The 144179-nt window shown below is 41.6% G+C and overlaps 3 protein-coding genes across 6 annotated transcripts; 2 read left to right on the top strand and 1 right to left on the bottom strand.

The window, feature by feature from the left end:
* Nucleotides 1-15103: 15103 nt before the first annotated feature.
* On the bottom strand, nucleotides 15104-64500 carry SHQ1 (SHQ1, H/ACA ribonucleoprotein assembly factor). Of its 2 annotated transcripts, XM_086619014.1 has the most exons (12): nucleotides 64492-64500; nucleotides 63496-63678; nucleotides 62428-62492; nucleotides 61448-61570; nucleotides 60507-60658; nucleotides 58772-58884; nucleotides 57185-57312; nucleotides 49168-49322; nucleotides 47309-47362; nucleotides 44594-44717; nucleotides 36840-36960; nucleotides 15104-16154 (listed from the first exon to the last, which is right to left on the bottom strand). In XM_086619014.1, exons 2-12 carry the CDS (start codon nucleotides 63636-63638, stop codon nucleotides 15509-15511), a joined length of 1824 nt encoding a protein of 607 aa, XP_086475140.1. In that variant the 5' UTR covers nucleotides 63639-63678; nucleotides 64492-64500; the 3' UTR covers nucleotides 15104-15508. The 2 variants fall into 2 exon arrangements, with proteins under 2 accessions (XP_086475140.1, XP_086475139.1); XM_086619013.1 differs by lacking the exon at nucleotides 64492-64500 and having other exon boundaries at nucleotides 60507-60664; nucleotides 63496-63669.
* Nucleotides 64501-70347: 5847 nt separating this feature from the next.
* On the top strand, nucleotides 70348-93352 carry GXYLT2 (glucoside xylosyltransferase 2). Its single transcript, XM_086619085.1, has 7 exons — nucleotides 70348-70553; nucleotides 79782-79971; nucleotides 80176-80307; nucleotides 87660-87911; nucleotides 88899-89022; nucleotides 92252-92424; nucleotides 93170-93352. The coding sequence occupies exons 1-7, from the start codon at nucleotides 70348-70350 to the stop codon at nucleotides 93350-93352; spliced, it is 1260 nt and encodes a 419-aa protein (XP_086475211.1).
* A 12067-nt stretch (nucleotides 93353-105419) lies between these two features.
* On the top strand, nucleotides 105420-137863 carry PPP4R2 (protein phosphatase 4 regulatory subunit 2). Of its 3 annotated transcripts, XM_086618926.1 has the most exons (9): nucleotides 105420-105465; nucleotides 106266-106347; nucleotides 126087-126257; nucleotides 131130-131223; nucleotides 132657-132694; nucleotides 133164-133238; nucleotides 133649-133792; nucleotides 134369-134637; nucleotides 135616-137863. In XM_086618926.1, exons 1-9 carry the CDS (start codon nucleotides 105432-105434, stop codon nucleotides 135927-135929), a joined length of 1221 nt encoding a protein of 406 aa, XP_086475052.1. In that variant the 5' UTR covers nucleotides 105420-105431; the 3' UTR covers nucleotides 135930-137863. The 3 variants fall into 3 exon arrangements, with proteins under 3 accessions (XP_086475052.1, XP_086475053.1, XP_086475054.1); XM_086618927.1 differs by lacking the exon at nucleotides 126087-126257; XM_086618928.1 differs by lacking the exons at nucleotides 105420-105465; nucleotides 106266-106347; nucleotides 126087-126257; nucleotides 131130-131223; nucleotides 132657-132694 and having other exon boundaries at nucleotides 133170-133238; nucleotides 133711-133792.
* The last annotated feature ends 6316 nt before the right edge of the window (nucleotides 137864-144179 follow it).

The following is a 144179-nucleotide window of genomic DNA, read 5'->3' as shown; positions in this document are numbered from 1 at the left end:
GAGGAAGAGACAGTTAAATTCCTTGCAAGAATCAGGGTGGGGAGCGGGACACACTTGGATAAGGACCCAGGACTACATCCCTCCCATTGATCCAGCTCGAAGTGGGAAACAGAGGCAGGTGCCTCTGCTGCATCCCGAGGTCCCACCTGGAAACCTGCACCAGTCCTCCGGAGATGCCCTTGGTGCTTCAATTTGCACCAAGCGTTAATGAAACAAAGACAGTTTGAAGCACAGGACATAAAAGCTTCACAAACATACACGCTTTAAAATGCCTTCTCTTCTTTGTCTTTTGCTAGTCCCTTAAAAAAAAAAAAAAAAAATCAAAATACATTACCCATTAGATTACTAAACGAACAGAAAGCCCCAGGGCCTGGGAGCCCATATTCCAAAGGAGGAAATCGCAGCCACCGAGGCCGGCCAGGACCAGTCTGTTAGCCCCCGGCTTTCCTAATGAGCGCTAACGACATGGCCAGGGTGCACAACAGCAGCTGGGTTTTGGGGGCTGCACCTCAGCCCCCCCCCATCTTGGGTGGTTTGGGGAAGAGGCACCTTTGAGCGGTGGGGGAGGAGAGTTTGCCATGTGCTTCGCTGAGCAGTGCGGCTGGGAGGTGAGCGATGCTGGGTGAAAACAACAGGCTACAAAGGCACTTCCCTGCTTTAAAAAAATCAGCATGCTCCAGGAAAGCCATCGGTTCGGCTGGCTGCCTCCTTCTGCTCCAGGAGAGCCAGCCAGTGTATCGGATATTCATTCATTTTGGGCTAACTATCTTCTCCGTTTCCCAACAGCTTCAATTTTCTTGATGTCTCGGGGAATGGTTTATGAGGAAATAGAGCCTTGAGGGTGGACAGATGGAGAAAAATCTCCCTTCTCACCAAATTGATCACTATAATCTTTCATCTGCTCGGCGCAGAGCCGGGCTGCCCGCGTTCGGAGGTGCCGCAGCTCTACCTGCGGAGCAGCCGCTCCGGCTGCGCGGTGCCTGCCGGTGCTGCTCGCTTCTTCCCCAGACTGAGATGTGGGAGGAGGATGGATGGCACAAACCCAAACCGTTTCACGTGACAGAAAGAAGAGGAAAGGAGATGGAGGGGGGTTCAGATCCGGGGTTCTGCTCCGGCACTGAGCAGCCTCAGGGCTTGCCCACAGACAGGACTCACAGCGATCTAACTGCTGCCCTTGGTCCCTCCTTCCACTACTGCTATTCTGTGGCATAAAGGAGCTTCACGTCTCTACTTCTAATAACGAGAGGAAGAGAAACCCTCTGTCCTTGTTATGAAGCCCTTATATAACAATACATCCATCCCAGGGGCTGTAAACAAAACTGTTACAGCGCTGACAGTGAGACACTGGGATCTCCTGTGTTGGCAGAGCTCGAGAATGGGTTAAATAAACAGTTGCTGGGAATTATTTTGATACAGATCAAACTGCCTGAGGGCAGGAAGATGGACTTTGCAAGCTCTGTTCCCTTCCCACATTCCCTGATGCAATGACTTTATGGGTACAGTTTTCCCTCCCCAGTCCTGGAAAGTTCTGGGGATGATGAAAACGTGTCCAGCTGAAGTTGGACACAGATGTGCCAGTGGTGGAAACCATCTTCCCACAAAAGGCAACTTTGGTCAGCCGGCATTGAGCAAAATAAACACATAGAAAGGAACATGCAAGGAACAATCACGACACACAAAATTCATCCAGGTCTATAGAGAAGACAGCTAAGCTTTTAGAGATACCAGCCTATACGTGATGTCATTCAAGTGCCTGCACCAAGATACTCAGGGTGGAGCCACAGTGACTCATTTGACCTTCACCTTTTTGGTCCTGAGGCAGTTTCTTAATCCTCCTCCTCCTCCAGGGCTCACTTTTCCATTCCAGGCTGCTCCAGGCAGCAGCCCCAGCGCAGCCAGCTGACCCCCACCCGCTCACAGGGAGGGCAGCAGGACATCTGCCCAGCCATGGGGAGGTTTCTTGCCAGGGTTCCCACCAGAAGTAGTTAAATACGTATTCATAGGAGCCCTGTGGGTAAAGCCCACCACGCGGGTGACGGCCTCTGAGCAAACACCCATCAAATCCATCCCGACAGCTCACCTCCCCATGCCCTTCTCTCCTTTGGCTCCAACCACTCCCGTGACTCTCAATTAACATTTGAGATTTCACCGAATAGCCGGCTGATTTATTTTATTTCTCGGGCTGGTAATTTATGGAAATATATTCTTTAAAAATCAAACAAAATGCACTTTACTAATAGATGGGCCATTCTCTGACATTTCACAGAGTAAATGAGCGTTCGTGCCCAGTGGCGTGTTGTCCCATGACTGAACCCCTATAAAGGGCTTCAAAAGTATCTATTAGCCAAGCTCATTAGTTTAAATATCATTAAAATAAATTGTATTTCTCTACACATAGGCCCCAAAGTGAATACTACTCTCAGTGGTTACAGGTCAAACACTCATTTACTCCAAGGACTTTTTGCGCTGAAAATAGAAAGGGTGTTAAAATTAGTGTACAGAGAACTGCAGTGGTACAGAAGAGTCCTGGTACAGACATGGATCTGCCCGTGCCTTGTTGCTCAGTTTAAAAACATTAACACTGAGTATGCAGAATTTATGACAGATTTTCTTTTCCGTAACAATCAACTTTAAAGTTTCCTGCTGGTTCTGCAAACATTAAAAAGATCTTTACCTTAATTGTAATGATTTTTAGATTTATTCGTGTATCCATTTAACCTGTTTAGAGACTCATTTTAAGGGAATACTTTAAGGTGGGCTTATTTTGGTGTAGCTCAATTTCTTACGTTTCTGGTTTCGGTTTGTGGGAGGCGAGGTTGGTTGGTTTGTTTTTTTTCTATCGATTACACTAAAAAATTAAACAAAAGTAGCATCATCTTCATACAAATTGCTCAAACTCAAACCAGGCTGATTTTAAACTATTCCCCATTACCAGAACTGATTTACTACCCTCTGCCACAGTGACTCCTCGCACGTCCCTCCATCTTCAGCAGCAGCTTTCATGGTCTTACTGCTCATCCCAGCCTTTGCCTCGAGCCAGGATGTGGCGATGGGCTCGCTGGTGGCCCACTAATGAAGGGCACAAACACGGCACATGTGCACGGGGATACCTGGAGATGATACAGCAACAGGCAACGTACTTTTAAACCAGAGCCTGTGTAACTGCACCCACCATCTGAACGCTTACCCCATAAAACAATTATTTTCGAACGGCTGAGATGTAGCTGTTGATTTACATTGTCATTGTTGGCTTTGCTGAGCCTAGGCTGCCAGAAGGGAGAACTTCCTTCTATTTCTTGTCGTACCTCACCAACAAAATTGTTTCCAAGACTCAATAGTTGCATTTTTGTTGGAATGTGGAAGTTAATAGGATGCAGTAGCATCACTAATGATATAAGCGAGGTGCGTGTGGTTGCACAGAGGTCACACAACCCTTGCTCTGCTCTACTCGACCCCTCTACTACGGGTGAGACAAGAGAGAAGAAATCTAGGGTGGCTCCAACGTCCCTGGACTGAATTTGCAGAACTAATAGTTACTGATGAATAATATCGTCAAGGCAGAGCGCACACGGCAACCCACAAAGCTGTTTTCACAGCCCTGTCCCAGCAGGCTCCTAACAGTCTGAAGCAACGAGGACCTTCAGCCAGGTGCTTTCTATGTCTCAAAAGAAAACCCTCCCAGACCACCACACCAACCGAAGCAGGCAGTTGCACCTCCACGCAGGTATTTGCACACCAGACCTGCAGCTGCTGTAACTGCAAACACGAATCAGACAGGCGGTTCTGAAGGCTGGATCTCAGTCATCTCCGGAGTGAAAAGTACGTGTTATTACAAAAGCAATTTGTATGTTGCTATTCTCAAAGCATCGCATGAGCTGTGCTTTCCTTGTTAGCAGCACCTCGAGAACATTACCGCCAATGTAACAGAGATCCAGTATTAAGGTCCCTCTGTTCGGGCTATGACAGATTGTCGGAGAAACAATGCGGTGATTGAGGACCTGGACTAATCACGCCAATTGATATAAATTACCATGTCAGCTATACCGTTGCCGCAGTCTGCAGGTTCACACCTCATTAAGCTTCCAAGTGCCAAATGAATCAACAGGGTTCAGCAGAACCATTCTTAATTAATTGTTGTAGCAAGAGGGAAAAAGTAACAGAAAAAGAGAATCGGAACTCGGGCAGGTTTGCACGAACTGAAACTGCTTCTCTGATTTAGCATTTGAGATTAAAGACGCCCACGTACTAATCTCAGCCAGCAAATAACTGCCAGGGGCTGGTTTTGGACTAGGGTGGAGGGAAAAATACAAGCTGGCGACTTGGAAAAGTTTTTCATGGAGTTCTTCGGTTTGTTTTGCATAGCTCTTCAGGCCTCAACATTTTGTTGCCTGTGAAATCGCCAGGTTTCGGTTTCCCACCCCACCCGCAGCGGGCAGAGGCCACTGCCGGGCACCTCAGCATCTTCTCATGGAGCTGATGGATTTTGCAATTCAGCAGCTTATCTTTAAGTTTAGGGTGAACGCATCCGTTTTGTCCCGTCTGCATTTCCAAAAGCAAGATGCAAACTTAATAGTGAAGGAAGATGCCAAGAAAACTGTAGTCTCACCTCTGGCAGAGCTCCAGCCTCTTGCTCTATTGAATCCGCCACGCCAGGCTGCTGCAAAGACACAAGGTTGAGCTCGGGGTGACAAAACTTCAGCAGCCACAACAGAGTTTGAAAAGCAAAAGACTCTCCCATCCCTCCCTGAGCACGATGCCCTTGTCGTCACGGGTGGCTTTCCTCCAGCACACAGCAGCACCAGAAAGTCCCATCAAAGCCTGGAAGACCTGGAGCCCAGGGCATGCTGCGGAAACCACGGGCACAGCCCACGGGACCGTGGCTGAACGTACAGCCAGACCCCACAAACAGACACTTTGCTTCAACACCTTTTTGTGGCATCTTTAGGGTGGATCAAACAGAGCCCCTGTGCTCCATCCCAGGCAGCAAACCTGCGCTGTGCCTTCTGCCGTGCACAGCCCCGCAGCCGGGGTGCTCTTCCAAGCAGGAGCAACCTCCCAGACCGTCTGCCCAGGATGGCAGCAGACAGGCAGGCAGCAGGGCTGGGTGCAGGCAGCAGGAAGGCAGCTGGGCAGCATCCATCTCACCAGAGCAGAGTCACACCTTCCCACCAGTGTGTTCCTGGACCAAATCCAGCCAAGACTCCAGTGTGTACGGCTCATGCTCTCCAGGGGAGTTTTGTGTATCTCCTTCTGCCTTACCTCACGTGTGCACTACAGCAGCTTAAAGTCTCCCTGGAGTTCACATCTGCTTACCACACCGCTCGTAATGGCTCGTGTAATGCAACGGTCAGTTTAGCGCTCAAACCACATTTCCAGCGTTCAATGCCTACAGGTACTTACATTTTCCCCATCGCGGTCAGTCATCCAGCCCATTTTCCCTAATCCATAAAACATCTGTCTAATATTTATATTGCAGCGGGGCTCTGACAGCTATAGCTTGTAGCTGTCACTGTTTTCTCCAATATTCAGGCCTGATTACGCTAGATCGTCCAGTTACTCTATACCATTGATTAACCTGTAATTTAAATCATTTGTTAAGTAAAACGTAGATTTAAGACAAAAATAGAACATGAACACAGATTTCACCTCCTTAGCGCTTTTAAGGAGGGAGCACCACTGCAAGGCATGGGAGCATTACTGTTTCCATTTTAAGGACTGGGAAACGAGGTGCCAGGAGCGTAAGGGAGGTGCATGTGGTTGCTCAAGAAAATAGCAGTAGAACAACAAGCCAAAACTACCTGTCCCAGATCCCACATCCTCCTCCTCCTCCTCAACCCCTTTCCTCTTCTTTTGTGCCTGCGGTTGAATGCAGTGGAAACATCCAGCCGATTTCGAGGAACTCGGGGCTGTATTAAAATAACATTAGGAGCCAGGAAAACGCGGCACTGCAACTCCAGACGTTTTTGCAGGGCCTGGTTAGGTCAGAGGGCCCCGGGGCAGACAGACATCCATCCCCAAAACAAGGCAACAGGCAACACACCCGTGCCTCAGTGCTCCCAGTGCGACGTCTCCTGCATTCCCATGCACGTGAACACGTGCGTCAGCATCTGTACCTCATTATCAATGAAAACATCTTCCCATGACTTGCCAAAATCCAACTGATTTTCCTAAGCCTAGAACTTCACCCGCTTCCTCGGATTAATTTTAACTATACCAACCCAATATATCGTTATTTTCTTTATTTCTCTTTTCCTCATATAAATCGCTACAAAATTAATAAAGCTGACGATTTGTTAAGCTAAAGTGATCTTAAACCCTATTTCTATGCCTCAGAATTCCTGTATTAGTATTAAAAAAATTATTAATTTCAGTTTGGCTTTGATAAAGTTGGGGAAAAAAATATTTATTTACACTATAAATATTTTGTTCTCTACAGTTTTTACTGCAATCGATCTGATAAAATAAAACAAACGTGGAAATGTTAAGGGATTTAAGGTGTAAATTGGAGGATTAGCAATCCAAACAGAATAGCAGGAATAGAAACAGGCTTCCAAGCCCATTTATAAACAGATAATTGGCGAAGAGTCGCCGTTAAGACCGTTCTGCGGTGAGACAAGTGAGAAGCCCGACACGGGCAGGCAGGTTCTTGTGTGGAAAGTCACTTCACTCCTCAACTCCAGCTCCTGCCAACCACTTCAGACGTGAAGCACAACGTTTTCTCTGCTGAGAGGACACCATTAGCGCCAGGAGCAGTCAGCGCCGAGGCTGCGAACTGAGCAGCACCAGGGAAATCACCTCGCAGGGGGAACTCCTCAGACTGCTGGTTTTAGCCACTCGGAAAAGCAAATTGATTAACACACACACACACACGCGTGTGCACACACACACTTCCTCTGCTGCCTGGACTGTCAGGTACTCAACGACACCCAAACAGCTTTACAGTTAGCACGCAAAGGGTGATTTAGGACTTTTCATTACGGTCATTAAGAGGATGGTATTAAGGCTCCACAGGCTTATGTTTCAGCAATATACCACGGGTTCAGGAAAGACATATTACTGTAATTATTCAGCCTGGAATTCGATGATCAACATTAAAATCTGAGTGTAGAAGCGTAAAAGCAGACAAGGTCGAAGCATCTGAGCGCATGAATCTGGGTTTCTGCGATGATACTGTAAAAAGCAAGTGCAATACTTTGTACCATGGATTTAGGAAGAAGTCGCTCAGGACTATCAGAGCCATAGCGAGGAGTACCAGGCAGAGCACGGGATGTCCTAAGGATCTGAGAGCATAATCACCTTAGCATCAGTATCTTTTTGGAACAAAAATTTTTCCCAATTGTAGACAGTGCTGTTCCACTTACTCCCAGACATCCTATATATCCTCCACTTCGGCGACGGATGAAGTTTGCTGTCAGGCATCTGAAGACAAAAGGGAACTTTCCACTGGCGCCCCACACCAAATCCTTGCCCTAATACTTCAGACCACAGATGAGCCACTGGAGCGCTGCCGGGCACCTTGGTTCAGTTTCTGACTCTCGCAGACGACCCTCACAGCTCCGACTTCGGTACTGCCTGGTGTGCCACCCTTCCCACGCGGTGCCACGGTGAGCTCCCGGGCACACCAACGCTTCTGCTCCTGCATCTTCACCTCTGCCGATTCCCGAAGCAGCAGGGCACACGTACCACAGAGTTAGGAAGAAAAGCACACTAAGTGGTGTAACTTACACCAGATCTCAGAGAGGCCATTTCAGCTCACTCCACCCTGGCTACAGGCACAGACACGTCACTCAGGACAGGCATAAAGCAGCATGGGAAGGTGACTGGAAGGATGGACCAAAAATCTCAACTTTCTATTGCGCTCTCGGTTATGCAATCATTTCAGACCATTTAATTCCTAAATTAATGTCAGGACTAGCAACTCCTGAGTAATCTGCCAGGTACAGCAAAGTTAAGATACATCCCATGGACACAAACAACCCTGCACAGATGCACCCCATGTGTAACTCCTCGCAGCGCTGTTCCAAGGTGCAGAAACACACAAAAAAGTGCTACAGCAATTTAAAACACAAAAGGATACACACTATGACTTTAACTTTGATGGCATTCCCCCTTTGGAGTGCGTTATGCCCAGGACGTTACAGTCCCTGTGCATTACTCGTTATGATGGCACACAACACGTTCTGGCCGGTTTTTGTTCCTCAGATATTTTCCAGTTGGACTAACAAACTGATGTGACGAGTAACCCGCTTCCAGTCATTACCAGCCGAGCAGAAATCAGCAGGGGAGCGAGCAACGCGTTACCCTATTGCCACTATTGATCCATCAGCAATCCTGGGAGTGTGAAAGGGAGAAGGAGCAGCTGTGGAGGCATTAAGCTACTTGTCCAGGACAGCAAACACTGAAAAGCCATGACAGCTCATCCCCGTGCTCTGCCTGGTGCTCCCTGCTCTGGCTCTGACACTCCGGAGCAACTTCTTCCCAAATCCACAGTACAAAGTATTGCACTTGCTTTTTACAGTCTCATCCCTGAAACCCAGATTCGCAGGCTCAGATGCTTTGACCTTGTCTGCTTTTACACTTCTACATTCAGATTTTAAAATTAATCATCTAATTCCAGGTAACTGCTTTTAAATTCGGCTGAATGGGACATGAATCTTGCTGAATGAGAAATGCAGGTCCCTGTAGTGAAATAGATTAACCGCTGCTACACTCCCCATTTTGTTTCAAGACTTCAGTTGCAATTGCCTGCTCTAATTTGAGATGGGAAATCTCGCTATAGGGTAATTAAGCGCACGAGGAGCTCAGGAGAGCTGCCTGCCAGCACCTGGCAGTGGGATTCCCCTTCCAGAGGCACCTGCACTAAATGGTAATTCCTCCCCTCCATTTCCCACTTCACTCCCCGACGCTTCTCCCAGCAGCTCGGAGGAACAGATGGAGCAATCACCCTCCTCCTCTCCACAGAACAGACCCCTGCTGCTACCCAGCGCCTTACGCAGTTGTAATACACATAATTAGGCAAATCAATGGACAATGCAGCATATTAGAGGAGGAGGAGTTACATCAAGGCAAAACACGAATCCCAATTTACTTACTGCAGGAAACGGGATATTTCTGCATAATTGCCAAAAATTGCGGACACAAGACGAGAAGTAATTACAGCTCTGGCAGGTCGGGTGCCGCAGTCACGTCCCTACCTGGAGCACAGCTGAGGGGAGTTTGTTCTCACCTTGATACGCAGTTGATTTATGCCTTAAACGCCTCGTTACCATTTCTAAGTTACGCTCCCAAACCTCTCGCACATCAATAATCAGAGAGAATGACCTTCACTGCCATTCACCCTACCCCTGACTCCAGAAGGTTGCAAAACCCTTCTTGCAAGCAGGAGCCCTCCCTGCCCTTCACAGAAAGCCGCAGCGTGCATGGCAGAGGCCAAGCACACACAGCTGCTGTCTCCTGACAAAACCGGCTGCTGAACCTTCTCCTCCCACGGCACAGCTTTGTTTAAGGTCAACGCTGGCTCCGTGCTCCTGCCCAGCAGCTTCTCTCCTCTCTTCCTTCACCTCTGCCAGCTCCCACGGCATGAAAGGCAGGACATGGTGAGGTCTCACCATATCCCAAGTGGCAGAATAGAGGCACGAGAAGTAAAATATATTGACACAAAGAGCAGGCATGCTGCGGACAAGTGTCCCGTGAACAGGCGAGGAGGGATGTACAGATATGGGACCTCCAGGACCACAAGAAGGGGGGCTGCGCTGAAAGCAGGGCTGTGCACAGAGTGGTGCAAGCCAAAGCAGGGATGAGAATTAGAGGCTATTAAATTTCTGGGCTTTCCAAAGAAGGTGATCTGCCTGCCAATAGGAAACACCAGGGATCTGTTTCCAGTGCTAGAAACAGTCTCGTGCATGCACAGTGGGTTTTATCCTGGTTAATTGACTCTAAGCAAGGTTATTCCTGGAGATCACTCGAGAGAACAGGGCCTGTCGAGAAGACAACTAAAGTGTTGTTCAAGTGGTGATGAGGCCTCGCAGATCCCCCTGGGCAGAGGGTTAAGAGGTCTATTTTACAGAGGTATTTACACACAGTGGAACAGCCAGCCAACCCTTCAGACATATCCTTGTGTTATTTTTTAAAGAGGTTTCTGGCATCTAATTTTGGCCAGGTTTGTTTAATTTTCAGGGCTTTAGAGGAGCAGCTGCTCTAGCTGATGAGAACCACAGCTCCCAAGGCATCTACGGCCTCAAATCAGACACTCAGATACTGATACACAGAAAGATATTTAAGAATGCATCAGAATTTGTAGATTTTAGTTTCTTGCCCTTGCTCAGCACAAGACAGTAGCAGAGAAAGAAATCTCGGCAATCAAATTTGTGCTTTATTCCTTTTTACTGTATTTCTGTGTTCCTCTTCCAAAGTCTGGACTTTCCTGAGTTAGGGCTGGTACCTCTGTAAAACCAGAGAAAATGATTTGCAAAGTCACTCAAAACACCAAGAGCGAGGAGAGGGACTGACCACTGTGCTCCTGGGGTTACTGGTTAGTAAGGTTACCACCTGGCTGACCCTACTAGTTTATAAACCTTAAACATGCTGTTCTTTTCCATGCTGATCACTAACCAGCACTGCTCAACTAAAGGAAGCTTCGCCCACGGAAATGACCAGCTGTTGGGTCAGAGCCGTCCTTCTTCATGGAGCTCTGCCAAGATCCTAGTCTTCACCTACAGGACACAGCTTTTGTTCTTGTTCTCAAGCATCCTGCCAAATGCTGCCAAGCCTGCTCAATCGTATCGCGGCTTTTGAATATGAGAAAATGTTTCATGAAATGCAAACCAGCATTATCAAACGCGTTTCAGACACTAAGTCAGGTCTCCAAACGCAGCATTTGTGGAAATGGTACTGTCACTTCTCCAAAACCTAAGAATACAAAAATAGTATGATTTACGGGTACCACAACACTGCAAACCCAAGCTTATTGTGTCAGTGCAAAATCATGCCTCACACATGCCCACATAACCACAGGCTGCAGCCCACTTACCACTAAAAAGGAGAAAAACAGATCCATGAGAGGCTCAGAAAATACTTTAAAATTAGCAACTTGCTAAGACAACTGACACTAATGCCACTTGTTTGCGTGCTGTAACGGTGTAAAAATCATCCACTGCTGAAATATTTAAGAAAATAAGTTTGCAAGTTCACATTAGGCATTCCCCTGGGTGCTGCACCCTGCTCACTGTGGAGACCCCCGGGCTGGGGGTACCTATTTGCTCTGTGTCTAAACGCCCAAGTAGGACCACAGCAATTCCACATTCATTTTGTTCTCCCAGCTTATCGTCTCACAGCTTTGGAGTGCATTCTTCCTTATCTTGGAGACAAATGGCCTCCACGGAGAGCTCTAAACAGCAGAGCTATTTATCTGTTTGACATGTGTTTCCCTGTTTGTTTTCTCCAGCCTTGAGACAGTGGGCTCAGGCTTTGACAATGTTCAGCTGTGGCAGCGGCAGAGGGCTGCCTGGCCCCTTCACTCCCATGCTCTGAATCAATTTCTTTGCCATATTTATCATTTACTGTAGTAAATCAAGTCTAATCGATGCTTTCTTCTTTTGATACAGAGCAAAGCCTTTACAAACTTTTGAGAAAGTTATGTGGAATTAACAAAAGCTGGGGAAAAAAATTATTTAATCAATTCAGCACTAATTTTTTCTTTGGGGAAAGAAATGAAAAAGTGGCAACGTCCTGCAGGTCACCATCTCCATTGAAAAAAACAAACTAAACCAGTTTTGTTTAGCTACTTCTGATTGTTTCCAGTATTTCACTTGTTACTTTTAACACCTTATTCTTAAAACACTACAGGAACAAGCATCTCCCTACCACAAGTGCATCTCTGTTCTTTCAGAGCCAGCTCCTAGGTGCAAGGGCTTCCCTCCCTCCGCACGCACCCCCAGTTTGCCCCTCACTCCTGCCAAGGCTGGAGAGCATCGGATTCGCCTTCGTTCTCATTCACCAGGGCTCTGTTACACTCGGGCAGCTCAGGACAAGCCTGGCTGGCACACACGCACAAAGAGGGCCGGCAGATCCCTCTCCTGCCATCCTTGGCAGGAGCAGGACTCCAGGCAGCAGCGAGGACGGAGAACAGACTCCCCCAGGGCCTCAGGCATGAATCCAGGCTGCTGCCATTCCCTCGCCCAGGGAGATCAGCTTTCTGTAACAGCAGCTCACAAACACCTCTGCGAAGACGCGGGGCTGGGAATGAGATCTTTGCCTTTGCTTGGGTCTGGATAAGAACAGAGGTCGGTGTTGTCCCACTGACAGTTTGCTGTGGCAGAGAAGTGTCAGGACGTGAGCTGGAGCCATCCTCCCACGGCCACCTTAGCTGGCTCCAGCCGAGCTCTGCACCATTGCCACAACGTAAGGCTGGGGCAAAACGCTCTATTTAAACAGTCTAAATCTCTAATATCAAGTTAACTGATTAACAACAAAACATTAAACAAGTTACATTTCCATCAAGTCTGTTTAATCCTTCCCCAGAGCACTCTGTACACCTCAGACGACCCGTCCTCTTCTCCAGCAAAACCCCCCAGCCCTTCCCCTCTCAGGCTTAGCTCATATTCAAGCTTAGTATTTTCAGTAGGAATTTCATTCAGGCACTGCAATTCTGTTCTCTTCAGACTGATTACAATGATGAACAACAAATGCCTTTAAACAAAGTATTGGCTGTGCTACAAATGAGCTTGGATGAATGGGGTGGGGAAGGGCACTAGAAACAAGGAGAACTTTAAAACCAGAGCACACTACTCCCGTATTGAGTTCCTCACATATTGACTGATTTCCAGCCTGGAAAACCTGCATAAGAACAACTCCTATGGATTCATCCAAATAGCTCCTCTGCATAAATTTGACTACTTATTGGAGTTCACTCATGTCTTTCAGAACCTGAAGCAACCTACAGGATTGAGGAGCTGCAGATGGTGGGTGGGTTTGGGGCTTCCCCCCCCCCCCCCCCCCAAGTGTTTGCATTTCACAGATTCAGCAAGTCTCAGTTTTGGCTAAACAAGGTTACAGAGCTCCACTTTTCTTTTGAAAGTGTCTTTGTGTATTCTTTTTAGAGAGGGAAAGCTTCTCTTTCATACAGACATTGCTCACCCTGAGCACACTGGGTGTGCTGGATAATGCGGCCACACGTGAAATTTCAATATGGAAAAACCTCCCACCCCACCCCACCACTACAAAGGTGACATAAAATTGCTATCAGTCAGTATATAAATCAACATTCATTACCAGCTCCACGACCACTAAACACAGAGTTTTGCAAAAAGGCAACGATGAACATCAACATTGGACCAAAAGGGGAAGAAACCCAGGAATGGGACTGAGGGTCCACCGCACCACAGCACATTTTCCTGGCTGCAGACGTGCAGAGGAAGAGCAGGGCAGCAGAAGGCAGCATGCTGCAGACCTGCCCCAAGTGAGCAGGCACCAGTATGTTTTCAGAGGCAGAAACAGCTCAGCTATGCAGGGTCTCAAAGGTGAGGACATCAACGACAGCCATCTTATCTGGGAGTTAACATCCGTGTGTGTGCCATGTTCTCATCTGGTATTCACTGTGGCATCACACTGCATGGACATGAAAGATATTTACACCCAAACTCGATTCCCAAACATGATGGAAAAGGATCACAAGTGGCATAAATAAAGTATGTTTTTAGGCACACAGAGGAAAGAACAAAAAGATCAACCAAAGATGTTATCCTCGCTCCCAAAGACGCAGTCAGCCCCTGAATGTAAGCAGATCTGTTGGAAAAAGAGGAACGTTCTCTTCAGTCTGCCACAAAATGGGAGAAGAAAAAAAAAAAAAGCACTGAAGACATGGGACATTACAAATACCTATCAATTTTCACAATGCATATTTCCTAAATCATACCAATATAGCTTTCTCCAGCCCACGTTCAGTTGAAGTTTCAGAGTTCATACCTGCAATTTGGTGAGAGAGGGAGGAGGGTTACATTTTTTTTTTTTTCCCTTAAGCACATTTTCTCCCTTTCTCAGACATATGCTGCATAATTGCAGCTACAATGTAGATTTTATTGCTAGCATTTACAAGAGTAAGTGCTCACTGACATGCAAGATGGGAAAGGTTCCTCCCCTGGGGAAGAGAACACAGAGACTGATTAAGCGACCAGTAGGTATTTAAGAACATAAAAAATATTGGCAGATCAGGGCTGCAGTTCTTACTGAACAGGAGTCAGGACAGCAACAGAGCCAGCCTGCTGATTTCCAGCAGGGTGTAGCACTGGTGAAGAATAAGTCTTTAAGCTCAGGATTTTATACACATTTTTTCACAGCAAAAAGGCTGAAAAGTAATCATGGCTTGCTCCTCCAGAGGCAGGAATCAGGTGCTCCCGTTTTGTCACACTGCTGAATCAAACCTGGTGGTCCACATCCCATTCCACCTCCCTCCTAAATCCTTTTGTAGGGACTGAATAGCAGCATTTAACTTGTGGTAGCCACCTGATTTGAGAGCCTTTCTACAGTTAACGGAAATTAGCACAAAATATAATGACTGATTGCACTATTTTAACATTATAAAGACAAAAAGGAGCAAATGAGTTGTCCAAAGCTACATGACGGACTAATAATAAAGCCAGGTCTAGGCAGCACAAGTTTGTTTTCAGTCTTATACTCAAGACCACTGTACCACGTTGTTTCTTCATTTTGGTTAACGTTACTGTGGCAATACTAAGAGCATATACAGAAAACAAGTAAGAAACAATTAGGATTTCTGTTCTTTAAAGAGCAACAGTAGTGTCCACATGTGGAAATATTTGCAAACAGCGTAAAATAATAAATACATGACAAAACTGTTGAAATAACTTACAGAAGAACTGCAGAAATAAGCTATAACCCTTCTATCTTGTAGAAATATGAGGTATAACCCTTCTATCTTGCATTGATAATAAAGACGTTTCCTTTATTTTGCACAAAAAACAGAAAATATTTATATATTTTAAAATAATTTGTCAGCACTATATAGACTTTTAAATTTCTAACCATTATTTTTGAAGTGGTTAGCTATAATGCATTTCAAAATTTGAAAAACACAGTAAAATGTCAAACAAGTTTGTATAAACATAATATTTTTCAAGTAAATTCCAACAGTTAAAGATAACTGATACTACAACTTATTTCAGTTGTATTTAATTAGGATATCATTCTACTACTGAATAAGCTTAATAAAAACTGCTTCTAGAAGTTTACCAAAATTATACATTCCCACAGGTAGAGATCAAATCTGAGAGACTGTTAAATCAGAGAAGGAAAAAAAAAAATCTAACTTTGAGGGTATCTGTCATACAGTCATATCAATTTTTTTTCAAAACAGTCTTGTCCTCCAAACTGTCAACACAACAGAGATGAAAAATATCAGGTTCTTCCCGCAGCTCAGGATAGCCTTGGGAACACCTCATTATAGCAATGAGCTGCGCTGCTGGCAGGTCACACCGTGTTCTAACACGGTCCTTTAGTCTTCATCTTCATCTGTGCCGCAAAGAAAAAGCAATGGGTTTGTCTTTGAAGACACCTCCAAGAAATTTCCCTTCCCAGTGGCATCTTTCGAAAATCTGTCAGGTTCAGATACACGGTTTTCTTCTTGATCCTGTAAAATGCAGCTTGCAGTAGCCAATCCTTCAGGCTCTTCCGAAAGCCTAATTGCAGTGTGCATTTGCTTTTCTAATTCTTCTATCAATTTTCTAGGAACAGATGTAGATTGCAAAGTAACCTTTGATTTTTCATCACTAACCTCAGACGAAGTGTTTGTGCCCTGCTTTAATCCATTACAGTCAATAAGTGGAGCTGTCCTCTCCTCTTGAAGCGTGCCTTGTAAAGAATTTATTTTCCCATCTTCACTGGTTGAGGACTCTCGCTCATCTGAATCAGAGCCTTCTGTCTCAGATGATGAAGTACTGCTTGATTCTTCAGAGTCACTTGTCTCCGACTCAGAGGAAGGCAGCTGTTGCTTGGAAACTGTGCCAGCAGCTTTTAACATGCTCTCTTCCTCTTGTACCAGCACTGCTGCTGCTTCCAGCTCTTCCAGTTCAAATCCTATGTGGGACTTGGTGAGTGTGGTTTTCTGCAAGGATTCAGAGAGTGCAGCCAACTTTTTTGACCTTTAACAAAGAACAAGATATGTTATTTAACTGTACAGACAGAACTTTCCCATTCGATAACGAGAACACAAATCTTAAACATTTCTACTATTTGGTTTGCAAAAAAGCTTTCTTCTTCAGTTATGATTGTAAGAGTAGATGCTGCAGGAAAAAAGAATAATCAAAAGTATTCATAATTACTATTATTTTGGGCAACTTTTCCCACAAAGCTAGACAACATTCCACTGAAAGTCTTCGGTGACACTTCCAGAAAAGATACTGCTGCTTTAATATTTCAGCAGTGCACAGTAAGGGAAAACGGATTTCAGAACAAACCTTTTCAGGATTGCTGTCTTTAGCAGCAAACTCTGCAGTATGCAACTTGCTGGATTAAGTTCATATGCAGCAAAATAATTTTGTTTTACCACCCTTCCAGATATGCCTGTTAAACGCAGATGAACCAACAGAGCACAGCTGATCAGGTCCATCTCAGTGACACATTCTCCTCATTTCACAGCTAGCTTTATGCACCCATGATAGCAGGAGATGTTCAATACTCTGTAGATGTGCTTTACCTTTCATTTGTAACTCAGCTGAAATATAATTCAACAAAAATATCAGGACCATTTAGATAAACACCTCTAATGAAGCAGGCATGCTAAGTCAGCCTCAAATCTTTGGTACAGCCGTATCCATTTCCTCAAGTGTTTTGAAGTCAGCACGTGCTTTACCAGAAAAGTTCATCATGGATTTATAAACAGAGAGAACAAAAAGTAAAAGAGTGCCTTGAAATGGAGGGGCGGGGGGCAGAGGGGAAAACGGGTATAAAATAACAAACATACATCCTGTTTCTTGTTGTAGAGTTTTGCCTCAGACTATCAATCAACTTTTCACCACTTCCTGCAACAGCAGGTCTGCTATAAATCCTGCAGTAACTGACTGGGTTTCATTTCCTCTGCCAAACCTGCTAACCTGCAAGGCACGACACACTGACACTGCAGCAAGTAGCTGATAATGTAATACATGACTCCTGCGAGGCAGAAGTTAAAGTGCTTGTTCTCTCAGTTGAATGATTTTAAAGATCTTTATATTCTATTTCCCAGGGGGCATAATTACTCAGTATAACATAGAACGCTTCAAATTTTTTTCCTCCTAAAGGAATTGTATTTAAAAGTGGGGGAAGGGAAATTCAGTGCAGCTTCTTGCACATGTTACAACAGGGTGACAGTGCAACATTTAAAAGCTGAACTTGGAATAAAACATACTGAACTTCCTTAGTTCAACCCATAGATGAGAAAGTGTTTCTCAGAAGTAACTGAAGCAACAGAGAGCACTTGATATTTCTAGGATTTTTAAATCTAAAGCTAAGAATTAAATCACAAAATTATTCTAGTAGCCTCCAATATAAACACGGCTACCAAATTTTAAAAAGCTGCTTACTTCATGCTATTATTTTTCTTTTTTTTGTGATATATTTCCATTTTATTTTTGTCAAGAACGTGAGTTTTTCTTGAAAAGTTATGGAGGATTTGAGAAATTGCCGACCTAACTGGGAATAAAGAAAGCATTTGCCCTGCTCCATCGGTAAAAAGAAAGAAAAAGAAGCGAAGTGATACACAGAAAGGTTCATGAAGCCTTGCAGGTAGGTGGTAATAAAATAACTGGTTTGCAAGGAAACCTGTTTCCTGAAGACACTGGTGAGAACCTGGTCTATAGCCCGAGTTGCAGGAGTCTGTAACCCTTTCAGAAAGCATTTTGCTTTGCCTTTGAAACCATCTTTTTCCTTCCTTCTAACTATACATACGTAGGTGTGTGCATGAGCCCCCTTCCCCTTTAAGAGTTGTTAATAAGATGAAGGCACAATCCTTCTTCCTGTCCTACTCCTTGACTGTCCCCAAAAATACAAGCTCCAAAAGCTAAATGTGCTTTGTGCTGGTTTGTACCCATTTTGTATGTAGTAGTTTCTTTTAACTTCTTTGACAGCCATGAGCAACTAACCGTAGGCACAACGATTTCCTCTGGTGATACATCTTCAGCTCCCGATACCTCAGTCTCACCTACCTGTTTTACTACAGCCATTATAGACAGAAAATCAATTTTGAAAGTCCTGTTTGTCCTCACATCTCTTCTGTCATGTCTGTCACAGTCTCCCAATCCTGTATGTATTTTTTGGCTTTTCCCTACTTTTGCTGTTCTGATTTATCATGAGTATTTTTCTTGCTTGATACTCTCAGTCCTCGAAATCACTCCCTTAAAATCCTCTCCTCTTTTACTATTATCTTAGAACACGGTTAACACACTAGATATAGAAACATGTCACAAAACTGAATCTAGAATTAGGGAGATGTACGGCATCATGTACTTTTCAGCATTAATAAATACTTCACTGTGCTCCAAATTACCTGATGCCAAGTGTTTCGGCAGAAAACACACAGTGACATACTCATTTGACTCAACATGCATTATGTTAGTAAATTAGAAGTGGTACTACTGACAGATTAAAAATGGCCTCTAAAGCAGCACGTGTTTGGTCTCTCTATACACAAACACATTTTTATCAATGAGCTCAAAGAGAATGAATGAAAAGGCTGGTGCCTGACAGCTACAGACAAACATCCGTCCTACTGGACAACTGTAAAACTGCAAAAGGCATTCTGAGTCTGAAAACCTTGGGTTAATTCCTTCAGAGTGATCAAAATACACTACAAAACATGGCAATAACTGAACTCATAAAACAGCTATGGCTTCAAGTTTCACATTTAGTCTTTTTTCCCCAAAAGTTTTGATAGAACTACTGAGAGAGAACATGCTTTTTATCTTTACGAAGGATTACAGGATAGAAAGTCATTGATTAAACAGCCCGCTCTTCCCTTCTAACAGTAACAGCGCAAATGGATACTCTGCTCGGATGAATAAATGCCTGCAAAAGGCCAATAATTCCATCCCTACAACGGCCTTACTTCAGCTCTCTCCCATAGTGGTCCCATAGAGCAGTGTGATTGCCAACACCACGCCTGAGGACACAGTCCTTGAACTACCAACCAGCATGTCTAGGGAAAGGGAAAGGGGTGCAGACTTCATCAGACATGCACAATCTTCTTCCTCTCTGCACCATCAATGCTGCAAAGATCATCTTAGGCAAACCACGATAGGAATCTTCTAATAAACCATTAAAAACCTAGAGGATTTTTTTTTTTCCTCTTAGCCACACCAGGTATTTGATTTTAATAGCACGAAAAAGCCTCTTTTCAGTTACTCAGATTTCTTAGTAGGCTCATAGTTTCTTCCCAACACTCTGGTCATCAAGCCTCTTCCAGAAAAAAAAATGGACAGTCTACAGAGCTCAACATTTAAATATAAGAAACAAACTCAAAACTGTCAAGCTCTTGACAAATTTATACATAAAAGCAGAAAACTCCACTCCCCAGCTTTCCAATCTCCTATTAAAGGAAAAAAAGAGCACTTGAAGAGCAGCTTTTTTTTGTTTTCCTCCCCCGTGCAAGGGACTAACAGAATTACAATTAGCTATGAGTCCATCTTGTTTAAGGCAATTATCTTATTTCAAGGAGAACTGAGTTTCAGGAGGGCATTTCAAATCAGCCTTAAGAAAAGGTGGCAGCACTCTCTGGACAAAAAACAAGGCAAACAGCATAAAAGTCAGAGCATGGAAATGCTTTCGACAAGAAGCTGTGGGTTTCTGAGCTAATGATCTCCCTAACTGAAGGATAAGTGACAATTCAGGAAACAAAAACGAGACCCCAGAAATGAGGTATCATGTATTAGAGACTTGCAGGAAACAGGTTCTGCTGTTTCCAAAATCTTTTGAGTAGTGTTTCAGAGATTAGACAGCAAATACTTTAATTTTTCAAGTATGATTAATGGAATCGCATCATTACTTTAAGACATGCTCATTCAGTACGCACATTTGCGGTAATGATATCTTATTATTATGGTAATAGTGTTCTTACATAAACATGCATAATAGGCTTTAAAGGTGCTACACATTATAATTATTAGTTATCAAGATGTCAGTTGCTTAAGGAAAATGTTTAATTACAGGTTAAACTGATCAGATGCATGTTTTGTTTTATGTATAGCTTTGAGGAATAGATAACAACAGAGGCATCTCAGGGCTTGTCCATGTAGTTTGAAATTAAAATTTCAAGACAGAACTACTGTAATCCTTGTCTAGGTACAGGAGAGTTTCTCCATGTGCTAGAAGAAGAAAAAAAATCTTGCTCCATATATCTCAGATCATAAAAGAGTAAAACTGGGGTGAAAAGAACAAAGAATCAAAGGAGATTTAGTAAATAAAGGGAGATGATAAAAGAAGAAAGAAAAAGAAAGATTATGGCAACAGGAAAGCGAAATTATTACAGGTTTACAGCAAAGCCCACCTGTGGCAACATGAAGAGAAGTGATGGTTATGGGGACTGACTGCAGTACTGAGACACAAGTAGCAGCCAGAGTGGGAGGAGAGCAGGACACAACTTCTCCAGTTGAAGACTAATGCTCTTACAAGCTCCGGTTCTACCTTCTGTTCCAAGAAGTAAAGAGGGCACTAGGATCTAATGAATCAAGATAGCTGTTATCTCCAGAACACAGAGCTATAAGAAAAAGGTCTCATAGAAGACATACATTACATACATTAGGGATCTGATTGTTTCCAAAGAAGATTTAACATAAACTGGAAGGAAAGACAAAAGTCAACCTAGCCATAGAAAGCAAAAAATAAATGCAGGACTTGGGGGATACATCCAGCCACAAAATCATCTAATTCTTCCCAAGTGTTAAAATAAAAATAAGTAATTATGCTTCTGTATACTACGTCCCTCAGGTCAGAAATAGCACTACAAAAGGAAAAGGTTTAAAGAAAAAGTATTAACAGGCCAGGCATTTCCATCTGCCTGATACTTGCCTTACATCCACTTCTCTTGCTTTAGCAGTTTAGTTATGTTAAAAAACCCTAATAACCCAAGAGAACTTGAAAATACGAAAATCAGCGTTCTGCTCCTCATTCTGTATGATGGGTGGCACTGCAAACTCGATCACAGCATGGGAGTTGCAGATCTAAAACACTGTGCAGAGTATGTGCAAACATGGGAGTAAATGGTCCAATCGGCGGCACAGCCTTTCAATGCAGGAGTCAGTAACGTTTCCCTATGGAATAAAAAGTGATTTTTCGTGTACAGGCACAAGCTCTAGCTTGCTTTTGTTTTTGTAAACAATAGAAGGATTATTTCTACTGCCTCTAAGTTTGGCTTTGCATTTCACAGACGTATACAAACATTTTTCTTAAGTACAGTGTAAACTAGGTGTAAGACATGGCAGAACACAACTACAATGCAACAGAATTTTACCTCCTCCGTCTCAATAAAAATGAAGTCAGTGCACAAGTGACGTCATGGCAGATTGAGCTATTCTTGCCCAAGCACAACACAAAAGCAACAAAGCATGGGAACCCATATATCAAAAACACTGAGAGCAGCTTTGGTGACCAGTCTGGTTTGAATGTGACCTAACTGGTCCTAGAACCAAGCTGGGACCCAACTTATCTCAGAACCAACTTAAATCTTATTATGTTGCTCAAATATGGTTACAGTCTATTCACTGTGTTACTATAGGAAATCAGTCCTCCATGCTAGCAGTGCTCTAACTTGGCTCTACAGGGCTGCCGAGCCCTGTTTTAAATGTAAAACACTCTACATTAATCATCTTTAAGCCTTACAGGCAAGATAAACAAGTCTCAAAGAAACAGTAGATACTTCAAGTGCAGACGTGCCTTTGCAGTGTCGTAGGTTCCACCAAATATGAAAATGGCCCTACCTCATTGCCAAGCAGCCATCCTCTGGTAGGCCTACGATTCCTTGAGATGCATTCAAATACAAACCAGCAGCATGCTCTGCCAGTCAGCAGGGCTGACAAATATAAAAAAGGGCAGTTATTTAACTTATCTCCACTCAGCAGTAGCCCTGGACACACAGGATTCATCTAACAGTAAAACTGTTGCGTTAAGCAAAAAGCTTTCTGTCTGCTGGATCACAAGGTATTCCCAACTGCCTTCATTTTAAACATTTACTGTATGAGAAGCTACCAAGTTTAAGGAGAAAGCATCAGTTTGTACTTAAAACTACCTTTCTCAACAGGGCCTGGCAAAACTCAGACTTACGAGAGAAAGTTTCAGAGACACCCTCTTTCTGAGATAAAACAGGTAAGATAATGAGCAATACAACTAGCCAAGAGTATAACCACTTTAAATGCGTCCCAAATTACAGACCTGGCAGCATCGCTTACTATTTCCCACAATTACACTTTTAGCCAGAGGCACTGTAAGTATTAAGACAATTCTAGAGTTAATATTATCTCAGACATCACCAGATACTATCCCAAAGTAGAGCCTCAGCAATTCACATACCGAGAATGTGTAATTTCAGTATTTGTGAGACACTGAAACGTCAGTTAAACTATAAGTGATAATGAAATTTTCTGCCTTGCCACAAGGCTGGTTGAAGACAGTCTGCCCTAGGACATCACTGGTGATTGAAAGAGCACCTGCAAAAGGGCCAGACTCCCCAGACCCTTTGGATCATCTTATTTTTGCCCTGCCCAGAGTGGTTCTTGCTGGATTACACCCATCACTGTCTTCCAGTCCATACAAGGGGTATGAAGAGACATTGTTTGACATTCAGTCCCTTCATAACGCTGACATTAACTTTCCATAGGAACTCTGTTATGATCCTGATGAAAATTAATATCCCTATGGCAGTAAGTCTAGTGCTTAAGCTCTCTTGAAGCAGAAGGCCAAACATCATACCATAAGATAAGAAAGTATAAGCTCATACAAGAATGACACAGCTGACAAAGCATCCAATTCTATTCTTACATATGCTTGAGAAAAAAATAAACTGTTCTTCAGTCTAAAATTCAGATGTCAGCTTCTATCTAGTCCTGCACAGCTGCTTGAGCAACCAAACCGGTCATCTTTGGGGAAAGTCTCTTGAAGCTGATAACTGAGCTCACCCTGTTAGGCAACACTGTAAGTCACTGGAACAGCATATTCTCACACCCAGTGGGGACGAGACACGCACTCTTGAATTACTGTAACGTAACTTAAACTTCAGGGCTTTATACCAACAGTAGCATGCTTCCTTCAGAAAGGCAACTAACAAAGTCAAACATCTCTCCACACTTGACATACAATTTCAAACAACTAGAAAAAAAATAATATAATTATTTAATTCTTATGATACAGAATTGAATATTTTATTAAAATCAAATTGTCTTTCAAGACATGAGCAAGACTAGGTTTGATCAACTCTGGTAAAACAGAAGTGAAAACAATGACAACATTGAATGCAAAAGTAATGTGGAAACATCTAAAGTCAATGTGCACAAAAGAGCATTAATGGTCGAACAATGAGAACAGATAAAAAAATCCTCCAGTTTAGGAGAAGAATCCTTATAAATGGATATTTAGCTGTAATAAGAAGAAACTCATCACACTAAACACACCATCCATTTGGGAAACTACTCTTTGAAAGTCATGGGTTACAAAAGAACATGAGCCTCAGAATCTGCCTGGAGATAAGAGACTCAGACTCAATTACACCTTTTAGCATGTGTTTTATATGAGATGCCATATTTCACTATTTTTTATTTCACTTTCAAGGTTATTCCTAATGAGTGCTTCAAGTTATGCACTAGTTGATGACTTCCAGCCATAGTGAGAGCTTTGAAACAGCAAGCACAGCATCAGTGAAGAAAAAATACTCCAAAATCAGTTCTGAAAGAAATTCATAGGAGAAAGCCCATAGTCTTGGTAAATGTTAAGAGACAGTGACAACCACTCTGCCTATCTGTACACAGTGTTGTGTGACAGACTAGACAACGAACCTGACTTTACACTGGTTTTATTGCCAAGCAACTTGTACATGCCTTTACCCCAATTCCCCACAAGCTTGGGGAAACCATGCATGGATTTTATTTCATCCAGCTCCGGGAACACAACTATTGTCTTCGGTGAAACATGGCTAAAACTAAACAAAGCATAACAATACTCCCATGAAGTTTAAGGCATGAAGTGGAAGAGAAAATACACACAGCACCTGAACCACAAGGCTCTCCTTCAGAAGAGCACAGATAATATTCTTTTATACTTGCACCATGCATAGAAAATACTACAGGCTTCTAATGAACAGAAAAGTCCAAACCCCATTTTACATCTCTTTTCAAATATGGCATCTCTATCCACAAATTCCTTGTTGTATCAGTTAAACAGAAAGATGAATATGCAACATTTACTAAATCATTTTCCAGCCTTTATTAGCTGGTAGGTCATCATAACCCTACCTGGCTTATAAGATCTGAAAGCACCACAGAATAGGTAGCACGATTAACAGCCAGCAAGATAAGCATAAACAGCACCATTCAACAGTTTCATGTGCTTAGTTTATTATACATTTTTATAGTAAGAGGCAGAACCAATAAATAACTTCATTAAAATCTCATTAGCTCTGATCAATTGAGTACAGAAGATAATATAAGTACAAAGCTGAATTTAATGTGTTAGTGAAGGAGAAACAGGACCATTTTCTTCAGGACTCAGGTAAAAATTGACCTAAACTTTAACTAATCTTCTACATTATCTGTAGCAAAAGAAAGACAGATGAGTGTAAACACAACAGAAATAACACAACATTTGTTCACATGATTTAGTATTAGATTAACCACTGTCTTCAGAGGAAAGAAACAAACCATCTCCACAACACAGCACTAAAGACTGCTTAATTTCTACACTTCCTTATGAAAAGCCAGCTGCTAAAATAAAAAGTGTTCAGTTTATCCAAGCTATTTTATGCAACTGAAAGTAAGAATCAATTCTTTCCATTTCTCAAGAGGATGGATTCTGATTTTTAGCCTAAATAACTTAGGTTTACACAGTTACACTGTCCATGTCTATACTTACTGTTAATTATTTCCTTTTTAACAACTCTTGGAAACACTAGGCAACTACAATCAAATTTAAGAGCAACTAGAGTTTAAAAAAGATCTATAAATTCCTACATATTTCATTAAAATAAGTAGAGGTGGATTCGAAACAATGACCCTCATGAGAAAAGGATGGCAGAACACCTATCATGTATAGGCTCAGCAGGAGACCACACAGCACCAACCAGCTGATCAGTGCTAAGACCAGCTACTGCATATGCTGCTTCTTGCCTGGTGGAGGCTTCAAAGGATGTGGTGAAGAGACTAAGGCTCAAGGCCTGGGTTTGTAGGAAGTTCATGGAATCTCTTTTTTCCTCCCTCCCTTGTAGACATCAGACAAAGTGGAGACTGGAAAAGTGTTCACTGCACAACAAATCTTTATCTTAAATATAAGAAAAACAGACTACAAAAACGGAGCACTGTGTTCCAAAAAGAAGTCTGGAAAATACATTTCTCTGTAAGCAAGATGCCGTCACTTTAAATTGATGGGATTTGAAGAGCAGAAATCCAGCATGAAGAGACTAGTTTTGACAAGAGAAACCCACCACTTATCTTCAGGTAACAGAAAGCAGTCCTGCACCATAAAACAATGGCTGATGTGGAAGAACCCAATGTGTTTAAGGGGAACATAAAATGCTTTCATCTTGAAATTCTGGCTTTCAAAGTTCATTACATGAATTCTGAAACAAGACAGTGATATTCATATACTGCAATCCAACTTGCAGTCTTGTAAACATGAACTGCTATCTACACAGCTTAAAGTATTACAGTTTGTTAACCACAAATCAAATATAAAACACAGCACCATTGTTTCAATTTAAGTGACTTCTTTTATGTTAATAAGTGAGTATTTCCCTCCATATTTATTCTGAAATTCCACAGTGCTTCTTTCATAATAAATCTAAATACTGCATGAGCTGAACTTCACATTTATAAATATTTTAAAAAAAGATGAGACTTTCCAGTGTAACATCTTACTTTCATTACTTGGTCTTTTTGATAAGTTGAAACCAAACACATTATAGATTATAAAAGAAACCAAGTACAGCTTACTTATGTAGATGATACTATGAAAATATGCATAAGAGAAAACAGACTCAGAATTAATATTGAGCTATAAAAAGAAACTGAACAGTATTTATGTTTTAACAATACTTTAACTGAGCTTAGAAGCAGCTCAGTGTTGCCAAAAGAGCTTCAGTAAGTTGCAGCCAATCCAAACATCTAACAATGGCACAGCTTGCAAAGTTATATATGATAAATACAAATAATGAAAGATGAATAGATAACTCACCACAAAACAGACACGGAGAAAGGAACAGACTTCATAATGCGACAGCAAGTATTGGCTGTGTTACAGAAAGGGAACGCTGACAACTGTTCTACATTAGCCCCATCTCCCTCGAATTTCTTAACCATCATTACCTAGAACTTGGTCTTCACCATCACCACTGGTGATGTGGGAGACAGGACTCCTAACCTTGTAAATTATACAGTTTGCATTACAATATGGGGATGAAAGGTACTCACACAAAGCAGTGCAGAAGATGTGGATTTTAGTGTCAGAATAATGCTAGTAATGTATTACAAAAATAACAACAATGACAACAGACAGGCTTAAAAGCACAATTACAAACACATTACTCCAACACGATCCTGCTCCTTTACAAAGGAATTTATCCACCAAGCAACAAAAGTCCTAGTGAGGTCAGAGTTTTAACTGACACTGCTCCACTGGTTCTGACTGACACCCGTAACACTTCAAGGGAAAACACCAGCTGTAGCCTTCACAGCCCATTCTCAACTCACACAACCGAAATGTAAAAAAGACACCAAATCCGAGCACCTTGCAAATTCCTGACCCCGACAGGGAAACTTGCAGGCCATGCACACAGCATCACATAGCTGGCCCACGCTGCCCAGTTCTTGCAAGGAGTCGTCCCCAGGGAATAGTGGGGAGTAGGTGTGATTAAATTAGCATCTCATTCAACACCTTTTCTCTCTCATTCCACCTCTGTTCTGTCTCCAGGTTTATGGGGCAATCACTGCAAGGGATGGGGGAAGAGAAGAGACCAAGCTAGCTACTGACAAGTCTGGAAACAAAACAGGAAAACATTATCAGTCTGCAGATCGGCTTCCCACTTTGATCACAGCGGCACGCTCCACCTGCTTAGAAAGGCAACAACTACACAAGCTCATCCTTGCCCCAGTCAAAATAGAAGGAGAGTCAGCTGAGATGCGCCGACTGAAAAGACATGACACAGATCGCTGACCCTCCAGTAGTCAGATTGGAACTGCCTCCCAAGAACTTTGGAAAATCAAAGCAGTAGCCTGAGGGGAGCAAAAAAATGGCTTTCTTCTTTGCCTTCTCTACCCACAGCAAGGTGCATTCAGACACAGCCTGAAGGAATATGAGCTACAGAAAAGTGATGGAATAAATAGAAAAAAACAACAGAGGAAAGGAGAGGAAAAACATCAAAGGAAACTGCAGCTAGCAGCTGGGAGGAGAGATTAAATCCCTTGTTAAAAATCCATGTTTTACAGGGCTTGCTAAAACATACATAAAGGGGAATTTCTGATATTATATCCACCTGTCTATCACCTTTTTCAGCCTTCAGGGCAAACAATGTTTTGCTTTAAGGCTCTTAAATCAGTATATTACATTGTTTGGGTATTGTTATTTACAAAGTGCTCTATGTGCACCTACTGCTTTACAGACAATTAAAGTGACAGCCCCAGCCTTAAATAAGATGCAACGTAATGAGAGACATGGCAGCTCAAGATGACAGTAAACAAAAAAACTGTATTAAAAACATGCATCAAAACAGTGAAAGAGGAGATAGATATAATGTGCTTGCAAATTATTAGTTACTATTTTTAAATCAAAGAACTGTGATCTAAGGATTAAGGGCAGATGACTTGGGATGAAAATAAATAAATCTGGGTTCTCTACCAAATTCCAGCACCAACAGTCAACGTACTCTTTGATGAATTGGTAAACCCTTATCTAAGTTCTAAGGAAAACGATAGCATTTCCTCTTGTAAGAGTAGAAGAGGCTGTTTTAGTAGCATAATAAATGGCACAGAATCTCAACACTTTCTGAACCAGACCCATAGCTAGTGTCTGAACCATGAGCTATTTTTGAGCTATACTATCTTGATGGAAACAAATAAGACAGCACAGAATTACCCAACAACCTAGGGAGAATAAGCCAACACATAATTACTCTTCACTAGGAAAATGTGAAAACTTATTGCTGTCTGAATTTTCCCTGTTTCCTGTTCAACTACCTGGATTTTATTTGTAATTCTGTTTTTTTATACCACACGATGGCTAAACCCCGAAACCTCTGTCCCATCATACTTGCAGACAAGTCCAAATCAGCCTTTAACTTTCTTACCAATGAACAACGGAGTTTATTCTGTCTCTCACCATAACCCAGGTCCTTCAGACACGTGCATTCATGGAACCTTTTCTCTCCTAATTCTCTCCATTCTTCAACATCTTTTTGAACACACACTAGAATTAGTCTGTGTTTTAGTACAGTCTCACAAATGATGCGTTCTAACGTCATACCACTCTCTCTTCTCCTGTATGATACTACTCTGCTTCTTCAGTTGAACACAGCACTTACTCTCTTACCTCCTCAGGTGCTCAGATTCAAACTGTTCTCAAGCATGACCCAACCTATTTTTCCTGGAGCTGCTGCCCTCAACTGTCTTATATTCTGCAATCCATAACTATGATCTACAATCTTTTATTATGAATGTGCCATCTTATGCTTGATTGTATGAAAATGCATGTTGTTCAAATGAGCACACGTTGCCAATCTGGGTCAGTCCGTGCAATTAATTTTCTACCTTTAAATAAGTAACATTTAATGTCACCATAAATTTTTATCTAAAAAGACATACAGTGTATTTTTCTTACAGATTGTTAAAGATACTGGACAGTACTCTGACAAAAACTCCGAAAACAAGGGATGATCTTAACTTTATAAAGCAACAAAAACACTATCTTTTCCCAATATTTTTTTTTTTCCATTTTCCAATATTTGCTGGAACACTGACATAATAGTAACTCCTATGGTTGCTGGTATGTAAACCAAAATATGCCTAAAATGAACCTCAAAGAGCCTGCAAAGAGACCACTTGAAGTGGCCACTCCCATTATTGGTAAAAGCTTGAAAACCAGCTGGAACATCTGAAAGTTAATACACCACTACAGACCACTGGAGAAGTGAATTAAAAGCAAACCTAACGCAGCATGATTACTCAAAGCAGTAAGCAAATGTAGTGCTGCACGCTGAACTAGCTGCCATCAGTAGTAATGCCAGCTTGTAAAGCCTGCTAAGAAGGAATTACAATAACTGGGGATTGTAGTCATGAGCTACTACAGCAAGTCATCACAGGACAGGAAGAGTGAAGCCTGTGTAACTAGATAAAACACAGCTTACTGTGCTCATGGAAAAGGTGTAATCACAAGCAGCACCAAGTTTGGGGGTTTTTTGTTTACACTTTGTACCTTTATGGCTTTTAAGTCAAACCAGCAAAGGAAAGAATAGCCTTTAAATTAAAAATCTCTAAAATCCAACAAGTCATTCTGCAGGAGAGCAGGGAATTAAGTGGCTTCAGTGTATCCACAATGACAATACCATTAAATAAGGATAGTGAAAAATATAATTTTCTAACTACAAGATAGATCAAAAGAAGCGATTTTGCAATGGTGGCAATGGGGTTGTTATGCTACCTGATAAATAACGTAACTGGCTACATCAGAACATACACTAAAAGCATATGCTAATGGCAAGGCTGCTTTCAAAGCAGCAACATGAAAGTAATTTGGCTTTCTCTGCACCACCTACTTAGAATATTGGAGTTTTTATCAAACCTGAAATTACCACAGCCTCCTCTAAGCTAAGGTTAACATGGGCAGCAAAGAAGGTAAAGTAAAACCCAAGCTACAGCCAAAGCAAAGTACAGCTGACCTTGAAACTGTAATGCACGTAAAATACAATACTATGAGGTGTAAGGTCTTAACTTCACAAAGCACTTGAAATATTCTGTACAAATCAATTTAATCCCACAGAGCCAAGAAGCAGGATTTTCATCCAGAGTATATTACTGCTTATATCTTGTTCTTCTGAATCATGGCTGCTGAATCCAAGAGGTTAACAGCTGAAAATCAGCATATTCCTCTAACATTTGAAAATGCTTTAAAGCACCGATTAATTTTTCGTATCCGTTAATACATTCCCCTCCAAAAAGAAACCAGCTTGAAAATTTAATAAAGTAACATGTTATTAGTAGTACACCATTTAAAGACCTTTTAGGATAGTCTTGTTCCTTTAAAGCAGAGATGCACAGTCAACCAGAGTTACTCTATTCATCCCTCATTTAGCAGTATAGTCCTGAGTTTAGTTGAGTCATTCCTAGGAACCTGGCAATGCCACAAAGAATGAACAGGACTTCATGAATATCAACCCTACAAGCAGCAAAAAAGCAAAGACCAAAAGATTTTTAAAAGCCTGTTTCTACTCTACGCAAGTATTTTGAGCTTTACAAAACCCTAAGCCACTAAAGAAAACAAAAATGCCAAGAAGAAACAGCTGCAAAAGTGGCACAATCAAAATAGTTTCTACATACTTTGAAACACTTTTCAAAGTTTTCCAGATCTTAGCAAATAATAAACGGGTTAAATTTCCTAAGTTTGAAGATAGATGATCAGTGTCACAAATAATTTTAACATACAACTGCAATATATGTTAAAATTCTACTTACATTCATCTGAAGATCATAATATTTGAATACACAAGCTTAAAGATATTGTATGTTACGAAATATTTCCCCAAATCTAGCAAAAGCTTAAGGAAATTCTTTCAGGAAGGCTATGATACATGATCTGAACTCAAATGCTTTTTGCCCTACAAGCAAGCACAGCATAGGATACGGGGAGCTCGTGTGCGTAACAAGATACAAGGAAAATAAATAAGATGCTCTGTAGAGGAAAGAATTGAATGTAAATTAATAACAGACCTATACAGCTATGCAAATACTTACACGAACTGAAGAGAGGCTTTTGAAGGTTCAGTGGGGTACAGTGTGTTTAAATGGGCACAACAGCAGTCAAACTACCAGCACTACTCTGATTGCCAAATGCAGGCTTTGAGAAAATGTTAGTAGGCTGTCTTACACATTCAAACCTCGTCTTTTTTTGCAAATATAAAGAGATGATAACTTGTAAAATAAATTTTTAAAGTCAGTTAAAGACAAGAAAGAGGTCAGAACAAACATAAAGAAATATTCCCTCTACCAAACTTTAACCAATGCAATGGACTGAAACTACTGATGCTGAAGGTCGAGTTCCTTACTCCCTCGTGCACTTTACAAACCCATATGACACAGGCAGTAAAAAATCCTAGATCTCATGGAGCTTATTTTTTTTCTGAAGACTTGGACTCCTTAATGCCTTTGCAACATCAGGCTTTAACACTTCAGGCCCACATTACACTATATTGATTAAAACTACTTCAGAAAACCTGAGGAAAAGAAAAGGGGAGCTGAACAGTCACAGTCAATCTCATCACCTCAACGACATGCTGTGAATGTAATTAATCCTACATTTATTTAGGGAACTTCACACCCTACACATAAAGCAGCAACTCCCTGCTGGCTTCAGACTAGGTAATTATGTTGTAACAAGGACTAGGTTTCCATTACAACAAAGAGATGAAAAGGAAAACAGACCTAAGAAGCTAGCCTGTCTTTAGGGTATGTCTCACCTGCAAATCAAGAGAAGCAAATATAACATGCTTGGGAATATCTGACTTAGCTTTAATTTAGTTAGCTTCAATGAACACACCAGCTTCTACAGAGACTGTGTAAATGCCACCAGGAATGCTGGCTTTTACTTTAAAGCAAATAGTCCATGCTGGAACTGGCAAGTTACACCTACAGTCACCAAAACTAGCAAGATAAATGTAATCTTAGGTTGCAGAGCACATACACTTATACATGAAGATGTGACGACAGAGCACACATACATTAAAGCAGCCCATATACTGGTATAACAACTCGAGTGGCAGATACAGTTCCACAGGACACACTGAGGGAATTTAACAGCTCGTCTCTCAACGTGCACATCTCCTTTACTGCACAGGTTGAAGCTACTACAATAAGTACAACACAAACAATGATTTCATATTTTTTTTTAATAGAAGAGATTATGAATAAAATGTGAGATGGTAAATTAAAAAGTAGAAAAAAAACAATGATAAATGAAAAATATAATACAAATTACAGAAGACCAAACACCTTATTCTCCTGTATTCCTCATACCCACAAAACTCGGAGAAGTACACAACTATACAGCTGTGCACAAGTGCACTAACGCCAGGAAAACTGCCAGGAACACTAACAGCTTCACCTCCAATTTAGGAACACAGGAAACATACACTTACTAATAATGAAGTGGTACGTGGTTAAAACTAAACATGTATTTACATGTTAGGTAAAAACATTTTAAATCAGCCTGGGCTCAATTGTTCTCTTATGTAGGGATGCAGAACAGCATGCCTGGACAAGGACTCATAGGAAGCCACTCAGCCTTCCACCCAGCCACTCACGTTATGGCCAGCAGGCACCACGCAGCTCAGCTACTAGAAGGCACATATGTACAACAGTGGACAACAAAAAGCAATGTGAATAGCGACGAGCACAAAGCAGAATATGAAGCACTGGAGAAAGACATCAGGCTACACAAAGGAATCTCAGCACAGCAAGAGCCAGTGGGTAAACTACTCGGACTTCTATAACAGACAACTCCTGTGCAGCCATAGACACACAACTCCTCTCCACAAGAAGGGAAAAAGTTCTCTTCCAACAAACCCACACCTAGATTCCTCTGGTCTTAGCAGCCCATATTGCAGCTATCAGACAACCAGTGGTTTCCCAAAGCTCTTTCTCCTTTCCCTCATCTCCTTCTACTCAGAGTAAGGTGTGAAAGATGGAGAAAAGCTCAGATTTATAACACAAATTCAATTATAACTTCACCTTGGAGAGGCTGCCATATGTATCATAGTGGTTTGTAAAAGCTGACCTGAAGAAAAAAAGCATGCAAACCAGACAAATTAAATTTAATTTTATTATGGAAATGAAAGTAATAACAGAAGTGACAGCAGGGTGGATGATAAGCTCACTTAGCAGGGGAATCAAATGAAGTGATGACATGTCATTATGACCTCAAGGGTTAAAGATGCAATTTTCCATCTGGCTGCATCTGGCTTTTCAACATAAATGTTGACACCACCTGCTGCGATTTACTACAAGCTGCCTCCATAGGGTCTTTGTCCAGCTTTTGTTATCCAGTTTAACATTTACTTTTCCCTCCTTTCTGATAAGCTGTGCTGAGCAACATGCTCTCTTTCTTCAAAACCCAACAAACAGTTAAAAGGATTTTACATGCCACTTTATACAATAGATCAAATTATTAATAGTAACTTCACAAGTAGCTCGAAGAGAGACACAGTAAACCTAGAAAGCAGGTAAAACTACCTTTAAGATTGCAAACAGGAAGACAAATTTTTAGCTATACTTGCTAATATCTTGCATTTTCTAATGCTTCTAGGAATCTATTTTTCTCTTAGTAACAGGTACTCAAATGAAATCATTTTTCTGAAAAAAAAATAAGAAAATCCTTAGAATTAAAGAACTAGCTTGTACTCACAATAGCCAATTGACTATTAGCCACCTGCACGTGTTTTATTCAGCAGCTTGTTTCCAATTCCAAATACATTGTGCTTAAAATAAATCATCTTTTGCAAGCCCAGTGACACATTCATTTGCTCATCTAATTTAGCCACAGCTAAATCAAACTATGATCTCAACCCAAGTTTGTAATCAGCTATTGACACACTGTTGGCTATAAAGTTTTGCTTGCAAAATTGAATATTTGAAAGCTACTAACTACCAGTGGCATTCCTCTCCTGGAGGCTTAAACTGGAATAGGACTGTACACTTACTACCACTTGATATGTCTATTACATTTTTGCCTGCACCAAACTTTTTTTCTAACGCTACAGCTCCCAGACTTTTCTCTGCCAGTACAGGTGGGCTACAAAGCCTGCTTCCAGCTCCTTTTAAAGTGCCCAGATTCTTCACTAAAAAGCTCCTACAGTCTGTTTTAACTGTTTAAACAAAGAGGCCCCAATGTCCACTAGGACTTGGTTACATGCCAGGGAAAAAGAGGAAGAAAAGAAAAACCCTTCACAGACTTTGAGAGCACCCTGGGACTACAGCTATAAAAAGAGGAGAAAACAGAGACAAAGACAGTTAATGAAGCTTGCATGAAAGCAAAGAATAGCGGAGAACAAAACAGAGAAAGTATCTGGACTGATCGGACAACCACATAACTTCATCGAAAGACCGCGACAAAAATACCTATAAATACCTTCCTCTCCCAAAACTCGCTCACCACAAAGGCAATTACCAGAGGGATGTCATAACCTTCTTCCTCTGTAACGGAAGATGTACCACCTCCCTCTCCAGATGCCTTACTCACCTCAGGCAGCTGGGAACCCTTGTTCTTAATAGACAAGGCACCACCCATTTCTTCCATATCTGTTATTTTCTGAATGACAAGTGAACTTCGTTGTTCCCTTCAACAAAAGGGAAAAAACAAAGTGTTCCTGTTTACTTCGCATATGCTTAACTTCAAGCTCATATTTCACTGCTAAACTGAACAGGAATGACTTAAGCATATGCTTAAACGCTTTCCTGATTCAGACCCTAAAAATAGGAATGGTTGCTGCAGTTCCTCTTTCTCTTGTTCTCATAATGACAGACAACTATTGTGCCATGTCATTATGACAGTAAGATAGCTTAATTGCCCTCCTTCCAGAAGCTGTCAGTTCTGCTTAACTGGAACATAATGTATGCGTCTAGGAGTAAATGTGTTAATATATCAGTCACTTATATCTACTATACCTTCTCCTTTGCTGTATTTAAAGAAAGCCTTGGGTTTTTTGACTGACTTGCCAGACATTATACTCATTGACAAGGGCAGCAGTGATATTACTGTTTTATGACTCATTTCATCGTGAAAGACGCATGAAATAATTCTGTCCCTCTTCATTTGCTGCACTTTTTCAACTCAACTTCAACCTGAACATGGATTTCCCCATATTTGTATTCAAGGTGTGGTCAAAAAAGGCTTCCTCAAAAATGAGTGTAAAATGAACTGACTGTTCCTGTAACTAATCAGGATTTTCCAAAAATGTTTGGAAACGCCCGTAGTTGCTTCAGAATATTTTGTGCATTGTTACCTATAGGAACATGGAAAGCATACAGAGAAGAATAAGAATCAACAATATCTACAACATGCAATAAGCAGCTATGAACTGAAAGCCTTTAATTTTCTATGAAGTACTGGTAAGGTCTCACCTAAACATACAGCCTATGTAAGCTGGCTCCATTCTTTTTCATATTCTCCTTTCTGATCATGATTTTTACAAAGTTCCCTCTATATCTCCTCACTGTTTCTTGTGTCTTGTGCACTTAAGAAGTTACTTTTTCCTCCCACAGTCCCTCGTTAAATTGTGAACTGGAATGCAACGACTATTTTTAACCACTGTTTTATGAGTCTATATGTTTCTGTATTAACAAACGTGACCATGTCCAATGGCATTTCTTGTGTTTACGTTAGTAAGGCCTTCCTGCTCAGAGAACTATTACTTGCGACTCATACACATACTTTTGTGGGCCTTCAGAGAAGGCTGTGAAGACATAAAAAGGGAGGGAGAAAAAAACCCAAAAGCTGTATAAAAAATAGCATAAATCTGACAAGAACCATATAAAGCTCAGCAAGATTTGAACACACAGCTTGGTTTGCTCGTTTAATCCATTTCTCATTGTTCTCCTACCAATTACTTTTGTTTTTAAAGCATGCTGACACTTCTAACCAGTCTGGTTACAGAGTTCCAAAGACTCTGGAAATAAGTAAAGCCATGCTGACTCCACTGAAAGATCACAGGTGAGACACAGAAGTGCTGAAGTGTCTTCCAAGGACTTTGCTTGGAAGTGGCAGAGTCACTGCTCCCTCTCAAGTGAAGTGGAAGCCAAAGCACACTGCCAGGGAGGGTGAGCTGGCAAGCAGCTACAGGGGCAAGAGTACACAGCGCAGAGATTTGCGACACTTATTCCGGTCTTAATCATCAACTGGAATAACTGCTACAATCCACACATCAACTGTTTCATCCAGAGGTAAATGGTTTGTGTGTCTGTCCGACCAGAACTGAAAGTTGTCAATTCTATTAGAGGTTATAAACTCAATCCTGAAATAGAAATTGTTTCTAACCTTCTTCCTAATGTTACATAAGTGCTATATAAACATTTTAGTTCCTAAGAAAGATGGCAATAGAACGAAAATTCCCCAGAAGCTATTTTTCCCCTCAAACCATGAATATATTAATGAAAATTCACATTTTTATTTAAGACGCAATTCCTTCCTTCTCCAATGATGTCACTACATCAGAAAAAAAAGCACTGAATGTCTTGGTTTATATAGTAAGAATAGCTGGATAGCCAAGGTTATTAAACAAAAAAGACTGATCACATTTCCATTTGTAGGAGATAGCATTTCTTTTGATTTTACTGATACTTGTTCATAGGACGAAGTATGCTAAAAACATTTTGCACATCATTAACTACTTAAGAACTTACTTGGTTTTTTGAATCCAGATGCAGTAGTCTGTAATGAAGAGATCATTGAGGACGTAGGCAGGGTCACTCTCCCTAAAAATCTTGTGAATGTCTAGCAGACACTTCAAAACCGCAGCTTTTCCTAGAAACAAGATTTTTATTTTTGTAATTCACTAGAAATCATAATAGATAATATTTACCAGCTTCTCACCTTTGAGGCTTTAATAACCGTGCTATCTACAACCATCTTGTAACCTTAAGTTGATTTCCTCTCTCAGAAGGGGAATAAGATGACTATGCCCTTCAGTATCCACTTCTATGTGGATGTGGAGCCTCTGAATTCAGTAAGGATCTCTCTGAAAGACTGAAGCCTCAAGGCAGAGTCATGCACGTAATTCTCTATAGCTGAAGCAGCTCCCTCCCCCAGCTTTTCCACTTCCCTCCGAGCACAGCCATACGCTGTACCATATTTAAAGGAAAAAAAAAAAAAAAAAGGCAAGCTGAAAAGTAACTCACAAATAACAAAAAGTTATGCCCCATCATTTATCTGAAGAAAGAGAAAATGTATTTCCCTGTAGGCCCACACCAATACCTCCTTTGGAAAATAATAAGGTTGGAAACACACAGCCCACAGCAGGGTCAGGCACGCAGGAGCCACAGCAGTCGTGTAAGGCAAAGCGAGCGATACCATCGCCATACATCGGACACTGCCTTACACTTAGCACAACTCTTCCTGCTTCTGTTAGCCACAGAGTAATTTGGCAAATTGAGCCCTTAGAAGGAAAAACTCACTTCAGGCTCAAGAAGGTGCCATCTGACATACAGTTAATAAATGCAGTAAAAGATTAAAAACTTGAATGTTTTCTCATTCCACAACTGGAAATCTTTCTGTAGTTAAATTTTCTTCATATGCAACCACTGTTTATGAAGAACAGAACTGATTAATGCAACCTCCAAATACCTGGAATCTCCTCCCTCAGTTTTCTGATGAAAATTGCTAAAGGGTTAAGTGCTGGAATACAAAAAAAAAATAAAAAAAAAATCACTGTTTAATGGGGGGAGGGAAACATTCAAATGAAAACAGCCACTACTGCAAATGGAATCTAATAACCCTCTCCCAAGAGGCTGGCTCCTCCTAGGCTATGAAACCTGAACAAGGATGAAATTACATTTTACAGATTACAAAAAAAAAAAAAAAAAGAGTTCAGAACTCCCCCTGCTGTTCAAACGCAACATTTGTTTGTTTGTTTTTAAGTAATTCCGTGCTGAAAAAAAATAGACAATGAAAGTTAAAGGATGTTGAAGATGGCAATAAGGAGAAAGAACCTGGAGTAAAAAGCTGTGGCGAACAGAACAGAAAAACCCACTGGTTTGGAAGAGAGCAATTGAAGAAAACATAAAATCCCAAATATAACTGATGAACTTTTAGATTGGATCACCATCAATGCTTGTCAAGCTAAGCTTGTCAAACATAACTATTTTGACTAAAAAGAAGTGTGCTCTTTTAAAAAGAAATGATATGTGGAATTAAAATTTTGCTATTTTTTTGAGGTTCTAGCTGTCAAACTGCCAGCCCGAACCATTTACAACATCCACTACTGTTACTCATCTGCCAAGTAACAATGTAAATTAGTGACTGCAGTACTAATTCTCAACAAAACGTAGTTTTTCTTCATAAATTACAGTTTTATATTAGCTTATTGGGCCTCTAACCAGAGAGGCTGTAAATCTAGCCAGACTTAATAATATAGGGAATCCTACACACAGGCAAACACACGGAGCGCAGCAAGCTTCCACACTTCTGCTTTCAGAACATCTTATACACGCACCTTATAAACAAGAAATCCTTATACAAAACTGCATTTAACTCCTTTCCACAGGAATAAAAAAATAAGAGCTGAAGACCAAATGCTATTTAAGCCTTAACGTAGGATATTCCATAACACACAGATGATTCTTCATCTATTTCTGTGGAATTCCACACCATAGGTTCTGTCTTTGGATATCCACTTCAGCCTTCAGTAGACAGCTGGTCGTAGCTTTCAGGCTGTGGTTATGTATTCAGCAGTGTTATTACTGACACCTCCGCCTCCCTCTTTTCCACAGCTCTCTGCTATTTGCCAGTGCAAGTATTTGTGAAACCAGAGAGTGAACTGGATCAGAGAACCAATGAAGCCAAAAGATGAACAGGCTGGGGGCTTTTTTGGCAGCTATGTCAGCCCAACTCACTGAAAGGCTGTCTATCAAAGCAAACCTAAAATGCGATGCTTTTAAAAGTCTTGCTTCTTTTGTAGCCCTAGAATTGTCTTTTTTTTTTAATTCACTGTATACTGGAGTTAAGAAAGCTAAGGAATAGAAGATGATGAAACACCAAGGATAACTGATTTCATTTTCTTCACACAGCTTAAAGAGGCAAGTACTTTTAAGTTCCAGGGTGAAGGAAAAAAAAATGCATATTTAGAAAACAAGCAATAAATGTTTAAGAGCAGGCGCAAGAAACTTTGATAATAATCTCAGGAAAATATGAATGATTTATTTTTAAGTCAGTATTTGCATATCTTCTGTGTAAAGTTACAGCTCAGCATTATACTGATCAATAAATACGCTGCTTTTTAATGTACAGATACTGTTTCCTGATTATTAAAAAAACTAGTTATGTTTAAAAGCAGAAATGAAGATTCCACCTTCTGTAATAGAATCAAAAATATTTGATCTTCTAAGCTATTAAAATTTAAGATGTAAAACTTAGAAGTATATGATTTAAGACAGACTCTAATAGCCTCTATTTTTTGCATGAAAGTCTGTAGAGATAAAGGAGGATAACAACCAACTTGAAATCGAGACATATTGCAAGATGAGATACTGAATCTAAGTCCTAGCCCATTGTTTTCCTGAGACAAAGGTGGTTTTCTTTTCCTGCCATTAAAAATCATTCCACTGCTGTTGGGGAGAGGACGAGTTGCAACTTCAGAGGAAAAGCAGCAGAGAGGCTGGGCCAACAAGGCAAAATCATTAAAGTCAGAGCATATGCCTGCAGATCACTGGATTCTGGAGTTCACTGCTGTGACAGCTGGTAGGCAACAGCCCTCGACTTTAATTCCACAGGTTCAGAAATCCAGTCCTCTTTCCACAGCTTAGTTCAAAAAAGGATACGATTTGACCCTAGCTCTGTATCTGCCATTTGATATAACAACCTACTGATTTTACACCATCACGAAATTCTATCAGCTTTCATAATGAATACTGGGAAGCAAAAGAAATCAATAGTCTCATCATTCTATTTTCTATTATTTTTCCTGCAGACTTCTGTACGGTGTTCCGCATTTTCAAGAAGAAGGAGCATTCACCTGAAAAGATAAACTGAACTTCACTGTCTCATTAAAAAGTGAGAACTGCAGCATTCTTAAAAACAAGAACAGAACTCTCACAGACTTTTAAACAAAAACTTACCCAGCTAGGCCACAGTAGTATCTGTCTTTGATGGATAATTATATTGTTCTGAATCTAGCAGTGCTAACTTCTGCATCCAAAGCAGCAAAGCATATTTTATGTCCCAGAAAAGCACACAAATAAGTTCTCTTTATTATTAGCTCACAGACAATAACTTCTAAATCAGTATTACACAATGGTAACACAGTGTCAATAAATCCTGACAGAACCAGCACACACCACTCACCTGTTACAGGCCTGCCGAAAAGAAAAAGGGCTCTAGATATTTACATTAAAAAAACCCACACCTGAAATTTTTGTTAGTCAACTGTCAAATGCAGTATATTCAATTTGCTGGAAGTAGGACTGTAGCTGGATGTACCACTGCATTTAATTCCCTTTTTTAATCCTACCCAAAGAAAAGATAAATACAGAACAGATACTAGATAACTATGTTGAATTTTGAACAGTTTTGCTCTAGTATTTTAAGTATTACAGATCACTAAACAGCATATGGAAAAGTCTGCTGAGGACCTCAACACTAACCAGCTTAATGCATTTGTCTTACAATCACTTTGGCAGGAAGTCTTAACTCAAAATAAAGAGTTTTCAATCACACGTGAGGATCCTCACAGCTTAACTATGCAGCACCCTGTACCTTGGACGTGATCCACCAACATAGCACTAACATTTTTAAGTTGTCACCTAACTTGAGGCGTAACAATTCCATCCCATCAAAATTCTTTACTGTTTTTAAATCAATTATTTCCCTGTGATTATTATTATCAAAACATTGTATTAGACTATGTCTCAGCTTCCGTTATCAGCATCCTAGAAGAAGCCACGAGCCAGGATGAAGCTAACTCAAACCAATTCTTCCTTTAAGTTAAACTCTAGTCCTCTTCCATCTACATGAGAAGGAATACTTTCACAGTACTGTTTAATTGAATTGTTTTTTACTCGACACTCATTTTTACCTATGTTCATCACACACATAAAGCAACATAGTGTCAAACTGGTGAGGCATCATTTCCAGTAAGCTAAGAAGGTAACAGAGCATTTAATGATATCTAAAACCACTAAGCTTTGCCCACTGCAGTCTGTAAGCATTTTGCATAATCAGAAATTCCTCAAAAGCAAGGCTCAATTTCCCCGGAAGTGTGAAGGAGGAAATATTTTGACTGAGCAGATGTGCCCTGGCAGTACGAGCATTATCTACAAATCCATCTTTTTAAAGAATGTATGGATGCACATTTCCCCTCCGCCCCGCCTTCGGATTATAGACAGGTAATATATCCATTTTGTATTTTTCCCAATTTTTTGGTAGCTGGCTGTTTTAAAAGCGCTTTTCACACTACAGACGCATCAGAATAGTAAATACTAATTTGATACACAAACCTCAGACCTTTCACAAGCCAACGTTAATCACCATTACTTTTATCACTACGCTGCTAATTTGCTAATGCCCCTCCCAGTAGACTTCTATCCACAAGAGGGAAGTAATATATTTGTGTCTGCTTCCCAGGCAGCACCTGGAGGTTATCATGGCTCATGCTCAAGACAGTGTCGTCTTCTCCACCGTTAACAACTCCAGTTGAAATGGGCACACGTTCTCTTTTCTTGAGGCTTGCACGTGCCTTTTCGGCATCCTGAAGATCCACGGCCAGCTCTGCGGAGGCAGCCGGTCGCCCCATCCTGCACTGTTTCCCAGGCAACCAGCACAGCACAGGCACACACAGAACGAAGCCAGATCTGCTGTATTTCTTAACTTCTTCCAGTGCTTCTAAACCATTCTAACCATCAACTAAAGAAAGCTGAATGTTAAAGCTTACGGCAGTAATTTTTATGCAGATCACTGGGGTCAGAAGAAACAAGGCTCCTGTTCCACTAGAGAATGAGTTAGCATAGCCAAACACTCCTCCAGAGAAGTCCAAGACTTTGCTGTTGGACAAAGACCATCATGGACAACACAGGGAGACCATGATGATAAGCACTACTGGGGCCACTGTGTTTTGGAAGCAGAGAGTAAGGAGGCAACAGCAGCCACATGTCCAACGTAGGAAGATGGAGCAGGAAACCTGATACGCAGTTATTGTAGATGCCACCTCCCTTATCAAACTACTGAAAATACTCTGTTGGATCATTGAATCTTCACTCCAATATGATTTTCCATCACAACACTAAAAGAAAAGCAAATAGTTTACCTCTCATGTATTATCCTCTTAAGAAAAGAAATCTAAAAGGCTGGCAACACTGTATGATTTTAGTTTTGTTATCGGAATTCTATTTTTTCCAAGCTTATGAAGCACTGCATAAGCCAGTGGAGATAAGCAAAAAGGACAGCATGTATCTTCCTCTTAAAACTTCACTACCTGACTGTTACAATGTAAATGATATTTTGAACCATCAACAGTTTTTGGCAGTAGTAGAGATTAATATTGCCATTTGTGTGGGGTTTTTTTATCCTGCAGCTCACAGACATTGAAAATAAACTACCCAAGTGCTGCTTCTCAGTGATTCTTTTGTCAAAAAAAAAAAATTAGGACCTATCACTGAATCCTTTTTTTGAAAGTAGTAGCTCACAATAAATAGAAAAGTTGCGAGTAACTAACAACACAAGATATAAACATGGTTGTATATAACTGCACAACTGAAGCTGGAATAACCACAGGTATGAAAATTTGTATTGTTAAATGAAAGCTGCCTGGGATAAACAGGGAATATATATGAAGAATGTCACTGCTGAAAGAATGATTGGAGTCATTAAGATGACAGCTCCACTCCTGTGGATGTGAAACAAAACAAAGCTACAAATATGTAGTGTGTAGTCAGTTTTTTATTTTCAGTTTTAAATGAAAATATTTTTTTACATTATTATTTATTTATTTTTTCAGCAGCTTAGTTTTCATAGTATTATTCACTGCTTGTTTTTTTTTTACAAACAGTCCTACTTGGTTGTTCCTTAGAACTGTCTTACTTTCCTAATAACAAGCAGAGAACTGCGATAACATACACAAGTCAGATTTCGACCTCTGCTCCTAAACCAGAAAAATTATATAGGAAGTACTAAAAGAACAATGAGGCAAAACAAGTTTTGATGCTGATACAAATTCAGGATTTATGTTCTTCCTGGACTACCACCGCACTTGGCAGAGAGTCATCTGAATCATTTTGCCTTAATCCTACAAAGAACTGTAACATTGAATATGAACCACAAAACTAACCCTTACCCTCAAATGTGTGATTCTGTATGGCAACACTAAACTGGCACACACAATGGAATTCTTCAGGAATTGAGATGGCTAGATGTCAAATACAGTTATTTTGAGCAGGAAAAAAAATAAATGGATTGGCTTAGTTTTTAAAAAACAAACAACCAAACAACAAACAACCAAAACAACAGAAAATCTAATTCTGGAAAAAGAAATTGGTACGGAGAGCAGGAATTCAACATTAGGGTAGGATTTTGACAGAAAGAAAGCTTAACATCTCTGACAAGGGTTAACTTCAAACAATAGTTCTTCCAAACAGTAAATCATGCAGGGAAGCTGCCCGGATCTGCAACTGCAAAACCGTGATGAGCAGAGCTTAGTCAAACAGAGCAGCTGGAACAATTGAAGAGGATGCTTTAAAAACTTCCCTTAGGCGGAGACAAATCACGGAAATTATCAGAAATCCGTCCAATCTTTTTTAAAAGGGCTTCAGTCAAGTAATTAAAGAACACAAAGAGCAACAAAAAACAACAGGACTCCTGTTACACTTGTAACAGTAAGTAGCACTGCTTTGAAATAAAAAAAACAACTTAGACACCTTTAGAATAGGGTCTAAACCAATTATAGTATCTCACCTACCGTAACAAAAGTTTCATTAATATGGTCCTTCCAAAGACAAACACAGAACAGAGAAAAATACTTTAAAAGTCAACACTGTGTGAACAATCACAATGAACTATAGTTTTCTCTGAGACCTTTTGTGTAAAGCTTTACAAATTACGGTTGCACTATCCTGATTTATCAACAAACAAGATCTGATAAAAAGATTTTTCTAAGGATAAGACACTCAAAACCCTTCTTCCTGGTGTGACTAATACAGCTGAATTTACACCACAACTGCATGTATTATCCACTGGCTAATAAATGAGTTGCTTCAGGAGCTTTTTCCTGGTAAAGACACTAATTTTGCTCTCTCCCCAGTCCCATTTTCACGAAGCCACAAGATGCCCAGGAATGTTGATATCTTTTAAGTTTGGGTGAAATTGGCCAAAGATTCAAAAGTTATTAAAAAAAACCCAGACATACAAGCAATGTAGCTACACAGGCATCACTTCCAATCCCTAAAAAACTTACCTAGCTGCAGTATCATGACCGTATCATTGTAGGCACGTGTCACTAATCCAAAATGTCTGTGTAAGGGATAGCATAGCACTCTTCTTCCAAAAGATACCAGGACGTCATGAACGCTAGTGAAACTCTGTGTTTATCAGTGAAAAATCTAAATTAGTCTGTGGTTTGCAATACGAAGAAGTAGGTTTTTGTTTGTTTTCATTTAAGAGAAAAAGTCATGGCAGCATAGAAAAAAAAAGCACATTTTTATATATTATGCATCTAAAAAGATGTTTTTTAATAGATATGGAAATAAAGATATTGAACAGTAACAAGACACTGCACATTTAGTTTGCATGGCAGGATAACAGAAGTCCTATATGTTTTAGTGGTTTTGAATTAGAAAAAGAACGTAGAGAACATTAGAATAAAGAATCTAACTCAAGACTTTGCCATTCTTTAGATTAAAGCAATAAATTACATCTGTCCCATTATTATATATATTAAGGGGAAGCTATAAAAACCCTTTTAAGAATAAAGAAAAATTAAAACCACATGATATTAACAAAATACATGTGTACACAGATGATCTTTAAAAATGATACATGACTCTGCCTTTCATGAAAATTACAGATATTCAAGACAGGGATAAATACATCTGCCTAGGGAAAGTAGTTCATTGTCGTCCTTTACAAGTGAGGAGGACCTCTAATTTACTCAGGCCAGAGGCATTAACGAGTTATTAAAGACTTTAAGAGAGTGATTTCTTTTCCAGCTTTCACTTTTCAAGACAAAATATTCCATTTAGGAATTCAAATAAAAATACCTATTTCATCTCGAACTCTCGGTTTATTAAAATTAATAAAAATGCTTTGCTGACAGCCAGCACTTCTTTGCATTATACGACTACCTCAACCCATTTTTCATTGTAAGGGATCACTGGCAAGCATTTAAATAATTTATGTTTTGTTATTTAATATTTAGAGTCTAAGGTGCGTACATGTCACGCACAGCAAAATGGCAGTCAGTTCAAACAAACCATAGCTGAGGCAATTTTGTTTACAGATTGATGAAAACACCCGCCTCTACACGGTTTGTGCAACAGATATAGTTATTAACAGCTTGGTGCCAGGAGACTGGATTTTCTGGGTGTGAAATATACTGTTGGCACAGGCTGCGCCAAGAACTGCTACATTATAGGATAAGCACATGCAGAAAACTCCTTCGCTATGTCAGGATATGGATCTGAAAAGAATCCAAGAGTTAAGGCAACCACTGCATTTTAGCTGCGCTCCTTTGTGACTTGCTACTGCGGAACATTCAACTGGAAACAAATTCAAACTAACAGATCCATAAAACCAGTTGTCACAGCACAAGTTAGTACTGAATATAACTTTCGCCACTACTAGAAGGGTTTGAAAGACTGAATCCAAAAATCCTGTCAAATATTTCATTTTTGATCCTGCAAATGGAAATCTTGGCTCAGTAATTTCAGGAATGAGGTTCTTTCTAGCTTGCTGCCATCCTAAGAAGTATGGATTACAAGTCAGGTTAAGTCCTGTAACAATTTGATGACACAGGCTGGTGTGCTTTCAGTAAACCATCTGAAAGTGCAAAGAAGAGAATTTAGTTTGCTTCCACTAGTCTATGCTGGACTTCCAAAGGGCTAGCAGCAACTAAACAGGGATGCAGCTGTGACACTGAAAAGAGGAGGGTGGGTAAAGCAACACACATCCACTGACTAACTCTGCAAGAAACCTGGAATAAAAGTATTCAGTGCCTGTCTGAAAAAAGAAGAAAAAATTTAAAAAAATCATGCAATCATTAAAGCCTTAACGAGACGACAGTTTTACAACTACAGAATTGAGGTCTTTTTGATACAAGAATATGGAATTCAGCTTCTCTGTAATAGGTGAAAAAGAGAAACCCAAACCTTTTGATTGAGTTCTAAGAGCTTTTCCTGTCATTGGGTTTGCATTTACTTCTGGGCTTCCCAGTTCCACTCTCCAACATAACTCTGAAGCCAAGCAGCAGAACGGAAGAGAAGCCAGAAGCCACCTGATTCACAGCCAAGAAAAAGAGCAAGCTAGAAGTGCAGAATGACAAACCAGGAAGGCTGAAGAAAAGCTCAGCAGTCAAAATCCCCAGAAGTGAACAATAAGCTGCTTTATTAAGGCCTGCCATCTTCAGAAGTTATTAAAACGTGTGTCTGAGGGAGGACTTAAAGGACTCAAGAACACTAAGAAAGTACCTTCCCTGCTTTTTATGCCTTTTCTATTTTACCATGCTTCAGCCAGTTCAACGGGAAGGTATCCATGACTTCTGATCAAGGAGCTAGAAGGCTGTATTTTCTTGCCCTAAGCATGGAGTTGCACACACATGCTGTGGACATACGTGACAAATAATTACAGTTAGTTCCTAAATAAAGGTCAAGACTTGTGAATGAAGGGACAGTGTGTAGATGAGCAGCTTTTTCGTAGTGCCTATCCTTAGCTTTTCCAGAATGGTCCAGAAGAAGGCCCAGCACCCAGACAAATGACAGGTCATCCTCCAGTCTCCTGAGGCTACTAGGAGGTGGGAGCCCAGGAGTCATGATCAATTTCTTGTAACATTGATTTAAAAGATGACATACACTTAATTCATCTTCAATAATGAAAGAGTAAGCTTTCCACAAAAGCAGCATAGAATACCAAAATCAAATAACACAGCAAACAATGCAAAACTTGAGTTTTAGCTTACCTCTAGCCAGCACAATGTTGCACTCAGTTTCCTGATGTTCCAAGATGATTCAACCTGATTTTTAGGAGCAGAGCATAAACCAAGTATTATCTAATTCAACATTCAAGACTGCTGGCAAACTATTTAAGGTAACATTTTGGCAGCAATTTAAGAGCCTTTGTGAGTATGATGCAGTAATTACATTATGTGTATTGAAATGGCCACAGGACAGCATGAAAAATTATATTGCAATGCAGACGTTAAATAACTGAATTGGTTTCTGTATTGGGAATATCTAAGACCATGCACAAAGCCTTTGAAAATGTAACAGCATCACAGAATTTAGTGGAATTCTGTCTCTTTTCACCAAGCAACAGAAACCTGAATCAACAAAGCTCAAGCTAAAACTCTTTGTTTCAAGAAAATAGCTCAAGACTTTTGGCTTTCAGAGAGGGTCCTAAAGCCAGCAGTACATGTAAAATGTCATTATTCTTAAAATGTGACAGCTTCATAGTATTTGTGTGGTAGTGTGGTCTAGTGGGACAATTAGGGCAAAAAGCCAGGAAGCCTTAATCTATAATCCCAGCTCCAGTAAGGTTTGTGTGGCCTGAATGTCTTGGTTTTCCTATTAAAAACAAAAAAGAGAAAAAGAGGAAAAAAATCCACAGTATTTTTTCTACATACGCCATACAGTTATTGCAAAGATCAATAAGTAATTGTACAACTGTGTTCCTTGCATATTTGCAATTTTGTGCAACACTAACATGCAATCCAACAATTAGATTATTCTGTTGAATAAGGTTTGGACATTTTGGCCTGCCATTCTAAAATCCATGCCTTGCAATTCGGTCTGATTAAGACAGATGGTTTTGATTACATATTTCAATATTTTGATTAAAAGCACTGAGAAAACATCTCAATGGTTAATATCAGCAGAGGAGACACTAGGCACAAGGTTCTATCTGGGAAGCAAGTCCACTTCGAAAAGGCAAGCTATCCACAGAACAGCATGGAATCCATTCTAAACTTCTGCTGTTTTCTTAGTTCTTTATATCCTGTAAAAAGTCTAGGATACAGAACACAAAATAAAGCTGGCTGCTGCTTGCGTAAGAGATGGGCAAACACCAAAATCCTGAAAATGGAAACATGCCTTCCTACTTCCCTCCAGGACCTGAATACTAGAAAAAGAAAACTGCATTAGGACTTTTTGTATTTTTTAAATGTGTGTCAACTTTAAATGCCTCACTCTCGTTTCCAGAATGCCTCAGGAAATGTCTTCCATACTCTGTGCACAAGCTTTGATAAAATAAAAATAAATAAATAAAAACCACTAAAAAAAAAAAAAATCTGTTTTCTTAAAGGCATATAATGGTAGCCTATGTAAAACACTAAACACACAGTTTCAGTCCTACGGACTTACTGATTTCCCATGCTTTTTCAGAATCCAAATCAGTAGTGGTGTTATTACAGACAAACATATCTATTATGGAACTGTCCAAAAAACCAGAAGGAAGAACCATCAATATAAAAAAACCTATTATTTTGTGAAATCTGCATTTACATAAATCAAGACACATCACAACTCAAAACAAATCAGAAACAAACAGATTCATCTGGAGTCTCCTGGAACTCCACTTCTCTCCTACAGCTAAAATGCTGCTCCAGAAGAGCAGAATTATTTAGAAATCATATTAATCTCCATACGCATCCCAACAGCTCAATCTAGAGATATGAAGTCTTTCATTTTAACTTAATCATGTATTTACAACGCTTGGGAGTAAGTTCACTTTAAAAGGTAAGTTTCCTAAATGATAGTACAGGGTCCAGCATTAGTTTCCTAGAACATACTAAATTTTGATTAATTTTTTTTTTAAACTTACATTCTTCTCTCCTTCATTGACACAGATTTCATAGCAATATGCCAGAAGAATGTCAATTAAACCAAGATATACATGATGACGGCTTCTTTTATCCAGAAGATAAGATTTATTTGTGAACTTTCTCAGCTGCTCTCTCTCTTCCTCAGAGAAGACAACTATAAAAAGTAAAAGGATAATTGATTATTAAATTAAAGCTGCACATTCATTTTAATAGGAGGTAATACTACTTCGACAGTCTCTTTAAAAAGAAGTGTGTTTCTAATCACAAGTCACTCATCACTCAAGAAAAAGCCTAAATCATTCTTACTTCCATTTTTAACTTTTATTAAACTCTGATATAGTCCTTTCAAAGAGAATTTCCAACCCTGCATCTGATATAGTCCTTTCAAAGAGAATTTCCAACCCTGCAAAGTACTGCATGTACACACAGGCACTTTTGAACCCCTCTGAAAGTGCCCAAGGATTTCTGTGGATGCCTGATATCTTATACAGAGATAAATGCACAATCAGGATCTGAGTAAATTAAAGTTTAAGTCCATGTTGTATGGGACAAAAATAAGAAAACTGCGTAACAAAACCAAATATATTTTATTATTGTAGAAAAGGGTAAGAACCAAAGAAATAGGAAAGGAAAAAAGAAAGGTACAATTCTATGTTTCTAAGCTTCATCAGTTACGACTTATGACCCAGGCATCATTTAGGAGCTCTGTTTATGATGATAACATCCTTCTAGCACGTGAGGAAGATCAAAGAAAGATCAAAATCCTATCCTCATCAATGAAAGCTGCGTTTCCTTCCCAAGAGTTACCGTATCCACCATCAGCGACCATCACAGTTTGCTTATCTTCAGTGTACCTCATTTCGTTAAGAACGCCTATACTGAGCCAATCAAAGCATTTTCTCCCTCAGCACTTTCTCTTTGGGATGCACAAGGAAAATGACGACAGCAACAACACAGCAGACATGCTGTGACAGTGCATCAAAGTATTTCTCTAGGAAACAGTGGTAGAGACACAGCTAGTTAAGATTGAATACGGAACGGTAACCCTTCCGAAGAGAACTTCGACCACTTCTGAAAGGATCGCAGAATTGTCCTGAAATAACAGGAGAGATTAAGTAGATAACTGACTAGAAGCCATCTCTGTTCAAACCCAAAGCAAATCAAGAAGCCATTTAGTACCATCAGAACAGTCAGAAGCCAGGGCTGAGAGATTTTCATCCTGGCTGCATGGAGCACAGGCATTCCATGCTGACAGGCTCTGATTTACTGAGTCAGATAGACGTAGCCAGCACATTTTGGTCACACTGCAGAAGAAAGTTACAGGCACAAGGTGACTTGACAGGAGGAAGCAGTGTTACCAGCTTGACAGCTGATGCTTTGTTGCATTGAAGAAATCCCACTCTGTGATTTGTTCAAGCACCAGTAACGCTGGAAGCAGCTTGAGTTTAAAACACCACTCTGAGGACAGGAACAAGCCTAAGGCAGCACTCCTGTTACACTTTCAAAACAAGCCCTAAGTGCCAGGAGTAGATACGTGATGTACCCCTTAACACATTGAATTTTAATTATTTTTTCAGGAGGAGGGGAGGGACGACACAAAAATAAAACCTTACAATTAATATCAAAATGTCTCTTCAATTATTGTTTTACCGCCCCTTTTTTGAGTCACTATGCTCTGGAATACTCAGCTAGGGGCAGAGAAAAGCTGTAGGTAAGAAGTACAAACATAAAAATGTAAAACAATTAATGACTGGCACACCTAGATGACGCAGGCACCTAGGAAGGGTCAGTCTTTGTGGCTCCCCAAGACAGATCCTTGAATATTGCTGAGCCATTATCTTCCATCAGCTTCATCAGCACTAAAGACTTGACCTGATAACCCAAAAATTCCTGCCCCAAGTTGATTCTCTGTTTTTCCAGTTTAGGATTTTATGTTTTCCATGCTGGTATTTACCTCTGGAAGCCCTGAACTACTAATGATCCTGTCTCAACAATCCTATCTGCAGTTTTACTGTTCTTACTTCTCTGCAGACCTTCTCACCGTTACTCCTCAGCAGCATGAGCCAAGGTTATGCAGCTGGGCATAACCCATCATCATCACAGCCCTGGACCCTTGAGACACATGCAGCTAAATTCCCAGGGGGAGCTTACAGCATGGGTTACAGAACAAGAAGGTTATACAAATCCTAGTAAACCAAGTTCCTTTTTATACCCCTTGCCCATTTCTCTATCTCAAGGATGATGATTACAAACGTGCTGATAGATGTTTCTCCTCAAACACTGCTCATCATTTTACACAATTCACATGTTCAGGGATACAATCCGTCTATAAGACATGATGTCGTCTTTATCCCAGGAGGTTTCTACAAGCTTTCCAATTTTATGACATTTTGAAGCAAATGTTTGCAATGCCAAAGGCACATACATATGCACACACCTCATCTTAAGACATAAAATTGCGAATTAGGAAAAAGCATTTTTGAATGTTTCTTCTTTATGAACTTTTTTAATGTTCCTATCAGCTTCATAACCATGAAATACTTGATCTAAATTTCTATGGAAACTTCTTAATGAGCTAAACATTTCTCTGGAGTCAAGCCAGTCTCCATTTATTTACAAGCTCTCACAAAAAGAAATTCCAGCTTTTATATCATCTTGAGAAAGCCAATCTCTTCCACTTGCTGTGATCTAGTACAAAGTGACAATTTAGCAAGACTACAGCAGCTCTGTTTTTCTGTTAATGCAATGCAATTCAGTATTACTCCTTAAATCACAAATATAGATCATGTATCTACATATCAGCAAATTTCTTTACAAGTTCTTAAATTGCATTGATTCTTCAGTGAGTCACCTCTATCATTCATATTAAAATTATCCATAAAACCCTATCTGCAATGTTGTAGCACATTTGAAAAAAATTAGTTTCTGAAAAACATAATATAAAACCACTTTGTAAGTTGCTACAGTAGGGTGGGTTTAACAAGGTATCACAACAGGGTCTTTACAGTTAGAAGAAGGTCCAATTGGGAAGAAAAAAAGGCATTCCAATTTCAGCTAACTTTAACTCACGTTAAAACAAACATATTTCAAATTGCTCTTCAGTACCCAGCTGTCAACGAAGCACAGTTTAATTTCTAAAGGGGAGGATGAGGTCTGACAACTGGAGGGTGTTTTGTTACAGTCTTACTGGCATTTTACGCTGCCAATCCTATTGCTTAAATCAAGCCAGTGCAAGATGTGTACCTAAATATTGTTCTAAATGTGTTAGAGGCACTTAGGTAAAACGTGCTCTCTAGACAGATAGCCAACTACGTGGTCAAAACCAGAGAATCACAGAGAAGTACGGGTCAGAAAGCACCTCTGACAACCAGCTGGTCTAGCCTGGTGAAAGCAGAGCCTTGGCTTCTGGTCCTGGCAAGACAAGTCTTGAATTCCACATCTGTCTCGAAGGAAAATAACTCAGCAGAACTGATTGGTTTTTTTATTTTATGTTAACTAAGCTACTATGCTACAATATTAAGTTTCGTAAATATATACTTCGATTCCTGTAAATTAAGGAATCAGCAACGGCAGATAAAGGAGATTAGTCAGAGAGCAAATTTGTCAGGAATAAAGTTAGTTCTTGTTTTTAATCAGTAGCAAACAAGTCTCTCTTCTTTTCAAGCTCCTCTTAAGACATGACAGAGAAAAGGTAGCACTGCTTTGATTAGGAAAGACACCCAAAGGCTTTGCTCAGGATCGGCATCTCTCCCAGTGCTGGATACTGCCTTAAAAACACTTGACAAAAAAAGTTTTGCAGAACTTGTAGGAAGTCACCATCTCTGAGACCCCCTAAAACTCTGTCAAGGAGACCGTGATGAGATGAGCCTCAGTTCTTCAGAAAGTGAACTTAAAAGTCCTAAACCCACAAAGCTGTATTCCTTTGCACACCTATATTCACTTTCAACTATAATCCATCAAGTTTGGTTTGTTCGTTCCTCCCTTTTCTCTACAATTTTTCCATTCAAATTTTAGTTCCTTCACAAATATCTTTTTTTCCGTGTCGAGCTTCTACCCTTCTCTAATTCTCAAATCAACATTTACAGCACATTTCCTCCGTATCACTTCAGGCATTCTCCATGAAGTCACTGGACTCGGACAGTCTTTCCTGGATCTCACAATTTCCTTTGCACCAATTTTTGCCATTATTCTTTAACAAATCTGCAGTTCCTATAAACCATATCAAAACCCTACATCATTCTTTCTTCCATGTCTTACTTTCGTTGCCTTTTGAAATCTGAGATACTTCACAATAGACACCTATCATTTACATTTTCGGAATTTTGCATGAATAAAAAGCAATCTTTCCTCACATGAAAAATACCTGCTCTGCAGCAGAACAGTGCCAGGAAGGTACACATGCTGCAAAGGCCCAGAAGACTGAGGAAAACAGATAGACAGAACAACAGCAGAAATCTGATAAAAAATAAAAGTGATTAATGCTAAACTTCTGAATCTACCTGTAACGGTATATATTTGAGCAGAGCCCTACTGAAAGGCAGATCTTTAAACAGAAATTGCTTCTCATTCTATAAAGAGATCAGAAAGAGAGAACGGTCACTGGTGAGCATGACAGGTTACTGTAAACAAAATAAATTATCCCTGGAGCATATAAATGCTGTATTAAATACATATGTCAGCCTGAGCCTTTGAAGATTACCATGTTGCCTAAAAAGGCGTCTTTACAGTTGTACAATTTGAAGTAGAATAAAAATGAATTTTTAACTAAGTTAAATAAGACTGTTACAAAATAGAAAACCTTTCATCTGGAATCTGCAGAAGCAAGATTTTAATGTAAACTTCAGCAGCAGAAGAGAGCAAGCTTTCCAAAAGTTTTATTTCCTCAGGAGAAAGGCTGTGTAATTAGTTAGGCTTTATGGAGTATTACTTGACTTGCATTAGACATTGTAAGCATGAACAAAATTTGGGCCTTCCAGCTTTAGAAAGCAACCACTTCAAAAAACTGAAATTTTGCTACAAACATGATGGTGAAACCTGCTTTCTAGTACTTGCTCTGGTTCCTCAGCCATCCTGCAAAGGCAATTTTAGCTGTCTGTAGCCTAACGAGCTTAGGGGGAAAATAAACAAACAAAAAACCCACAAAGGGCAAGACAAGAATCATTGCAATATACAGTAAAATGTAAAAAAGGACAAAAGAAAGAAAAGACACTTATGACAATAAAAGAATACATTAAAAAAGACAAAATACATACACCATACACACAGGTGGAGAAAAAATAAAAAGGTTAAATCAAAATAGATTCAAGGTAAGTACAGAAGAGAGCTAAAGACTTTAAATGCTAATGAGAAGAGCCGATCAAAAAAAAAATTGATTAATGAGATATTAAAAAAAGTGATGATATAAAAACAAGAGAGAGAATAACCAGGAATGAGCAGCAATCAACCAAACAAAATCTTCAGTTAATTGTGATGCCACGCAAAAAGAAGAGAAGCGATCTGTATTCCTAACTACTCCTTGTAGCCAAAGACATTATAAAGACAAAAGTACCAAGTTTTGTCTTACCAGTAAGACTGCAACAAAAAAAGTTTGACCTCGCACCTACCTGCAGGAGAATACACGCATACACAGGCTCAAAGAACCACCACACCTTAAAATACATACAACACCTTAAAACATGCTGCAATACAGGTAACATTTGTGCCCCTAGAGCTCCTGTGCTCGAGCACCCTTTGGCTTTTCACGGCTAAGCACTAGTGTTGAAAGGCTTCTTACTACAAGCACACTCTCATCACCAACAACAGCCTCCTTATCCTCCTAGCTGTACAGCACACTTTGGCTTAATGCACCCAACTTCGCTCAAGTTCCAGTGGAAATAACATTTCTCAAGCAGTAAATAAAGTCCTTCACTTAGCACAGTCCTCGTTTCGTTTATGTGCCTTTCTTAAGTCACTTCCACTTACACACTGGGATACGTGTTAATGCAGATCGGCAGTCAAATTGCATTCAGCTCGTCAGAATTCCCCAGTCTGTAACTCAGGTTATCTGGACCATCCCTTTGATCGGATCAAGCATAAAAGCAATAAAAAACCACAGGGAACTCATCCTATTGACGATCAAATTCGACAGCCTGGACTCACCTCCTGCCCTTTTGTATTTCCACGCACAAGAGACCTTCGCGTGGAACCTGTACTCCCTCTCATGGTGGTTCCTTTCACCACAACTCACTCCAGCTTAGGAACCTCCAACGGTTTCAGACCCTCATTCCGATGACAGCCATCCCCTGTGGCTGTTGCCAATCAAACAGCAGTAACAACGTTACCAAAACGCCAGTCTTTCCAAGGGATAAGGTGGGTTGTTGCCATTAAGACAACCCATACGCCAAATAGCCTCTTACACTACATTTCTTCAAGATCCACGAAACCATGTGAACCTACATACGAAGGTCAGACTAAATTTTTTAAATCATCCTTATTAATACATATCTGTTATAACAAACAAACAGTTCAGAGAGAAAATGATCCTTTATGTAGCCCCATTTTCTGCATAATTTTAGGAGGTTGGCCAGGCTTTTGAGTAGTTTGCCTGTTGTTCTTGCCCCTAAAACCCAGCAACACACATGTTCTTCTTCAGAATTTCAATTTGGAGTAAAAAATAGTCTTTATCAATAAAATCATCCAGCAGCTCTTCATTTTCATTATATTCCTTAACATGGGCAAACATTAGCAGTGTTTCATTTACTAAGGAGTGAACGGATAAAAACAAACAAAAGAACCCCTCATTATTCTATTTTCAAGCCTCTTGTACCTTTGGCCAATGCTTATGGTGGATATAATTAAAAATTCTGGCTTCAGAGGCTGAAAAAGAGACCAGTAATGAAGATCAGATTACATTCACAGCAAAATACACAATGTTTACCCAAATTCCATTGTTCGCCTGTAGAAAAGGTGAAAGTGCAGGTGTTATTAGTGCACTAATATTTGTTAAGAATGTCTGGTGAAGGGATTATCATTATCGACTCTAGTAATATTGGATTTCCACACTACATAGGAAATGAACGAAGGACAATAAAAGAACATGCATGACAGTAACTCGTAAGATGCCCTGCAATCAGTGCATACAGAAAGGTAATCCCAGTTACAGTACTGTTACAAGGACATCTACTAAACTTGAAACCATCCCAGTGCCTAAATGGACACAAAGATTTCCCTTGGAAAAAAGTCTGAGAACCATAAAAATAGCAGTAGTGTAATAAATGTCACGAACTTCTGTCGTACTGTGTAAATAAAATAAAACATCCTACAGAAGATGCGTTTATCAGAGGTAATGGCTGATATTAATACAATCTTCCATAGCTGATTCTTGGAAAACTTGCTGTGAAGTGTCTGCACCGTATCTGAAGTGGCACAAAAATCAGTTTTGACTATTTTTTCCATTGAAAACATCACTATGAAAGGGAGAACAATTACTTGTAAAAAACTGAGAAAACAGAGGAGATAAGCAGCAAAGGACCCATCTGCCAGCAATCACAAACACTACACAAAGACAGTGTAGATTTCAGATGCCATTACTTACTGACACTGGCAGCTCCTTTGAAACCTTAAAGATTACAACATATCTTTAAAAGGGAACTTGCTCTTCACAGTTAGTGGAAATTCCAGAATGGCCTTTATGAACAGTTAGCGGCAAAATTTGTTATGCAGGTGAAAAAGAACACATGCTACATTACACAATTAACAGGTAAATGCTTAAGATTAAATAACCACTTTATAATATACTGTCAACTTCTCTACACACAACTGTCTCAAAGATTTCAGTATACAACTGTCACTCAGAGAAAAAAATTTTTCTTTGAGGACAGGAGAATTAACAGAATACTCCTCTAGGAAGAACAGTTCAGACTTCAAATTGTATGGCAAACCCATACTTTTTCCCTTAAGAACAATAACCTAGAACAAAGCATGACATCACAGCAATTATTACTCAAGCAGTAGGTGTGTATATAAACACGTTCTCACCAAATGCAGGAGTGTCCAGTTCCTGATGGCTTTCTCTCTGCGAGGCTATCATTTTTTTATGAGCATCAACCCACCACGGTTTGTACTTCAAGACTTGCTGAATAGCGTCATCTTCAAAAAAATCAGCTCTAGGAAAAAAAGTCATATGCTATTTATTTCAGTTGATACTGCACGTGGGTGTATTTATTAAAATACATGGAATACACCTGACTTGGCTCCAGGCTATTTTCCATATATTAGAAATACAACAAGCCTGATCAGTGTCTGTTCTTTGACTTAAACCCAGAAAATCATTATTAAAAGCATGAACATCTCTTCTCTTACAGTTCTCCACACTTCCTGAGCCACCCAAAAACCTAGGAAATTCATGAGTTTGCACCATAGCATGAAGGTAAACAAGCCTGATTTGTTCTGGATGTATCTAAAGGAAAACATTCCAAAGAGAAGACTTCTCCCAGAACGTCACCAGCAGCAAACTTGATTTTACTGGGAATCTCTCCCACTTTAAAACTGCGTATACTTTGGGGAGGAAGGGTATGCAGGTGAAGGGCAAAGATAAAAACAGGTATAGGGATTGAGGTTTAGGTAAACAAAGGCATGTTGTAGCAAGGTAGAAAAAGAAGAGTTGTACATGAATTCTGGAAGAGAGATCGCCTCCGTCTCAGCACAAAACCACTGTGGTAAAAATCTCAATACACTAATTCTTGGAGGATTTATACTATAGGATTCAACTTCTAAGCCTCCTCTCATCATTTTAGCTTTTTGTTCAAGCCAAACAACAGTAAAAACACTGAGAATCACAAAAAATGCAGGTTGGTATCATCTGTTCTGAAGTGTTCAAAACACAGTCATTGAACTACACAGTTGTGGCTTATCTACCAGGTGAGAATGCAGAGTCTAAGATGGAAACTTACAGTTACTGTAATTTGCATCACATTAAAGGTTAGGAACTACTCCAGTTCTAGTGAAACGTACTTCCACGCGATATTTCAAGAAAGCTTTTCTAATTTCTATGTGCTACAGAAAGACATGCAGCTGCCTCTGAAGTATGTGACTCAGGAAAAATTCCAAGTTTGCACAGAGACCTTCTGAAACAATTCAAAATGGGTTAAGTCTACCTCTCCCTGACAAAACACACCACAAGTACTAATTCTCCCTACTGGGGACCACGCTCTTCTCCCACCAAATCGATCTTGCAGGAGTAGCTGTAATAATAGGTCTCACAGCTTCAATTTAGTTTACTTATTGGAAGTTTCTGAACCTAACTTGGCCTGAAATACTTCAACTTGAAAGGCACAAAGAATCATTTCCGCCTTCATTACATGAGATGAAGCACAAAGTCTTAAGACTTAAGCAGTAATTAAACAGTAAATTAACCCCAAAACAGATAAGCAAGGTCTTGTGCCAGTGTCACACTTAAGAATACCCTCTAAGGCCTGCTGTGACGAGACAAAGAAACAGACAAAAAAAAAGTAAAGCTATTAATTCCAAAGGTGATCTTAAAACCAGTCATTTATGAAAAGAATAAGTGAATATATTTCACCTGAGGTACTTTTACTTGACCAGGTGAAGTAAATCAATACTCACAGGTAATGATCAGGCTCAAACTTGGCAGCCTCAGCTGCCAAGCGTTTCCTCCTACGTTCATCTACAGGAGTTTGATCTGGATCCTTAACATCAATAACATCATTGAGTTCATCCTGCAAATGAGACAAAAAACACAAGTATGACATGCAAGATGTACTTAGTAAAAGTTTAGGAAAGACACTTATCAGCATTACACTGAAATCCTTAGATGCTCTTCCATCTCCCTTTCAAATCTTCCAACTGCAGGGTCCATTGTGCAAACAAAACATCAAAACACCAAGGAAATTCAATTATTTGAAGCTCCTTAGAATTCACAATATTATGAAGTCTATTCAGGTTATTTTATCATAAGGCAGGCAGGTTATTTTGCATTATGATAAAATTTGTCATGTTTAACAAAAGCACACAACCACAACAAAGATAAGACAAAAATCACAGATACTGTTCTTGCGACTTTTGAGATTACTCTCACACTCTGAAGTGGCCAAACATTAATTAATGGACAACTGCACTGCCTTTTTAAGCATCATTAAGTAGTATATTAATGCTGATAGGAAATGTACTACTTCGTGAATTTCATGGTAATAAACCAGTGTATATATATCCTAACAGAATGTAAATACTTTCTCCATAAATAGCAACCCTTCTGCTCCAAACCCTGAAAATACTACAATTCATACAATAATGAGTTAGTTACATAATTAAGTTGCTTTAAACAGCTGCAACTTAAACTGTTTAGTGTAAGAACACTACAAAAAATTATCTTCTACTGTTTTCATGAAAGCTCTGTATACTACGAGTATTATTATACTACCTAGCATGCTACAGGTTGGACATTAGCTTCAATCTATTAATGTATTAAAGAAACAGCTGAAAGCACAAGAGCAAAGTAACTGAATTTTAAAGCTCCTACCCTACCAATTAATTCATAAAAGCAAATTTCAGTGCATCAGCATAACTCCAGTAAACCCCATAGATACCAGGTGAGCAGCCACCTTGAAAAGTCTTCACTTCAAAAGTTATTGCCTTGTGAGAAAATCAAGTATGAAATAACAAGTACAAAGAGAAAATTACCATGAATTTCACAATGAAAAACATTAAATGCAACAACCACAACAGGACCTATAAATTAGCCAGCTTTATTTTGTATTTGTTTTTTAAAATAGAATGTTTTCAATTTAAAAATAAATTAAAATTCACAGCATCTGAAAGATACTGTGCATTGATGTTAAATATGTTTGAAATCAGAACAGAAGACAATACTAAATATAAAGTAGAAGTGTTAAAAGCAGACTGTTAACAGCCTGTAGACTGTTAACAACTATTCACCTGGCACATGGCCTACTTCATACAGGCCTTTTTCTCCCTGCTTTTACACCAGCTAGCTGAACCATGCTGGCAACAGCAGCCCGCTTCCAGAGGCCTTTTCACCAAGGACCCCATCCAGCCCTTCCTTCTAACACTGAAGTTACTGCAGAAACAGAGAGACCTGTTGACTCTGCTACACAATTAACTCAGTCTCAACCACCCCCTGCTTCTGCCAGAACAAGGACTTGTCTGTACTACTGCACGCAAAAGCAGAATAATCTCAGCCACAGAACAGGATAATGGAGAATGGTTACCTAATGATCCCTTCCTGATCACGGAACGAGTCAGGAAGCCTTAGTCAGGAAACCTACCCAACAAGACAGTTCCCCAGAACTTTTATAATAAGAAAAGACAAAAATGCATCTACCTGCAGCCGCTGGAACACCCCTGACCGCAAATTCCCAAATCCGTAACGGTACTGTAGTGGCAGAGTGCTTTCTGCACCTTCTTTGTAAGGGGTCTGCTCTATTTCCCAGTCAAATTCTCCCTCCTCTTCCTCAGACAACTCAGCAGAGGCAGCTGTATGTATTGCATGGTCAGAAAAAGAGAATTGTTACATAGAAAATATACACGATTTAATAGAAAAGCAAACACTGACAACACAATAAGCCTTTCTCATTTTACTACATCTTTTAAGAAATCTTATACATCAGTTGGTCATACAGGCAGATGCTTAACATCAGTAATCCATTCCTGCTCCAAATTCTCCAACTTCCAAAAATGAAGACCAGGATTGCTAAAGTTTTTCAGAATACTCCCTCAAAGACAAAAGTAATTGTTCCACTGATTTCAACAACATCAGAATTTGATGCTGAGAGAACCTTAACAGGAGCAAAGTGACGTTATCAATAATTTAAGACAGGTATTAAAAAATTAAACACAGATAGTAAAATCTTGTCCGTTAAATACTGATGTTAAGCAAGTCACCCACTAGAACCTGTGGCTCTCGTTAGCTTCTACTATTTGAGCTACAAGTCCAGCTGTGCTGGCTTGTAGGAAGAAGACTCAAATGTGTGTGTATGATACAGCCACTAGAGGGGTACAAAGATCTACAGAGGATTAGCACATGCTAAACCCGTTTTGGAAAAATGTAAACATAACTAAGCCTGTAAAGATGACATGTCTATCACCTCCAACGCATTTATTTTTATACTTATCCATATGTTCGGATTCCTCAACACCTTTCTCATATCTTGGACTAGACAATAATAGAAATACTTTATTTTTCTACATATATCACTGCATAGACCCATAAGTATTTCATTAAGTACTTGTATCACTGGCATAAGTAAGGTTTTTTTGTCATACCTATCTCTTCTACTAAAGGTTTTGCTGATCTTGATTTCTTTGGTGCTAAAAGAGATGTCAGCATGTCCAGTCCCTCAAAATATTGGCCAGGATTCTCCTTAGGTAAACGAATTGTGAAAGTCCCTTAAAGGAAAGTCAGAATATAGTTATTGAACTAAAATATTCAAGACAAACAAAACCATGCATTTTTCCTCTAATGAAATAGGCTCACAGAAACTGGGACACACGCAGATGGCACTTTATTATGCATCAGTCTCTGTGCATGCTTTTCACCTCACTTCACAAGTGTCACAAAAATCAAAGATTGTAACAACGAAGCATGATGTGAGTCTCTTGACTCACACTGTATAAACACAAACCAAAAGAATACAAGTTTTATTTTATTTTGAATCCTTCCACCAATCAAGCAATCAACAGAAAACCCTAGTAAACTACACTCAATTTGATTACTGTCTTAAGTACATAATAAAGGCTTCACGAGCAGCAAATTATAGGTTTTATTTCTGGTGGGGTTTTTTTTTAATGAATACTTTAATTCCAGAAGGTACATGTTTTATTCCAGAAATACCTTCCACCTTAAGGTGCAGAGAAAGGTTAATGTCTTCTCTCAAGACACAGCCAAGAGACTACCTCAGGATTATCTCATTTCTACTCAACACTACCTGACTTCTTTGCAGATTTACTAGACTGATGATCTTGGTACAGTGACATGTCTAGCTCCCACAGGTCTTGAAGAGGACTTGTACATGTTTTTTTCATTATTAGGACAGTTCTGAACATGTCCTTTGTGCTCAAGGATGGCCTAAATAAGGAAATAAATCCTGAGCAAGATATTTTATACCGTGCAACATACAAGAAACTTATTTACAGTATTGTACACTTTACTATAGTTCTATGCAATTCCAGTGCTGCAAAGTATAAGTTATTGAAGAGTTAGTAGCATTTTTAATGACACATATACTAAGAACATTAACTAATACCTTTGTCTGTATTATAAGACGCTTTTTCTCTGCCATCTTCTACAATTCTTCCAGGAAGTGTCAATCTGCAGGCAAAAAATGAGATGCCTCATGGAATGCCTGCCTAATTCTGCAACTTAATGTCTCAGCCTATAAAAACTTAAGGCACATTCTAGAAGTAGTACAAAGGACTTAACTACACAACTCCCACTGATGCTAATGGAAGTCATACAGTTAAATCCAGGTGTGCTTCAAAAATCTCTTTCCCTAACTATTGGTACAAGAGATCAGCATCTGAGATAGAGAAAATTTGTGATTCCTGGTTTCCCAGCTTGGATGAGGTCACAGCCACCACAGAGATGATGCCCTTGGCACTATGTGCAACAATTGGAAGATTCTGCAATTTAAAACACTAAGCTAACACACGGTGACAGGATATGAGAACTCATTCAGAATAACCAATTCACTGCTTTCTACCAGTCCACTAAAATCCCTTTTGGTCTACTCTCGTATATAGGGGAAGCATGTCCAAGAATGCATGAAACAGAAAACAAGGTTAAATGCTAAAGGCTCTCTTAAACACTTTCATACTGAGGCTGCCTCTTGTTCCTTTTCTATAGTATAGTGGGGAAGTTGCTACCTAGAGAACAGATACAGCCTGGAACCTCAGTTCCTACTGCCTCCACTCATACGACTTTTCTCCCTTTATGTTATTAGGAGTGCAACAAAATCCACTGTTCACCAAACACACTGTATCTGGCTCTCAACCGGGGAAAAAAAGAAAAAAAAAACACTTATTCTACACAACTTACATCCAGAGAACTGTCTTGCCATTTTATAATTAAAAATCTACTGTAAAATAAATTTAGAAAAGTATTTCTTTAAACTCCCTTTAACATGGTTTAATGCCTAGAAACAAAGAGGTCGTATCCATAAAAACAATTATTTGCACAAAATGGGCTGTCTGCAGCCTACAGATAAAAGCTGCAGATGAAGAATGTTCTGAAGGGACCAAAATGAAGTTAATTCTCTACTGACTTTTATTTATGTTATGAAGTACAATTTTTCTAAAATTCTTCCACTACTTGCCTGAGAAAGTATGGCTTAGAATAAAATTTAAAATCTTCCCCTTCAAAATACACGTCAAACTCTGAAGCTCTAGCATAAGGTACTTTGATTATTAATGTAAGAAAATCCGGATCCTGGGTCAGCTCAAAAGCTGGAGTTATCATGATGAATCCAGCAGGAAACGCAACCACTGGCTGTGTGGCCCTATCAAAACAGGAAAAAAAGAAAAGATTATTGTAGTTTCCAATTTATGAAAGCAAATAGTATCTCCTAAAATTCTGTAAGAAGAACATTCTCACAAAATTATCTTCCACGTGCTCAAGAAGAAAACAACCACAACAACAAAAGAAGTGTTATCAAGAATACGAAGGTACCACTTCTCCGCACCTTAATGAAACAACTGACAGCAAATGAGTGCAAACATGAGGAGCACAGGAAAGCACCTGTGGATTTTAGGAAAAGGTGGATATCCTGGAATCTGCGATATCCATCCCACGACAATGCGATACTCCATTCCCAGAAGTGCTTGTTCCAATATAACATCAGGCATCCTAAAACAACTAAGCTTCCCAGCCTTTCCTGCAAAAGGACTACTATGCACTAAAAACCAACCAAACACACACCAGCTAGCGGAACTAAAACGCTTCTGTTGCGGCAAGGGGCTGGCAGGAAAAGGGACAAACGCTTTGCGCCGCTTCCCCTCTAAGCACTAAAATAAGACGGAATTTCCCTCCGCGGCTCCTCAAACTGCGTCAAAGGCCGCCTTCCACGCCGCGCCGCGGGCGCACAAGAAGGAAGCCCGCCGGTCGTGCCGCTGGCGACCGCGGAAGCCCCTAAGACCGCGGGGACGCGGTGAGGGAAGGGACCCTTCCGCCACCGGGGCCGCGAACCGCGGCCCCCCCACAGCCTCCGAGACGAGCGAGCCCTCCAAGGACGCGCCGCCCCCCCGAGCCGCGGGCCCGCCGAGGCAGGGGCCCGCCGAGGCAGCGGCCCGCCCGCCATCGCGCCGCCACTCACCGCGCCCGCGCCGCCGCGTCCCGCTGCCCGCGGCCGCCCGCCCGCACCGGTGCGCATGCGCCGGCAGCGCCGGCGGGGCGGGAACCAGCGCCCGCGGAGGGGCGGCCCCGCCCTCGCCCCGCCCGGCGCGGCCTGGCCGGCTCCCGCCCGGGCTGCCGCGCCCGCCGCCCGCCTTGGGCGGAGAACAACAAAAGAAGAGACGTGAGCGCGTAGTACCGACGAGCGAGCGGTCTGCGGCCTCAGGGGAGGCCGAGGGAGCCTCCCGCGCCCCTCGGGCCCGGCCTTCCCTCACGCTCCCTCAGAGTCTGGCGAGGGGGTCCTGCCCTCAGGTGCCCCGTACTGGCCTTGTCTTTTAACAAAAGGGATGATTTCGTGGGCCGGACGTCCCGGTTTAAGGGAATTCTGACCATTTCAAGAAGTGAAAACGGTGTTTAATAACGTCCTGACCCTCAGCTATGTCATCCTGGTACACCTATGGAATGCTGGTCAGGGGATGGGGTGCTGCGGGGCGAAGGTTGCCTGTGTAACCGCAGCTCTTTCCTCCCTCGTGGCAGCCACAGTCGTACCTAAAACTGTTGGATCCTGTTCCTTTAACATCAACAAGCTACTTTAGTAAGTTGTGTGTTTTGCAGCTCAGAGTATAGGAAATGCTGGTGTGTTTAAGTAAAGTATCCAGTGAGAAGAAGTACCTCTGGAGAGGAGAGAACGAAGGTGAGAACTGAGTGAATAGCAATGGAAGGTTCGGACCTAGTGTAATTTAAATTGAGGTGGTAGGGATGAAATTATTTCGAGAACTGAAATACGTCAAAGTGGAGGGCTGCAGAAACAGTAAACACAAGAGTGACCCCATAAGCACTCTCAGAACAGGAATTCCCGATTATATAAGCCTCACACAAGACGGGATAAACCTGAACAAGATGGACAGTGTGAATAGAAGCAGATCCTGATGAATCGAAAGAAATAACAGCATTAAGGAGAAAATGCAACAAGAAGCTCAAAAATAGCTAAAGGCAGAAAAGTTGGTTTAAAAGCCATAATTTACTTATCTTTAAATATAGTACCTAATGGGGAATTAATCTGATTTTTCTGTCATTAGACCATGAAAGGTATTCTGGTTCCAGATAATTCTCTATATTTTTAAGTAACTCTCTTCCTCTCCCTGCCCCTTCTGAAATGCATTCAAACGTTTTTCCTGGAGGGAAAAAAACATAACTTATGCTAATGAAGTTTTCTTTTAAAAAAATAGACAAGCAATCTTCCTGGCTGATAAAGATTGATTTTTCTTGCTGGAAATTCACTGAATATGACGTCTCTTCATGAGAAAATATCTTCACCCTTGTACAGAATTGAACCAGCTGTTTAAATACTGCACAAAAAAATAAATACTTGCTTCAAAATAGATCATTCTTCCCATTGATCTAAAATAAATGGATGGTTTTAGTAGTCGGCCTAAACTTTCCTGTGTCCCAGTTTTTTATATGCAGAAATTGAAGATGCATGGCATATGAAATGCATTTTTTTATATTAAGTTAATGACCTCTAACTTCAGATGCTGATTTGACTTGGACAAAGGCCTTGATCAAGTCCTCAAAAACTTTTGATGTGTTTCCAGAGAAGTTCAGCACTAATTAACTTTTGGACCTTACCAATGTAATCTATAGTAAGAATGTTGGACACGAAGCTGAATTATGAGCCAGTAGGCACCATCTTCTCTGGATAAGTTCAAATTTGCATAAGACAAGTCTATGAAAGATAGGAAGACGTTTCATCAGAGTTTATTCTTGTCTAACTGACACTTTCCAAGACTGCCTCAGAATTATTTTTTTTAGAGTCTAAGAACTTCCAGACTTTTTTGTCTGGTAATACTTTCCATGTAAAATAAATACTTATATGCTGATTTCAGTGAAGAGACTGGTGCATCAGCCATTCTGCTTTTCCAGCCAAGTAAAGTATGAAGGAGCATCTCTAAGAAATTTGTATGCTTTCTTCTGTAAAAAGCATACTGAGGTTTTTAGAACTGTAATAAAGTTTTGTTTAGAGATGCAGAAAGATTACATCTTCAGTGCATCTTTCTGATGAAGAAGTGAATTTGGCTGCTATATGGAGCACTGAAGAATGAAAATGCATTATCTACAATGTTTTGGGCAAGTAATTGGTAAAACTTGCTGTCCTTTTGAGAAATAGACGCACGAAGCTTTGCAATTTACAAGCACAATTGACTCTGCACAGCTAATAGAAGAAGTAAACCTGGCATAATCTCACAGATAAAATACATAATGTATTCTAGATGTATAATTGGCTTGTACATAAAAATGGTAATCAGATACAAAATATGGGTTTAGTTTAACAAGAAAAAAGAGGAATAAAACTGTTTCTCTGCCTAGGAAACAAATGGAAGTAAAGTAGGTATATGTTTCAATCAGAAACATATTTATCTGTGAAATGCATTATGAAATACAATATAATACATGACTATTTCCACTATCTGAATTAGCAATGCTGTAATTTTTATAAACAGCCAGTAATCTGTAATTGTCAGACTTACACTTTGCAAAAATTCAGTGTAAATGAGCAATGTAAATGATAATTGAGGGCATTTCCTGAGGCGGAAATAGAAGGTATCATTGCACACTTGAGTAAAATTCATATTATTCTTCCCTTTAACTTTGAAAACAAGTGAAAACAAGTATTTTTACTTCTTTTGTCTAACTGGCCTGGAGGATTCCTCCAAATCTAATGCATTTTAATCTGAGTTTGCTTTCCCCATAGAGTTGATTCTCCAGGAGTTTATAATCCATAACAGTTTCATTTACAGAAGTACTGTGTTCATAATACCATGATATCTTCATAGCTTTGGTTTTGCTCTTTCCTCTTGCAGTTTCCATTATCCAAAGATAATGAAGCTTCTCATTTTATTTCTCCAGAGGAGGGAAGGATCCTGGATCACAAAGACCTTATGTGCTTTTTCAGATAAGGATAACAGTATGAGGTTCTAGAGGCAGGATGGTGGTCGTTATAAATTCAGGATCAAACTTGCAGTAGTCTTTACAAGAATAAAATGTTAACAGTCAGGGATGTAAATATATAATGTGCTCCCTGGTGTTACAGTTCGTGGTGTTACCAGCTAGACAGATGTCTGACTTGCTTTGAAGTAGGTGTATGTAAATTTTCCATGTGAGAGATCGAGTTATAGTTTAGCTTCTTACTGACGGAAGGACATAAGCTGTAACACCAGTAGCTGTAACACAGAGGCCCTGATGAACCTCTGCGGGAGCGTGACCTGCCACGGCTGAGGAAGAGGGTTCTCAGGTCAGCGGCCCCTGGAGTAGTGCAGAGGCAAGCACGTTGCGTATGGCACGTGTTTGTAGCAAATGTGGGGTTTTCGTGCTGAAGCAACTCTCAAGTTTTTAAACAGCTTCCTAGAGATCTGTTGTGGTCTCCAGTGTGTGAAGAGCCCTTGGAGTTGTTCAGCTTATGCTCCAGAAGCAGCATATAAACACCTTTGTTGTAGGACAGGGAATTTTTGAAATTTGTTAGTCACTCCATAGTGTGTGGCACGTTTTTCTTTCCATGCCTCATCTGCAGAGGGTGTATTTCTGTGACAGCCCTGTTCGCTGGAGCCTGGCTCTTTTAACACAGTCATTTACGCTCATATTGAGTTGCTTGAGTCTTTGGCTGCTGCAGAAAATTACACAACCTTAGAAACTGTAATTAAAAAAAATAAATTACTGAGAAGGCCTCATTTTTAAGTTTTTCTCAAAATATAACTATGCTTTAAATAAATTCCTTAGAGAACGATGTTAAAAAACCTACATTATAGTACAGGCCTTTGAATGATTTGCCTTTTAATATATACGACAACGCCATGATACTGTGTCTGCAACACAAAATATACTAAACACATTTGGCATTGATAAATTTTTCACCTAAGCTGGCTGTCACTGTTGTTTTAGATTGAAGCCACCCGTTTGACTGAATACCTTGGTAGCCACTGTCATGCCTCAAGACTGCCCGTCCTGGCCAGCCCGTTGCTGTGCTGCCGAAGTTGGACACTCGGGAGCGAGCGGTGGGTTCAGCAGCACGTTTGAAGCTGTGCAATGCAATTCTGTTTCGGTCCAGCAGCGGAACTGATTTTGTTTGAGCGTGGACGCCAGTGGCAAGGAAGACGTGGTATTTGCACAAATTAATTTGAAAGAAAATGGTGCAAGAAGGCAGGTGAGTGGTACACTACAGCATGTCCCAGAAACAAGGGGAGAAGTCTCTAAAAATCCCTTAGAATGTTTTTCAGCTTTCGTGATGTTTGCCTTGGTATTTTTAAGCAGACACGGCCGATACATCTCCTATATATGAAAGAGAATTTATTGATAGTGTAAAATGACAAATTTGTACAGGTTGAGGATTTCAGGGGGTTGCTACTGGTACTCATTTTTTTATTAACTATAAAGTTTGGTAGGGTTTTCTTGCAGCGCATATATTGTCAGAAAAGAGCATATGTTTATGCGTTGTGTTTTTTCTGTAGTTTCTCATTTAGTATTGCTCTTTTCTCTTAGCATGAAGGAATTTATATTTTTACATCTGCTCAGAATCCGAGTTGGATGAAGTTCTGAAACAGTAATTGTTCATTGCATTTGCATTGCTACTAAGGTAAAGTACATTTTAGGTACCGTTAGTGAAGGCTTCTCGTGGCAGCGGTATAAAACGGCCAGGCTGCATAGCTTCATTGCCAAGTGCATGCCATTTAAGTAGTGAAGGACCAGCTCTTGGAGGATTTCTCCTAAAAGTAAGCCTGACTTTACGGAGTAGGGCTGCGCAGCAGGAGGTTCACCCTTTTGCACGAGACGCGTTGTTTACGACATGCTGGTCCCTTCCCTTGGCAAGGTCCTGATCTGCAAGTTCAAGAGATGTCCTCCGCCTGTGTAGTTGCCTGTCTGAAGTGTCCTGCTTCCCCGCGGGCAGCACTGAGAGGTCAGTAGTGGTTTTGGCAGGATAGTTGTAGCACTGGGCATCTATTTTAGAACTAACAGATCAAATACCCCTACAGAGAGCACGGCTCCGCAGAGGTGAGGGACATGGTGGGAGCGATGCTGGGCATCAGCCCCATAGCCCTACTCCAGTGCAGCGCAACATCTTGTGGGCACTGCACTGCACAGCAGTCCCTGGAGCTGAAACCAGCCATGCTCACTTCGCCCAACTCCAGCTCAAGTTCACTTCCAGCACTACCTCCGTGAGGGACACGTGAGGCTCCGCTTTCCCTGCTGTCCCCGTGCCAAGTTTGGTGCCTCGATTCTTTGCACAGCTTATACCCCAGCTCTATGAGGCAACCAGAATACAGGGCAACCTGTTCCAGTGCCTCAGCACCCTCAGAGTGAAGAATTTCTTCCCTATATCCAATCTAAATCTGCCCTCATCTTCCCAGCACTGCACACCCGCACAGGCGGCGATCTTCGCGGGCCGTGGAAATCCAAGGCGGCTTTGAGTAACGCGATGTGCCGGCAGCTACGATCCCGGCGCCCCGCCGCGCCCTTCCTCCTACAGCGAGGAACCGCTGCTTGGCGGCTGCGTTATTAGGTAAGAAGGATTTTTCCGCGATCCCGTTCCTTTGCCGGCGAACCGTCTCCCAGAGGTTCCGCAGCGACCGGGCGAGTGCTGCAGAGCCCGGCGCGCCCCGTCCCGCTGCCGGGAGCCCTTTGCGCCGGGGCGGCTACTCCAGAGAGTACGGTAGGGCGCGCCCCGCCCCCGCTGCCGGGCGCCGGGCCGGGGCTGGGCGGCCACGTCCCCGCGCCGCGCCGCGGCGGGAGCGGGCGATGCCGGCGGCGGAGCGCTGAGGGGCGGGCGGGCCCCGACGCCCCCCGCGCCATGCGGCTGTCCTGCAAGGTGGCGGCGGCGCTGCTGTGCCTCGGCAGCCTGCTGCTGCTCTACCTGCTGGCGGGCAGCGCCGCCGCGCCCCCGCGCCCGCCGCCCGCGCCCTCCGCGCCCGCCCCGCCGCTCGCCCGCCGCCAGCCGCGCCTCAGCCGCAGCCCGCCGCGGAGGAGCCCCGCCGGGGGCAAACTCGCCAGCGCCAGGTAACGGCGGCGGCTCCGCCTCCGCGCTCCCGGAGCTGACCCGGCCCACGCGTGACCGTCCGGCGCCCCGCGCGCGATCGCCCCCGGTCCCCCGCCGGCGGCGGGGAGCCCGCCCGGCCGCTCCTGCCCAGCTCCGGCCCGGCCGCTGGAGACCGCCCGCTGCCAGGCGTGCCGTCCCCACGCGTGTCCGCCCTCCCGCCCCGCCGGTCCCCTTTGCCGTGGCCGCTCGCTGGTGTCTCTTTGCCGCCAGGTCCGTCGGGCACTTTTCTTTCCCGGATCTTTCGTCCCTCTGCCCTGTGGGTGCCCGGTGGTTAAAAACCCGTGTGGGAACAGCTCGGACTTTGGAAACATGAACTTTTTCCTGCGTGTTTTCACTCGGGAGCGCGGTTGCCAGGGATGACACGAAGGCGCGTGGAGGTGTTACCTGCGCCTCTGGTCCCCGCGTCTGAGCGGGCAGTACTTCCACTGCGTGCCCGGGCGAAGGCGGGCTCGGAAATAGCTGCTTTTCCGTTAGTTTTGGCCTTGTTTTGGAGGCTGACGTGGGGAATGTGGTGCTCGCTGGCAGGAGGCTGAGGAGCTGCTGTCAGCCTTGGGAGCGACGCTCCTGCGGAGTTTTCACCAACTGCAGGGAGAAGGGAAGGTGGCTGGCTGTTTCTAGGTGGTACCACCGGGTTCCAAACCGACAGGCAGCGTTGGATTTTAAGTACTTGAGCTTTTTGTTTTGAGTGCTTTTTAGATGTAAATTAATTTAGCAGAACTTTAAAATAAAGAGTTTGAAATCGTGGTGTGCTGTGTTTCCTCTTTCAGTACCTTACTGGCAGAATACTTTTTAAAAAACTGTAATTACTTCAGAAAAAGATGCAGGCCTGCGTGCTTTGGGTGGGTGGAGGACTGTTTTCTCCTTTGCATTCCAACTATATTATGGTCAGTGTGACCTCATATATCTAATTAACTTGGTATGCCTTTGTGTCTTTGATTCATGATTTCACAGAGATGTTCTGAATGAAAGACTGTTCCTGTTTTTTCAGCTCTTACTCCTTAACTTATTAAAGCAGTTGGTTTCTTACCAGCATTGTTACCCTTCTGAATGCAAGAGATGTTTACCGTGGCTGAGAATGGATCACGGACGGAATTCAAATGCATGTATTAGAGCAGGATTATTTCCACTAGCAACTGTACCTCCTGAAGTCATTTTTCTTTAAGGCATATCTCAGCGATTATCATGGAAATCGAGAAGAACACTGAAGGAAGGAGCCCAGAGAGTATGAAACTGCTAGAGAGTGTAAACAACTGTGCCATTTCAATGCGCTTTTCAGTGAGCATCTTCTTGTTCAAAAATTTGGCATTATCAAACTCTTCTATTATTTATTGACTTTGCAAATATTTTTTACAAGGTCTGCAACACAACAACAGAAAAAGAGAGGAATACTGTATTTAAACCATAGCTTTTCTTCTTTTTTTTTTTTTCTTGGTTTGTTTGGAGGTTTTTTGGTGGACTTTGGTGGTTGTTTTTTTTTCTCCTTCATGCTGGCGGGCATGATCCTGCACCATTGGCACCAGCGGGAGTTTGTGTAATTGAGAAGCATAATTCAGTAGGCCCAGTTCTGCCCCTTGCTGAAAGATTCTGTACTGTGTTAGTTACTGCTAAAATAGAAATTGTTTAAGTGAAGGTGTCCAGAAAAATAAATTTTTAGGGGAGTAACATAACATGGTCCAAGTTGAGGAGATGCCTTCTTGGAAAGGCAGCAGTGTCCACTAATGGGTGCTGTTCTGGAAAGAATCACATCCATGCTAGCACGGTGAAGGTATCAAGTGGGGGAATCTGCTTGGCTTAAAAAGCCTGATCCAATATACACTGAAAGCAGTGTGAGGCTGTTTCCAGGGGGCTCGAGTTTCAAGTGGAAGCAACAGAAAATAAGTTAACTAGTTACTAACCTCAGGAGTGAGCATTCCCGTGGATTTAAGAGGCTTTGCTCATACATGTGCTTATAGTGAAGCACACCCAATGTGACTTGCTGAATCAGGGTTGTCACTGCCTAGTCATTCCTATAATCACTGTTTTAGTTACTCTTTATGAGCAAAGGAAGATACTTTATTTGATATGAGATCATATATGAGCTAACTGGTGCTTTCAGCATAATAAAAAATCTGATTATGTGTAAGATCTTGTGATCCGATCATAGTGTATGTGTTTATATGTAGACTGCATGACTGGTTCAAATAACGTTGGTGAAGTTTTGTCTATGTGAATGTAAAAAGTTGGTTTGATTCAGTTTTGCCAAGTTGGTTTGTGTAATTTCATCAGAAGAATGCAGGTTTTGGTCTGAACTGAGACAGTCAAAGGCGTTATGTAGGATGTGCATTTGCTTTGTAACAGTCAGTCATGCTGCAGGCAGGGTGAATTGTAGTTTAACTGGCATTTTGTAGTCCCGCTTTCGGTAGTCACATGAGAATAATGTGACTACTGAGATTTTGGTTTTAATTTTTAAGAAGTGCAGGTTTCTTCTAGTGTAAGTAGCCGTACATGATAAAAGCTTAACTTAGTTACATGTCATTAGCTGGCTGGGAGAGTTGGGGCTGTTCAGCCTAGAGAAGAGAAGGCTCTGGGGTGATCTTACTGCAGCCTTCCAGTACCTAAAGGGGCTACAGGAAAGCCGGAGAGGGACTTTTTACAAGGGCATGTAGTGACAGGACAAGGGGCAAAGGCTTTAAACTGAAAGAGGGGAGATTCAGATTGGATATAAGGAAAAAATTCTCTCTCTGAGGATGGTGAGGCACTGGAACAGGTTGCCTGGAGAAGTTGTGGCTGCCCAATCCCTGGAAGTGTTCAAGGCCAGGTTGGATGAGGCTTTGGGCAACCTGGTGTAGTGGAGGATGTCCCTGCCCATGGCAGGGGGGTTGGAACTAGATGATCTTTGAGGTCCCTTCCAACCCAAACCATTCTGTGATTCTATAGAGAACATGTTCATGTGTCCTGCTTTGGTCATTAGATGATTTTGGCCAATCTAGATGAGCATTGCATTTAAGATTCTGGTTAGCTTTGAAAACTGATTTTTGGTGGTGATTTTACTGATCCTTCTTCTTGACAGTAGCAAGTCCTATGCTTCAGTAAGACTTTTTTCATATGAGGAATTATAAGTGTGTGCCAAACCGATGTGTGTGAAGTATCAGAAACCAAAAGGGTTATTTTACATTTGAAGGGCAGATGTGACCACACTTTCTGTTAGACCAGTGTGGCAAGGCTTGGGAAGTGAACCTTTGCCAGCACATTTAGTTCCCTGGAAGTAAGTGTTCCAAAGCAAAACATCTCTTATATGGCAACCGTCAAGATACTTTTTCATTCTTTGCAGCCCGTGTGCACACGCGTGCAAGCGTGGCTGGAGTTTTGATAGCCTGTAATAAGGTGCTGAAGGCCCACATACCTCATGCTTGTCTAACAAAGAGCCCACTGGATAAAAGAAGCTACAAACATCCCTTCTGTTTTTCAGTGGTTTTTCCCTTTTAGCTGTAGAAGGAGAGAAGGAGGTTGAAACGTCAACAATTTTTTGTTTGTCAGCAGCTACAGTCAGTTTTGTGCAACTGCATTGAAGTGAGAGAACTTTATTTAAAACATTAAGAGCCTTTCTAATTTATATTTTAAAGTGCGCGAGAGAAATGTGTTTTATATAATGGAGCTGCTGTTGGGACATTGACTCAGTGCTGACTGTCAGGAAAGGAGTCTATTTAGTGAATCACCAGTTTTGATATATTGCCTAAATCTAACCTTGTTTGTGCTGCAAGAGTAAATGAGATCATAATACAAAGAAGGTTTCAAAAACAAACAACTATATTGCATTTTGTAAGAATCTGCATGCATTATCTTTCTCCTAGGAATAAATTTGAGAGCTTGAATAGATTAGCAGGCTCTGTAATGAGATGGGAATGCATTATTTTGAATGGGTCTGGATTGATTTGGACAGGTTTTGGGTTAATTATGTTTGAGACCCTTTGGCTGTGACTAATAAGTAGATTGCATGTAATCTACACTTTAAGACCTAGAAATGTACACTATTGTGCTTGAGCACTGAGGCTGCTTCTTTTGCAATGCCAATACCCATGCCTGTCAGAAAAAAATGTATGCAGTAAATAAAATACCGTTGAGCAACTGGATAGGAGCTGGTCTATATTGTTGGAAGGCCTTTGCTACAAACGTTTTATCGTGCTATGACTGACCAGGTCTGTCTTCAGCTGTCTCATAGGGATGTTCTGCAAGTACTTTGTGATGCTTTCTGTAGTCCTTAATCTCAGGCAACAGTGCTTAATTTTAAAGCCATATAGTAATATAATAGGAGAGCAGGAGGAAAGGGAGAGCAGGAAGCAATATTCTCCAAACAGATGGGTAAAACAGGGAACAGAGCAAAGAGTTGGACATAATGTTGTATTAGTCAGATTTATAATATATCAACAAACTGCATTTATGCACTGAAATTAGAAGAAGGATTATCAAGGCAACAAAGACCTTTACTTGTTCTCGTCAAACACATTAAACGTTAAGGCTCAGGTCACTGTATTGTTTTAGATGCATTTAAACATTGAATTTGGGTCATAAAATCCAATTATAGACTCCATCCGTAACCAGTGAGTTGGATGATGAATGAATGGATGTATGTCTAAATGTTAGGAAGAATAGGCTAATAATAATAGTAATTGTCGTACTCTGTGGATCTGTGTGCTTTTTAATGTGCTTGTGAGTTGTGTGAGGTAGGTAACTATTACTACTGTAACAGCTGTTCCCATTTTACAAGTAGGACAACTGAAGAATTAATGACTCACCCAAAGCTTTGCAGGGGCTGACTTACTGAAATAGAGCCAAAAACAATGCTCACTTAGCGTTCAACTAGGATCAGAGTACTTCTCTGTGTCAAAAGCCTGTTAGTGACTTAGAATGTATCGCTAGGTTATCAACCTTTCTTGCTTGCCAGCTGTTTTGTATTCTATGTAACAAATTTTATCCTTTGTACAATTACCACAGTGCTAAGGTACTCCATCCTTTAAAACAAACAATGCATCTTTCATCTATTCCGTTCATTGTATTGTCTAGGAACAGACAATAAGTGTTCAAGGCCAGGTTGGATGAGGCTTTGGGCAACCTGGTGTAGTGGAAGGTGTCCCTGCCCATGGCAGGGGGGTTGGAACTAGGTGATCTTTGAGGTCCCTTCCAACCCAAACTGTTCTATGATTCTATAACATCTGAGCAGGTAGCGTTTCCAAAAACTCGTAGCTTCACAGTGTGTTTGCATCAATCACTGGTAACTACACCATAAACAAACATTTGTAATTAGAGGAGATAAACTGTATTGAATCAGGATTCAGTGTGTACCTTAGATGAAACCTCAGCTTCAAGAAGGCCTTTCATTAAGCAGTAAGTCTGTTTGAATGAGAGGGGTCCTGGTGCCCAGCCTGACCTGCCCCTGGTAGAAATGAAGTAGCTGCTCTGCTGCTACGAGCTGAGTTCTAACCTCCAGATCCTCTCTTGACAACAGATGGTGGAGGCCCTCTTATCTTCAAGAGGGGATCCAGAGAAGCCAGCATAGCCATTTTTTCTGTGTAAAGCAGAAGCATCCTAGATGCTGTTGGTCAAACTGGAACTGTTCTGGTTTGAAGACATTGGCTGTATCCTGCAGATCTTTAAGGAATATCGGAATATCCTTTCATCCTAATGATTTTTCTCCCCATCCCTTCCCTTCCTCGCTGTGCTGTATGTCTGTGCTGGGTTTACATGACGAGATTTTGGCAGCACGGGACAGGCTGCAGAAATGGCTCCTGTAAGTAGCTGTGAAAAGCTTCTCCAGCTCCAAAACCAGTTGGACCAAACTCTGTCCAGGTCAGACCCCCTATCCCCTCAGGCCAGGGCTGAACCAATCAGTGCCTCTATGAATGCCATATTTAAAGCAGGGGACAAGGGAGCCTGACCTGGGGCTGGACTCACACTGAAGAGAGGTGGAGACACGGGCAGAGACACGGGCAGCTGCCCGCGCTGGGCCACTGCTACCCAACCGGAGATGGTCGCAGTGGTGCAGCTTGGAGAGCTCCGAAGCGTCCTGCTCCTGGGGTGCCTGCTGGGTGAAGTTCATCCTGCTGGGACTGCCGAGGTTCATCGGCCCTGGCATGGCTGCAGGGAGGGAGGACCAAGACCTGAGAGAAATGACTACGCACACACCAAGGAGAGTGAAGGTGGAGCAGGAGGAGGTGTGCTGGAGCTGAGGTTCCCGTGCAGCCTGTGGTGAGATGGCAACAGCCCCCCTGTCACCTGCGGAGATGAATGGTGGAGCAGAGATCCACCTGCAGCTCTTGGAGAAGCCCATGCTGGAGCAGAGATGCCTGTGCCTGAAGGAGGTTGTAGAGAATGGTCTCCGTGAGCTGCTGGAGGCTGATGACGAGGCGCAGAGGCATCTGAAGCCCATGGAGAACCCCACACCAGAGCGGGTGGTAGCTCCCTAAGTAGCCGTGACTCTGTGGGGAAGAAGCCCATGCTGGAGCGATCTGATGGGTCAGGATTGCATCCTGAGGGAAGGACTCATGGTGGAGAAGTCTGTGGACGGTCCAGTGAGGAGGGGATTCACTGGGCAGGGGAAAAGACTGTAAGGAATCCTCCTTCTTTCAGAAAGGAGCAGTGTGACAGCTGACCTGCAGCCCCCCATTCCCACGTTTAAGATCTTTCTTGTTACCCTCTCTGAATGAGCCCTTAACGAATTAAATTGATTTGGCCTCTAGCCGAGTCTGTTTTGCCTAGGGCCATGGTCGGTGGGTGCTCCCTCCCTGTTTTTATCTCGACCCTCAGGCCTTTTGTTACCTTTTTCTCCTCTCCTGCCACCGAGGGGGAGGAAGGGGCGAGTGACCCAGAGTGGCTGAGCTGCCGGCTGGGCTGAACCGCGACAACGTGTAAGCAGAAGAGGGAAGGGGAGTAGGGATGTTCTTTGCTGTAATCTGCTCCTTCGCCTTCCTGGCAGTTTGACTTCACCTTTACACCTGCCTCTTTTCAGACTTCTGAATAATAATAGCAATTTTGTGAAGGCCAAGCTGAAATTGCTGTTAAATGCATCCTGCTATGGCTCTCTTTTATCTCCCTTTCCACCTCACCTTTGTTCTCACAGTCCTCTTGGTTTCCTTATTTACTTACAAAAAAGATGCAAAATATGGTGCCTCAATGTTCTTCTGTACCTCGTGGCTACTTTCCTCATTAACTGTTGCCCTCAGTGTCCCACACTGCTACTGAGGGAGTTCAAATACTGCCTTGCGCTGCTTTTCTCAGGAATTTTTGTTCCTGCTTAGGCCGTTGCAGGCTCCTGAACCCCTTCAAGCCCAGGCCTTCGGACTCGTAACTCCTTGTCTCCAAGGCTCAGCTTTTTCTTTTTCCTCCGCTCTCTGGGGCTGGGAGGGTGTCTGTTGGCAGGCGGGATGTCTCGTTCATCCGTAGCTGCCGTGGGCATACGGGGCATTCTGCTTTCATCGGGGGTTGCTTTTGCTGAGTCTGCTCGTTGGAAGTGCTTGTCTACATACACTGGATTTTTCACTAGGAAATAGCTGCGCAATGGAGAGTTCACTGTGGCTAAAATTCGCAAAGAAAAGCTTAGTGCTTTGGTGTTGGGTTTTAAAATGTTGCAATAAAAGCTTAGAGTTTAGTTCCTCTCCTAGTGAATTCCAGTGCCACAAGCTATATCAAAGCAGTTCTCATCCTGCATATGGCTTGATTTAGAGACTCAATTAAGAGGAAACATTAAAGAGATAGGGAGAAGGGGGAAAAGGGGATCTGTGTGAGCAGCTAATTATTCACTTCAATAATTCAGTGGTTTTTACACTAATAGGTTGGAAAGTAAATACCACTTCACATAGATGTAGTATTCCATTATTTATACACTGATGAAATTGGGGTTTAATTAAGACTAAAGCCTGAGACTTTAAACCCTTAATGAAACATGTTGCTTTGTATAGTGAGTAAAGTACCATTGGCTGGTGTTCCTTGACACAGAAGTGGATTGCTCTCGTGTAGAACGCTGCTGTTAAACAGAGCAGAATTTTAATGTCTGGGAAAAGATACCGACAGCTTTATTAACTGTCATTTTTCTCTTTGTTTAGAGCTTTTGTTTCTAGTATTAGCTTTACTGATTAATCGTATGTACGTAATTGTGCATGTGAGAAGAGGCAGGGATTGATCTGGTAGTGATCTATGATGAGCCTTTTGAACTCTCCTGTTATGATTACGATGCTTGTGATTTAGTTGCTTTGTCAGCACACATCCATCTAATGGAGCACAAACACGATCCGTGTTGGAATGTGACTACAATAGGCTGGAAGCATTCCTGGAGGATGTGATTCTACCTCCGTGCTGATGGGGGGGGAAACACAAAATCAAAAGGTCGTATTTTCAAAATGTCTTCAAGTCCCCAGAAGGAACCTGATTTTTCTGGATATCAAGTACCTTCAGTGTGCCTTTCACATCTAGATTCCTCTACAGTCTAGGCAAAATTTATTGAAAGCCTGCACAGATGGGTGCTAAGTGAGAAACCCATAGTTTGGCCCTTGACTGCTTGTGAAATATAGTCTGATTGATCTGGGACACAGGAATGTGTTTGTTTTTAAAAATCTCTATTTTAGCAAAATCTCGAGGATTCCATCGGGTGAAATGGAGAGCAGTCCTTTGAAACTCTGCCAGTACCTTCAGGCCAGGATTAAGGCATGCATTTCTAACAGCAAAATTAATTAACTGTTAGGATAATTTACATATGGATGGAGTGGATTTCTTTTTCATGCAAGGGCTGGATGTCTTCTTTCAGTCTAGCCAAAAGTTATGGGCCTTGTAATGAAATTACTGGATGTAGTTCTGTAATCTGCATTGTGTTAGAAAGTTGGCTAGGTAGTAATAAATCCCTTCTGGCTTCATAACCTCTAAGCTGGAAAAAAAGCTATCAGTTGCACAGAGCAAGTTGTTGTCTGGTTTGAGGTGCTTTTGAATTTGTTTCAACTATGTATGTAGTGCAGTGATTTATGCAAATCAGAAATGTAGGAATCACCAGAAAATTTCTGAAAATAGCCTGTTTCTTTGTGTTTAATTTTAACATTCTTGATTTGTACTGTTGACAAAAATGAGCATGCCACTTGTGTGTTCTGTGGATATCTAATCAGAAAAAAACTCGGGATTCTCCTCGTGTTTACCTCGGTGTTTTTATATGACTATTTATGAATTTTCAGGAAGCCTGGAGAACAGAAACATTCAAAAGAGTCTTCATCTTCGCAATGCATGCATCTGGCAGTTGTGGCATGTGGGGACCGTCTGGAAGAGACACTAATCATGCTGAAATCAGCAGTTCTCTTTAGCAACAGGAGGCTCTGCTTTCACATTTTTGCTGAGGATTCACTTAAGCCTGAATTTGAGAAGAAGGTGGGTTTCTTTGTAATTTGGTAGGTAAATAAATGAGTTAGTTACAAGTCACAAATCTCTGAGAGAAGTTACATTGACATCAAGAAGTGGCAACTACACACTTATTTTACTGTATGCAGTTTATAAATTTCTTTATGCATGCATAATTTTTGTTAAAAAGCTATGTAACATGCATTGTCTAATTCCTCCCCCCGTGTCTTCCAGTTAAAGGAATGGCCTTCCTCATACACCAAGAAGTTTGAACACAACATTTACCCAATAACCTTCTCAGTCGGAAACGCTCAGGAATGGAAAAAGTTATTCAAACCATGTGCTGCCCAGCGCCTTTTTCTTCCGGTAAGGCACCTGGATTTCTGAGTAGGTGGCTTCAGGAAAAGGTTAATTCCACAGAAAGGAAGCTTTGCTGGTGTAGTATTAAAACCGTTTTCAGGCTGAAACATCTGCTTAAAGATATTTTAGTCTGTGCTTTAGCCACTTAAAAAAACAAAACAGAAATCCAGCCTCGCTTTTTCTCCTGCTAACAAAGGATGTGTGTTTCTTATTTGTCTCTAGTTCCATTAGCCCCTCGGACTCTTAAGACTCAGTGCAAGAGCTCTTTCAGGGTAGATGCTGCATGCCTTCCATAAATAACATTCTTTGCAGTGTGCAGTCATCACATCCTCTTTACCCACTACCTCCCTTTCCGTATGTTAGCCCTTAGACTGATGCTTTCAGAAATCCTTTTTCCTTGAGTTTTATTTCTTTATCCAAGACTGTCAAATTTGCCCTTAAGGTAGTAATTCCAGTGTGCTCAAAGTGAGATTTCATGCAAAAGCCCTGTGTATCCTGAGATCTTCAAGTTCACTGAATATTTGTGTCCTTTACTGTGTAATACTTAGTGTCATAAACTTGGAAAATATTTAAGATTGCTGAAGAGAAAGATGATGTTGATAACAATTCTGCATATGCAGAAATATCAGAAATTGAAAGAACTTTTGCATAAAGTGATTTCTATGGAATTGAGAACGTCTGTCAGAAATATCTTGCGCATTGGTGTTGATTGGGGTGACTCCAATGAAGTGACATGCTGTTCACATGATCCAGATTTCTTCATTGCTGTCTTATGAGAAATGGGAGATACAAAGGAATCTTTACTTTCTCAGATGGAAACAATCAGGAGACAGCTGCACGTCCAGATACGTTGACTATGAATACATGTGTGAGAAAATATGTGCTGTCAGCAGTTCTGTTTATCTGCCATTTAGGGGTGGACTATCAAATGTACAAAGGCCAGATGGGCTGAAAGCAACTCCAGCTTCAGCAGGGATCCGCTCTTCCCTGAGTAAATATTTATATCACCTGGAAAATAATCCCTCAGCGTAAGCTTGTTCAATACAGATTGTAAGGATTTACTCAAATGGGGTTGTTCTCGCTGGGTAAACACAATTATCTGTTTTTCCTATTTCTGTCTTATTTTTTGTCATTTTGGTAGACTCTCATCACAGAAGCGGTTTCTCTTTTATTTGTCAGCACCCTTCTGATGACAGGAAAGGGTTGTGTGTTCATGCTGACTCCTTGAGGCTGGGCAGTGGTTTTTTGGTTCCTTTTTTGTCACTCACGTGTTGCCCAAGTTCTCCAGTACCTTCTCGTAAGGAATATTAGCTGGTTGCATGTTATTTTGGCAAAACCAGGAGGCAGCCGGAGCTGTAAATGTTTGTTTCTCTTGGGGCAATTGCAAAATGTTGTGTGTGGTCAAGCCAAGAGGTTTATGGCTTTGAACGGGAAGGGTTGTCCAAGAGATGTTGCAGCTGACACTAGATTGATGCAGATACGGTAAAGAAAACAAGTTGTAGTAATAGCTGAGGTGGCAAGTGTCCAGTTGGGCTTCTGGTACTCAAGTTTGCAGCCTGGCAGAACCTTAAGCTGTTTCTGGGTAATTTCAGCCCCCGTTATTTTTATCAGTGCTTGATAACTAGGTTCTGATATCCCCTTTGAATGAGACAACACTGTAGAAATCCAGCCTGCACAGAGCAGGAGCAGAGGATTTCTAGTGTTATTGTTGAGAGAACTATTTTGATTTGTATTTTAAATAAATATCAGCAGGATGTCAGTATCCTTTTTTTCTTATCCTTCCCTGTTCTAAGCGTTTTCTTCTGCAGCGGCATAAAACGTGACTGGATTTAGGGGGGACCCCAGGAGAGCAATAGTTGAGTTTATCAGCTGTTTAGCCCTCAGTTGTGCAAATTGTCTTGCTCCTGATAATGCTAAGCCCGAGTGGAATGTGAGTCTTTGATTCACAAGTGCCTCTCCTGCCAAAGAAATCTTTCTCTTGCAGCACCAGCAGGCGTGTGAAAGTGGACAGGACGGTATGAGGAATGTGTTAAGGAAAAATCGTGTAAGAATCACTGATAAAACCAGAGCTACGGGATGTGATCCTACAGCTTGTAGTAGTAAACAGTTTTGTCCTGGACAACAGGTTGATGTTCACATTCCCAACTTGTTGAATCTACTTGAGTCACTAAAATACTAAGGAAGATCATACAGCATCCTGCATTTTGTAGAGGCATTCTGTGACATCTGATCACGTTTGCCACTTGTATGCAGGGAAAGTAGACTGAGCCTCCGTGTAATCTCACAAGCCTAAATCTCTTGCTGCGGTCTACTACAATGAAACCATCAATGGGATTTGCAGGGGCAGAATAAGAAAGATGAACACAAAATGAAACTTTACAAATAAACTGGGAGGGTAATGCTCTCAGCAATCAGTTGGTGCCGTTTTGTAATACATGGATGTTGAGACACCAGGTGAAAAACTGTCTTCTGTCTCTCCGTTGCTGTTTTGAAGCTACCAAACCAGCCAGCTGAAGTATCATGAAATGCCTAAGGGATTTTTGGATGATTTTAGTTCTAATAGTAACTAACATTTAGAACCCTTCTCAGAACATTTAATCTACTTAAGAGCTTTTAAGGTAGATTAGCAATATCCCTGTATTACAGCTGTCCTCTTGAGTACGCTGAAGTATCCAACACAGTGGATCAGTGGCAGCACTGGGAATAGATGCCAGGGCCATATCTAGACAAAAGTCTCTGCCAGTGTTGTAACTTGCGTTAATTGCTTACTACAATAAAGTTTAGACACTCAGCTTCGTGACACTGCCCCATTAGCGTCAAAATTTGTGATTCGCCCCTGATTTTGGATGCAGCTCTGATGAAACTTCAGTGCTAGCTGTTGCAAAGCGTTGGGTAGCACAGCTTCGCAATACACCAATACGTGTTTACGCAGCAGCGTGTTATTACTTGCCAACCTTGCTAACACACAGAGAATCTATGGAGACAGAAGTTGTGAAATCAAATTACAGATAATTGAGTATTTAAGTGAAGCGTCAGGCTAAATATAGCCGGTTCTTTGCAGAACTTTTTGACAGGTTTACTAAGAATACTCAATATAGCTGCAAAAAAATCACGCTTCTTTTAAGCTGTAGAATGAGGAGGAAGACAAACACAGCCAAGCCATATTCCTGACCGCTCGTGTCAGAAATCCCAGTCTGTCAGGTACGTCTGCATGGTTTGTGCTGGCGAGCATGAAGTCAGACCACCAGATGTAGTCCTGCATCGCGTATGCTCCAGGTCAGACGTGTCATTTTGAGCCTGCAGTCGTGTCCCTCGGGTCAGCCCTCCTGGCAGGCTCGGTTCAGGCAGAGCAACCTGCAGCGAGGTCTCTTGCACCACGAGCTGCCTTGTGGTACTCGGCTGCTTTTGACGGTGAAAATCAGCAGAGGGGAAAATACATCATCTCCTTTTGTGTGCTTTTGAATAAGCAAAAGCTAAAGATTGTTTTAAGGGCTGTGTAAAGCATAAAATATTTTTTCAAAAACTCTATTTAGTTTGGTAACAGAGCTACCTGAAAGCTATGGGACGCTGGGAATGCTGGAATTATTTAAATGAAGCTTACCTCGGTGTAACTCTGTGGAAATCCCAGGAGCTATGCAAGGAACTCTTATGGCTGCGATTTCCGAAGTTGAATTCCCCTTCCCCAGGTGAAGTTAAATGCACAGCCAGAAGGGATGTGATCGATGCTAACTGACATGCACAGGTTTTAAATAAGTCTTCACATGTGAAAGAAAAAAGTGTGAACTGCTTCAAGGAAGTAGCACAGCTTTTCTTTCAGCCTGTTAGGTGTCACTGCAGGGCAGCACCTTGGACACAGGGGAGGGAAGAACCAGAAAGGAGAGCGTGTCTATCCCGAACGGAGTGACACAAGGCGGAAAGCGTGGGGTCAAATGCTGGTAGGCACCCACTTCACAAAAACTGGAATGCCTCCTGAAGTATAGGAAATTTATGTGTGTGTCTAAGATTGCTGAAAGAAGTTTCTGTTGGAAGAAGCAGCCCCCAGGCTGTCACTTATGCTGGAGAGGAGTGTCTGTATGCACCCCTTAAACTTCCCCGTAACCCTCTGCTGGAAAATGCCTGGACTTGTCTCTCTGCCAGGGCACCCTTTGAAAAAAACTTCGATAGTCTACAGCGTGCTGTGGATCCCTCAGGCAAAGTGTAATGGCTTCAGCCCTGTCTGTATTCATGCGTTATCTCCTGTCTCAGACTAAATTTTGGGATGATTTCTTAAAAATTATTTTTATATTTTGATTTTATATGACTTCATATAGTAGGTCCCTATGAATTAGAGCTTCTAGGTGCTACAGAATAACATACAATATCCAGGATGTCCTTAAGCTGAAAAACCTTTTCTTCTTTTCAACTGTCTGTCTTCTATTGATTTTTTTCTTAAAGAAGCTGTCTTTTTTCCCCCCCTTTTTTTTTTTTTAGTGTTGCACTCTAGGATACTTAACGTTTGCAGATATTTGCCTCTGAGCTCTTAGTGTGTTATTGAACTACTTATGTCGCTCGTTTATTGATACCTCCACATGCTGTTTTGTGTATTTTGTGGAAATATGGTGTATTGCTACCATTCCATCTAGCAGGATGGTCTGGATTTTGATGGACTTGTTTACATGGTTAAACATGTATAACTTGTTTTAAATCTAATCTAATTTTTTTCCCCCTACTTGTTCAAAACCTTAGTGTTCACTTCTTTCACAGGTGATCTTGAGTCGTAATACCTTCCAATTTATGTAGGATTTGATTTCTTTAGAAGAATTTCTTAACTTACTTGCATAGGAGAGCCTGTTATTAGTATCATTGCAATTGGATGAGAGAGTGGTCGTTCTGTTCCATGACATGATGAAAATGCGGATGTCATCTATCTGGACTTCTGTAAGGCCTTGGCGCAATCCCTCACAACGTCCTTCTCTCTCAATTGGAGGGATAAGGATTTGATGAGTGGACTGCTCAGTGGGTGAGAAGTTGGTTGAATGGTTGCATCCAGTGGTCGGCTCAATGTCCAGATGAAGATCGGTGACAAGTGGTGTCCCTCAGGGGTCCATATTGGGACCAGTACTGTTTAATATCTTCATCAATGATATAGTGGGATCGAGTGCACCCTCAGCAAGTTTGCAGGTGACACCAAGCTGAGTGGTGTGGTTGACACGCTGGAGGGACGGGATGCCATCTAGAGGGACAAGCTCAAGAGGTGGGCCTGTGTGAACCTCATGAGGTTCAACAAGGCCAAGTGCAAGGTCCTGCACTGGGGTCTGGGTAACCTCTGGTATCAACTCAGGCTGATGGATGCAGAGAAGGACTTGGGGGTACTGGTGGATGAAAAGATGGACATGAGCTGGAAATGTGCGTTCGCAGCCCAGAAAGCCAACTGTGTCCAGGGCTGCATCAAAAGAAGCGTGGCCAGCAGGTCGAGGGAGGGGATTCTGTGTCTCTGCTCTGCTCTGGTGGGACCCCACCTGCAGTTCTGCATTTGGCTCTCGAGTCCTCAGCACAGGACAGACATGGAGCTATTAGAGTGGGTCCAGAAAAGGACCACGAAGATGATCTGACGGCTGGAGCACCTCTCCTATGAAGAGAGGTTGAGAGAGTTGGGGCTGTTCAGCCTGAAGAAGAGAAGGGTCCAGAGAGACCTTCCAGCAGCCTTCCAGTACTTAAAGGAGGCTTATAAGAAAGATGAGGGCAGATTTTTTAGCAGGGCCTGTTGCAATAGGACAAGGACTGATGATTTTAAACTAAAAGAGGGTAGATGTAGACGAGATATAAGGAAGAAATTTTTTACAATGAGGGTGGTGAAAGACTGGCACAGGTTGCCCAGAGAGGTGGTAGATGCCCCATCCCTGGAAACATTCAGGGTCAAGTTGGATGGGGCTCTGAGCAACCTGCTTTAGTTGAAGATGTCCCTACTTATTGCAGGGGCCTTGGGCTAGATGACCTTCAAAGGTCCCTTCCAACCCAAACTAGTCCATGATTCTATGATAATCAATAGGCTTTTGGATTTGCTTTTCAAACAAACAAAGAAAGAGAGAGAAATAGGACTTTTGGCTGAGACCAAAGTAAGAAAATTTCAGTCCTTGAGGAATTTTTGGACAGTTTTAGCAAATAACGAAGACCAACAAAAATGCAGTTGGAACTGGTGGCTGACTTTAGCTAATGGTACTTATTAATCAACAACCAACCTTACAAATAGCTGGTGCAAACATCAGGGGGGTTTCTTGGACTGTTGAAGCACTCTATAATTTACCTTCCTAAAATGATGGGCCTGCAAGGATTTGGATAGCCACAAGGGGGAACATTGTTAACAAGAATAGTTTAAATATCCTGGATTTATTTTGCAGTTTACACCCTTCTGACTTGACTAACTTTCCTGTGGTTATTCCTGATACAGAGTCCGATAACAGAGATCAGCATCTGACCCGATAAGTTTTAATATGACATTTTTATTTACTGGGCAAATTTTGTTCTTCAGGAGGATGCATATACGTTTTTGTGATGGATAGAGTTTTCTTAATGAATGTGAAACTTTTGTATAAATACTGAATGCAAATCTCGTAGGAGCACAAGGTGCTAACAGGAAAAAAAGTCATTGGAAAGTCATAAGGAAACACGATACCAAATGGAGATGAAAAGTTTTCTGTTTTGCTATCTCACCCCTTCTGTCTATGGAGGAAGCTGTACATTCCATCAAGGTGTGTGCTAGCCCATCCAACTGCAGAATCAAGATCCAAATTAGCTTTTATGACTGATTGGGAAAGCATCTTTCATACACAGAGTAGCAGATGAATAATATACTGTATAGTAAATCATTCTCTCTAGTAATCCTTTCAGAATCTTCACTATACGGTGTGCAAAAATTACCTGTTTTCTACAAATGGTTAAATTTTTTTTGGTATAATACCACTTACAGATCTTTAGAAGAACTAACAAATCTATATAAATATACATTCTTTGCGTTTTATTTCTGAACTGATACTAAATAGACCTTGCAGGGGTTTTTTTGAGAGCTTAGTGTGTTTCTGTGTGGATTTTTTTCGATTTCTACTTGGTGGATTTCATGTGAAGGTTAGAATCCAGCCTCTGTGATCTGGAAGCTGTTCTGCTGTGCACCTGCTGTTGAAAAAAAAACAACGAAACAAACAACAAGCCGATAAGCTGGTAGCTATTGTTCCTGTGTGTAATTACATTTAGCTGATAAATCAATAACCTCTTTCAGTTGTTACCAGTTTAAAATAAAAGCACTTTTTCCCGATAATCTTCCTTTTTGTTGTCTATCTGTTTCTTTTTCGGTTCTTCCTCTCCTCTCTGTGCACACCTAAAAGGTCATTTTAAAGGATGTGGATTCTCTCCTTTATGTGGACACGGATGTTCTCTTCCTGAGGCCCATCGATGACATCTGGCACGTCCTGAAAGAGTTCAACTCAACGCAGCTAGCTGCTATGGCCCCGGAACATGAAATCCCAAAGATTGGCTGGTACAGTCGATTTGCGCGTCACCCTTATTACGGAGCAACTGGAGTCAATTCTGGAGTGATGCTGATGAATTTAACACGGATACGCAGCACTCACTTCAAGGTAAGGAGAAATAACAGCTGTTGCAGGAACAAATTATTTATGTGGTTTTAACGTCTCATAAAACTTAGTATGAAATGATATAAACTTTGTAATATAAAGAATCTGAAAAATAGAGAATATGTATTTGGATACTGAAAGCAATTATAGTGAAAACGATTATTAAAACAAAGAAAACTTCCTAAAGAGGCTGGAGCACTGAGAACTTGCAGATGAAGCAGTCTGTTAGCAGTAGGAAAAACGGCTTCTTCAACACTTCGTTTCCCCTGGAAAGATACACGAAAGAATTGTTTTTCAAATGGGGCAGCTTGATATAAATATCCAGACAAATTGGTAATATTTTACATCTGCTGTAAACAGGATTTTGGATCCTGCTGCAGATCAAGTGACTGCCATGAATTGATATAAATGGGAAGGGAACTTTTTCTCTAACATCTCCCCTCCTTTGTAAAAGGCCTGACTTGCAGAATCTGTTCATTTCGTTGAGCACATACTCTCTGATCTCTTTAAAAACTTTATTTACCCCAAGTGGTCTTGTTCCTCAGTCAAAGCCAGGGTTTCCTATACCATTACAGGAACAGCTTGAATAAAAAAAGCCCTTGCTCTTAATAACATAATTCCCAGGGAAGATAATTTTTAGTTTGCGTTTTTCCTCACTTTTACACCTCAGTTTTCACCTTGTCACTGCATTTTTGCATTTTTCCACTTTTTCTCCCCTCTGTTGCTCAGAATAGGAAGATTGTGAATAGCAGGAGCTGACATCACAGCTGGACCCAGGAGACCCTGCTTTCCTGTTTAGAAAATAAGAGCACAGTCAGCTCTGCTGTTCCAACCCTATCCAGGTCTAACACTTTCTGGCGATCCTTCATTTCTCGTCTAGGTGTCTGATGTGGCTTAGCAGACTTACAAATATGTGGGTGCCACGCTCTGCGTCATAGATGGCATCTGTTCATGGTATTCACCCATTGCTTGTGTTTTTCTGCCCTGCAGAACAGCATGATGCCGAGTGGTTTGACTTGGGAGGAGATGTTATATCCATTATACCAAAAGTACAAAAATTACATTACGTGGGGAGACCAGGATTTACTAAATATTATTTTTTACTTTAACCCAGGTAAGTAATGATTCTTGGAGTTGTGATTATCTGTGTTAAGAAAATCTCTTGAAGTTGAAAAATTAAAAGAAAAAGAAAAAAGTGCTATTTGTTATTTATGACGTGAATAATGTCCTCTGGCACAAAGTTAATGTGTGAGTGTACCTAGGAGTTACAACCTGTGAAAATACTTCTGCAAGTGGTGCAGGCAGTGGGACTCGGGCTTGGTTCCATTGAATATGTCCATCTGTTTGCTGGAGATTCTGAGAAAATAAGGAAGTATAACATTAATGATCAAATGCAGGAATGTAGTTCAAGTTCCATATATGCTTAACAGCAGCACTGGGCCAGGGCCTGGCTGAAAAATATTTTTGTTTCACATCTTTATCTGAATGGGAGATTGTCAAACTTTCTTCAAAGCTACGCTGTATGTTTCTGGAATTCAGTTGCATTCTGCTATCTATGCAGATGAGTAACAAAGCTGATAGAAGCAGAAAACGGACACAGCCATTGAAGCATCTCCTCTGAAACTGCTGCCCTCCCTCCTTTCACTGCCTCACGAAAAGTTTCTTTTTGAGAAAGGTGCTTCCAGCCTCTCAGCTGAATGATCCAGCCTCAGTGGGCACCAGGACGTTTCATCCGTATTCTGCAGCTTAGATTTGTGCCCATTCGAGTCTTTTGCTAGTCTCTAGCAATATTCTGCTTGCTCTGGGACTACAAAGAGCTGTGGAGGGCTTCAAATCTCTCAAAACCTTGTTCTCGGAGAACAGGTGACGTAACCCACCTGTCCTAGCTTGACCAGTACGTGTGTACTTGTCAGCCCGGCAAAATGTCACCTCTGGTTCCTGCCTGTCGCTCTTGCACAATGCCTCCATAAACAATTTGTAACGTTTTTGGTTTATCCTTCGTTTCCTCTTGAATCGTAGGCATATTCTTAGGAGTGTGTATTCCCAAGGAACTGGCAAGTTCACGCATCTTTATTTTAAAAGGGTCTGGCTGTTTCCACAAGTGCTGAGGCAGTTTCTGGAAATGCAGCCCCTTGTGAGTATTTTGCTCTGGTCACACAGAAATTACTTCAGGCACTTCCAAAAGCAGTGACATCTGAGAAATGCAAGGATTTCAAAATTGTAGCAGAGTGCGTGTTTCCCAAAGAAGCCGAGAACCTTATTTCATGCTTCGGAATATGCTGAGTATCCATTCTTTCTTGCTTTTCCTTGCTTCCCATGTGACCTCGTATTCCCTCAAGTGATCTTAAGAACAGAATAAGTTTGGATTTGTCTTTATTTATTCTGTTCCCCTTTCTTTTTCTCGAAGGAGTCATAGGGTAGGTAATTGGATATACCCAAATCCAGGCAAATAAAAGGAGAGAGCAAAAGCAAGGCAATAAACTCACATCTGTTTACTGCAGACACATGTCAAACGTCAGTGGCCCCGGCACACCATGTATTACCCTCAATCCTAGGGAAAAAACAAAGTGGAAGAAATCTTCATAATGAAATCATAAATTAATTTCCAAAGAGAAATGAATGTTATGGGAATGGAGTCTACTGGAGGAAGAAAAGATGAAGCCAGATTAATTGTAAAGTCTGCTGCTAACTTAAGTGTGGAGGAAAAAAACAAAGACTGCAAAAATATTTTAATTTTGTGATGAGAGTATTCTCTATCAAATCCACATGTTGAGACTTTTCTGTCTTTTTCTCGTAACTGGTAAATAATTTTTTACGAATTACGTAATACCAGACTGCACAAGAAAAGAACAGAACTGGATACAATGAAACCGGAAAACTAGACTTTCCTGAGGTTTTAAACTGCTGGATTGTTGAGACTGGCCTGGGGAGAAAGCAGTCAAGACTGCTGCAGGTGGCTTTTTGTAGATGCAGTGTGTTGGCTTAAAAACACGCAGAACTGTGTTGCCTGGGGCCCGAAGAGATGCACCCTTTTTCCCATCTCCGAAGGCTGTTCTGATGGTTGATGGAGCTGAAGGCTCACAGGGCAGCCAGAGTTTGTCTGGCTGTGACAGCAAAAAACGTGCAAAAGCGTCACGGTGAGGAGAAGATCAAGAATACGCAGGTGACACATACAAAAGCTAATGAGCACCTGGTGACATCTTCTCCCCATAGTGACCTGGTGATGAGCTGTACTTGCAAACATCTGTTCAGGGCTACCAAAAGGATCCCCGTTAACTGCAGCAGGGATTGGATCGTGCATAACAGCTCTTCCTGCCCTTTCAGCAACACTGGGGAGCAGTTCTGAATGTCTGAGAGGTCGGACTGAGTGGAAACCGCTTACAGTCTACCCTTTACCCTTGTGTCTGCTGCTAGAGAGGGCTTGAGAATGTTTCAGGAACTTTTTCTCCTACTTCTTCAAGAACCACAAGGACCAGCTGCAGGCTTCCTGGGAAACGAAGAAAGGCCAAGTGAAGAATTCAGGCTTCCGTGCTTGTGATATGACCTGCTGGCATCTTGCAGTGGTTCGTTGTGCTCCATTTCTGGGGAAAAAGGTCACAGGGTGACCTGATCATAGGTCTGATTTATTATAAGCATATTGCAAATACCGTGGGTCCCTGGTGGAAGTTTTTTAAAAAACAAGAATCAGTGGGAGAAAGGAGGTTACAAGGCTTTTTGAGAAGTTAGGCTCATCTTTAAATAACCTGGACCTATGAAATTAATGGATGACAACTCGTAGAAGGACTGTGCATAAAATACAGTACCCCTTACACTCTGCTGTGTCTCAGTGTCACAAATGGTCATAGCTGCAACGAAAGGTTCAGCAGCAAACACTGGACATGCTTTGCGAACTTTCCCGTGCTGTGTCCAGAAGGATTCAGGATTTTGCATAATCCTCACTGCTGTGTGTGTTTCCCTAGTAATTTCTGTAACTCCAGAAACTTCGTACTAGGGCAGAAGCCCCCCGGTAGTGCCACCTGGTGCGTACTCTCTGGGTTTGGTTCTGTGGCTTTCAGCTTTGTGGAATGCTCTCCTGGTTTGTGTGTGTGGCCAGTCGCTGTGTGGCCCTCTCTCTCTGTTACTTCAGGTCTAACACTGCTGAGGTGTTTCCAGTCATCCCCAGAGGAAAGGAAGCTGCTACGTTTAGTTGCTGCTTGGGATATTTGCAAAAAGAAGTAACTGATTTTTTTCCTGATCATCAGTCCCAGATTTTTCACGGAAACATGGTTTAATTTGGTGTAACTCTTGTTTGAGGTGTCTTTTATCTTTTTCTTTTTTTTTCCTCCCCTGACCAACGCTGGCAGAGTGTCTCTATGTGTTTCCATGTCAGTGGAACTACCGGCCTGATCACTGCATGTACGGCAGCAACTGCAAAGGTGCAGAAGAAGAAGGTGTCTCTATTCTGCATGGAAATAGAGGTGTCTACCATGACGACAAGCAGCCTACGTTCAAGGCACTCTATGAAGTGATACGTGATGTAAGTCTTCTATCTTGATGGAGGCAGTCCTTTTATTTCCATGTGGATTTCTGCTCTGAGCAGGTCACTCAGGTTGCTGTTCCAGCAGATTGGGCTGAGCATCCTTGTGCTTTATGTAAACCCATCAGACACAAAATAACAAGGTTGCTTTGTCCTCTCCTGTCTTATTGCATGCGGGTATTTGAGATGATTTAAATGATCCTCCTTTGTGTTATTGTAACTTCTAATCAAAAAGGCTGATAAATTGCTTTTCCGTAATACTGGAGGTGGGAAAAAGTGTTTGAATGGAGTTCTTCCTGCTGATACTGGTACTGCAGCTCTGGCCCATAAATCCCAGTGAAAGCTTGTCCTCCCTGAGCACCTAGAGCCTCTGGGCACAGGGAAGGCAGAAGCTTGCATCCAGACACAGGTCGATATTTCCACTTTAAATGTTGTATGTGTACACCTCCCCTCTCTAAAATACCTGTTTTGTTACGGGATCCCTATGTAAATCTCCTTTAAATACAGAGTCTGGAAACGCAGTTTCTGGGAAGTTGGCTGTCTCAGGTAGTACGCCCAGACGCACTTTCCCGAAAGCAAGCACTCCCAAGCCCACCAGTGGCTGAAGCTGGCAGGCTTTGATGACGCTCTGGGAAGGCGAGGGACAAGTCATCGCCTACCTGTATAAGGTTTTCTCTTACAGAAGCTTCTACAATGCCATTTTGTAACTAGTGAAAACTAATAATTCTTTCTTCTTTTCCTTTAGTTTCCATTTGAAGACAATCTCTTCCAGTCTTTGTACTACCCTCTGCAGTCTAAGTTTCTGGATACAGTGCACACTTTATGTGGGAGAATTCCACAAGTATTTTTGAAGCAAATTGAGAAAACTATGAAGAAGGTGTATGAAAATCGTGTCATTGTCTACTTGGGGGCCAACCACCGATACTAAATGCAGCCATACTTTTACACAAAGCTTTTAATTCTTGCACCCCATCACATAAAGCATATAAACAAAGAGTATGAACTCCTTTTACTGAAACTCAGAATTTAAATATTTTCCTTATCAAACTTCCTAATAACCCCTGAACTTACAAAAACAGAGGAGATCCTAGAAGTCTACATAAACTGTCCTTTCTTAGGCCTTTTGTTCTCTTCCTACGTTTACTCTTGGTTGCAACAGGGAGAGTTGATGATTCTCACTTTCGTTTGATGAGTTTAGTTTGCTTATTTGTTTAAGTACAGCTGTAATCACTGTAACTTTTTTTGAAGTTGTGCAAAAGCTTGTACTGATCTTAGGCTTGACAAAGGAGTTACGGTTTCAACTATGTAACGTACAGGGAATATAACTCTTGAAATGATAGGGCAAGTATTCTTGACTGTCATGAGAATGCTGAGTTATGGAAACGATCACTCGTGTGATAGGATGAGTTAAAATTTACTATAGTAAAGGAAAAGTATTTGCTTAAAATTGCACTTCTGTCTGAAGGTATATTGCCTGCTATTCTTCACATGTAGGACTTAAGATTTCTCTGACATAAAAAGATTAGGGGAATAGAAGTGCCTATTTACTTTGTATTTCACAGCACTTTTTGTCGAGTCGTTGTCGTTTTTCCTCTCTGCTCTTCAGTAGTTTTCTGAGGGCTTCTCGTGAAGGAATTAGGAAGAAAATAATCACAGCAGAAAGAGCAAAACTGCGTACAGGAAATGGGAGAGGGATGCAGTGGAAGCTGTGGCACCTGCACAGCTAAGGGAGAAGGGAAAGAGAATCCTTTCTTGCATGGAGTCCTGTCATGGTCTTCCCCACCACTACCATACAGTTTTAGGAATGTGTTCCCTAACTTGGTAATACTAAATACGTTAGACACAGTCCAAGAATATTGTGAATGAAAAGTATAAAACCAGGTACTATTGATTGATCTGTTTTCCTCTTTAAGTGCTATTTACTGCCCAGTAACAATGGTATGCCACCATGAACCATTCTTCCGTCCCTGTGTTGGGAGACTGAGGATGCTGCCTCTGACCCACCCCCTTCTGCTTCGCCAGAAACCTGCGGTGTAGAAATTTATTTCTGCCTGGCACTTCCAGTCCTGGAAGTAGGGAGTTTTATGCTAGGATCACAACGAATAGCCTCAAAGTGAAAGAAGATACAAGATGGCTTTGATGTTTATTTAAAATACTTCATTGAGTCTAGATTTTGAAAGCACGATGATCATCTTGGGATGTGCACAGACAAGAGATCACTAAGAGTCTCAGTAGCTGAAAGGTGCTTGGGAGAAGTCAGTGGGGAGCTGAAAGTGAGGGTGCTCCTGAAGAGCAGCCGTACAAGAGGTGACTCCCAGAGGGCGTTTTCTAAGGGTGAGCCCTGAAGAGCGTGTGTAGGTGAGTGCTTACAGAAAACAGCAGGGAAAACGGGCTTACTTTTCCAGTCTGTTCAGCAAAAAATTTAGCCGTTACTTAGAACTACTCCCTTTTGTATCTAATAGGCAAAGTAGGAGAGGGGTCAGGAGGGTGAGGTACATCCAGCTGTTCTCTAATGAAAGGAAAACTGATACAGATTGTATCTCTTGTACACATAATATATATTTATCAGAGATAAATGTTTGAAGGGTGTGGGGGAGGGAAAGGATATGTTTCCTAAGTTAAAAAGTAGGATTTCTGAAGAATTGCAGTTTTGGGGATTTCTGCCCTACCCAGTCAGGACTGATGCATGGTTTCCTAAGAAAACACTCTACGAGGGAAAGTCCTTTTAGCTTGCACATCGCTCCCTCCTTGCATGGCAGCTCGTGAGAGGAGGGAAAATGCAGGCCTGCTGGCGTCTCAGCCTGTCAGCTAAACAGGCTGTGCACAGGGTGAAGTGCTGGCAAACTTTCTCCGAACACCAGAACACGAAAACGCCTGTGACGCATCCGTCAGCGTGTTGTGCGAGTGACACAGTGCGGCACACAGCATCGCTGCAGAGTCGTCGGAGTAGAGGAGGTGTTGAGATGGAGGCTTGGAGTAAGGGGCGTATGGTGTCGGTGCCGGCAGTTCCACTGCTGGTCTGTGCTGGTCCTCACGGGCATGACAGACAGACAGACAGAAAACGTCTGTTGTTTGCGCCTCTGGGTGCTGCAAACTCTCATCCATGGTTTGTGCGTGTTTCCGACCTGGATCTGTTATCTTGCAGCTCTACCACGTAAGTGTGGTGAACCGACGTGCCCAGGACAGAGGCAGCTCTGCTTCTGTCTTGATGGAAAGCCCAGAATTTCCTAGTGGGACCAGAAAGGCGTTTAAACCGAAGCGTAGGTGTTAACTGTCTCTCGCAACTTGCCTCGGTGTTTTCTGTTTTATCCGAAGTTTTAGCTGCCACTTAGCAGTACATCTATAGCTACCAGAGAAGTACAGCAGTGCAACTCAATGAGCCTCGAAGGCTTCAGAACCAGAAGGCAACGAAAGGAGAAATTCAGCAGGCTGTTTGAAAAAGTTGAAGATAGCGTAAGCCTAAACCTTTTGGGCTAGCAGTACTGAGAACTTGCAAACAGTATTAGCTTGCTTTTTGATTTTTATTTTCAGGTGTCAGGGTAAAGCTGACTGTAGGTCGAATGAGGACAGATGAGACACAAGCTGGGCACTCTGAATTCCTCATTTCTGTGGTACCTACAAGTCGCAGAAAGTTGCAGAGCAGAAGTCTTGTTGCCAGTCTTGTTGCCCAGACAGTTGCAGCACTGGTGCGAGGCCTCTGAGGTTCAGGAGGCTGTGGTTGTGTCACCTATGATTCAGCAGAACCCTGCCACTATGAGCACATTAAAATGAAGGAATGGAATTCGTTGCAAAACAAAGGCATTATTGCATATGAAATGATTAGAGATGGAAACAGTGCTTTTTATGTTTACAGGAGGTGCTACATTATGTGTAGAAAAAACTGTTATGTTCTCAACAGCTATTAAAATATATGAAGTGTATGCTTTAACATGAAGACATTTGTTAATGTAATAGCAACTTGCAGGAAGAATGGGGGAGGTTCCCCCCTGCTGGGCTTTTTCTGAGGAAGAAAAGCTATAATTTGAGCTCTCCAAAGTGTTTTAAAACAATTATGTAACTTTGATTTTTCTGTTGTTAGAACTATTAATTTATATTTTATTACAGCTTCCAAAACCATGTTATATTTTGGTTTTAAAAGTAGTCGATTCTAATATTAATCTTATTTAGAAACCAGTTTTCATTCATTATGTATTTCATACTTGGGGCTAATTCCTTGGTGATTAGCCGCCTTTTATTTTAATAATGGGATGTGTATATAGACTTTATATCCCGATTTCCCCTTCCTCTCATGTATTTTAGTTATTTCCAGTGGTGTAATGTAACCGAAACTCCTTGAGCAGTGTCATCATAACATCGAAGGGAAATGAAAATAGTTTTCTTTAAATGAACAGAAACTCCAGCACACGGAATGTATGGATAACAAAGGAAAAGACTCACCCTTCACACTGAGGAAGAAGCAGCAGGGCACAGCCCAGAGAGCGGTACCCAGGCTGTTGGACACAAGCCCCAACCCAGCAGCCGTTGGATACTCCGAATTTGGCCTGTGTAGTCAGTAGGCTCCTACGCAAGGCATAAAGTCAAGTGCGTAACCAAGTTGTTGCTGTGTCAGCGTCAAACGTTCAGGTTTGAAATTTGCTCTGTTATACTTGAACTTGCCGCAGGTAGACGACCAGGGGCTTTATGTTGAAGAGCTGCTGAGCACCTCCTTTTAGCCCAAAGCCATTGCAGAGAGGGTCAGGCTACCAGTGCGCAGAGAACGGCCGGAGTGGGAAGCGTTTGGTGGCATCACTTAGAAAACGTGAGAGCTTTTCCAGGCTGTGTGCCCGCATGGGACAAAGCGGGCTCCGATGGCTCCGCTGCCATTCCACTTACAGGTGGGAACTGGAAACTGCTCTCCGTGTGTGTGTGCGCACAACAAGAGCGTGTGTGTGAAGAATTCTGTCCCGGTTCTCTGTCATTTCATTGCTTGTGTGCTTTTATTGGGCAAGTGCACTAGTTGTGTGTAGGTCCCAAGGAGGCCTAGCAGTGCCTTTCTGGGTTGATTAAGATCCTCTGGCTTACGTTACAAATAAATGAAGTTTTAAGCAAGCTCTGCGTTTTGATAGTTTTCTTTTCAATGCAAGAGTTTATGTGTGTGTGTGTACTGGGACTGGTTGGGATGGAATTTAGTGTTAGTGATGTTACAGTGTATGTATACAGGGAATGTCTGCATCCAGCAGAGAAAAATGTTCCTCTCTTACAATTTTACCACAGCGAGAGAGTATTAGGTTGGGTATGTTACTGAGAGAGACAGACACATACATTTAACTTCCCTCAGAGTGTAACTCCAGTTCTGTCACAGTGACCAGAGATCAGAACCTGCTTTCAGAGGAAACTGAAGTTTTGCCTTTTACTTTTTGCTGTTTCTCCTTTATCTTTGGCTCCTTGGAGAATTTGGTCATTTAGCATCATTTCCCTGCCCTTCTTCTTGTATTTAATTTTATTTTTTTGACATTTTTGTGTGGTCACTGCTGCGATGTCCTTGGTTTTGCTGCAACATCTCTGTGTGACAGAAGTTTGGGACTTGTCTATTCAGCCAAACCAGTTGTCTGCCTGATGATGACCTTGTTTCCTCACTTGCTCAACAGTATGGTATGTTGGGCTCAGTCACGCTCTCTTTGAAGTCAAGAATAAAACTCCTGTTGATACTCATGAGAAAAGGCAAGGCCGGCGGTAAACAATAGCACTCTGTGCAGTGCTGCTTCATCTCTGGCCTGGGAAGCGTGTAGTTGTGTGGTGTTTGGTTACGTGTTCCACAACCAGACTGGTTGGTGATGTTCTGAGCCAGGATTTCTCACTGGCAAACGTGGCTTCAGCCAGTACCGCTGTGGGAAGAACACAGTTTTTCCAAGGTATGGGCTAAGCAGAACCAACCCGGGCACAACAGCCAACAGGATGGGCATTCGGAGAAAGGGACCCAAACCGATTTCCTCCATCCCCGCTGCCGTACTGCTGGATTTGTTACCTCAGTCGAAATCTTGTTGACTGCAGCTCTTGTTTGGAACAAATAAACTCTGCACTGAAGCAAGGCCTTGGAGCTCAGTTACCCGCAGCTGAGGGCCCTGGGCACTGGAATAGCCTCTTTCTCCCCTGCCCTCACTGTTGTACCCACATCCATAACCATGTCTCTGGCTCCAGGAGACACCCTCATTGCGGAGCAGAATCTAAATGGGGCTCAGCTATGATTTCACCTTCATCCTCCTCAGTATGGTCCTTGAGAGGTAACTTCTCTGACAGTGAGAGCTGGGAAAAAAGTACCCAGAAAAATGTGTGAGACTTCAGGGTACATCTTGACACTACATCATCTTTGGCACAAACTGTTGATTTAATTTAAAATAATTTCCTGCCCACTGCTTGAAGAAGAGATTCCTTTCATAAGAATCAGGTACCTCTAACCATAAATAAGCCGAATCTCAGAGAGTGTCAAATATGATGCTAATAAATAGACACTGAGTGCCCATCCAGAGATGGGATGGCACAGGTACATGGGTTGTCGCCCACCAAGGCTGGAAACACTCCCCCACTGTGCTCGAGGCGAGTGCGTGTCCACGCTGGGATCCACCCAGACTGCAGCCTTCCGAAGAGCCGTTGTTGGCACGAGATAAGGAATTGCCCTTTGTGTTTCAAAAGAAATAGAAATGTTTGGAAATTTTGCTTTCATTCTGGATCACAATAAAAACCAAACTGTCAACGCTTCCTTTGAAATTAAAAGGAAAATGGAAACGTAACACGGAAATGAGAATCAGCATTTAGGATTAACAAAGCACTTTGCTAATGTTTTCTTTTCAGGTGAAATATTTTGGTTTGACTTTTACGTTTCTATACATGTACCATAATTGCACGTTATTTTGTGAAAACTACACATTAGTCCAAAAATGTGTTAACAGTGTCTTGGAGCTAAAATATAACGATGCTGAAATGACATGGCCTTTTTTTTTTTAAAGTGTCATCAGTCGACTTATTCCTGCAGGAGCTTCCTGAATCCTTCTGAAGCAGGTTGATTCCCTGCTGTGGTGGGTAGAACTGTACGAAGCAGGTGCCTTCTCAGAGTACACACCTTGAAAAAAAAATCTCCTTGTCTGGTCCATGCTTCTAAAGGGTGACTTGTTTTGAACACTGGCTTCCTCACACCTGTGCTCCAGGGGAAAAAACAAGCCTGGTGTTAATCCAAATGACCTGGTAGTTGGTAGAGCAGTCCACAAGAAGCTTTCTGTCTTAGGGATATACTGGGGTGGGAGGAAGGTGTTGGAAAGCAGCTTGGAAAGAAAACTGCACTGGCACTGATTTGCCACGGGCTCTGGGATTAACGGGAGAAAATCCGTGGAGACTTGATGTGTGTTGGTGCAGGGTTAGTGGCTTGTTTAGGGACAGCCTAGAATGTTTATCAGATCCAGCTGCTCCTTTTCAAGTCTCACTGTGAAGACTCTTTCAAAATAAACCCAGCTCCCACAAACACGACCATCATGTTTTCAGCCTTTTCTGGATTTAAGGCACCACGTGAGCCATTCTGATCGTTTGATACTCCTGGGCCTTCCTGATCTATTAAAATCCCATCAAAGCTTTTGAGTCATTTTCTCAGAGGAGGGACGTAATTTGTCTCAAAGCGGCTATGAGGTACTTTGGAAAAGTTTTTTGTTTTTTCATTATTCTGAATGGTTCGGAGACACTCGATTTTTTCATGTAATTTTATTGTACCAACATGAGTTTCTGCAGCTGTAGATTAAAAACCAAACCAACCAGCCAAACCCCCGAACCTCCTTTTGTAAATCCTTTGATGCGTATCGACAAACAATATTTTCTGAAGAGCTAAGTAGGTCTTGAAGCAGGATTGTCCTCATGTTCTTGTTCCCACTATTGGGATTCTGCTGCATCCCGCTCGCTTGGTATTGCACTGAATTGCTGCAGGTTCTTTCCACTTGCACTGATCAGTTTTGGTTCAAACCGAGTTGGAATTCCTTACAAATTGCTGTCACACGTCAGTGAAGGAAAACACTTTGTCAGGTTAGGTCAGGGATCGTTAAGATAATAATCCAAGCTTCGTTCTGAAAGCAGAAGTATCTGCTGGTCCTACACCCTCCATCGCTTTAATCCGCATCGGGCCTGTCGATCTGTGCCCAGGGGTGGGACAGTCTTTAATTCCGTGAGTATCTTCCAAAGTCACATGGTCCGAAAGCTCAGGAATCAGGTGTTGTTTTGTTGTGACCAGCAAAGACCTTCCAGGGCAGCCGGATGAACCAGCCCAGCTGAGCCCCTGCCGCTGCTGAGACGAGCACCGTCATTCCTCTGCTTTCCCCACGCACTGCTGCTTTTTCCTGGCATCAGCTGGCCCGGCCATGCCACGCCAGCAGAGCCAACTTTAAAACAAGAATAGTTTTCGATGGGATTGACACAAAGGAACAGGAAATGCAGGAGTGCCCTGTTTGGGTAGTGCACGTTCATCTCCTACAGACCCATCAGAATCGGCAATATGGTATTTTCTGCCCTGTTTTGGGTTTGTCTGCGAAGGGTGTGATGTGACTAATGTTGTCACCTGGTTTCTGGTTTGTTCTAGTTTGTTGGTGTCTCAAGAAGATGAGAACGTGGAAGGACATAATTATGCTATGTAACTTGGATGTTAGTTCTGTATCTTCCTTCAGCACGGATGAAGATGAACGTAACTCTTACTACTGCCTGACCTGAGCTGCTCAAGAGTAAGACCAAGGAAGAAAAGAGGGATTTGTCCCAGTGCACCAGGCAGAACTGGACTCATATTGTAGGCAGGACCCGCTCCTGCTCTCTTAGAAAATTCTCAAAAAATAGGTTTTGCAGAAGTTCGAAAGAAATCTAAAATGTAAATCTGAACAAGGCTTTGTGTAAGTTTAGCGTGAGAAGAAACCTGAAATCTGGATTGTAAAACAATTTCTTGTCACTATTTTGTTAGATGTTTAAAACCACCACATCCCCTTTCCTAACACAGTGATTGCTTTTCGTGGTTTTCTCAGAAAATACCCCAAAAGCGGCACTGAGAGCTCATACAAACTGGAATCATACTCTGTGTGTTTTTACTCCAAGTTGTGCCAAACACCTGACACAGAAGAGTAATTGTAATTTCTGTTTCATTCATGAAGAAACACGGGCATGATTGCCCAACTCAATTACTTGAGATCACACAAAAAATCAATAAGGAAACGACCTACAAGCTTTTTTGTATTCTAGGGTGATATTTCAATGTTTCTCCTTTGAAAATGGAAGGAAAAACCAAGATATAGTGTTTTCATTAATTCTACATGTCTGTTGAATTTTGAGGACCTCTTGATGTTCAATATTCACTGTTTGTCTTTTTTTTAAAAAAAAATAATTCAATTTAAAGGCTTCCCTGTAGAAAAAACCCAACTTTTTGGAAGTATATTATTTGAAAAACTTCATTCCACTTTTTTCCAAGTAGGAAGTAAAAGGGCTGTCCTACTACTGCACCGTGCAGCGTTAGGATCAAACCTCACCCAAAGAAGTGGCTCTGAAGTACTTCATAAAATGGCTGAGTGTATTTTATTCCATTGCAAACTGTTAAATTAGTTTTCGACTTCTGTACAGAATGTAGTACCAGATTTAGAAAAAGCGTATTTCTTTTTTCTGCAACTTGCTGGTTTAGTGCAGAAATGCTGCGTTGTCCTAGTTTTCAATAGTAATTCTAGTATCTGGGGAACAGCTGTTGGGTTTTTTCCTGTTTTAAAAGAACAGGCTGGCAACACAACTTTTCAAATTGACAATTACGAGCTTTATTTTGTTGATTTTGGTGATACCTGTAAAGAGAATGGGATGCTGTTTAAGATGATTGAATTTGCTCTCTTGCGGTTTTTTTAATAGGTTGTGTAACTACTAGACTTTAATAATGCATGTTTATGCCTCTCTGGGCTTGTTTCCGCTGGTGGGATTCTTTAAGAGCAATCATGCTGGGAAATGCAGTTCCTTGGGAAGAGCTGAAAATTGAGAGCATGTGACCAGCTCTGAGAATTGTTACAAAGAGCAAGCTGTGCCGGGGACGTGAGTTAACGGGGAGTCTGGGGGAAATGCTGTCAGCTGGGATATAGGTGTTATTTAAGAGAAGCTCTGCTCTAGGGAAGGTTTGGTCTCCACTCTTCTGAAGGTTGCAGAGGTAAGCTAGTGTTTTTAGTATTTTAGCTGGGTGTCAATATCTCCTTTAAATAAAGCAGACGTCAAGGAAAAGGATCCAGGCTAACCTCTCATCTGGCTGTATTGCCCTTTTCTGTTGGTGGTGCATCTGCACACAGGCCTCCGCACTCCTGCCGTCAGCCCAGGATCCACTGCTTGCCTTGAAACCATCCCCTGTCCTCTGCCAACTCTGTCCTCAACACAGCCCCTTCCACACTGAAGAGATTTTTTACTGATGTTTTGGGGGACAATGTTGTTAATGCTGTAGAGAGCGTATTATTGTCTAATCATAAAGGGAAATGAATGTAGAGTTTCAGTTAATTCAGATTTCTAATGCTAGAAAAGTAAGCCTGCCACAGAGGAAGCGAGGCAGGGAGAGTCGTGGCCACAGAGCTGCAAGGACAAGACGGCCAGTAACAAAAATTGTTAATGGTGCCCATGTCTCTACTATGGGCAAAATGGTCAGAAGAAAGACGGCAGCTAAATTCACTATGGCTTTAATGCCACCTCCTGCACTGGGGTTTGTTGGTTGGGTTTTTTGGTTGAGTATTTTCTTCCTTCTTTACAGATTTGGGCAAGTTGTATCGTTATCTCTCTGGTCACTTGTTTGGTTAGTAGAGTTAACGATGCTGGCTGGCTGCAAGGGAGCATGTAACATAAGAAACATGTACAAGAAAGTAAAAGTGCAAAGTCCTGAGTATTGTTGTCGAGGTTTCTCATGTAACTCATGTCCAGTGGGGAATGCCATTTTCCTTTTGAGAAGATGAGAATCGATCCGTGGCACAAAAACCAGGCAATTCCCTTGTAAAACTCTCAGAAGTAGTAGTCTTCTAAAGTTGCACTTAAGCAAGCTTCCAGCTATTCATGTTTGGTCAAAGAGAGCCCCAAAACACTACAGCTAAGGTGTCTGTACCTGCCCTGAACTATTTTTGAGGTTTATGGAAGAGGTGCTTTGCCTAAGCTTCCTGTTGTGCCGTGGCTGCTCTGCTCTCATGCTTAGAGCCACCACCACAGCTCAGCTCTCTGCTCAGGCTGGAGGTGACTCGGCCCCCTCTTCCCACACACTGGCTGCAGGATTCCCACCATTAAAATCCACGTTTGGTGCTGCTGGGTGCCTTGTAAAACAAGGCCTGTCCTGAAAAGTCAGTTCGTTAAACACTGCTGCTGCTTTTCCCTCTTCCTGCTGACAAGAGAGAGGGAGAAGTTCATGAGCTCCCCTCTGCCTGACCACAGCCTTCACAAAGAACCCAGAACTTTCCTTATGAGGTCTGTTTATTTTAGCAAAGATTTTTGCAACAGGATGAAACAAGAATTTTTGTACAATACATCTGTGAATATGAAACCTTAAATATCCCTGTTAGCATTATGTAGTCCTTCAGTGGTCAAAGAAACCTGAAAGGTTCTTGATTTTATAAGCCATAGATTTTTTTTTTTTTAATAAAAGTTAGGGTTTCTGCATGATGCAGTTGCCAGTGGAGACAATTAATTGCGTGTCATGTGGATCACTTCCTGCATGATAAAATCAACACAAGGGGTCCGAGGAGGCAGTTTGCAGCACAGGAATGTTTGCTACGGGTGCCAAATTCATCTCTTAGCTGTTCGTGGTCGTCTGCAAACCGGGTCATTTGTGGTGTTAGCAGCATTTCTAAGAAACGTAGCCGTGTCAGAGGTTTTCTATTGTCACACTGGCACCTGGGCGAGTGGAAAAGTTAGTACAACCACTGGCATTACGATCTTTTTAGGCTCTCCTCTGAGATGGTACGGCAGAGCCTGCGTTTCTGCTGCAGACCGCCGGCCCGCTCCTGCCCACGGCTGGGCCGGCCTGCGAGGAGACTGGGACACGATCCAGGTCTATATCAGGTTTTTACCTAATCATAAACCACCACAGATGTGCCCGCTCACGCATGCCTAGAATAACAGTTGGCATCGATGTTGCGCTACCTTATTTACAACTTCGTGTGTGTTAAATTTGCGTTTCTCTTTCCTTCCGGGAACAACCGCTGCACATCCCTCAGTCCTACCAAAGCGTTCAGAGTGAAGGAGCCCGTCCGTGGCTGGAGCTGGCAGGGGGCAACGCTGGCTGCTCTCTGCTGGGGGACTTTCTCTCCAGAAAGGAGTGACAAGCGGCTGCCTGGGCTCCACTTCTTCCTTGGGAGTTGCTGTGAGAGAAGGGATCATCCCCGGGAACACGGGTAGTGTGTGCTGGGGTGAGGGCAGCTCTCGGGCTCGAAGGTGCACAAAAGGGCTGGGAGAGGCAGGTAAGAGTGAAGCAGAGGGAAGATAGCTCCTTCTTGAGAATAAAAGTGAGACGAGCGTACCTACGCACAAACAACACCATGAGGGTGGGGAAGAGCCGTCGCCCTCAGCCTGAGGGGGAAGGCAGGCGCACAGGCTCCCAGAAAGGCCGGGGCGGGGAGGCCCTGCCAAGCGAGGCGGGAGCTCGGCGTTCCCATCCCCGTCCCCGAGGATCTGCCCGGCGGGGCCGGCGTGAGGAGGGCAGCAGCCCGAGGAGGAGGAGGAGAGCGGCGGCGAGAGTCTCCTCAGCAGAGCGGGCTTGGGCGCCTCCCGCCCCTCCGCCCGGTCAGTCAGCGCCGCCCCGCCCCGCGCGCCGCCCCCCGGCAGGAGGGAGGGAGGGAGGAGGAGGGGGAGGGCGGGCAGTCGGGGCCGCGCACGGGGACGGCCCGGGCGCCATGTTGGAGGGTTGCTGAGTCCGGGGTCTCTGTGTGTGCGCGGCGGCCGCAGCCCGTTTCCTGCGCGGGGTGGGGGGGGGCTGGAGGAGGGGAGCAGCGCGGAGCGGGGGGGAGACGCCCAGGCGGATCATGGACGTCGAGAGGCTGCAGGAGGCTCTGAAAGGTGGTGCCGGGGCTGGGAGCGGGGGGTGGGGGGGGAGCGGCGTCCCCTCGCTGAGGAGGGGACGGGGGTCTCCCTCGCAGCTGAGACCCTTTTGAGGGGGGGGAGCGCCCTTTGCTGAGGGCGGCAGTTCCCCTCCGCCGGGGACGAGGGTCGGGGCCCGGGTCTCTGTGTCGTGGGGAGGGGACCCCTCGCGTGGGAGGGAAGGGGGTCCCGCGGAGTGGGGAGAGGCGCCGGGGCTCCCTGTGGGGAAGGGGAGAGGGGAGCCCCGAGTCCCCGCTGCCCCGACGGTCCCCCCGGGCTTGCTCCGGGCTGCGTGAGGGGCAGCGGCAGGGGGAGGTGACCGACCCCACCGGCTCCTCTCCTCCAGGCCCGCGGCTCCCCTCGGCGGGAGTGCCCGCTCCTTCCCCCGCATGCCCGCCTGCCTTCCCCTCCTCGGCCCGCGCCCCTGTCTGTGCTTTTTCCTGCCTCCCCAGTCCGCTTCTGTGCCTGCCTGCCGTGCTTGATGCAGCCGGGGGAAATCAGCCTCCTTCTCTCTTGTAGCTGCTCAGAAGAAGTTGCAAATCAACTTTTGCTACTCCAGTGCATGTAGCTTCTCCACACGAAAATATTAAGTGTTGTACAGGACTGAGAAGCTGGTGGAGCTCTTGGGAACAACTAAAGCATTGTGATAAGCATGACGATATTTTTGTGAGAGCTGTAGTGATCGTTGGAGCAAATAATTTGCTAATTATTATGAATTTTTGTTGTTCTTTGTCCTATCTTCATTTACCGTTCTTTTTATGTCATTCTCACACCAACAGATTTTGAGAAGAGAGGAAAGAAGGAAGTGTGTCCAATACTGGATCAGTTTCTTTGTCATGTTGCTAAGACTGGAGAGACGATGTAAGTGTGATTATTTTTTTTCTTTTGTGATTCTTCATTTGTAGCTTATGACGTTTCTGCATTTTAAGTCAACGAGATGCTACCTGGATTCTCTTTTTGTTTGAGAATTGCTTCTGTGAGCTATAGAAGCTTGCCTTAGTTCCCATTTAATTTTGGATAGGTTATTTTGTTTGCTGGTGGTTAGTTTTGTCTAGTAGGGAGAGTTTTTGTATAGGCTTTGCTCAGGGGTACCTGCCAGGTCCTACTAATCCTGCTTGGCACAGTAAACCTGTTGCTCTTTACACATTTTATGTGACGTGAATTTTCTTTAAATGGAAAGTTTATTTCCCTGTTGTAATCTCTGTTGTAATATCTGTTGTATACAGTGTCTAATAGTATTATTTACGCAAAGATGTGAATGGCTTAGATTATTTCTTTGTAGGCTTTGTGTACTGTGCCGTGTGATGATTGCGTCTAAATGCTTCTGACGAAGAGGGGAGAATCCCATAGGTGCTTTCTGCAGAGGAGACCTGTGGGAATTGTTCTGAGTTTCCGTAGTCGCTCGTTTTTCAGGAGTTTCCCTTCTCCTGGACTTTCTTTCATAGGTCACCCTCGCGGGTTTCTGCCTGAAGGAGTGATGTAGCTGGAAGGAGCCGTTCTGCACGCTCCTTGTCAAGGATGAGCGCTGGTGCTGCGCGGGGTGACTTCCTTGTGGGATCACTATTTGGCAGGAAGGGGAAAGGCTTCCCCGGGTGCGTTGCTAGAGATCGGCTCACTTTCTGGCTCCTAGGCCTTCTCCTTGTTTTTGAGGCCTAGTGCCAGACGACAGGCTTCAGCAAGAGATCTGTGCTTTTGCCCGTGTTTTGGTAGCAACCAGTGATCGCAGGGCCTTTGTTTGGGTTTCTAGAATCTCTCTAACTTCTAGGAGGTTTGTAGATTTTGATTTTATTTTGTTTTCGATAGCTTGTAGTACTGCTTGAATTAATGGCTTTGAAAGAAAAACAAGTTCTGAAATGTACTTTGCTCTTTGAATAGAATGCTTTGGCTCAGCAGAAATATACAGCTGTAATGCTTAATATTTGGTGTAGTACTTAGTATGGGTTCACTGTGGTGTGTTTTATCAGTATAATATGTTTAAAATATTTTTCCTGTTCTGGATATATTTCTTCAGGTTGTTTTTATTGTTTCTGCCACTATTAAATATATTTCAAAGTAGTTTTAAAAAGTGGTTGTATAAGGGCAAGTTCTTGGGAAAATTCTTCCCTATGTAAAACTTGGAGAATGAATAAACTCTAGATATTATTTCTGTTTGAAAAATTACTTTTTTTTTTTTTAATTGCTATTGTTTGATTATTACAAACTATTGCTTAAAACTGAACTGGAATCAGTTGTCTAGAACTTCATGTAGACCCTGACCTTCTATGTTTCCGGGGTTTTCTTTGGCTATTTTTCGGGTCTGTAGACTCCTTCAGCATTCTTGAACCTTTCAGTTACATTAAATTGTTTTTTAAAAACTGTTGGATGTGAACATCAGAAGTATCTAATACAATCTGGAGACAGACATGGAAATATTGTTCAGTGACATTTAATTTCCTTTCCATTACCTACCAAGTCTGTATTTCTTCATCAAATATACTTCTGTTTTCACTAATGTGTTATGTGTCAAAGTATCAGGAAGAAATGAGTAAAAACTAAAAACTAATGGTAAACGTTCACGTAGAGATTGGTAATATGTGTTATAAGAACTGAATGTATTTTTAAGCTGGTGCAGCTTGACCACTGTGAAAGTGTTCCTGAATACACAAACCTACCAAATAGATGTTCATTCAAAATGAGCTAAATATTCTTTATTTCAAGTTATGCAAAAGTAACTTTATTTAATAGAAATCTGAAGCAGTAATAAAGAGATTGCCTTGGAATGAGAAGGTGAAATCTAGAGTAGTAGTTTGTAGTGACATATGTTAGGATTTTAATGAAGTTCAGAGCTTAGTTTGGGGGGAAAAAAAAAGGATGGTTAAGTCAGGAGTTTTACACAAACGGTTTGCAGACTTATTTATTGAAAAACAATGGATCTTATTCAGTCACAGCCTGTTCCTTAAGTAACAAACAAAATTACCCGTGCAAGCGAGGACTAAGGCAAATAAGGACAAGTGAAATATGAAGTATTTTGTTTTGAGTTCCTGCTGTTTCTGGGAGAGTTATATAGTGTTTGGGGGGGTTCTCTCAGCTTTTTAACTTAAATCACTGTTGAATACTGATTTTCGGCTGATACGCTGCAGTCTACATCCTGGGTTAAGTGTAGGGTGTTCTCACCTCTCCCCTCCACCCCCGCCCCTGGACATAGTTGCAGCAGATCTTGTAAACAATTAGTAAGCTTCCTTTGAAAGTCTGCTAATGAAGCAGATTAAAATGACTTTTAAGGTTCTCATCAAAGCATGATTGTGACATGCGTAGTTTGCTTAGCAGATTGGAAGCGCGGGCTCACTAAGGCTGTGGGGTACCCTCCCTACCCCCGGTTGTTTCCATGTGCTTGTTCATCCGAGCAAGTTACCAACAGGTAGACGCAGGTTTAGGTTAGGCTGGAATTTTACTAGTGTTTCTCTTGGCCGCAGCCTTGGCTAATGCAGCCCTTGTGTCACTGTTTAACTTGTTCAGCTGTTTATGTAGGTACATGGTAACTGGAGCAGGGAACTGCTAGCAGTTGTAGTAACTTTCTGGTTTTAACAAGGTTCAGTTCATTGATGCAGCTGGTTTTGTCCCTGTTAACTGGTATGTCAAACCTCAGTGCAACTGAAGAGGTGGTGTAGAGAAGGAACAAAGGGTGAGCGTTGTATAGGCCAGCACTGCAACTGTGATAAGGCTTTTCAGAGCGTGTCTTTATTGTCATTAGAAGTCTTTTTCGTTTACAAGGAAGGTCTGGAATAAAAATGTTGCTAAATTTCATTATATTACCATCGCAAACTTTGTTGTGCTGCGAGTACCTTGCAGTAAAAGCCCGATCATGTAATCACGTGTGTTAACTTCATCTGTTTGAAGTTTAAGCTATCTTCTTGTGCAAAGTTAACCATTCACTTAATTGTGTGCAAGATTATGGCCTGCCTTTACAAAAGGCAGGCTAAACTTCCTTCATTATAGGTGAACAGAAGCAGAAGTTTTATTGCTTGGCTACTTCAAAATATTTTTGTTTCTTAATGGTTGCTATGGTAAGACAGCCTTAGGTGAAATATAAAGTTTATGGATCAACCTTTTTTAATCTCGTGTTGACTCTTAGGACTTTTTTCTTCTCGGAGGAGTGATGTACTCCTTAATTGACTTGACTTTTTACTAAGATGCTAACATGAAGTTTCTTTAGCGAGAGTGAATATAGTTGGTGAAAACCATTATAACCTACTTTCTCTAGTTTGTAAAAGATCAGCATGACTTGCAAAACTAAGTAAAATAAAGAGATAGGAAATTTGTTAGTCTTAATACTTTGCTGTATCTGAAAGACTTCTTTAAAAACAAGATAAGTTTTTATGCTTGTTTTTTTTGCATAAGGAATCCATTTATGTTTTTTCCAAAGTAGAAATGGCTGTAAGAGACAGTACAAAAGTCACGGCACTGCAGTACTGAAGTGAAATATTTTTTGTTCTTCCAAAGAATTCTTAAAGAATGGATATGAAGATCACTTGTCAATTGTGGTCTTGTCTTGTGCTTAAAGTACCTTTTTTTCTTCATAGAATGGTTAGGGTTGGAAGGGACCTCAAAAGTCATCTAGTTCCAACCCCCTTGCCATGGGCAGGGACACCCTCCACTACATCAGGTTGCTCAAAGCCTCATCCAACCCAACCTTGAACACTTCCAGGGATGGGGCATCTACAACTTCTCCAGGCAACCTGTTCCAGTACCTCACCACTTCTTACCTCTTAGGAAATTCTCTTGGATTTAAAATCATTCTGCCCCTTCAATAGCAAAAATGTTTCTAAACCATTTATTTAGATTCTTCACCAAGAAAATCCCATTTGTTGGACTGGAAAGGAAAACTAGAATTTTCCTTTGGTTATAAAGTTGGAAATAAAACTTGGAAGACAATAGCAGTCAAAAATTTTATGTGAATTTTCTTTGTATTTCCCCCACTCCTGCCCTAGGGCAAGTGACCTATAAAGCACAGTTTTAATGGCTTACTATAGTGGAAAGTGTGATACAGATGCTTACTGACAGCAAAGGAATCCAGAAGTAAGTAGTGAAGTACCAAAATCTGGTGAAATACAGTATACAGGCAGGAGTGATTAACTGTAAAATAGTTCTAGGCTTAAGTAGAGAACGCTGGCCTGGCTGGGATGTAGTGTAGTTATACCAGTTCTTGCTCTGGATGCATTATAAACAGCCATTAAAGTACATTCTGGTTTTTATTTCTTTATGTAGTCATATTCTTTCCTCAGAGTTTCCCTGGAAGATCTGAAATATTAATTTGTACCTCATCTAAGCCTGAAGACAGAAGTTTCTTTGAGGACCAACATAAATGCTTTCCTGCAGAGTTTCTTGAGTCAAGTTTAATATGTATGACTCTAGAGCAAATATGAACGGCTGTAACATCATCATAGAACAGTGTAAGTTGGAAGGGACTTCTGGAGGTCATCCAGTCAGACCCTGTGCTCAAGGGGAGCTAATTCCAGAGTTAGTTCAAGTTGCTCAGGGCTTTGTGCAGCTTCTCTGAAAATCTCCAGCGATAGCAATTCCATAGCCTCTGTTTGGCTCCCTGTTTCACTGCTTAACCACGTGCACGGGGAATAAGGTTTCCCTTGCAGCAGCTTGGAGTTTCCCGTGGGGCAACCTAGGACCACTGCCTGTTAGCCCTCATTAGTGCCCCTCTGAAGGGAGTCTGTTTCCATCTTGCCTGTACACAATTACTCTTTCAGCGGTGAAAGACAACAGTTAGATTCCTCCACCATAGCTTTCTGCTTTCCAGAAGAAGACATGCTGCCTTAGCTTCCTGCCCAGGCAGTGCGCTGCTGCTCTGTTAACTATCTTGGTGGCCTTCTGCTCATCTCACTTTCTGCTGTTTTGTGGTGCATGACCTCACACCTGACATAGTACTGCAGTTACGGACTTGTAGGTGCCAGGTAGAGAGGTCTAATCACGCTCTCTGGTACTGCAGATGTAACCCAGTGTGTGGGCAGCCTTTGTCACAGCGAGGGCATGCTGACAGCTGTTCTGCTTCCTGCCTACGGGCACAGCTATGGCCCAGTATTGACTCTGAGCAGCGCTGTTTGTAACTGGTTGCAGGTAGACTTTGGACCCATTGACCGCAACCACTGCTGCGTAGGTGTGATGGTCCACTGAGTCTGTGGCTGTCCAGTTTGGCTACAAAGGTGCTGTGGGAGACTGTGCTGGGGCGAGTTAACAGTGTCTGCCAGTCTTCCCTCATCGGCAGTCTGTCAGGTAGATCGGGCACGATTTGCTGTCGGTGAATTATATAACTGTAAATGTAAGTTACGTAACTGTAGTTCTGTCAAGGATAATGGCAAAAATTATTTTAGCCCCTTCGATACTGCTTCATGTACCCTGTGTAGCAGTATTTTTTTTTTTCTTACTGAGTTTTTGGAGCACTTTTTTGGATCAGTTTAGCTTTTGTATTTTGTTACAGCAGTGAAATATGAAATAGTTTGTCAACTGAAGAAAGATGTGAATGGAGATGGGGCAGGAATGAACATGTATGAGAATAAGTTCCTGTTCTCATCTTTACTGTTTTAATGATGTATTCTGAACTCTTGTATCATGATTTCCTTTTTTTATGTTACAAAAAATGTAGATTTTTTTAGCTATATTTCCTTTATCTTATTTCATATGCTTAAATTTAAATCTACTTTTTTTCTGTAGAGTATGTTCTCTGTTTTTACTCAACTAGCAGTTTTGTTGTTTGACATGTATGTGCTAGTATTTTTTGACTAATTTGGAAATTTTCTTCTGATTTGGAGGCAAATCATTATCTGGAAACTTTAGAACTTTTGGGGGAATGTAATTCCTTATGTTTTTTTTTAATGAAATAAAACAATTCTCAAGTTCCTGCTGTAATAAACAGGATAATATTTTCTGAAAGAAGTCTGTGTGTCTTTGTTAGTATAGGCCTCTTCCATTTCCATGTTCTCAGTGAAGCAAGAGATGTGAGTAAACTTCCTTGCATTGTTTCCTGCTATTATTCCTTACTAACTCCATTCCACTAAGTGGCTGGAATTATTCCCCACTAATTTCCACTTCACTGACACTGTATTTTCTGTCTCATAATCTGCTGATGCCTCCAAAAGACAGGAATCTTGGTTGAAAAGCCTACTGATTTATCTTTGCCAAAGATAGTATAGCTTCCTGGCTCTTTTACCTATCTTGTAAAGAAATTATAGACGTGTCAAATGTGCAGTTGTAGTACTTCAGAGGAATCAGTTGTGATACAGGTGAAATCACTTGCCTCTTTAGGAAACACACACTATTGTGTTTTATTTGAGATGCTGCCACTTCCTATCTATGGGGGGGTCTGCAGTATGAAGGTCAAACTTTAACATGATAAAATGTGCGTGATGAACTGATACTAGTAAACTTTAGTCTCTCTTCTATAGAATACACATGTAAAGAAAGACAAAAGGCAAACAGCTTATAGCAATGTAACTTTTCAGTGTAATCAGCCTATTTTAACTGCAAATTAATTGTGCGTGCAGACTTTGATTTGTAAGTATGTCTGCCTGCCCTGTTGCTGTGAACAGACTGTTCTTCAAGCATACTCCTTACTAGTCTCTTTGCAGACAGTTTGCTGTTACTTTGCACAGAAGAGCACCTTGCTGTTTATTCCGTAGCAGTTAATGCAGTTGCATGTGCTTCTGATGGTTGCCTCTTCCTGCCTAAAGACTTTGGGAAGGTTTGTGCTTGATGGTACGTGTTGGGCGGAAGGAATGGCAGTGGTGTGTGCAGAAGGGAGGATGCAAACCAGTCTGCTCATCTTGGGGGGCAGTGGGTTATCAGGTTTGTGGATAAATCAAACTGATGCTGCTTTTTGACAAAGCTAGTGTCTGGCAGGTCTCACTCTTAGAAATGATACTACTGGAAGACAGTTACAAGTTTTCCATGATGAAGATTTTCTTGGAAGTGGTAAGGGAGTGTGATGATGCAGAAACCTCTAATGCCTGCGTTACAGATTGCTGAGGCAGGCTACACCTTGTCAACCCGAGCTCAGTGTCTGTCAGCTGAACCGCCTTGTGTAGAAGCCGATTGAGTGGCTTTTGATTCTGGTTTTGGGAGGAATTAGTAATAGAAATGCAATTCACCTGATCCTAGTAGTACTGCTTTCAGACCTGAGTGAAGCCTGTTTTTGTGGGACAGTGCATGAACTAGCAAGCATAGGAGTATAATGCAGAGTTAATTCAAATCCAGAAGTAGTTGCACAGGGTACGTTTTCCTTTATCTGGTTTCCTAGTTTTATTGCTCAATAGAGTAACGATTTGATAGTGTTGTCTCAGTGTGATCTACTGCTCTTCTGAGGTAACCTCTGAATGTCTGTGCACTGGTCAGTGAACAGTGATACGTACACCTGCCAGATGGGTTACAGCATTTCTTTTGTTTGTTTGGCTGTTCTGTACAAACTGGCGATGCCTGCGATGATTTCAGTCTTAATAGATATGTGAAATTTAGTTTGCATGTGGAAGGTGTGATACGTTTACGTATGCAAGTATCCAAACATGAATTTTATATTACTCGGAGTGATTTTTCTGTAGGTAAGTTCTATAGAGATGGTAATTTTAACTTGCTGCAAGTTCAGGAAAACTTCTAAACATACTTCACTTATTGCACAGTACTCTTCTTAAATTTTGACTCTTGGGCTTCCGCTGTACAGGTTTATTGAGAAAGCGTCATCAACTTAACATTTCCATATTCTGCCTGCCTCAGCTCGAGTACTATAGAATTATTTTGCGCCTTTGCCTGATAGATTATTTTCCTGTGCAGTATCTGTTGAATGGGATACACTCTGAATTGCGCTATGGAATTCGTGCAGGATCTGTTATACAGTGGACAGCATCACTCCTGAAGTCTGTCTTAGCGAACACTAACCTGTTCAGTAAATTTTACCTGAAATGAAAGTAAGTAAAAGCTAAGAATAATCCACAGAATTGTTAGAGCTGAAATAAGTACAGCTGTCTAAATTTCTACAAAATGTCCGATCATGTTAAAGGCGGATCTGGACTACGTAAGTGTTTTTGGGGAGGTGTTTTGGCACAGGTAATGTCTATCTGCCATCAACAATCTGTTTGACTAGTACTGTTCAAATGCAGCTACATTTCTTTGGTGGAGCAGGTGAATATAACTGTTCTTAGGGCTTTCTGGTTGTAACTGGGGAGAGAAGTCAGACACCTTCCCCTCTCCCTAACTTCTTGTGCTGATTGCCGAAGTGATATTGTTACAATTCTAAGGTTGATGTGACTGCCTTTTAATTGAAGTTTGAAGATGAAAACTGAAATTCCAAGAATATGGTCACTGAAATCATGTGTCTCTGAAATAATTATTCCTTGTGCAGTTTGCTGTACTAATAACTGGATCAAAGTCTTGTGTTAAGTGTTGCGGAAACGTGTAATAGTCTAGTCCCTGTCTTGATACTTTTTACAGAAATGAGGCAGATACAGGCTGAGAAAACACTTGCTGTACACAAAGTGCTTACTAAGAGGTCCTGAACAATTACTTGTTTTATAATAAAGTTATGCAGAAAATATTATTTAGAAGAGGGTCAGGTTAAAATGTACACAAAACATGATTTTAAGATACTCTAGTAGAAAGGGTGCTGACTAATTTTTTTTAAAAAGGTAAATGTAATAATTGCATAGATTATTGGTAAAAAGATTATTCTGAACTAGAGAAATAAAATCTGTTGGGGTGAATTACCCTGTAAAATCTCTCATAGCAGGAAGACATGAGGTCTGCATATGTTGTGGCATAAATTTAGTGTAGTTCCCTGACCTAGTTGATTTTTCTGCATAATAGGAAAAAAAAAAGGTAACTGATTGTAAATAAATTAACTATAATTGATATTGCTCAGATGGGAGGACTTAGCTGGCATTTGATGCTTATCCAAAAGTTTGTGTTTGTAAGACTTGGAGAGCTTTTTAGTTGTTGTGCACTTTGTAGGAAAGTCAATATTTGGAGTGATCATTCTACTTGTAATAAAACTTGAGATTTATAGGAAATGTTATTTGAATATATGCATAAATGAAATTGTATGAAGAATAAGAAATCAGTAAGGTGAGAATTTACATGTTGGTATACAGCAGAAGCACAGTAAGTGGGATGGTTCAGTAAATACATCTGTTATTCTTGTCAGCTAAAGATCAAGTGAGTTTTCAGGTGGAAGAGGGAAATTTAATGAAAATATAATCTGCTTTCACTTTTGTCTTCATGGATAAACCACTGTGGGTGGGTTGTGGAAGTCTCGAAGGCTTTCAGCTACTTTGTGTTTTCCATTCTGCTATAAGGAATTACATTCTTGAATGAAGAATCTCTTGTAACCGTGTACTTTTTCATTCTGTGGTCAATTTTTGCCTCGAAAATAAAAGGTGCTTGAGTTTCTTTTTAGGTAATTCTGTTAAGAAATGGACTTTCTTGAAAAATTCTGAGTCCTAGTTCAGATTTTTTCTGTTCTGTGGAACAGCTGTATTCTGTTGGAGTCGGCTGAATGTTTATCAGGAGAGATCAGAATTAGTCCCTTGGTGATTACAGATACTGCTTTAATGTCTTCATCAGCTGTCTGTTTCCATAACTAAGTCTTAATCTTTGTTGTTCCTGGCAATAGCAGGAGTAATTTGCAAGTAGTAGAGAGGTGAACGCTTATACTACCAAAGTAGGTGTAGTTCTAATGTATTCCAGTTTCCGTGGTTCTGGAATGAGCTCGTCATGCTCACCGGGAGAGCAAAGACTTAATTTATGCTGACAACAATCAGCGAGTGAAAATGGAAAAATGCTTTCTGTGCTTGTGGGAAATACCAGTTTTTCCTCTTTTGAGCTCTTCAAGATATTTTTAATTAAAGTGAAAGGTAACATGAGGTCACATCCTACTGAAGATAAAATGTGAGAGTGTTTTAATTTTACATGAGTTATCAGGTGAAAGTGAACAGGGTGCTCCCGCAGGAGGAGTGTTTGCCAGTGTGTTTTTCTACCAGGAGTATACTGTTTCCAGCAAAGCACAACGTTTCACTAAATTCACTGTGCTGCATCGTTTCAGAGTTTAACATTTATTTCTCATTCGGCAACACTAATAGAGAATCTAGCACTTGCTTATGGTTTTAATTTAATGTTAGGCTGAAGGGTTTGTCCGCTTGCCAGAAACGTTTAAGAAACTAGTCTGCATTGGTGCACAGGGGTTTTTACTGAATAAATCTGTTGTCATTGTTTGGAATTTCCCTTGTTAATCTCCACTGTGTGGATGGTGAAAATAGCAACAGTGTACAAAATGATGACACTAAAATTAATTTCATCATAATGGTATTAAAATAAAGCACAGGAAGTAAAAAAAGTTTCAAATTCAAAGAATATTTGAAGCAAGAGTGGAATTAAATAAGGTACGTTCTTTTATCTGGTATGCGAGGGCAGCTGCTTAAAGGAATGGCTCTCCTCTTTGCTCCTCACATCACACATCTTATTCTTCCTTATCTGTAGCATTAATTTTGTGGTTAGATGAGGGATTTGCTTCACCTCCCTGTGTGTGGGATCCCAGGAATGCGTGGGAGCAGCAGAACCAGGCTTGCCCCTTTCTGGTAGACCAGGTGTGGAGTTAGGTACCTGGTGGGGCCGTGCAGGGAAATCCCTGCTGGACCACAGGGTAGCCGATCTCCCCGCTAACAGGAGTTCGGTGTTGCCAGCTTTTGACCCCAGAATTTTTCAGAGTATTTTCTAAAGAAATTGAAAGCCATTGCTCTACCATTGGGCACTCCTTGTTAAGAAGCAATCTTTACTGTTTATGTAATTAATAGTGAAATAGTAATTCCTGTACAGAAACTAAAATGTCAAATAGCAGCAGGGTGTTTTTTTGTATGAAAATGCTGGGGGTTGTGTTTTGCAGGCAGTTGTTAATAAGATTTTCAGCTTGTGCACCCCCTTCTCTAACTGTGTACTTCCAGATATTCTTGTTTGTACCCAGTCACTAGATATGAAATTAAGATGTGTTAGGTAAGGTAAACATTTAAACAGAACAACAAAAAAAAAAGAGATAAGGCTCTACCTACTGTGTTTCCATCCCAAAGAAGAGAGAGAACTGAGGAAGGAGATGAGTGAGAGGGAGGGAGTAGCCATGGTTTCCTTCCCCTGGAGGACTGTGATCCATCGGTTCCTCTGCACAGCTTCAGCTTCTGGCTCTGGTGGAGAGGTCCTCTTGGGTTGCTGTGCTGCTGCCAGGGTGCAGGGCAGGCAGTCCTGGGCAGGCTCCTGCTGCTGACTGCCAGGTGCTGCCCTTTCCACAGCCCATGGGAAGGGAACCACTCCGAGGCTTCTCGTGCCTTGGGATAAGTTCTCTCCTCTCTGGTGGCAGAGACGGGCCTTTGGTTTGTGGGGTATTCCATCTATTCCTGTTGGGATACATCTTGCATTGAGGCTGTGGACGAGCACACTGGAAGGTTCACCACCTTGCACAGGGGTTTGAAATGGATATGTGATTACTGGGTGCACTGTGTTTTCTGTGCCATTTGACTTCACAAATAGTTTTGGAGATCCCATTGATAAACGAGAATAGAGAAGGAATTAACTCGTTTTGGATGAAACTCCAATTTTGCTTCTGACAGCCTGGGGAAATTACTGTGTTCCAGAGCATGTCCTCATCTTCTGTGAGCTCTAGAGCAAGGCACAGAAGTGAAGAAACAGTTGTTAAAGTTGGCGAGTTATTTCACTTCAGACTGTTTCCTACGAGCAAGTCTCTGTGGGAGTGTAACCGAAGTCAACAATAATTGCGGGGGGAGCTGGTGTAAGCGACTCCTGTCTCTTGTTACAGTGAGTCCCTCAGAGATTGTCCTCTGGTTCTTGTCATCTGTGTTTTGGGGACTTGACCTTAAAATCAAGTTTAGCTGAACATGAAGGGTTTGCGTCCTACATGTACTATTTTGTACACTCTTTTTAAAATTTCTGCTTGTCAAAGAGCTGATAATAGGAGAAGAGTGGAGAGGGAAGTGCTCCTTTCTCTTACTAAGTTCTGATGTTTCTTTTATGGCCTGTTCAATGAACAGAATCAATAGTAGATCTACTTTGTTTTCCTTTTAATTTTATGTTCTTTGTGGTATATAGCATCTCTCCAAAACAGATGGCATCCTCTTAAAATTTAAACCAATTTTGTAATGAACTTAAAACACTGTGAAATCTGGAGACAGATGTCCCACCAGGACTCCTGGGACTCTTTATGTTTTAAGTACATAGCTAGGTCTCTAGAAGCTTAACATCCCTTCAATATAATGTTTTTCTTAATTAAACCTGTAATCTGTGAAGCAATTCCAGAAAGATTTATGAAATAATTGCACTACCTTCATTTCAAGAGGTAGCCTTATTTCAGGCACTCTGAATTCTTCCTCCTATTCTTCAGTTAATTTTAGGTATTGTCCTGCTTACCTTCCATGGGTCTTATTGAAGTTTGAAACTTAAAATCCTGTAGATTTTGTTTGAAGTCTGTGAGCCATATGTACTACCTTAGTGTTACGTCTGATATTTTAATACAGTTACTAAAAAGAGAGATAAGTAACTTACCCTAGTTGTCTTCTGCACTTGTGGGGACTTGCGGTCCAACCTACACATAATGTCCGAGTCCCATAGTAATGTTGGGGGTCGCTGTGTTTTAGCAGAGCCTTCCAGGGTGGTGTTAAATAAATGAGAAAGAACTATATCACTTGTTCAACATGGATAGTTTTTCTTCAAAATAGCAGGGAAAGCACTATGTTTGTGTGAAGGAGGTAGAGATACTGCAAATACAGCTTTGTCTCCTTTTCCTTCTGCTGCTGCTCTGAAAGTTAACGTGTTTCTGTGCTTCTGCAGGTTGCAAGACTTTCCCCTCCATTTCAGGTTCTTAAGTTGCCTTTCACTGTTACTTCTGTAACTTGGTTTTTAATGTTTGTCAAATCTTGCCCAAACAACTTTGTTAAATGTTTCTGGCTTTTTGCTCTGTTTGTTGAAATTTCAAGTCTCCTGAAGTGAATACATAAAGGGGCAAAAGAATCAAATATAAAAACTTTTCCAGTAGTCAGAAGAAAACACCAATTAATTCTCTGACATATAAAAAAGTATCTCGATAGTGTGATCTATCGACAGAGAGTTCTCCTCTTGCACAATAACCAGTGCGGTGAGGGAAAACGCTACTTTCTCAGTTTCATCAGTACAAAGATTTTGAGTAAGCAGGAGATAAGAGAATGAGGAGAGGGCTTTTGCACTCTAGGAGTGATAGGATTAGATTATTTCCATGTAAAATGCAATTTTGTGTTTGATATGCATGTTCAGAAAGGTGAATTCTGTGCAAATCTTGTTAGTAGAGAAGCAATTGTACCTTGCAAACAACTTCATGTTAGAAATTCTTTTAAATTGAAGCTTAGCATCAGATTACTTGAACTGCTTTCTGTCGAAGGTGACCTCTGTTGTTGAAGAGTGCTGTTTATCAAATGGAACTGGTGGGTTTCTAAACTCAGTTGATGTTGCTTGGCAAACTGCAGTTCATCTGTAGTAATGGATTAGTTCCAACAGAAAATTGTGGAGTTCGAGTACACGTGTGAAATAGTTTGCTCTTGTTAGTGAACAAAGTTATTTAGGATTGGGTTCTTCCTTGTTTCTGCTCTGGTAATGCCAGGTTATGTCCTTTGTCTAAATTAATCTTTTTTTTTTTTTAAATTCTTCCCTATGCAATGGAGATGTTTTTGTTGCCTCATCAACTATCAGTGAATAATTATGTTACTGTAGCACTGTTCTGACTGTAGAGTTTCCTTATACTCCTTTGTGTCTTTTTTCATAGAGCTTAACTTTCTTGTCTTCACTTAGTAATTCTGACCCCGTGTTGAAATTCTGTGTGTTTGCGTGTCAGATTTTTATTTTTAAGTTTTATTTATTGGTGAGGGTTTTTTTTTGCATAGCCTATCATTTTATTTATTCTCTTCTTGCTCATTTCATGTCTTATATGTCTTCCCCCACCTTTTTTTTAGCCTTTTCTCATGCTGCCTCTCTAATTATACATAAATATTCTCAAAACTCACTTATGTTTCTGATATTATTGCCTGTTTGGTCAGGCGCTATCTGCTTTCCTGTTTGATTTCTTTAAAACACAACTGAGTATCTTCAAACACTGAAGTCTCTTCCATCCATATTTCTTTGTTTCGCTAATTCTTACCTAAATTGCAAGGTCAGGTGTTGCATTCCAGTACAGTATTATGGTGTTAAACATCTTTTCATACCTTAAAGCACAGTTATTAGCATATATTAAGTCTGGGACATAGTATCATGTATTTAAGTAGTGTACAAAGGCTGAACTGTTGGACTTCATGGTAGCTTCTATGCTTTCATCTTTTTGAAGAATTAAATTATTTTTTTTAATTTAAATCATTGAGTTAAACTACCGCATTTCCATCGGTCCTGGGAGCGTTTGAGATGTGTGATTCTGCTATGATAGATGTATGTATATAAGCTCCAGTTCTGAAGTGTGCTGTAGTTGCTTCCTTTCAGCCATTCATTGCTGCCTCTAATGACTTTTTTCCTTGCTAGATGCTTTTTTCATAAAATCAATTTCGTCCTCTAGTTTTCTGTATGTCAGAGCAAACCTTTAGGTTGATGTAAGGAAAGGATGGTGCAGGAGCAGGTGGGAGGGAAGCAGAGGGCTCTTCACTTAAGCAATAATGCCAATTTGTGATCATTTGGAGTATCTCTGCAACTCCAGGCTTGCTAGCCCACAGGAGCTGTCTTTGTGCAGGAATATTTACACAGGATAACCCAGATGTTGTAATGAAACGTGCTTTAGATATACTAAAATGTATATAACTTCGAAGTTGTCATTCTCTAGAGTCAAAGTATGCTGAACCAAAACGTTTCAGGATCAACTAATTTTTTGAAGTGTTGTTTCTGAAGGTTATTTTTACAGATCATGCAGTGTTCACTGGGAATTCTTTTCTTTGACTATAAAAGAGCTCTCAAAGTTGCTAGTACAAACTCACAAGTCAGAGTAGTGGACAGGAAGAGCCTGGTTTAGAAGACATAAACATGCATTTAGAAAAGGCTGATTATGTACAATGCTGAGTAGGAAGAGCAAGTATTTATAAACACGCCTGCTCAGAAGAAAGCACGAATAGTATTTTCTCCATGGAATTTCTTCAGTTTGTTTTTTCTACAGAGCTCGTGTTTGTCAGTTATTTTCCAGTATATAAAACTTAAGGAGGTTTTACCTAAAGCTATGTGGAAGTGTTTTTTTTCCTTTGTTTCCATTTGGCTCTTGATTTAGCCAAATCTTTTTGGTACTGACCAAACTTTGCTCATTTTCAGTGTCTCCCATTTTGTAACAAAGCTGCTGAAACAGAGGTCTTGCATTCTAATGCTAGAGTTATTCTCAGGAAGCTTGTGATATATGTGGAAGATTTTTCTTTTCTTCAAAACAGATATTTGCCATTTGTTTTCTTATCTTCCTACTCTTCTTGTCTGGCTTTCTAAGTGACCAGTCTTTTGATGTATGTTGATAACTTAAAATTTCTAGAGGTGTTGATATAGATTGCTGTGATAATTAGGAGGATTTGTGATTTTTAATCATAATTTTTGTGTTGTATTGACTTAACAGTTCTACACATGGTTTATGAAATAAGTGGTTTTCTCTATGGATGAGATGCAAGTGAGTTTCAAGAGTTTAACTGATACCAACTCCTACATGTCATTTTAATAGACTGGTGAAACCGGAAAGGTAACTTCCCTCTTTTGACACTCACTTTTGATCACTTCCAGTGAAGTAAATGGAAATTAAGAAAATCTTACTGTCCCTGCAGAAATGACTTTCTTTTTTTGTCAGAAGTGAGCTCATTATTTTAACAATTTCAGATACACAGCCAGATACTTTTCAGTTTTGTAGATTGAGTATAACCTTTCTTAAACAGTTTAAAAATAGTGTTCAAACTCTGCAGTACACTTTGACACATGTAGATAAGTTTCTTTAACAAATACAAATAATAACGGTTGCTTGAAGTGAGGTTCTTTTCCATAAATCCTTTATTAATCCACCTTGTGTATTATGTTTCTTTTCTGAGGACTTGTTCAGAGTTAGCTTAAACTAGAGGCGTAATACACAGCTGTCTCAGAGATGGACTGTCAGTGCCCGACAACGTGATGGTAGATGCTGCTGCTGCTGACTAGGGGACTGGCTTTGAGGGAAAAGGAAGCGATTGCAGTTCTGGGGGAAAGCAGAAGGAGCAGAAACTTGCTTTCCAGAGCTGCTCCTCCTTGCTTTTGAAGTATTTTCTTCCTGCTGTAGGAACAGTGTGCAGTTCTGCTCCCTTCCTAGCAGCCTGGCAGACACAGAGTAAGTAAATGAGATAGGAAAGAGAGGAAGAGGGACTACTACTTACTGGGTTGGTAGTAAAGGCAGGAAGGAGGTAACTGAAGGATGGTGTGCAGCAAGGTGGAGATTCTTCATCCTAAGATAATGGTAAAAGAGTTGGGCCTAAAAGAAAAAAGTGATTGAGTTGTCTGGAAACTTTCCTCCTTCTTCCTGCTTTCCAGGAATCCACTGCGGACTGAATTTTGCCTACACAGTTTGAAGAGTCTGGAGCTGACTCAGTCTTTTGTGGTGCAAATAGTATTTCCTGTTGAGTGTCTGGAAATCCCATGTAACTCACTGGTACTGGGCTAAAACTGTTAATCAGAAATCAGCTGCATAGACTGAAAGTGCTTCAAGACCATCATCTAAATGGGAGCATATTTTCATGGCTAAATTACAATACTGAGGTCAGGAATTTACGCTCTAGAAGCACGAGACACCTCTGACTTCGAGGCAGTTGTTTATGGTACGAACTGCAGTTACATCTGTGACTGCAGTGTGAATGTACCGCTTGCTTTTAACCAGTTAGCTTTCATGCTGCTAGCAGTGCAGCCACGGCAGCAGAGAACTCAGTAATGCTGAAAAAACCTGTGTGAGAAACTGAGTCAATGTCTGAACAGCAAACGTGTCCTCAGCTGTTGCTGCTGCGCTTACACCGCATCTGGCAGGAGCTTGTGCAGCTGATGTGAAGCTGGTGGTGCTGTAGCTGTTAGCTGTAGTCACACTGGTGACTGCAGCAGGAGTTTGTCCTTAAACTCTGCTGCTTCTGTTTGCAAGCTGGACTGTGTCACCTGCTTGGCAGTTGGTTATCAAGTGTTTTGAAACACAGAATGAAAGATGCTCTTTATGTCATTATTGCAGTGTTCAAATTCCAGCGTATTGCAGAGGCAGGTTCTTAGCCTTTTTATAATAGAAGAAATGCTAATTAAAATGCTCGAGTTTAAAACAAGTGACAGTTTTCTAGACTTCTATATAGGGGCAAAATGTTAGTCTGTTTTCTGCAGCTTCAGCGTCGTAAAGAGGAGCTGGTGAGTACTGCTTTCAGGCAGTTGATTGCCATTTTCAATGTTGTGTGTGGGTTTATTTCAGCAACACAACGCTGATGGGTTCATAGTCTTTGAAAATATAAGTGTTACTATTTAGCAAGCAATAAATAACAATGCAAATAAAGAACAGCTCAAGTTTAAAATGTGTGGGGGAAAAAGATCTAAATGGACTTGTCAAAGAATGTTTAGAGTAATAGAATAATCCTCTTCTGGCATGGGGTTATTTACTGGGTCTTCTCTGTCTGTGTTTTGTGATGTGCTTATGTATTAAATCTGTGATTTGTTAGGAAAGCTTTGGTCTCGTGGTGGTAGCACTGTCGGGTTGGATAGCTTTTTAATTGAACAGCTGTAGTAGTAATGCCTTAATATTGTACATTGGAAACATGATGGCGTTCTGCTTTGCCTCTATAATGCTAATTGGGGCAATGATCCAGTGAGACTCAGTGATGCTGTTTAATCTACTCATGCCGTTTCCTTTTGGGACCTTGTTTCTTCTTTCTATTTTTGTTTCTGGTTTTATTCACTAAGTTCTGCGTTCCCCTCTGTTGTGAGGTGCTTAATGAGTTCTTGTGAAGGAAAAGGGAGGTTTGTTTTCCTCTTTGGATTTCCATCCAATCTTGCAAATTTGTCACTCCTCATAAAAGATGGAGATTTCGTGTTTGAATCTCTGTACGTAAACCTGAGCTAAGTTCTCCCCCTTGTCATCTCTCATTTATTTATTTGAGACTAAGGAGAAAATTAAGGCAAAGATAACATGGCACTGTTTTTCTGGTCAAAGTAGGCTAATGTGGCTTCCTTGGCCTGGGGTTTTATATTTTGGTAGTGGTGGTCCGTGAGAACAGCATGCAGGACACAAACGTCTTCGCTTTGAGGAGCCAAACATGTGAAACAGCTGTGTCAGCCTGAGAGGAGGGCAGATGTTGTGTGAGGTTGAAAACAGTCTGGGCTGTTGTAAGCTAGCACTGCTGCCAAAGACAGCCTGTAGAAGTGGCTGAATAGTGTTTCTTTCAGCAGAAGCTGAGGGGCTGTCCAGGGGTTCAGGTTTTACACCTGTTTGATTTGAGCCTGTTCATTCCAAATTGCATGTGTTATAGATAGACTCCTTCTTTATTGTTGGTTGGTTATTCTTCCTGTTTCTTCTTTTTCTCCACTAGAATCTCCATCCTGTAGCTACGTGAGCTCCTGCATCAGCATGAATAGTATAAAATTGATAGTAACTGAGCTAAATCAGTTGCTTTAAAGTTGCACTAGCCACAGGGCCCAAAATGCCTTCTGTGACTGTCGTGAAGGGCGATTGGTGTGGAAGGGTTTTCTCAAGTTTACCACCTTGTCCATTGTTTGCAGTGTGGGAGACCTGTTTTCTTGAAAATGTCAATACATAGAATTCTATATATTATTATAGAATTCTATATATTCTTATAGAGTTCTATATAGAATGCTTAAATGTTCAGTTGTAAGGCAGAAGGTAATTTGGAACGATCTTTATAGATTACTTACTGTTGTGGGAACGTTTTTCAGGAGTCAAAGTTGTTTTGCTCACATACATTCCATCAGGAAGTGCTAACTGTGATATAAAATATATTTGTCTTTCTGAGGAAAAGAGGTACTATTAAATGCTTTTAAGGTGCATGGATACTGAGCAGTAAGTTACAGAAGCCCTTTCAGTAAGATTTCTCTAACAAAAGTAGATAATACTGTGTACAATTGTTGTATGGTTTCCAGACTAGAAACACTTTTTTAATGTGTGTTTTTTTTCTGAGGTGGTGTTTGGTTTTGTTTGTTTCGGTGGTGTGGGTTTGTTGTTTGGTTTTTTGTTTGCTTGTTTTCTTCTCCTTCCCTGTGAACTCAGTGAAAACTGCAGGCAGCATGTATGCTCACTGGTAAATTGTATAGAATGTGTGCATATTTCATGTTTAGGTTGAACTGTAAGTGGATATGAGATCTTTAAGGAAATGGCTGACCCTGTTAATGGCAATTGACTTGTAATATTGTTCTATCCTAATTATTTAAGTAGTTACCATACTTTAAATTCAGGAAGAAGAATAATACTACATTACTCACCTCACTTATTTTAGGACTGGCATACCGGCATGAATGTTGTTTTGTAAATAGAGTTATGCTGTTTTTTCTGTGGTTTTAGGGCTGACTTGTGTATGTTTTAATTCTTGTGTTTTATGCAGGGTTCAGTGGTCTCAGTTTAAAGGCTATTTTATTTTCAAACTGGAGAAAGTAATGGATGATTTCAGAACCTCAGCTCCTGAACCAAGAGGGCCCCCCAATCCAAATGTGGAATATATTCCCTTTGAAGAGATGAAAGAAAGAATCCTGAAAATTGTCACTGGATTTAACGGGTAAGTATTGTTTGTTTTCTAAAATCAGGATAACAAAAATATTTTCCCAATTTTTAACTTAGTAGTTTGTAGTATCTATCTGTGACTGTCTATTTTGCTTCCTAAAATAAATAAGCAGAAGCAAATACCTACATTGGAAATACATTACATTTGTTTGAGAACTTACTCTTTATTATCATCTTTGAATTTAAATTTCAACATCTTGTAACATGCCAATCACTTCAGTTTTTCCAATATGTAGTTAGTTTTTCAGTGAAGCGTGGCGCTACTGTGTGCATTTAACAGGTAAAATAGATAGTAAAGTCAGATTTATTACAATATATTTTGAAATGCCTAATTGAAAGAAGTCTTTTGGTGTTCAGTTCTTAATTGCTTTGTGGCAGTTCAGTAGCTGTTGAAGAAGTAATGCTGTGATAAATACGGTGAGTCCAGGAGGCAAGGTGTACCTGGCTTTGAATTGTTTAAATTGTGCCAGATACAAATTTGTAGGTCGAGTGATACTGATGGAGAGACTTGTGGTATTCAGTCTGTTCCTGACAGCATCTTACATTGAACTGTGTACCCTTTGCTGTTTGGTGATTATGAAAGTTTTGTTTCCTTTAAAATAAAGCTCCTGAATTCATGTTTTGTTTTCTATTTGGTGTATCTTTTCTAAGAGTTTATATAGGATTTTTTCTTTTTTCTAAACTGGATTACATGCTTACCATAAGCTGAGTCATCCTGCTTGAGAGAGGAGAGTTTTCCAGCACTTTTCTCAGCTTGTCAGTAAATGGGCGTACTTATAAAGCTTGCCTTCCTGTTACTCTGAATTTTCAGGTTTGGATTTGGAGGTGCTGCTAACGTGTCCTTAGTATCACATTTTGATGCTAGGTTAATAATTTTTACTGTCATTGTTCCATACTACTTAATTTATTTGCAGTTTAAGTGTCTCTTGCAAGTCAGATCTCATCTTCCCCCCTCAAATTGTTCTCGTGTAGGATACTTGTAAGAATGTGAAATCCAGCTTGTTCTCAGCTACCCAATATTTATACTGGGCTGCTTGCCCAAAGGAAGTGAAAAACAAACCTATCCTTTGTGCCCCAGTCTGCCTCTCTCCCGCCTCCCCCAGCTTTTTGTTAATGCTTCACTGCCTGCAAAATTGGTGATGTTCTTGCATGGAGACAGCTGATGAATGAGCTGCTGTTATCTTCTGTTGTTCCACAGCGAACTAAGCAAACCTCTGGGTGACCAGATCTGGAGCTTGCTCTGTGGCCCTGCTGTTTTGATCTGTTGCTGTAACACCTAAGGGTGCTCAACTTCCTCGTGCTTTGGAGTGAACCACCCAGTCTTTGAGGAAGCAAACTGGGTGCATTAGTTACCTTAAAGAAAACAATACGTTACGATGTTTCAGAATCTGAGATTGTAGAACAGTTCATTTAGTAAATCCTACAGCGAGGATGTGATTGTGAAAGCTGAATCATGTGGAGATGTGGAAAACTCCCAACAGCAGGTTTTGGTTTGTGCAGTTGGATGCGTTCAAGCTTCTTTCTTAGAGCTGTGGATGTCGTTTCAGGCTACTGTAGTGGAGAAGGAAGCTACTTGATGTGACCTTATTATTAGGATGATTTTATTGGTGTTTGTTTAAAAGAGTGAGGGAGAGGGTTCATTAAAACTAGCTAAATCTTTTAGACTTTGTGGAAGTCAAGTAATGAATTACGAATGACCCCTGTTTTGGGGTCTTTCTGGATCAAGTGTCTTTTAAAGAAAGGTCAGATTGGCTGTTTTGACCTTACTGTGTCTTACTTGACATTGTGCAATACGCTTGCAGAGTCAGCTTCTCGTGCTGTGCTTTAGCATTGCTTTGGAGTAGGTGGTTCTTAAAAGGCTTGCCATTTTCTTTATCCTTTGGTAGTGGAGCAGAAAGTTCCAAGGTAAGTTACTGGGGGTGTCAGATGGCAGAGGAGTCTTCGCAGCATTAATAGAATAGAAATAATACAAATTTTCATTTATGTATATTTTTTGGCTACAATTTAATATGGCTGTTAACAGTCATTTTCCTAGATCCCTCTTGAATCCTGTCTGTATGGTGAATTTTTGGTTTGTAATTAATTCCGAACTGTAGTGCTAGGAAGTGCAGTTCATATAGAATTTGAAGTGGGTACCTTAAGTAGGCAGATTAGGACTGAACTAAGGAAATTTCTAAGCATTTAAGATCAATTCCCATACTGCTCCCAAACTTTTACATTTGTATACCAATTTCAGTTGCTTTGATTGTAAAATCATGTTGTTAACTGTTTTAAAATAATGAGTTTTACAGAAAAGAACTCCTGAGGTGAAGTTAACTTTGGGTTTTGCCAACTAGAAACGTTTACAAATGTTCGACATTCCACGCAAAGGAGGTGATAGTGTGACACCTGGTGCCATCTGCTGCTCAATAAATGAAGTTCAGTTTACTATGGAAAATTTTGCAGGGAAATGACTGGTTTTAACTTTTGTTTAAACCTTTTATAGCTGAGAGTAAAATAGGACGGCAGCTTTTACTTCTGGAGTTGGTTGCAGGCTGCATGCTTTCTTGAGTATGCTTATTCCCCAAGTAGCCAGGACTGTGTTGAGGTTCACAAAATACTTCATGTGTTAGTTTTCCAGGTGTCCAGTTAGGTACAGCTAAATACAAATTAGCCAGGAAATGATTCTCTGGAATGTTTTAGGGATTTGGCTGATGAAAAAGGATTTAAAATTCTGTAGGTTTTTGTTTCTTTGTAATAAATTAATTTTGAATGGACAGTCTAGTTTATTAAAAAATTACTATGTTTCTTTCATTGTGGACTTTTCAACCCAAAACCAAAATGACCATCAATGGGAAACAATAGATACAATTAGTGCTATACCTGTGTGGAGAAGTTAACAGATGGAGTAAATTCCTTGTGACTGAGTTAAAGTTGGGAATTTCAATAAAAGAGGGCGCTACACAGAAGCTGACCATTATGAAGAATTTGGGTGTCAGAAGGATTACTGGTTGACCAAAAGCTGCTGAATAGCAGCTGCACTATTTGATTGATACGAAGAAAGCTTTAGGGAACTTAATGATGACAGAACCATTGTCACGTTTAAAAGCCTTCATGTAATAAACTGGATTAAGAGGAACACTTGTTTGTGGTTTGTTCTGGTTTGTACTTATGAAATTTTGGAGATGGAGGAGGAGATACACTGGGTCAAAATAGGGAAGTGAAATGTATTTTGTCTGTGTACCAAAACACTCAGTTTCTGCTGTTTTATTTGCTTTTAAGTAATACCATGTCAAAACAAATGTTTTGGAAATACTGTCATCTTACAGCATTGCTTTTTGCAAGCATTTAATGTATTTAATGCTTCATTAGCTGTATTCTAGCTCTCCACAGCTGATTTGTAGGTTAACTTCACCATCTTTCTGTTGTTAGAAGTCCGGTAAAGATGACTGGATGTGGTGTAATTCAGGCGAATAACAAGGGAAGGCATTAACAAGTAGGGTAAATGTGACAGACCTTCTGTGTTTTTTTGAGTAGCTGTGTTGGAACTATGGTGAGGGTGGCTGCAAACCTCCTTACTGTTTTCCGGTTGAGGATTATAACTTCCTCAGTAACGTAACATACAGACAGTTTGGAAAAACCTAATTAAATTGTTGATACTTGGTCACACTCTTGCTGACTGCTGCTTGCTTTTAGTAAAGTGGAGTGTCGTGTACTACGATTAATCGGAGCTGTGCCAGCCTGCTGGCTCTGAACTGGTAGATCTGTGCATCTTTAGGATGTGGCTTTTTAGCTAATGAACTAAACTTGAGACACATCCCCTGTTAGCTAATGAAATAGGCTTAACACGCTGTGTACTGAGTTCCTCAGTGATAATAAAAGTTGAATTTTTACAGAAGTTTACAGTATAGGCATGTATATACCCACATGTATGTAAGTCTGTATCGATACTGCTCTGGATTTGGTGTATCAGTCATATACCTAATCAAGAAATGGTTCTTAAGGATTGTATTGTATCAAATATTCTTCTTAGATGAGTTCTTTAAATGTTTATGGCCTCAACTTCAAATAGTTAACTGTAAAAATGCGTGATGATTATTTTATTGAAATAACTTCTGAAGTATTTCATTATTTTGTCAAAAGTCACAGAAGTTTGTTAAAATGTGACACGGAATTTGCAATGAAAATGTATGACATCTCAGGTAATTGGTAAATGTATGTAAAGTATTACTTGGCTGAAAGGTCAGTTTCTAATTTAAGTAGGGATGAAATGGAGAGCAGAATGTGTGAATGTGATCCTTATGGATTTATCTATCTTGCTCTAATTATTTCTACTGGTAGATAAGTATGCTGTATGCTTTCCAGTTGTGGCAAAATAGAGTATTTGTAACAGCTAAAGTATAATGGTTCTCCTAATCCAACATTTAATGCTTTTTCTGTAAATGTATTTTGTAAAACATGAAATAAATTACAAGTTGAGAATTTTTTAGCTCTAGTGTGTATGGCTCAAGTTTGTTTTGAATTGTTTACTTGTTTCTGTTCTATATATTTGAATAATAAATACAGTCTTAAACTATTTTTATGTTGATGATCTGATTTCCTTTCATTGTTTTAATGAATGCTTTGATTTGTGGGGTGATGTATTTAGGAGTCTGCTGAAGAGTTTTGTGGTGGTGAGCACCAAAACCAGTGCTTTGTTACCTCAGTGTATGAGATAGGAGGAGATAAGGCCTTGAGTTACTACTCTGCATTGCTAATGATAACAAAGTTCACTGCTGTTTGCTTTCTGTCTTCTCAGTAAAGGGGAGAAAGCAGTAACATTGTTCCTTCCTAGCAGTCATACTCATTAAAATAAAATTAAATTGTTATAAATCTTATTTCATTGCAGCATCCCCTTCACTATTCAGCGACTCTGTGAGTTGCTGACAGATCCTAGGAGGAATTACACAGGAACAGACAAATTTCTAAGAGGTGTGGAAAAGGTATGTATTCTTCTGAGAGAGGACGCAGCTACACACTCACAACTACGACTTCAGTAACTTGTGAATTACTCCCAGAGGTCTGTTGGTTTCATTATGGCTCTCAGCCATAGTACAGCTAATAGCTACTGTCAGTGTATGAGTTTGTGTCATACCTTTTAACATCAAAAAGCAGTTTTAAAATAGCTGATTCGAGACATAAAAATAAATCTCAGGGTTGTAGCTTTATTGTTTCCTAATCACTGTGCAGTACTGAACCAAAAGTTTGTGGAGGGTGTAATGTCACTTTTTGTATTGAATCCTAGCTAGAAATAATCGAATAATCAGCTGAAATAATTTGATTTTTATCATCAGGCGTTCCCTTCTGCATTTGGGTTCAGATTAGATCCAGCAGGCAGAAGGGAGGCCCCCTCCCTCCATTGTCTTTCGTTTCAGTATTAAACTTCTCTTGTGTAGAGGACTGTGCCTTTGTAGAAGCATACTGATGTCATTTAGTAGTGTTTTATAGTTTATGTCAGAATGTGGCATCTGTGAAAAGGAGGGAACAGCCTTTCAGGATGTAGTTCCACATAGGATTTTCTTGAGATTCCTACTTAAACTATTCAGTTGAAGAAGGGTTAACTTTTAAATGGGTTTGTTTTCACTGTTTCAGTGGATACAATCAGGTGTATTCTCCCAACTTAAGATGGGAAGGAGATGGTCAGGAATAAATGATGAGACACACATTTCACAAAGCAGCTGCTTAGCCAATAACGGGATCTGTGAAACTACACCTCAGGCTTTATGGAGAACCCTCCTTAAAGTTCACCTGGGTTAATTTAGCTGGCCCTGTGAAGAAAGCCCCTCTTCATAATTTGTTTAAGGATTGATTTGAAGAGAGAAATTAAGCTATTTTTTGAGCTAGGTTTCTGGATGTTAAAATGGATTTAGTTTGCAGTGCTATTCCAGAGGGAGAGGTGGCCAAGCAAAACGTGCTGAATCGTTCATTGTTTCTGGCCTTGGTTTATGCAGGGCCGAAATAATGTAACATTTGAAATGCAGCTGTGCCAAAAATAGTTATTAGTGCTTGCATGCTTCTGAAGTCAGGACTCGTGTGAGCATTTCCTCAGTTTTTCAGCATTTCTGAATACTTTGCTTCCGAAAGATACTTCAGTTAAAATTTTAAACACTTGGGCCTGAGGCTTAACGTGCTGGTCTTGTTTTGACAGTAACCTGCTTATGGGAACGCTGCCTTTTCGTGTAACTGTGGCCTGACCTTGCAAAGAGGGAGCGGAGACAGTTTTCGTGTTTATCATCTGTTGGTAGCTTTCAGTCCAGTTTTCTGTGGAGATACTTTAACAGATAGCACCAAAATCCTGTAACCCTTTAAGTTTTGCAGTGTTGTCAGAAGCTGAAGTTTGTTTCTGAACACTTAATATGTTGTTTGTGTATTACAGAACGTCATGGTTGTCAGCTGTGTATATCCATCTTCAGAGTAAGTATAATCTTCTTTTTCTTGGAAGTTTAAGCCTGTGTTAGTAGAAGGGAGGGTGTGTGCCTGTGTGTCTTACACACAACTGCTGTCAGCAAGAGAAATACCCCAAAGACAGACTTGCAGAGTTCAGTTCTCGTTACCAACAGCGAAGTCGACAGTAGTGACAGTGGTCTAGTAGTCTTTTGGAAATGAACAAGCCAGCTTTGGAATGAGATGTGTGGTACAGTTCAGCATTATCCCTGAGCACTAAGCTCTGATTTCACACCGCAGCTGGTGGTGGGAAAAATGGATACCCCTTGATAACATAAATTCATATCCTAACCTGTTTCCCCAGTATAGTGTATTGGTAGAGAACCTCTTGCGGACTGTTTAAGTTGATGGGGGGGTATTCTGTGCAAACGAGCTTAAAGTAATTTAAAGTTCCTTTATTCATAACATTCTAATTCTTACTCTTTTTTGTTGTTGTTAGGAAAAATAATTCCAATAGCTTAAATCGGATGAATGGTGTTATGTTCCCAGGAAATTCACCAGGGTACTCTGACAGGTAAGTTTAGTTTCCAAAGTTAACTTTTTCTGGATAAAAGCAAGGTAGTTCTGGAAATAGGTGATTCAGATTCCTTATCGTTACCTATTCTGATCTCAAATAAGTAGCCTTAAAAATGGGATGCGACATGGAATACTGGGGGAAGGAGGGAAGTGGAGGCTTGGACATACACAGTGTACTCTATTTTTTTGATCCTGTAAGCTCATTGTTTAGAGGGTTTTTTTTGTATTTTGACGTTTTTGTGATGGTTTTCATGTTGTAGGCAAGGAATATTTTATTCAGTATAAAATAGCAAAGTATCTGATCTTTGTTTTGTTTTGGTAATCTTTTAAAACAAGGTTATAGTTGCTTTCTGCCTATTAGGAACAAATTACTAAAAGGATTTAATTTTTTTATTATTATTTTTAAAGATCTAATGTAAATGGTCCTGGAACTCCCAGACCAGTAAATCGACCGAAGGTTTCTTTGTCAGCTCCTATGACAACAAACGGTTTGCCAGACAGCACGGAACATAAAGAATCAAGCTTGCAGCAAACAGAAGATAAAAAACACAGGTTTGTGAGGAGTAATGTACTTTGAGTTTTATTATTACTGTTTTTTTTCACTTACATTTAAAAAGTGTTTTGAAAGAGAACGGCCATCTAAGGCATGTGCAATTAAGTCTTAACATACTAATATCTGCAGCAGGATTAGATGTGTACATACTACTATTTGGGCTGTCTAGATAACTATTAGCTCAGGCTTCCACAGTTGCACTAACACCTCTTGTAAGTATGGGATGTATAGTAAAAATGAAGAGTGAGTGATAGAGTTCAGAACTTCAGGTACCACACTTGTGTCAGGATGTTAAGCTCTAACCAGATATGCATGATATTTCATAAACGTTTGCCACTGGTTCTGACAGTAATTTGGACCCACCAGAGTAGCCTGATCACTTTGCATTTCCATCAACAACCAGGTAAAGGAGGAGTGATGGCTTTGAGGTTTTGTTATGTAGTAAGTGAAGTGAGTTCTACCTTTATTTCTCGAAGAGTGTTTAACTTGGAATAGCTGTTAATTTTTTTTTTTAAAGTATGACAAGATACAGCATGTTTTTCTTCAATAACTGCAGCTGCTTTTGTTGTTTATAGTGAATCACCAGCATCTGAATCAGAAAGTGCTCAGAGCAGCCCGGTTAAAAATAAGCACTCTGAAGATGATCCTGCAGAAGCAGAGGGACATGAGGTAAAAAGACTTAAATTTGACAAGGAAGGGGAAGCCAGAGATGCACCTAACCAAACTGCCTCCAGTGAAGTTTCTTTAGGCATGAGGGAAGAGACAGAAACATCCTCTACATCTCAGGATAAAGAAAAAGATGCTACTTGTGCCAGACAGCACTGTACAGAGGACAAGGAGGAAGGTATTTCTTTTTGGTTTTTTATCGTCTTTGCTCTCTGCATTTCCCAAGGAGTTGGGATTTTTCTTTGCTGGAGACCAATTGCCAAAATGCCTCCACTTGTGCGTAAAGATGAATTGCTTGTCCATACTTCAATTTTGCATAATTTAGCAATTGTGTTATTTCTTCTTTTTAATTTGTCCTGCATCTCAATTTCAGAATTTATATAAATGATACTTAATCTTCTTAGGCAGTAAATTACATGAGGGGTGGTACTGATGCACCAAGAATTTGGGAGTCTCCTCTTGAGAACTTCTGATGAGACCCTGATCTCTTCTCCAGAAGGGGGATGGGTCATATCTATATTTGACTGTCTTTATTATTAATAAAATACTTAAATATGGATATAATAAAGTTATGCTCTTTCACTGAGGAGGCTGAGCAATAATCTCTCCAGGGCCTATTAGAACAGTGAAAATTAAATCACTCTAAGGCATGCCCTGTACCAAATTAAAAAAAAAAAAAAAAAACAAACCAAAACCTGCAGTTAAACTGATCTATTTTCAAATATTCTCTAAAGTTTCCTTTTAAAATTTATTTTTCATGGCTCACGTATTTGTAAAATGTTCCTCTAGATCATGATGGATGTACACTTGAAAAAGTAATGCTTTCAACATTTCCAAAAGACTGCTTCTGAAGGCAAAAAAAAAAAAGAAAAAATTACTTGTTTGTCTGCTGAAGCTTAATATTAAGTGAAGCAATCTATTTAATTAAAAAAAAAAAATTGTCTTTCTGTTTGGGTATATTGGGATAGTTTGGCTATCCTGATCCTGGCTATTCTGATGAAGTTGGCTAATACTTCTAATAAAATCAGGAATTGTCAGCTTTTCCTGTCCTTGGCTGTGTTGTATAAGGGTTGCTTGGCGTAGCTGGCGATGGAAAGCAGCAGGATGAAGATTTGTTTTAAAATGCCTTAATAATACTGTACTTTCACCATTTTAGAGTCCTTCATGTCTCCCAGAAATGTTGGTCCAGACAGAAAAGACCAAGAAAAAGACACTGAATCCTCAACTGTGAATGAAGAGACCTCTGAGGAGAGCAACCAAATGGAGGAGTCAGATCAGTCTCGAGCAGAGAAGGATTTACACTCGGATGACAGTGAAATTAGTGGATCTGCCAGTAGTGGAGCTGACTGCAGTGAAACGGAAGAGTTAGGGTCGTACGCCAGTGAAACTCCGGAAATTTCCTCAGAGACCCCTATGGAAAACAGCGATGAAGCCACAGAAGTTGCAGATGAACCTATGGAGCAAGACTAATTTAAATACACCTAGATGCAGTATTTTCCATAGAGCTCCGGTTTTACACTGTATAAATAATTTTATGTAATAAAGTGGACCTTTAGTTTTACAAAAAAGAAGCAGGTTGTAAAATAAACTTCTCCATGGATTGAACCTTGAAAGAGTTGTACGTGATAAGAACTGTGAATACCAGCTCCTTCAGGTCCTGCTTACCGCTGAACTTTCGTTTGGTCAAATCAGTGGTTTGTGTATAGTTTTTTTTATTTAGAATAAAAGTTTTTAAACTGGAAGGTAATTATAATTTTGACAACTTTTTTGGAGATTACCACACCTAGTTGTATGTAAGCAAGAAAGCTTTTCGTCTAGTCTTTTTCTGACAGCTATAGCAGTTAATTCATATTTTGGTTACAGTTTCAACGTTTGACATGTGAAATATAGGGTTTCATGCTGGTTTCCAGATTTTTATTTGAATACACACTATGAAACCTTATGTTGTGTGTTTAAAATGTGTTACATTTCTCACACACGCGCGCACGCATGCACATGTATGTGTACCCTCGCTGTTCTACGGGGGAAATGGTATGTTTTTCCGTTTCTACAAAAGACAAATACAGAAAATACTTTTTCTATAGGAAAAAGCTGAGTTCACACCTCAAGGCGTTTTATTTTGCCTCTGGAAAACACAACAAATGAAATCTGGCCCGTGTGAAACCCTGGAAATACTAACATTGTTGAAAACACCAGAGTAAACACATTCCAAGAGAACTGTTCAGATTACAACATTTTTGTATACTTCTGAGGTGCCTGAGTGAAAGGATTTCATTTATTTATGAGAAAATGTGCTTTATGTTGAGAACGTTGTAATCAAAACATTAGCTTAACCTTTTTGTAGAAGAAATGTTTGAAAATACGATAAGAAAATATCTGGGAAGAAACGAACAGGTACTTTCCTTTTTGAGTGCTTCTTGGAGCGCTGTGGATATCGTAGAGAAGTCTCCGAATGGTTCTGAGGTGTGCAGGTGGCACCAGTATGATCACACCGCTGCACTGGAAGAGTTAACATCTGCCTGTAGTCACATACGTGAGCTAAACAACCCGCAAGGCTCAGGGGTGCATAGAAACCATCACGATTTGCACAGCGTTTTGGAAGTGAACGGAATATTTTTGAACATGCGACTTTGACAGCCAGTGTTACATTTTTTTCAAACCAGCTCAAAGCACAAACTACTGCTTTAAATTCTCGGTATTTTCCAGTTCCCATATTTAAAGACATGCAAGCTGCAACCTCCCAGTCACAATTACTGGCTGCCAAATTTATACCTGTTTCTTCAACTGTACCTTTTTGATATTTAGAATTTTTAAATTTCTGTAAAGTAGATTTTTGTAGATTGTAATGAGTGCTCACTGCCATTGTGAAACGGTATATAATTGTATAATTTCCGTGTGTAAACCGAATGCTTGGGCTTTCAATACAGTATTCATATAAAGCAATAAATATTAATGTTACGAAATACCTGAGTACATTTTTATCAGAATTGTCCCTCTTTGGTTTTAAGTTCTCATACCTGAAGTACAAAAATGACCTCTGAAATGCATGCTGATAGTTTCTTGTACGACATGGTATGCTTTGTATCACTTTGGGAAAATCTAGGTTTCTGATTAACACCAGAATAATTCAGCTCAGTTGGGATATTTATAAAGTTATTTCTTGCTGACATTACCTATCAGGTTCTAAGCAGACAAGATTCAGGGAGATGCTTGCAAAAAAGAAAAAACAACTGATGGAGATCCCCTTATGGAAGGAAAATTGTACTTTGATTCATTTTCATTGTGCTTAAGGGTTGGATGTGTATTATAAGATTCAAAGACTGAACCAAAATGTTGAAATTAGAGAAGTTTAAAAATATAGTGACATCTTACACTTTTTTTTTTGGTGGGAATATTTTGCCAATGAGAACAAAATTTTTAAAATTCTGAGTTTAGAGATTTCTGAAATTTTCTTTAGACTGTTTCTTTGTGAAGAAAATTGTCAATAAACTTGTTCTTTAAGCACCTGTGACCTTCCGATACATTTGTTTTAGCAGCACTAGTGCCGCTAAAAAGACTTGCCGTTGTCAAGACTTGCAGGAGAACTTGGAGGTGTGGATCCATTCCTGTATCTGCAGGTTATTTTTTTGGGCAATGACTAATAAAAATCGAAATCATGCTTTAACATCACAGTAAACATCTCGGTACTAAAAGGGTGCCTGTATTTAGAGATTGCGTTTACTAAACCAGAGATTTCCCTCACTTTTTTTTTTTAATGTGGATTAAAAACCCAAAACCCTACTGTGTTTCTGCACAGCCCTATTTTGCCAGAGGCATTGCACACCCCCGGATACACACCGGCTTTGCCGTGTGTGTGGAAGTGTAGCATTGAATCTATTTTCATAGCTTGCGTTTTTCAAAATCTGGGTGCTTTAAGTTCCCTAATTACTTACCAGATTACCTAATTAAGTTCCCTGATTACCCCAGAGTGTGTTTCTGTACACAGCTGTTCAGAGAGCATCGCTTATTCTGCTTGAACAAAGTTTGTTGGTTTTTTTAAATACAGAAATTGTGTCCGGAGGGTTTCCAAGGCTGAGGCAGCTCTGTCTGCAGTGCTGAGTGTTGCTTTTTTGAACGTTTCAGTGGGAAATACTCCCGGCTGGAAAAGCTGATTGGCGTTGTGTTTCAGTTGATGCCCAGTCTGGGGGTTGCAGGAAACGGGCTAAACGTGTTTCTGCTGCTGCTTCAGTCCGTGAGGTACGTTTTATGTGCTGTGTTTTCCCTCGAGCGGTTCGCTGGGAAGCTGTGTCTTGACTCCAGCAAGATTGTTCTGGGGTGGGTAGAAAGAATCCAGCTTTTATTTTTAGCTGCTTTGTTAATTGTAGGGGGGGGGCGGGGAGCAGAGCTGAGGCCTGATAGAATCTCGTTTATATGAGTTTTCTGTTGCAATAATAAGTGGTGACCTAGTGATTAATTAAAAAAAAAGATTTTGTTTCGAGTGAATGCCTTCTCTTGATTACAGCTGTACAAAACCCCCTTCTGCAATCCCTTGGCGTTTTTGGTTCCTATGGTGCATTTCTAGGAAGGGTTTAAAGGTTGTTTGCATCTCAATGTGTCTGAGGTCAGTTTTTTTTCAGTTAGACAAGCACGGAAGAAGTCCGGAGTACTGACGGAGTCCGGTTACGTCCCTGCCATTATGAGAGACCCGCGTTTTGTCACGTAACTAGTAAACTTTTTGTAATCAGAGCTCTTCATCCTCGTTTGCCTCAGGGACATTGACACCAGCAAATTGTTGGTGGACGTGTGTTCTTTTGGCATGTGCGCGGTTTAACAGGGGCTTTGCTCTGAAATTTGCACATGTGGGTTGTCTCGTCTGTGCGTTGGTGCTCTCTGTCCTGCTGTACGGTGAAATGCTGCTGCTGGGCCTCCCCGCAGGCTGATGGCGGTGATGATTCTTGGTGGGTTTTGTCTTCATTGCTGTATTTGCGAACAGCTCCTGGCACCGTATTTCCAGGATTCCTGCAGCCTGTCAAAAAACATTCTTGCCAACAACTAGTGTCCTGCGGAGTCAAGTTTTTAGGTTAAGGAACAACCCTGTGTGGTCTGGCTGAAAGAGGATGTTCTGGTTTCTACGGACAGAAATGGTGATTACGTTCTGGTTCCGAACGACCTTTTCACACAGGCGAACGCGGCGCCCGAAGTTACTCCCCAAATTTTGGACTATCGTTTACCGACTGATCCATACGGTTTGCTGTAAACTGTTGCGTTATTTCTTTTGTAAGTTGACCCTCTGTCCTCACCTTCACTCGGGAAAGCTGCTTTTTTCCACCCGCGTTTATTGCAATAAACTATAGACCAAGTTCTTGAACTGCTTCTGGCCTTTGGGAATTCTTACCATGAGTGAGGAGTGACAGCAGCTGCTCAAGGCCGGGCTTTTCCCTGTGTATTTTATTCTGTGGTCCCATTTGTAATCGCTGGGCTGTGTGACTGCAGGTAAATAAAGCGAATTACGAGAGATCTGGGGGCGACTGAACGCTGTCACGGTACGAGTGGCTCGGGCTGGCGGTATGGCATACGCGTGTCTTCTGGTACAACAGGAAACTCCCGAGTGTTTAATGGTCCGTAACCTTCGTTCCCACCTGGGTGGGGGCAGCTTCTCGGCAACGGCAGTGCTCTGGTGTGAAATACAGCGTGAACACGGCGTAAAAAACGCTTGAACACCGCGTGGACACCACTTAAACACCGCGTGAGCACGGTGTAAAACACGCGTGAACACCGCGTGGACACCACTTAAACACCGCGTGCGCACCGCGTGAGCACCGCGCGAGCACAGACGCGCCAGGTGCCGTCTGCTCCGCGGGGGCTGCGCGCGGGCTGCGCGCGGGGAGCGCGGGCGGCTGCGGCGCCACCTGGCGGCGGCCGCGCGCGGCCCCTCAGTCAGGGCTCGGCGCGGGGCCGGTGCGGGGCTGCGAGCGAGCGCTGCCCGCGGGAAACCGGGCGTTTCCCCAGCGAGGGGTCGCCGCGGAGCCCGCGGCACGGCCGGCACTCTCCCCGGCCTCACCCGCGTGGCTCCCGGGACAAGCTCGTCCTGCCGGCCGGCCCCGGCGCGGTGCGTCCGGCCCTCGGGAGCGCCGCAGGAGACAGCCGCCGGGACAGGCTGCAGGTCAGTAAGGGCGTCACCGAATAGCTGAGAGAAATCACCCGAGCAGCGAACGAAGCCGTGATTCCTCATCGTGTCCTTCTCTGCTTCCACACCATCAAAAACACGCCCGGTCACCAATTTCCTGCTGTGGTGCACTGGAAACCCTGCTGGTGTATCCCGTTGTGTGCCTGCAGGACTAACCGAACACCATTCTCGCAACTCTCCCTGATGGTGTGTGTTGTTCTGAGCCGCTGCTCTCCTCCCGTTTGTCTCCCTCGTTCCCAAACCGCTGGATCCCCATCAGGACACGGTACGCCAGCTGGGGCCGCCCATGCGGCGCGGGGTGATGCGTCCCCCGCGTCGTGTGTGCGCCTCACCGAGATGTTTGACCGCGTTCGGTTTGTGCTCCACCAGGCTCTCCGTCAGCTTCTGCCCAAGTTGTTTCTGAGCCATGATGCCCTGTGGCGTATATTTGATTTTGCCAGAAGTGTCCTGTTCCGCTGTTGTCTCCCTCCAGCTATGTCACGCAATCTTTTGTACCTTTTCCAATTTTTTCTTTTTTTTTTAAAGATTTTTTTGAATTCTCGTCTTGTTCCATGAAGTCTTTGCCAGTGCTTTTCCCTTCGCTGTGCTCTGCCTGTGCTCTCAGGAGCACTTTCTGTTACAGTGCTGTCTTGTTAATGGAGTCTGGAAAAGAACTGGGCCCAGAGCAGATACCTGCAGGGTTCATACTGGTCTTAAACTGTGTTGGGGATGAGGACAGTGAACTGGGCCAATGAAATCGGAAGGCCCAAACTTTATCTTTGAGCTAATCCTGTTTTGCCTTTGCTTTGATAGTTTGTATTTATTCAAAAAGTGCAGTGCAGTAGTTGCGTGTTGGGTCCTGGGGGGGAAGTGTACGTTGGTATTTGTGTAACAGAAGTGGCTCATCCTTGTGGGTTTTGTGTGAACTCTAGCAGTCAGCAGCTCCAATCTGCAGCTGTTCAGCTCCTGCTGCCGAGTCTGCTCCAATCCCTGACCACAACACTCATGTTCTCAGGCGGCGTTAGCTCCATTCACCTCTCACTGTCCCTAGAGTCTCTTGCAGTAATCCGGTAGACAGATGCCCCAGGACTGTCCTTCAGCAGCTCTGCGAATGGTTGTGAAACCAGCCCTTGCGATGAGCTGCTGGTAGAACCCAGCAAAGGAACTGGGAAAGCCGCCTGGCGGCATCAGTAGCTGCCAGTCTTGCCATGGGCTCTGTTGTTGTTCAAGATTTTCCTGGTTGTTCAATTCTTCCTGGTCCATTCGTTATGTTCACACCCCTCTGGACACTGGTCACAAAACAGGACTGAGGAAGGGGAGCTCCAAAGCAGGACAGGGCAGGGGGGTTTCCTTGAGCGTTTGGTTCTTGACTGTCCACTTCTGTGCAGTAGAACAATTCCGTTTTCTTTGAAACGTATCACAAAAAGACTCAAAACAGGCTGGAGGATGGCAAATAGCCCTTCTTGAAGTTGTTTTGTAATCTTGGGGAATACAAAACCATGAGTGTAAAAAAAAGGGATGATGAGAAAGCAGAGCCTTCTGCAGAGCATCGCTTGCATGGCTGTTGGGCTCACCCAGCACATGCGCGTCAGCTCGCAAGCGGGACGTAGATTCCCCGGAAAGGTGAGCAGGGTGAGAAAACAGTGCAATCCGCTTCCCAGAATGAGAAGCCTGAGAGCGGATGGTGTGGAGCTGCCCTCTGGAACGCAGGGTGAAGCCACGGAAGAATTTGAGGCTGGAGATGCGGGGCCGCGGGCTGTGCCAGGAGATGGAAGCCTGCCTTCCCCTGATGGCACTCGTGCCTCGGCTGCTCGGCAGGAGCTCGGGAGCAGCTAAATTTTGGTCTGCCGAGGAGGGGAGAGGTCTGTGATAGCCGACAGCAAAACTCCCCTGGCAGTGCCAGGAAAGGCCTGGCAGACGCTCTGCGCTTGCAGGCAGCGCTCGTGCTCGTGAGCAACACGGTTACATGGAGCAGCCGAGCTCCGGAGCGCGCTGCCCGCGCCGGGGCTTTGTAACGGGAGAGTCATGGGAGGACCAGGCCGGGGGAGCTGCTCCCTGAGCCCCTTCCGCAGGATGGGTGGAGGAGAAGGAGAAGGAGAAGGAGAAGGAGAGAAGGAGAAAGAAGGAGAAAGAAGGAGAAGAGAAGGAGAAGGAGAAGGAGAAGGAGAGAAGGAGAAAGAAGGAGAAAGAAGGAGAAGAGAAAGAGAAGAGAAGGAGGAGAAAGAAGGAGAAGAGAAAGAGAAGGAGGAGAGAAGGAGAAAGAAAGAGAAAAGAAGGAGAAGAGGAGAAGAGGAGGAGAAAGAAGGAGAAAGAAGAAGAAGAGAAGGAGGAGAAAGAAGGAGAAGAGAAAGAGAAAGGAGAAGGAGAAAGAAGAAAGAATAAGAGAAGGAGAAAGAAGGAGAAGAGAAGGAGAAGGAGAAAGGAGAAAAGGAGAAAAGAGAAAGAGAAGGAGAAAGAAGGAGAGAAGGAGAAAGAAGGAGAAGAAGGAGAAAGAAGGAGAAGAAGAGAAGGAGAAAGAAGGAGAAGAGAAGGAGAAAGGAGAAGAGAAGGAGAAGGAAGAAAAAAGAAGGAGAAAGAAGAAAAAAGCGCGCAGCCTTGTCCCGGCCGCTCTGCGCCGCCTCCCCTCCCGCACCGCCCGCTCCCGCCGCCGCGGGGCCGGCAGGGGGCGCCGCCGCCCCGGGAACGCGCCGCGGCGCCGCCATGTTGCGGGCGGGCGGGGGCGCTGCCCGGCCGAGGCAGCGGGCGGGCGCGGGGCCGGGCGGCGGCGGCGGGTCGGCCCGGGCGGGGGGGGGAGGCCCTCCGGGGCACCGCTCCGGCCAGCGCCTGGGGTGCGCGGTGAAATGCCGGTGGTGGGAGGGGCGAAGCCGTGAGAAGGAGGATGAAGTAAACGGGGGGGAAAGGAGTCGTAATTGGCGTTCGGTATTTGCACCGGTAACAGCCGCAAATCCTCGGTGCGCCGGGCTCTGCGGAGCTGCTGCAGCAGCGCTGGCGAACATCCTGCTCTCCGGTGCTGAGAAACTACATTGACTTCTAAATTAAAGCTGTTTGTTTGTTTGTTTGGTTTTTTTTGTTTGTTTTCGGTTGGTTTTTGTTTGTTTGCTTGTTGTGGTGTTTTTGTTTTTTTTTTTTTTTTTGTTAACTAACCAACCAGGCATACTTTTATAATTCTAAATTTTGCCCCTTTAAGATTCACACTTTAGCAAACTTTCCTCTTTTAACTTGCACCCTTGTTTCAAGTGAAAGTCGAGCCGTTTCTGCACCAACTTCATGGCTCCAGGAGGTGGAGCTTTAGAATAAACAAATGCTACCGTACAGTAAAACAGGCGCTGGAGATGCTGTGGGGATATCTGATGAGTGTTGCAAAAAATTTTTGCTCCTTCCTACTCTAAAGGTGGAAAGTACCGTAACCTTGTTACTGTACCTGCAGGTTACAACAGGTTGAAGGTGAAATCCCTGCTTCCTTGAGCCATACCCATCCTGTCAGGGATTCCACAGCAAGTGTGCTGCTAGCCCAGCTCGACGGGAGATGACAAGAAGAGGCACAGTGCACCACACCTGGCATCATTTCCCAGCCT

The sequence above is a fragment of the Tauraco erythrolophus genome, chromosome 12 (assembly GCF_009769465.1).
Source record: "Tauraco erythrolophus isolate bTauEry1 chromosome 12, bTauEry1.pri, whole genome shotgun sequence".
NCBI lineage: Eukaryota > Metazoa > Chordata > Aves > Musophagiformes > Musophagidae > Tauraco > Tauraco erythrolophus.
This window is presented reverse-complemented; position numbering and strand designations above follow the sequence as displayed.

Bases quoted from the DNA above. Each gene is read 5' to 3' on its own strand.
- SHQ1 (XM_086619013.1), bottom strand. From the start codon at position 63,638: ATGATAACTCCAGCTTTTGAGCTGACCCAGGATCCGGATTTTCTTACA. The intron at 49,323-57,184 runs GTGAGAACGTGT...TACTTTTTATAG, and splicing joins ACTGGACACTCCTGCATTTG to TTGTCTTCTCTGAGGAAGAG. The intron at 36,961-44,593 runs GTAAGTTTTTTA...TCTTGTTTCTAG, and splicing joins GGTCATGATACTGCAGCTAG to GAAAAGCTGCGGTTTTGAAG.
- GXYLT2 (XM_086619085.1), top strand. From the start codon at position 70,348: ATGCGGCTGTCCTGCAAGGTGGCGGCGGCGCTGCTGTGCCTCGGCAGC. The intron at 79,972-80,175 runs GTGGGTTTCTTT...CGTGTCTTCCAG, and splicing joins AGCCTGAATTTGAGAAGAAG to TTAAAGGAATGGCCTTCCTC. The intron at 92,425-93,169 runs GTAAGTCTTCTA...CTTTTCCTTTAG, and splicing joins TCTATGAAGTGATACGTGAT to TTTCCATTTGAAGACAATCT.
- PPP4R2 (XM_086618926.1), top strand. From the start codon at position 105,432: ATGGACGTCGAGAGGCTGCAGGAGGCTCTGAAAG. The intron at 106,348-126,086 runs GTAAGTGTGATT...TGTTTTATGCAG, and splicing joins GCTAAGACTGGAGAGACGAT to GGTTCAGTGGTCTCAGTTTA. The intron at 133,239-133,648 runs GTAAGTTTAGTT...TTATTTTTAAAG, and splicing joins TCACCAGGGTACTCTGACAG to ATCTAATGTAAATGGTCCTG.